This window comes from Sminthopsis crassicaudata, chromosome 1 (genome assembly GCF_048593235.1).
Source record: "Sminthopsis crassicaudata isolate SCR6 chromosome 1, ASM4859323v1, whole genome shotgun sequence".
In the NCBI taxonomy this organism is placed as follows: Eukaryota; Metazoa; Chordata; class Mammalia; order Dasyuromorphia; family Dasyuridae; genus Sminthopsis; species Sminthopsis crassicaudata.
In genome coordinates, this window is record NC_133617.1 from 114,897,327 (window position 1) to 115,028,361 (window position 131,035).

Here is a 131,035-nt window from a genome sequence, read left to right on the forward strand (position 1 = left end):
CCACCTAGCTGCCCAGTGTTCTTCAAATTCATCTCCTCTTGTTCTCTTAAGCTTCTCACCATGGTCCCTTAAAATACATTTGTCAAACTCAGGTTCCCACCAGTGATACAGTCATAGCAGAACTTGGGATGGGTCTGGAACAACATAAGTTTTTCAGGCCTTAAAGAATGTAGCACTGAGATTTCCACTCTGTCACGGGCAGATCTCCTTGGACAGTGATATACATAAAAACATCAGAACAAGATGCAGAGGGAGATGGCATCAAACTACCAACTGTCAGCACTAACAGTGAGAAGAATCTTCAGAAAATAGCTAAGCACTGAGGTCTTCCCTTTCATTAAAATAGACTTTTCATTCTAGCAGGAGAAAGCTCTTGATGTTTTAAAATATAAACAATAGCCTTTTTAATGGATAAATACAGTAGCTGGTTGGAAATAATTGAAACTAATCAAATGCTTCATCTTTATTTCTGAATATACTTCACAGTCATCCATTTAATGAACTACCTACTGGGCTTATAGGATGTCTTGTAAAAAATAAAATAAAATAAAATAGAAAAATAACATATAATAGAACTAGACAGCTTGTGCAACATTTCACAATCAAAATCCTCCATGTCTTCAAAGGAAGGAGGCAGATGTATTTTGTCTTCTTTAAGCTATATCGTATAATTATGCAGCTTTCAATTTTGAAAAGCAAACTTTAAAAAACCATCTGTGACATCAAAAGAATTGTTTGCCTCGTCTAAGATTGCTTAGAGAATTGCTAAGTTTAAGAGGAGAAGCAATAGTTTATATGGTCAAAAAGATACTTTGCAACTCATATGCAAGGCAATTTTCCTTGGTTCTACGTGCAGATAATAGAATGGAAAGGATTATCCATATCTGAGGACCTTTGCTATCAGTTGAGAAACTAAAATCTTCCTTTTTTGTATTGCAAGTGAATGAGACAAGATTTATTTAATTATACACACAAATGTATCTGCATAAATGTGATTTGTTTTTGGAACTGATGTAGGAAGGTTTTTTTTTTTTGTTTTTTTTTTTTTAATTTTACAACTCTACTGGTAATAATGTTCTATCAAGAGAAAATTTCCATATGATTGATAGATTTTTAAATGAAAATGACATAATATGAAATAACTGTTAGGACTCTACCAATATCAGGATAAAGTGCTAGTTAAAATATGGGCTGTCATGAAATTTTGAATTATTACACATGTAATAGGGGTTTGAAAACAGACTGGCAGGCTGGATCTGGCATATAGAAAGACAAGAATTCTTTGAAGATCTGAGAACAATTTGGACTACGATGATTTTTGAGTTGGAAATGGGACACAAGTTACACCAATGAGTTTTACAGAACTATAAGTAGCATTTGAGAGAATAGACTGAGAAGAAGAAAGAAACAGCATCCCTAATTTGCCTGGAACTTAAAGAGGAAGAATGGAAAATATTAACAAGCCAGGGCATCAATGTACAGAAGAAACTGAGAGGAGAGTAGATCTGCATTAGAGAAGGGAGATATTGAAGCCATTGGGAGATACTGGGCCACCTGAGATGGTACAGGTGACTTGGAATAGAGAATGTAGGCTAAGACTGTACTCATTTTGTACTCACATTGCCAAGGACTGAGGGAAATCTCTTCCATTCCTAAAACTTTAGTCTTTCTTCAATATCCCTTTTCATGTCTGCTATCATATGTTTTGTTCATATCTTTTTTCTAAACATTTCCTATGAATTTTGCCTTAGATGCAGAGGTCAGCAATTAGCTGGAGATAACATAAATTTTTTTTATAGCTTTTTATTTACAAGATATATGCATGGGTAATTTTTCAGCATTGACAATTGCAAAACCTTTTGTTCCAATTTTTCCCCTCCTTCCCCTCACCCTCTCCCCCAGATGGCAGGTAGACCAATACATGTTAAATATATTAAAGTGTGTATATATATATATATATATATATATATATATATATATATGTATATATATATATATATATATATATATATATGTATATATATCCATACAGTTATTTTGCTGCACAAGAAAAATTGGACTTTGAAATAATTTACAATTAGCCTGTGAAGGAAATAAAAAAAAATACAAGCAGACAAAAACAGAGGGATTGGAAATGCTATATAGTGGTTCACACTCATTTTCCAGAATTCTTTCGCTGGGTGTAGCTGGTTCTATATATTATTGAACAAATGGAACTGATTTGATTCATCTCATTGTTGAAGATGGCCACATCCATCAGAATTGATCATCATATTGTATTGTTGTTGTTGAAGTATATAATGATCTCCTGGTCCTGCTCTTTTCACTCAGCATCAGTTCATATAAGTCTCTCCAGGCCTTTCTGAAATTGTCTTGTTGGTCATTTCTTACAGAACAATAATATTCCATAACATTCATATACCACAATTTATTCTGCCATTCTCCAATTGATGGGCATCCACTCAGTTTCCAGTTTCTGGCCACTACAAAGAGGGCTGCCACAAACATTCTTGCACTTCCCTTTTTCAAGATCTCTTTCGGAGATAAGCCCAGTAGTAACACTGCTGGATCAAAGGATATGCACAGTTTGATAACTTTTTGAGTATAGTTCCAAATCATTCTCCAGAATGGCTGGATGTATTCACAATTCCACCAGCAATGTATCAGTAACACAAAAATTAAAATGACAGTGGTGAACCAAATCTCTGAGTGTTAGAAACTTTGCTAACTAGGATTCTGAGTTACTGTGGTTGTACTACTTTTTTCGGGGGAAGGTTGTTATTGTTGGGTTCTTTTCAATTGTGTCTGACTCTTCATGATCCCTTTTGGAGATTTCTTAGCAAAGATACTGGAGTGGTTTGCCATTTCCTTCTCCAGCTCATTTTGCAGATGAGGAAACTGATGTAAACAGGTTTAAGTGATTTGTCTGGGAATACAAAGCTGGGAAGTGTCTGAGGCCAGACTTGAACTCAGAAATATGAGTCTTCTTGACTGCTGCTGTGGCCTCCTTTGCCACCTAAGCTGTTCTTGGTGGGAGATATACTCCATAAAACTGCAGAAAGTATGATGTAAATTTGAGGGTCATCATATGGACCCGGGTAGAATGTGATTAAACACATCTCCAGAAAGAAAGGAGGTATGGGAGAGAGGAATAAGTACTTTCTAAAGATTCTCCCAAGGTGAAGTCTGGGAAGGAGTCAGTTTTGTCCTTTTGGGAAGGAGTCAACTTTGTCCTTCTTAATTAGAAGGTTCCAACTGGTCAATTCTTCATTCCACTCTGATACTCATAAACATAAATTTGGATGAAAGAGGAATCTTGATCAGCCCCCTAATTCTAAGATATCAGGAGTCTGACATCCTAAATTGATGATTCTTTCAAAGATGATCACTGACTTTCTAGACCCCACAGGAAGCATTATTTTCTGTCACATAGAGTTTTATTTCAGGCAGTTGCATGAGCTTCTTGCCAATTCCATCTGCAGGCACTTCCTCTATCATAGTTTGTTAGGTTCTTACTAAGTGCTAAGTCGGTACTTAACAATTCTGTAGTTCACATCTTTAGTTCACACCTTTAAAAGGAGTTCTGAAAAGGACTTTACACTACATTTAAAAGGAGCAAGTTTATTGGTTGAAGGAGTTCCCACAAGCCCATTCTCTGGGAGGATAAAAGAGGAGGGCAGTCAGGCAAGGAGGCAGTCTGGATTAAGTCAAAGAGAACACTTCCTGTGGATTCGCAAATCCAGTAATCTCACACTTCTGGAGGGGAAGGATCCAGAAGCCTCCCAAGAAACCTGCTCACAGAGGAAAAGATTATACAGAAAAGAAACCTCCTCCCAGAGAAGGATTATAATTGAGAGATGACAGAACTTTACATTTGGCGCCCAGCGTGGGTGGGGCTTGTGAGAAACACTGTATGTAATGTATGTTGCTGCTGCTCTTGCTCCAGTAAGAAAATCATTTCCAAAAGTAATATTGTTACATTATATGGATGATATTTTGGGATGTGCACCTGAAGAACAAATGTTAGAAGCATGTCTACAAAGGATCATGGAAACACTAAAGTACTACAAAATGCATATAGCTACAGAAAAATTTCAAAGACATGCTCCTTTTCAATATTTAGGATATGAAGTATATCCTAAGACACTCACAGTACAAAAGCTTTCTTTAAGAACAGAGAAGTTGAACACCTTAAATGATTTCCAAAAATTAATAGGAGATATCCAATGGATGCGTCCAGTGTTAGGCTTAACTACTAATCAACTGCAATCTCTATATGACATTTTAAGGGGAGAGGAAAAGATAATTGTTAAGTACTGACTTAGCATTTAGTAAGAACCTAACATCTGTTCACCATCACTCTGGAGCCACTACTTCCAGTCACCCTTGGGACCTCTGAAAGCTATTGAGGGATTTACTCAAGGTGATCTCCTGTGGGCTTGGCCTGGTGTCCTTTATCTCCAAATTGGCCTGCTGGCCAGAACTGCTTGGTTCTGTTGTTTGTTTTTATATAAGTTTAGAGATGTGCCCAATATTTTCCTATGTAGTATGTTTGCAATGATCAAAAATTTTTATTTTCTTTATATTAAATTTATTCTTTTGATTGAATTAGTTGAGCCTCAAGGCCTTTTGTGACTCCATTAATTGGGGTGTTGGAAATCATGTTCTTATTCTCTCTGTTCTAATTTTTCAGTTGTCCTCAAAAAAAAAAAAAAAAAAAGAAAAGAAAAGAAAAGAAAAAGAAAGAAGCAAATGCTGTCTTCAGCAAATCCATAAATCTGGGAGCTTTCTAGTGATTTGAGTAGATTCAAGCATTATCCTTTTCCTGTGTTTTGCACTAAAGAATTTTGGGGGAAGGCTGTGACACAAGTTATAAACAATTGAAAAATTTACATTTCTTGATATTTTTTTACATTATTTTACAAAATTCCCATAGATTGCTGTCTGTCTTGGTTGTTTGCAAAACTTCTTTTCCAACCTCAAAATAGAGACCCAGTGATGGTCTCTATAAAGCTCCTAGAACACATGAGGGTTTTTCGCACAGGGGTTACAAGCTCTAGGTTCATTGGAAATTACCTTCTCATTTTCATACAAAGTTATGTTAGGTGAAAATTCTGCCATGATTCCCTTGAACTTAACCAAAGCAGCTTCTAACCTGTGGATGGTTGGAGCCAAACAAAGCAGGCCAGAGATAACAGAATCAGGAATCAAAGAGAAGTTTAATTTCAAAATGAGGGAGACAAGCAAAGAGGCTGATTAGACACATATGGTGGGGCCCCACCCCTGGTGGAGGGACCCACTTTAGTGTGGCTGAACCTTGATTTATATACTTGTGGTTTGACAAGGAATCAAACAGTGTAGTGAAGCAACAGTAGTGAGGCACAATAGCACTGTGAGGCAAAACTAAATAGTGATAAAAAGTCCATTCATACCTGGGCTCCATCTTTGGGCCTATTGGTGCTTGCCTGAGCTCTGGGACCAGCTGTTCCATAAGGTGAGTGCAAAGGATTGTTGTTATGCCAAGTTCAGGGCACAGCCTGCTTGCTGGACCTTAGCTCTGGAAAACTGGTATCTTGATAATAGAGTGATTCAGTTGGAGGTTCGGAAAAAAGATTTCAAGCAATGAAGACACATGTTCTTTTTCTCAAAGTACAGTGCCCTCTTCACTGTCATGCAACCTCTCAGTCATTTCAAAAGTAATCAGGTACATTTAAAGTTTATTAAAATGAAGGTTATTTTCAAAATTGTATGACAATATGGAAATAGAGGATAGGATACACTTCTATATTATTGCATTAAACACTAGCTTTTTTTTCTCCCCCCCAAAGTACTTCAAAGAATGTTTGAGCTATAAGGAGAAATTGTCATTTTTCTCTGTGATAACAAAGATGAAGCAAATTCATTTTATAACAAAAAGATCATCTTGTAACTTGCATATTTGATAGATCTTTCGGGGAAAAAAAACCCCTTGCACTCTAAATCAGTACAAGAAGCTTAGATTCATGCTCTGATCATCAAAGTACCTGAACTTACAAAAAATGTTATTAATAATAAACTTATAAAATATTTTTTTTATACTTCCCAAATTATAACCCACCCTGCAAACAAAATAGAATTGACCTATAGAACTGATCTCATTTAATTTTGAAAACCTAAATATGAACAGATAAAGATTGGACCTTTATTTTTTTTTTTAAATAGGGTAGTATCAAATTCAAATAGAACATAGTAACTTAATTTTTTTTATTATCACTTTTTATTATGGCTTTTTATTGACATATGGCATAAATATATGCATGGGTAATTTTTCAACAATGACCCTTGCAAAAACTTCTGTTCCAACTTTTTCCCTCCTTCCCTCCACCCCCTCCCCTAGATGGCAGGTAGTCCCATACATATTAAATATGTAACTTAATTTTAAAATGTGATATTATCTATGTTTTATTGCATTTTTATTTATTTTGTTAAATACTTCTCAATTACATTTTAATCTGGTTTGGGAATTTTTGAGAGTTTTGGGGGTCACATACTCAGCAGCTCTGATATACTGATGGAAGGCAGGACCTTCTCAACAATTTACAGTTTTATGGACTAGCTGACAAGTTAAATGACTTGTCCAAAGTCTGTGTGTGTCAAAGGAAGAACCTGGATTCAAGGCTTCTTGGCACCAAGGCCAGCTTTCTCTCTGCTTATCCAAGCTGCTTCTCTTAAGGAGCACCTTTGCCAGGAATAAATATGTTATTTGGCCTTCCAAGCTTAACTTAAATCTAGGGCAAGTATATAGTACCATAGTGTACAGAGTACCAGGCCTACAGTCAGAAAGACCTGAATTCAAATTGGCTTAGCTGTGTGACCGTAGGCAAGTCACTTGATCACTTGACTCTTTTTGTCTCACTTTCCTAAAATGAGCCAGAAAAAAAAAATAGCAAACCATTCTGCTAAGAAAATCCCATATTGGATTACAAAGAGTCAGGTACAACTAAAAAGTGACAGTAACAGCAACAACAAAGCTTAAGCCCATGCAGCAGTGATGGGATCTGAATGGAAGCACATAAAATTTAATAAAATAAATTTAACTCAAGATTTTAAAAGGATATAATCACTGATTCATGTGGATCCTACCCCCCTGCCTCTGCATGAGTGATAGCAACAGTACCCAAAGAATACTAAATACTGCTTTCTTTAAGAACAGAGAAGTTGAACACCTTAAATGATTTCCAAAAATTAATAGGAGATATCCAATGGATGCGTCCAGTGTTAGGCTTAACTACTAATCAACTGCAATCTCTATATGACATTTTAAGGGGAGAGGAAAAGATAATTGTTAAGTACTGACTTAGCATTTAGTAAGAACCTAACAACTGTTCACCATCACTCTGGAGCCACTACTTCCAGTCACCCTTGGGACCTCTGAAAGCTATTGAGGGATTTACTCAAGGTGATCTCCTGTGGGCTTGGCCTGGTGTCCTTTATCTCCAAATTGGCCTGCTGGCCAGAACTGCTTGATTCTGTTGTTTGTTTTTATATAAGTTTTATATAAGTTTAGAGATGTGCCCAATATTTTCCTATGTAGTATGTTTGCAATGATCAAAAATTTTTATTTTCTTTATATTAAATTTATTCTTTTGATTGAATTAGTTGAGCCTCAAGGCCTTTTGTGACTCCATTAATTGGGGTGTTGGAAATCATGTTATTCTCTCTGTTCTAATTTTTCAGTTGTCCTCAAAAAAAAAAAAAGAAAAGAAAAAGAAAGAAGCAAATGCTGTCTTCAGCAAATCAACTGAAATGCTTTTGGCAGAATCCATAAATCTGGGAGCTTTCTAGTGATTTGAGTAGATTCAAGCATTATCCTTTTCCTGTGTTTTGCACTAAAGAATTTTGGGGGAAAGGCTGTGACACAAGTTATAAACAATTGAAAAATTTACATTTCTTGATATTTTTTTACATTATTTTACAAAATTCTCTGTTTCTCTCTTCTCTCCCTCCCTCCTCCCTTCTCTCTTTCATTCCTCCTTCCCTCTCTCCATTCCTTCTTTCCTCTTTTCCTCCCTCCCTTCTTCTTTTCCTTACTTCTCTTTTTCTTCCTCTCTTCCTCCTCCTCCTTTTTCTTCTCTCTCTCTTCCTTTCTTTCATTTGGACTACACACTGATGCCAAATTTTCCTTAAACATAGATCTACAGATGTTACTTCTAGGATAAAATATTAGATTTAAAAACCCTACACAAACATGAATGTAATGGAATATTATTGTTTTATATATTTCTGATTTCTAAAAAGCTTGGAAAGATTTACATGAAATGATGTTGACTAAAATTAGCAGAATGAAGAGAAAATTATACAAAGTAACAGCATGATTATGTGATGATCAACTGTGTGTTGATTCAAAACAAGTCCAATAAGCTTGGGATGAAAAATGCCATCCACATCTAGAGAGAGAGAGAGAGAAGTATAGAAACTAAATATGGATCAAAGTGAATTTCCACCTTTTTTTTTTTTTTTTTTTTTTTTTTTTGCTTTTTCTTTCTCCTTTTTGGTCTGATTTTTCTTGAACAACATGACAAATTGAGAAATATGTTTAAAAGGATTTCATATATTTAACCTATATCAGATTGCTTGATGTTTTGGGGAGGAGGGAGGGAAGGGGAAAAATTTGGAACACAAAAGTTTTACAAAAATCAGTGTTGAAGATTATGTTTACAAGTATTTGAAAAAATAAAATACTATTGAGAAAAAACAAACAAACAAACAAACAAAAAAACCTTACACAATCTGCTTCCAAGCTGTCTTGCCAGTCTCCTTACACCTTACTACATTGTGTTCTAGCCAAACTGGCCTTCTCTCTGTGTCTCACAGAGACTCACATCCCCTATTTCTATTTTTTTGTTCAATGGCTGAACTGCATGTTTGGAATGCACTCCTTCCTCACTTCCTCACAAAATTCTTTTCTTCAAGATGCAGCTCAAACACCAAATTCTACATGAAATCTTTCTTGATCCTCCCAATTGTTAATGCCTGTCCTCCTTTCTAAAACTACACGGAATTGATCTTAAATATATATTTTTACTCATTCTGTATATATTTATACATGCATGAAGAAAAATTATGATTTTCATAATTATCAAGATGAGGTATGTAATGAATAAACTAATAATTTAGATTTCTCAGATCTGTCTCTTCTGGCATGGGAGTCAGAGTCTTATAATGCAGCTTGAAATGATCACATTTCCACATTTTTCACGCTGCACAAGAAAAATCAGATCAAAAAAGAAAAAATGAGAAAGAAAACAAAATACAAGCAAACAACATTAAAAAGGGAGAAAATACTATACTGTGATCCACACTCAGTTCCTATAGTCCTCTTTCTAGATTCAGATAGTTCTCCATCACAAGTCTATTAGAACTGGCCTGAATCATCTCACTGATGAAAAGAGCCAAGTTCTTCAGTTGATCACCACATAATCTTGCTGTTGCTATATATAATGTTCTCTTGGTTCTATTCACTTCACTCAGCATCAGTTCATGCAGTCTCTCCAGCCTCTGAAACCATCCTGCTGGTCATTTCTTATAGAACAATAATATTTCATTATGATAATATACCACAATTTATTCAGTCATTCCCCAACTGATGGGCATCCACTCAGTTTCCAGTTCCTCGCCACTACAAAAAAGGTTGCCACAAACATTTGTGCACATGTGGTTCCTTTTCTCTTTTTTTTTTTAAATGATCTTTTTTGGATAAACCCAGTAGAGACACTGTTGCATCAAAAGCGCACAGTTTGATAGCCCTTTGGGTATAGTTCCAAATTGCTCTTCAGAATGGTTGGATCAGTTCACAATTCCAACAATGTATTAGTGCCAGTTTTCCCACATTTATCATTATCTTCTCCTGTCATCTTATCCAATCTGAGATTGGTACCTTAGTACTAGTCACTAGTGGTACCTTAGAGTTATCTTAATTTGCATTTTTCTCATCAATAATGATTTAGAGTATTTTTTATATGACTAGAAATGGTTTTAATCCTCTGAAAATTGTTCATATCCTTTGACCACTTATCAGTTGGAGAATCAGTACACACATTTTTAATAAAACAGTATTTAAGTAAATTCTTAAATCACATTTTATTCAGTAAAATCAAAAACTTAATAAAATTGTATAACACAAAAATCTTAAGCATATAGTAATAACATATATATTGAAAATTCAATTATAATTTTCATATTTATAATTCATAACATAATTATAATAATGCGAGGGGTATTATTTCATTCTTAGTTCTTGTGTCCTGAGCCCCTAACATAGAGCTTGGGTTTCATTTAGAGCTCCTAAATCTATGCTTATTTAGTTGTTTGTTTGTTTGTTTTTGCTGAGGCAGTTGGGGCTCAATGACTTGCCTAGGATCACACAGCTAGGAAGTGTTAAGTATCTAAGGCTAAATTTGAACTCAGGTCCTCTTGGTGCCACCTAGCAGTCCCTTAAATCTATGTTTATTTATAAATTATTTTAAATATTTATAAATACTTGATTAATTCCGCGCTATTCGAGAGAAGTAATGTCCAATAAGAATGATGGGTTAGGGCAAGACCAAACGTTTTTTGCTTAGAGGTAAAAGAAATATCCTTACAACAAATTTGTATCTGGCTTGCATGGAGCACAGAATGACGGAGTGTTTGAAACCTACAAGTGGAGATTCTACTTAATTAAACTTAATTTTTAAAAAAGATGACTATATGTCAATATAATTGGTTTCCTTTGCAGTTTTGCGTATTTTATCTTATGCATTTAAAAACATTCCGAGAAAAGGGCACCGATCTTCCAAAGGCGTCGACGACAAAAAAGGTTAAATGCTCCTCTAAATCCAATTCCTTCGTTTTACAAACTAGGAAACTGAGGTTTCAGAGAGGCCATCCCGGCCTTTCCCTTTATTCCCGGCAGGAAACGAGAGAGGGAAGCACCCAACGGGTAATTCCTAGGTCCTACCAGCAAGCGGGGGCACCAGGAGGTTTTCTCTTCACAAGACGTCCTCCCTCATTTTGCCAGGAAACAGCTGCTCAAACCTCTCTCCGCCTCCGGAAGTGCGTCTAGCAGGGGCCTGCGCTCCTTTGGCGCGCTTTTGAAAGAGCCCCTTCCGGTTTTGGCCGCAGCGTGCACTTGTTTTGGTGCTAGTTTGTGTCTTGCAAACGCCTTCTCCTGGGGCCCGTTCGCTTCCTTCTTCCCCGGACCTCGGCGACCGGCAGCAGAGATGCGCACCCGCGAGGAGGTGGACGCGACGCTGCAGATCGCGAAGCTGAACCCCTCGGAGCTGCTCCCCTCCGTGCACTGTCTGAGCTTCAGCCCTGGGGCCAGCGGTGCCACGGCCGGAGACTTCTGCCTAATGGAGCTCGAGCCCGCGCTCTGCCAGCAGCTGGAGGCGGGGCACAGGTAGGACTCGCCCCCTCCCTGGGTGGAGACTTGGGACCAGTCTTCTTCTCGCCTTGGTGATGTTTAATTGGACTCAGTTCTTGGTCGTAAGCTATCCTAAGTGTCCATTCCTGGCCGAAATAATGCTGTAGCGCTAAAAAATACTTATAACATTTTCACTTCCCCCACCCCCATTGATCTCTCTCCCATTGAACAAGAAAGAAAAAACAAAGGCCTGCGTTGGCCACGATGGAAAATATATGTCTGTTTCTGCCTTTTAAATTCATCATCTTTCAGCCTGGAGATGAGGGGAAGGACAAAGGGAAAGGAGCAAACATTCTTTAAGCGTCTGCTCTGTGTCAGGCACTGCGATAAACGTTTTACAAACATGTTCGATTTCAGTCCTCACCGCAAACCTGTTATTTGCACTTGTGGTTTATACTTGCATTGATCATGCAGAGTTCTTTTTTCTCTACAATATTCTTTTCAGTATTCTCCTAATTCAGCATACATTGTTGCATTCAACTCAATTGGGCCTGAGACTCAGTTTTAACTTTTCTTATAACGCGATGATATTCCAGAACATTCATGTTTCACGATTTGTTGTAGCACTTGGAGCATTTCTGAGTCTGTTTTATCATTTTAGCTTCAGGACCACTAACTACCCTGCGGGGCAGTGAAGCTCCATAGATGAAATTTAGGCTGGAGAGATTGTGAGTTGGCAGAATAACAAGTGCCCAAATCAGGACTCAAACACATATTCATATCTCCAAATTCTCTCTATTTTCCAGATGATCAAAAGATCAAAGATTTAGAATTAGAAGGGATTTTTGATGCCATCTAGTCCAACCCTTCATTTTAACTATTTGGTACTCTCCTTAATGTCCTACCCTAGAAAGGCACTAAGGCTCCTTTCTCTTTTCTCTGTTCCATTGATACTTTTCTTTTTGTATTTCACCTTGTCATTTTTCCCCATTGGCTTTTTTTTTGTTTGTTTGTTTCTTATATTTTTCATTTTTAACTTATATTGCTAGCCCATCAAAATGGTAAAATAGTGATCTAGATAATCATAGTAGAAAGTGTCAGAAAACCTAGGTTTCTTTTCCTAATTACAACTTACTAGCTTGGGGAACCTCTCTTCATCTGTGAGATTTTACACTTGCATACACACACATGCACACTCACAAAGTGATTTGTAACTGGAAATTGTTATATGCATAAGCTATTATTATAATGAATAAATTTCATAATAATTAATCAACATGTATTGATTGAATGCCTACTATTAGCCAGGCTAAGGGGATTAAAAAAAACAACAACTAAAAACGACAGTCTTTGCATTCAAAAAGATTACATTCTAATAGAATTCCTAAGGAGTTTACATTCTTAATAATATTATTAGTATAAAGGCAATATGGAATAGTGAATAGAGAAAGTGTCTGGAAGACATGTTTATTTTTATTTTTTTTGCTGAGGCAATTGCGGTTAAGTGACTTGCCCAAGGTCATCAGCTAGGAAGTGTTAAGTGGCTGGGGGCAGATTTGAACTCAGATCCTCCTGACTTCAGAGCCGATGCTCTTTCTACTACCCCATCTAGCTGCCCCTCAGAAGAGCTAAGTTTAAAGAAAACCTCTGATTCATGATAGTTGTTACTCTGACAACTATGAGTCTCAGGCAACTCTTATCACACTATTTACTACAACATAATTCAATTTTGATCTCTGGAATGATACCAAGAAGCTCTCAACCCTCCCCCAACCCCCTAATTATGGAGACAGATTTTCTTTTTCCCTTAGATTTTCACAATAATTCATCCTTGTGAAAATAAATGTCCCAGGTTTTTAACATTCACTTGGGAATTTATACCGGCATAGCTGTGTTCCAGAATTTACAGTGTTTCTTCCTTTTTCTTTTTCTTTTTTTTTTTAAATGCTGAGACAATTGGAGTTAAGTGATTTGCTCAGGGTTACACAGCTAGGAAGTGTTAATGTCTGAGGCCAGATTTGAACTCAGATTGTCCAGATTTCAGGGCTGGTGCTCTATCTACTGTGTCACCTTAACTGCCCCTGTTTCTTCAATTTTAAACTAACTAGTAGAATCTGCATGAAATAAATAGTTGCATTGAATTAATTCACCTTTGGTCCCACTGTAAAATAAATGATTACACCTGGGAAACTCAAGTTATAATGGAACTTCTGGAGATGAGATTCTATATTTGATAGGTGGTTAAACTTTTTTTTTTTTCCACTTGAATGTTATGTGAGTCCAACACAAAGAAAGCTGTAAAGTGGATGCAGGGGAGAACTTGACAAAGGGACATCTTATTCTGTGGAGTTGACACCAGTAGAGCTGGACATGGAAGTTAGAATGTTTAATTCCTGCCCTCTATAAAGGAAGATTTAGAAGGAGTTTAGTGCTTCACTTTCCAGCTTTATGAGAGGGGAGAAGAGGATATGGGTGATTGGAAGATGTCTTGGGTATCCAAAGCTGTTAGCAGCTTGGTAATGAGATTAAAAGAGGAATAGCTAAGTTGTATAATAGATAGAAAATGAGCCCTGAAGTCCGTAGGACCTGAGTTCAAATGTGACCTCAGACATTTAACATTTCCTAGCTGTGTGACCCTGGTCAAGTCATTTAACCCTAATTGCCTCAGCCAAAAAAAAAGAAAAAAGAAAAAAAAGAAATTGAAAAGAAAATTTATAATGAGATTAAAGGGCAGGTAGTTGGTATAGGGTATAGAGTGCTAGGCTTGGAGTCAGGAATCCTTTTAAAATCTGGCCTCAGACACTTACTAGTTGTGTGACCCTGGGCAAGTCATTTAACCATGTTTGCTTCAGTTTCCTTATCTGTAAAAAGAGCTAGAGAAGGAATTGATAAAGCCTTCCAGTATCTTTGCCAAAAAAAACTTCAGATGGAGTTTGAAAAAGTTCAGATGAAGAGTTGACACCACCGAAAAATGACTGAACAAAATGACATTAACAGTGATCAGTTTATTAGCAACTTGTTCTTTGAAGTTGAAAACCAAACAAATTTGTAGATAGAGAATGAATGAATAAATGAACATGTGCCTGTTTCTATTTCTGTATAATTGGAAATTCTTTCATAGAAATTTTTAGCTATCTCATGTATGTTTTTCTCTGACTTTTGTTTTTAGTCTTGTGATCCGTGGTGACAAAGATGAACAGGCAGTGATTTGCAGTAAAGAGAAAACCTATGATCTGAAAATAGCAGATACTTCAAATATGTTACTTTTTATACCAGGGTGCAAAACTCCAGATCAAATAAGATCTGAGGAAATGCCTCCTAACATAATTCACACTGAGGTATGATTGTTTTCTGCCTTTTTTTGGTTTTTAGGTCGGTAGCTAATTCAAAACTTTAGATATTATATTTTAATGTAATAGTAGCTGAGCATTTATTAAACATCTACTATGTGCTAGTACTGTGTTAGGCCCTGAGTAGACAAATGTAACAAGTAATACAAATTATTCTCTCAAAGAAAGTGCTTTATATCCATCTAGTTTGATCTTTACAATAACTCTATGAGGTGAGTAATAAAGGTATTACTGATTTCTTTCTTTTTTTTTTTTAACTGATGAGACATGAAACTCAGAATTTAAGTAACTCACCCATAGTTACTCCACTAGGAAACTGTCAGAAGTAGAATCTAAACCCAGATCTCTTTTCACTTCAAATACAAGGTTCTTTCTATTATATTATACTTATGAAATCTTGGGGGGATTATAATGGTGAGGTCTTTGATTGAGTTCTTTTTCTCCTGTTTATTATCTGAGTGATCTTGGACAAATCATAGAGCCTCTCTTAGGCATCAGTCTTCTAATCTGCAAAATGAGGCGATTATGCTTAGTCTTGTCTACCCAGCCTTTCTGCTGACCTCCAGTGTTACATCTCTGACTGCTTTTCAGATAATACACTAGATCTCTGGTTGACATATTAAGCACAATCTGGCCAAGACAAAACTCATTATCTTTTCCTCCTATCCCCCTCCTCCTTACTTATTACTGTTGGGGACAATACATCCTCTCTGGGTCTTGGAATTATCCTGGATTCCTTACTCTCTCTCCTCTCCCCCACGTTTCCTTCCAAGCTGTTGCCAAGGTTTGTCGATTTTATGCTGGTAACATCTCCCCTTCTCTCTTCATGCTGGATTATGATAGTAGGGCTCCTGGTGGGTCTGCTCCCCTCAAGTTTCTCGTCATTCCAGTCCATCTTCTGTGCAGCCACTGCAGTGATTTTCCTAAAGGTCAGATCCAGCTCTGTTACTTCACTATTCTCAGTGGTTCCCTATCACCTCCAGGAACAAATAGAATACTCTGTTGGGCATTCAAAACCCTTTGTAACTCAGCCTCCTCCCTTTCTTCTTATACTCTTTAATCCTGGACCTTGGCCTTCTGGCTGTACCATGAACAAGACTGTAACTCTTGCTCTAGGCATTTTTCTGTTTGTCCACCATACTTGTAAGTGTGCCACACTTTTTAAATTGGCCTATTGACTAATCTGGCTTCCTTTAAGTTCAACTAAAATCACATCTTTTATGAGAAGCCTTTCCCAAATCTTCATATTTCTAGTATCTACCCTCTGTTGATTATTTCCTTTTATTCAAGTCTTCCCAAATTTTCTCCCCATATTTTGCTTCTGGCCTTTGTCATAATTCCTGTGAACTTTAATTCTTCACAAATACAGCTTTTTCTATAGCTTGTCTTTCATCTACTCTGTCTTCCAAAGTCATTAAACTTTCACCTTTGTCCAGTAGGACCTCCAAGCAGCTCTCTGAAAAAGGTAGAAGATCTGAACTGTATTTTTTGGCCATTATGAAAATAAAGAGGGAAATCCAAAGGGGAAGTCACCACTTTTTCACTAGGGTCCTCTCTTCTTACCTCCCTTATCCCTTCAGTTATTCCTCATGGTTTCTTGAATCCTTATACTTCTGATCACCCTCTTTCAGATAGAATCTAGTTCATCAGCCTCCTTTTTTTAAAATAGTATTCCTATTTATCCTATACATATATATATATATATATGTACATATATATATATATGTATTATATATGTATTGCTTAATATTTATTTGTTTACATATTGTCTCCCCCATGTAAGTTCCATGAAGATAGGAACTGTCTTTTGTGAGTTTTTGTATCCCCAGCTCTTAGCAAAGTGCCTACAGTGCCCAACATATAGTAATAATAATAATAATGATAATAATGGCAACAATAATAACTATCATTTATATAGTAATTATTATGTACCAGGCACTGTAATAAGCACTTTATAATTATATCATTTAATACTCACATTTACTGGGGGGGGGGAGGTAGAGAGGGGAGTTGGTGCTATTGTTATCCCCATTTTATATATGAGGAAACTGAGGCAAACATAATCCTTAATTCACAAGATTATAGATGTAGAACTGGAAGGGACCAATAGTATTTTATTTTTTTAATTACATGTTAAGACAGTTTTTAATATCCATTTTTAATAAAATTTTGAGTTCCAAATTTTCTTCCTTTCTCCTTCCTTTTCATTCTCCCTTTCTAGGATGATAAGCAATTTGATATAGGTTATATATGTGTGATCATGTAAACCATATTTCCATATTAGTCATGTTGTAAAAGAAGAAAACAATGAAAGAAAAAAATCATAAAAAAATTAAAGTGAAAATAGTATGTTTCAAACTGCATTCAGGCTCCATTCAGTTGTTTTTCTGGATATGGATAGAATTTTCTATCATGAGTCTTTTGGAATTTTCTTGAATCATTGATGGCTAGAAGAGATTAGACTTAGGTCTATCATAGCTGATCATTGCACAGCATTGCTATTACTATATACAATGTCATTTTGATTCTGTTCACTTCATTTTGCATCAATTTATGTAAGTCTTTCCAGGTTTTTCACCAGTTTCCTCCTTAAGATATGGCACTGAGGGGCAGCTAGGTGGCGCAGTGGATAGAGCACCAGTCTTGACTTCTGGAGGATTCCAGTTCAAATCTGGTCTCAGACACTTGACACTTCCTAGCTCTGTGACCCTGGGCAAGTCATTTAACCCTAGCCTCAGGGGGGAAAAAAAGATATAGCATTGAAACAACTGATTTCAACTATCTTTTTAGCTTCTATAAAAAGGTCTATAAAAGTCTTCCCTAATAGCATATATAATTCAGTCCCTAATGAGATAAGACTAGTCTAGATATCCTTCTTTTATGCAAGTCACATTTTTGAAATCATTTATCTGATTTAAATTTTTTAAAAAAAGTTTTATTGTCTGTTGTTTTACATTTTTTTTCTTAGAACCCCCATTCTTCCTTTCTTTTAACAACAACAACAACAACAAAATATGATTTTATAAGACTGTAGGATCATAGATCTGGAAAAAAACAGAAGCTATTTAGTCTAACTTTTTCAGTTTATAGACAAGGAAATTGAAGCTCAGGGAAGCTAAAGAACCAAACCAGGTCATATAGGTAGCAAGCACAATTGAAGACTCTTCATGGTAACTCTTGACCTGTCATACAGAGTAGTAATGTGAAACTCAGTAAATATATATACCTTTCCATCCCAAATATTAGGAATAATTTAGATGTCTTCCTTCTTGATTCTTTGGTATTTGTTTATTCATAGATATTTTCTTAATATTTTGATTTTATTTGGTATATATTTCATATATTATAGTATAAAATTTTTTTTAATACTTTTTAATTATAGATCTTTGGTTTTGCTAACAATTATTGGGAATTAAGAAGATGTAGGCCAAAATTAAAGAAACTGAAGAAACTTTTGATGGAAAATACATATGAAGGGCCTGATGCTCAAAAGGAAAAGGACTCAAATTATTCAAAAGTAAGATTTCTGAAATTAATTTGTTCAGTTGATGTTTTCAGAATTAGAGGCTCTAAGAGGTGACATTTTATAAATGATATTTATTTTTCATATTAATAAATGAAATGATATTTTAATAGGAGCAAAATTAATTTGAATTTTTAAAAAAGTATCCCTTGGGGAATGGCATTATGTAAATGAACAAGCTTATAAATGTGTCAAAATTGATTTAAGGAAATGTGGAATAAAATTTAAATTAGAATGAAACTGTTTTTGTAAGGAACACTTTTTTAAAATGCAGTTTAAAATTAAAAGCTCTAGTGTCATACTAGAATTTTTTGTTAGCAGACATTTCTTCATGATTTTGTATTTTTAGCAGTCTTTACTTATTATCAACAAAGCAAATTAAGATTGTATCATTGGTCCAATTAAATAAATCTATTTTTGGCATCCATGCCAAAAGTTGCAAAAGGATTTGGAAAACAGCATCATATTTTATGTGTGAGACTCACTTACCCATTTTTGCTTTACAGTATACAATGGCAGATTTTCTTGATCAAATTCAGGCAAGTGAGGAGGAAATCATGGCCCATTTACAAGTCCTACATGCCTGTGAAATTGGAGGTAGTATAATTTGTTTTTATTATGAAAAGAACTAGGAAATGAAGAGGCATTATAAGAGGTAGAATCCAGGGACTTCCGCATCTTACTTAAATGCCATTTTTGGATTTCAGGGTGACAGTATCAGTGGTGGGGGAATGTCTGTGTTTTGGTTGTATCATTTATTCTAATTTACAAGAGGACTCTTGAGCAGGGATTATTTCTTTTGTTTTCAATTGGCACTTTGTTCTTTAAAAGTGTCTATTGATAGATTGGTATACATAATATTTAGTGGATAAAACTCAGCCTCTACTCTGTGGCATGACTGCTTACAGGGTTTGTCATTGTTTAATTGAATAGATAAATGATTTAGTAGTGATAGAGTTTCCAGATTCATTCCTCTCATTTTAGTTTATGTGAAGTTCTGTTTGCACTGACTACCCAGTTTTTGTAGAATGTACCGTTTCCTCTTAGATTCCCAGGTTTAAGTTTTAGTTTCCTCATGAAGTTTTTCCTAGTCTTTCAAACTTTTGTGGAACCATTTTCTACCTTGTTATATATTTTTGTATGTACTCCCCATTAGAATGTAAGATTCTTAGAGGCAAGGACATTTCATTTTTTTGTTTTTGCATTCCTAGAGCTTTAGTACAATCCCTCACACTTTAGGAAATACTCTATAGATATGTTTGATTGTTTCAAAAATATTTTACCACTAATTAGTAAGCATCCCAAAACTGGTTAATATATGATAAACTTTTTCTTTGGATCTATGTAATTATTTGCTTTGAGAAATGGATTTTTTCTTCCATAAAAATATTTAATACATTTTTGATATTTTGATTTATTCCTGCCTTTAACAGCTCACACTTAAGCAGGGCTTTGTAACTTAAAAATATTTCCCTCATGTTTCTGAGGTAGATAGTAGCCATATTGTTATCCCCCCTTTACTGATAGGGAAACTGAGGCTCAGAGATTAAATACCTTGTTCATGATCACAAGATTAGTAAATGTCAATGCTGAGTCTCAACTCCATGCCTTCTTATTCTTGATTCTAATGTGTCAAATATTCTGTGTGAAAAATGACTAGCGCCAGTGTTTATGACTGTATTTGTTTGAAAGGAAAAGCAGCTCAGAGTAGTAGATATAATATTAGACTTGAATTAGAAAGACTTGAGTTCAAATACTGCCTTAGATACTTAGTAGCTTTTTTAATCTGGAAAAATTACTTAGTTTCTCAGCCTGTTTCCCTATCTGTAAAATGGACATAATAATAACATTTGCTTTCTAGGATTGTTATGAGAGTCAAATGAGATAACATATGTAAAGCACTTTGAAAATTGTAAATAATTATATAAATAGTATTATTGTTATCATCATTATTATTGAAAAGTATGTAAATATAAATAGAAGAAACCTAAAGATAATCTAATTCACCCCTCACCCCCCCACTCCATTTTACATAGAAGGAAATGAACCCAGGGTGGTTGTTCAAATTCTGTTAAAAGAATATAAACTTCTTGGGAGTAGGGACATCACAAAAAATGTGTACTTCCATTAATTAGCACTTATGTTAAGTGCTTAATATTTTTCAAATGGAATAGTTTTGCCCCAGAGTCACTGAGCTGGTATTCGGCACAGTCAAGATATTAACCCAGCTGGTCTGATGTCCAAATCCAGTGGCTTTTCTGCTCTTCCTCTTCCATACTGCCTCTTTATACTGACATCTGTTCTTGTGATTTAGCTGTAATTTTTTTTTTTTCCTTTTTAGTTCTTTTTTCCCTACCTAGTGTTTAGGTAGGGAACTTATGAAGTACAACTTGAGTTGTGCTTAAATAGATTTCTGCCTTCCTTCTTTGCCTGCCCCTTGTCAGCATGCTGCCTCTACAATTAATCTGTACACAAAGATCATGAGGACAGGACTTGTCTTGAATAATTAGATTTTATATCTGCTTTGGGGTTTCTAAAAGAGTTTATAATCTCACAAAGTCCAGTTCCAAAGAATCTGATTAAAACTTACTGACACAACATCAAAGTTAATTAGAAACAACTTCTTAACACCTAACTTTTTCTAATGCTAGCTCCTTAAAAACATTAGCTTTTCTAAACTCGTTTAGTGTGATGAGCAGGAAGGGCTGCATGGTGCTAACAGGCTGAACACTGGTGTTCCTTCCAGGATTCTGAACAGTTTTTAAAAATGCAGTGAAAACACATTTATGTAGGATCCTTTTAAATTTAAGGCCTGAAGAATGTCAGGACTTTAGAGAAGGTGGAATTGTATTCTATTTTCCCTAAACTCTGATTTTGAATTTATTGAACAAATTTGTTCTGAGACATCTGGGCAGCAATGATAGAGTGCTAGACCTGGAGTTAGGAAGACCTGGGTTAAAATCCAGTCTCAGACTAATGATAATGATAACAATAACATATATGTAGTGCTTACCATGTACCAGGGACCATACTAAGAATTTTATAGTTATTATCTCATTTGATTCTTACAGCAATCCTAAGAAATAAATGTGATTATTATCTCTATTTTACATTTGAAGGAATTGAGACACATGAGGTTAAATGACTTAGGTATGTAATTTGGATTTGAGGCAGTGTTGCATGGAGCCGTCTGCCTCCCTCTCTCTTTCAGGGAGCCATTGCGTTTCAGTAGCAGGTAAGAACCATGATGACTGGTGATGACTTGAGATGCAGTGGATAGCTTTGGTATCTTACTGCTAGTAAGGATCGATTTTGAGCTTGAATTCCTTTCTCCAGACCATTCCCTATTCTGTGCTATCATCTCACTGCCTGTGTGACCTGCTCAAGGTCACTTAATTTTTGTCTTAGCTTCTTCAACCTGTAAAATAATGTAAAAATAATAATAGCATCCATCTCCCTGAGTTTTTTTGAGAATCAAATGAGATGTTTATAAAGTGCTCTACACAGTTCCTGCTACATAAATGTTATTATTTTTTTTCTTAGAAATGATTAGGTCATTTTTGTTTTTCTAACACTAGTGATAGGTTTGTACTGCTTCTTGTAAGATGCATGATGTTGTGGGTAGAATGCTAGATGTAGATTCCAGATGACCTAAATTCAAGTCCCTCCTTAGGGACTAATTAGATGTGTGACTCTGGGCTAAGCCTTTGATCTTTCTAGGCATTAGTTTATTTGTATATTGAAAAAATTGAATTTTGGGTTCTAAAATTTTTTCTAGCTCCAAATGTAAGATTTATAGAAATTAGACTTGTATTTTTTTTTTTAACTTTTAAAAATTCTTTCATATCTATTGTCTGTTCTTTCTTTGTAGCATCATTAGAGTAGTATTGGACTTGGAATGAAAGGATTGTCATTTAAATCCTGACATTACTTCTGTAATCTTGGGAAGGTCATCTTTTTGAGTCTCAATTTATTCATGGGTAAATTAAGAGGGTTAAATTTTGTTAGGGAGGGATTTGACACTCCAATCTCAGTCACTCATTCATCAAAGTAGAATGGGTAGGAAGAAGTCCTTAATCAAATTAAAAAGGATCATTGGATGGAGAAAGATACGATCACACAGGATACAGGCAAGTCTTATGATTAACTTGCAGATTCCAGATGTACCTCTAGTTTATTCACAAAAACCAAGCCAGTTTGGAATTCTTGATTCCAGGCACATGCCAGTCTGGTGGTGCAGGAACACTAGTCATACCTGGGAGAGAGGGGAACACTCTCCCCATGGTAATCTGTGTTTAGGAGATCCATTAGAGGCTCCCTGAGTGACCAGAGGCGGTAGTATTCGCCACTAGAGCAATAATAGCTAGCAACAAAGCAAATGCCTGTGATGGACATGGAGTTAAAATACCCAAGGCCAGTGATAGCTTTAGTGAGACCCTTTCTTCTAGAGAGAAGTGTCAATAATGAACCAGTCTTCAGAGCACCAATGAGCTATTCCTTACTTCTGGTCCAGACTGAAGTGCAGGAGATCTAGGTTCTAATCTTAGTTCTCCCAGTAAGGGACTAGTTGAGTGACCTTAGGTAAGCTACATTCTTTGTTGGCAGTTATTCATTTATCAAAAAAGGAAAAATGACTTACCTTACCTAAAACAGTTATGAACATCTAATGGATCATTTTTCATTGATGTCACTACTTCCAGCAAAGTAGGCTTTAACAAAATTTTCTATTAAGCCCCTCTTCAACTGACATATTGTGGGCTAAAGGTGACCGTGCTGTTCCAATATAGTGCTGGAATTGCTTTATTGACAGATCCAGAAGCAGACAGTATGGGCATTGTCTCTTATCCCGAGACTATTCTAGCTAACCAAGAGAGAAACTTAGAACTATATGATGAATTTTTTGATGTATAAATATTTGATGTATACCATTAAAATGAGTAGAGGGAATAATCTTTTTGATGTAAAATGTATTCCTGATATTAATAGGTTACTGGAGGAGCCTTGAATTTGATTATGAGATGAAACTCTTAAATCACATAACCCAACTTGTGGATTCTGAATCTTGGCCTTTTAATAGAGTTCCTTTAACTACCTGTCTTCAGGAACTTGGACCATTGGAACCAGAGTGAGTAGTATAAATGCTTGATATCTACAAGATTTCTTTCTAAATGGAAACATAAAAGAAAAGCTATTTTTATTTTCCTAGCCTGATAAGTATTACAATCAGTCAAGCTATAAAATATAAAATATTTTGAAATTTTTAAAATTTGGGTAAATTGAATTTTATGCATAATTGAAAGGAATTATGAATTTTGCAATTTCTTAACTAACTAGGAATTTTGCTATAATATGTACCAAGTATTTCTTTTATGGTAATTAGAATAGCATAAAGAAATGTTACATATAATTTCTTATGAGAGCCTTGATAATTGTATGTGCTTAAAGTCATTATTCAGAATTAAATTCTATTTGTTATTACAAAGCCCAAATTTACATCTTAGTTTCTGGTTGGGGGTGATAAAGATTCTCATAATAATGCATAGATAGATTGATGGATACCTTTTCAAATTATATTTCTAATTTTTTCAGGCAAATGATAGAGCACTGTCTTGAATGTTACGGAAAGAAATATATAGATGAAGGTAAGATTTGGTAAGAAAGATTTACCTTCAAGTTAAGAAGATAACCTTGATATTTGATAAGCTTTTGCAAATTCTGTATAGTATCAATGCATGGAAGGCAAGTGAGATAAGGAGTTAAGTTTGATTTGAGAAAGAACTTTGAATAGAAAGAAAACATAACAAGTTTGAATAAGGTCTGAAGTGAGCTGTTTTTCTTTCTTAGGTGAAGTTTATTTCGAATTAAATACTGATAAAATATGCAGAGCGACAGCACAGATGCTATTACAGAATGCAGTGAGATTCAATCTCTCTGAATTTCAGGAAGTGTGGCAACAAAGTGTTCCTGAAGGAATGACAACTAGAATGGATCAGTTGAAGGTAATGTCATAAACTGATGACTTTTGTAATTTGATTTTGTAATTCTGCAATTTGATTTTCATAACTTTGTATATATTTATATAAGTATTTTGAATTTAACAAATACCAACTGTCATGAACATTCCAAAGTAGAAAAGAAAAAAGGAGGATGTTTCTTAAAACTATTATATGCAGCTTGCTTTCCTTTTTAATTATATAATAAATTAAACATGTAATTTTCAAAGCTGCTCTGCTTGTCTGTGTTTCCTTCTGGTTTTCCTTCTGTTCTCTTCTGTGTATTTAAAAATGTTCTACTGACCCATTTTTCCCTCCCTCCTTTCTTTCTTGCTTTCCTTTCTCCATCCCTTTCTCTCTCTTTTGATTGCACTCTTCTAATCTTTCCCTTCTCCCATTGGGAAACAAAATAGAAAAATAAAACCTGTGTAACAAATACACATGTCAAGTAAAATAAATTCTGTATTGTCTGTATTAAAAAATATGTGTTCAAACCATAAATCCAAAAGAATAGTATTATAAAACATACTATCCAAATCTAGATAAAGAGCTAATGGGCTCAGAGTGCAGAGTGAAACATTTTCTTTTCTTTTCTTTCTTTCTCCTCTCTTTTTTCTTTTTTTCTTTTCTCTTTTTTTCTTTCTTCTTTCTTTTTCAGTTGTAGCTAAATGGAAATTTGTTTTGCATAATTGCTTTCTCAGTGAATGGGGGAATTGTGGAGGAGGAAGAGAGAGAGAATTTGCAACCAAAAATAAAATAAAATTGACTTCTAAAAAAAAAATGAAAAAAAGTTAAGCAAAATCTCTGTGTGCACACATCTTATTCTATACTGAGTGCCTCTCTCTGAGGAGGTGAGTAGCATGTATTATCATGATTTCCCTGAAATTTCATATACAATTTAAAGGATTCTGATCCTTACATTTTCTTGGAATTAATTGGCCACAGTTGCTAAAACTTTCAAGATATTTTTTATCTATAATGTAATTTTATAAAGTATTTTCTTGATTTTGCTTTCATCTTGTATTATTTCATATAAGTCTTACTAGGTTTTTTGAAACTAATTTTTTCATTGTGTCTTATGATGAAAAAGTTTAATAATTTGAAAGGTTTTTGGTTATCAAATGAAACAAAATTATATGGATACTAAATTTTGAGGAAAAATTTTGTTTTTGTACTTTTAAATTGCATATCATAGAAAATTTTAAGGTGATGGATACAAGCAATTCACATCAAACAAATTGTTGAAGGAGGGTTTTTTTGGTAAATTGTTGCTTTGGAACTTATTGGAATTCACAATAGCAAAAAGTGTTATAAAATGGGGGTTTCAGGAAAAACAAAATAGTATGTAATCAATTGGTTGAATATTTGGGCATTCATATATTTGGTTTTTGTAACTTAAAACAGGAGGAAGGGAACAAGCAATAACAGGCTTTGTACTAGATGCTTTCTGAATATTACTTGATAGTTTCATTGGAAGAAAGCTAATTTTAAAAGTAGGACTTGAGTAGCAATCTGTACACACTACCTTTGTAAACTTGGGCAAGTTACCTGTCAAGACCCTATTTTCCTCATCTGCTAAATGAGGAGTTAAATTAAATTACCTTCAAAGGCCCTTCTAGTTTTAAATCTATGATTGATGTCTGACAGTGATTGTAATTTTTACTTTTTGTCACATGTTCCAATTCCTAGATTTTTCTTGATTGTATCCTAGACTTGTAAAATCTCAGAGTTGGAAAGAATTTCATAAATTTTCTAGTCCAAGTCATTGAACAAGAATCCTCTTTATAACATTAGACAAGTTGATCTAGCCTCAGCATGAATATTTTCAGCAAGGGGAATTGACTTCCTCCCAGGGCAATTTTCATTCTTAGGAATTTGGGGATAGCTTTCATTCTTAGGAAATTTTCCTGACATTTAGGCCAGGTTGCCTAATCTTCTACCTTTTATTCCTAGTTTACTTCTAGTTTCATGTTACTGTCAACAAGCAAAAATGAAGTCTAATGCTTCATCACTTGGAGACAGCTACTATATCCCACTTATGTCTTTTCTTCTTCAAGGAAAACATCTCTTCTTTTATTTGGGCCTAATATGGTAGGTTCATCCTGATCACCTTCCTCAAATGGGGCATCCAGTACTGAGCACAGTTCTGAGATGTGATTTGAATAGGACAGTGAATAGCCAGATTACCTCTAATTGTGGACACTGGGATTCTCTAATATAGCAGAATTGAGTTTTTGTTCTCCTCTTGATGCCCTCCATTATACTTCCAGATCCTGGGTTTCCTCAGCACAAATATAACTCTTATAGACCATGCTACTTGGCTCTTCAATCCCTCTTTTACCTATTCTGTCCTTTTGAATTAGGTTTATCTTTTCAGAACCATAGTTTAATTATTATATCAAATAAGTGTCTCGAAATTAGGAACTCTTTCTTTCATCTTCCTAATATCTTTTATTTATTTATTTTTTATTGACTGTTTAGTGAATGCTTCCTTGTGCATTTCTGGGTTATTCTACTGAGGTCAAAAGGAAGTATACTTCCTCCTTCTTCCTTTTTAGTTTAAAGCCCTCTAGGCAAATTTATTTTTAAAAGTCCTTGTTTAAAGATGCTTCATTTATGGTCAAGAGCCTGTCAGTCCTATATTTTGAGCCATAGTCCAGAAACAAAAGGATTCTGAAGCAGAGAACTTAGATTCCAAATTAATAAGAAAAAAATCCTATTTTCAGTTTCCATTTAATTATATCAGCTTTTCTCTTCTAACTCTTATATTTCATCAACAGCTGTGAAGAAATCATCTCTACCCCTAAGGCCTTCAGTTTCTTGCCTTATACATTATAATCTTTAGCATTCACTGCTTTCAGAATTCCTTCTAGTAGTATCATTCCCATGAGTCATTATAAGTGGGTGATAATTGTCAGGTTTTAGTAGGTTCTCTTGTGACATCCTAAGATGCATACTCTCAGAAGGCAGCAGGATTCTCTCGTTGATGAGTAGTTGACATTGTCATTTCTCCTTTTTAAGAAGTTACCTACCACTATTAACTGAGTGTGCCTCTTCTGTTGACGGTTAGTAATCATAGGATTAGAGTTGGAAGACACTATAGAGGCCATCTTATACAACACCTTTTATTTTTACAGATGAGGCAGTTTAAGTTGAGAGAGGTTAAGTGATGTGTCCTTAGTCACACAATTAATTTATGACATTATCAGGGACAGGATACAAAGACCAGAGCTCTTTCCACTTTGCCATCTGTCTCATTTTTTCTCCATAGAATCTATGGATCCATTCTATTAGTTCTAGCCAGAGAAATTGATCTTCTTTCTGAAGAACCTCATCTGTCTTGTTTAGTTCTACATGTTCAGTGATCTTCTGACTTTTGTTTTGTGTCTTTCTCTTACTTTACCTTCTTGGTCAGGATTTCTTTCTGCCTCTTTATATCCTTTTTCTTAGTTGCTTTTATATGGAAACCTTTCTTGCAATTCACAAAAGGACACTTTGGTCTTAAAATTTAGAGTCTTAGAAAGGCTATTCTGAGCAAAATGTTTGTCCTGCAGTCTCAGCTAAGAAGCATCCATATATGCTCAGAGCCTAGATTGTTCTTTCTCCTAAAAGAGATCTCAAAGATGGCCTCTTTAGGCCACAGCTACTGAATTCTCCCTGATGACAATAATAGCTTCTAGTTATATGGCAGTTGTCAGGTTTAAGGCAAAGCCTATTCATCCTTTTAATTCATCCAATCCTCACTACAACCCTTAATGAGATAGTTGCTATTCTTCCTACTTCTCAAGATCCTTTGTCCTTTGTTCCTGTCAATAACTGCTCTGTATAATATAGTGCCCTTGCTAACTACTGGTGTGGCCTTTTAATTTTCACTCTTTTTATCGTTAGAGTTTATAATTAGAGCTTTCCTTTTTCTGGCTGAATCCCCGATTTCCTTTAGTTTCTCCTAGCTTTTCATCCTGTAGCCTTATCATTCCCTAGATCCTCATTAAGAGGCCTTATTTCATCCATTGAAAGCATACTCTGTCTCTTTGGCCCCCTTCTCTGATTGTAAAGCTCCTCCTAGAATCTCCATTTGAAGACAGTGCCCAGACTACCTCCTTCCTCTCAAGTCTGCTCTCTGTTCTTCTTGCAATGATAACTTCATGAAACTTATGTGAAAATTAGGTTTATTACAAGAGAAAACTATAGTTATTACAAGAAAACTGAACGTGCATGTGGAACCCAAAGAGTTTACAATCTATATAGATGTTTTCATATTTATGAAAGGAAGACAAAGGAAGGAGGAGATAGAATGTAAAGGAGTATGGCATGAGAGTAGAAAGGTGCAGTGAAGGTGAGAAAGGGGCAAAACCCTTCCTGAAGGGGAAGAGCAAGCTGATGGCAAAAGTATTCTTTTCTCTTGGGAACTGCTAGACCTTAAAGATATGTTAGTCTTCTTATCTACAAGGGTCCCAGCTGCACAAACCTAGTGTAGACTGTCTGATGCCTATTTTGACTTCTAAGGACACACAGGATCCAATTTGGGATGCAAAAAAAAAAAAAAATTATGTTATCTGTGGAGGTTGGGGCTTTCATCCTTGATATATTCAGGTCCACATTGTTTCAAAAAATGTGGCAACTAAAAAGATAAGTTCGGGAGACCCTTTAATAGCTTCTAACACTCATCCTCTCTTTTTCAGCTTTCTTTTAAAAGAAACATGTTTTTTCTTACCACAATGTATACACCTTGAAGGTGAAACTATTTGTATATTTTATTCCCAATGCTTGACACTATAAGTAGTATTTAATAAGTGCTAATTGGCAGATTGAATCAATTACTTCCTTTTGTCTTATATTTCTTTAATCTATGGTTACCTAAGTTTTTCCAAGTTTCCTCCCCATATTCAAATGATTCCTTATTCAGCTATAGTCCTCTAGCTTCTTTTTCTACCTAAACTTTTCTCAGCAAATCTGGGAGTGGAATCAGTAGATTTCGATATTTTTTCAAAAACTACAATTAACTTTCAAGCCATCAAGATAGTATTTACTATACTCATTTATCTACAATACATCTGTATCTCCTTTATCCCAGTTATTAGGCTTTTTGGTGCTGAGCCAATTTTGATTTCATTTCAGATTACATTCCTCCATATACTCCTTCTTGAAAGGAGTTATTCTGCCACATTGAACTTTTACTGAGTTGAAACTGCCTGTACTATCCATTCAACTCATAGGATTTGGCTAAAGCACTTGATGGGCCTGGATACACTTGTACTAGTTTAAAAGTTACTTGAGAAAAGAGTATGTATCAGCAGCTTTTTGGTCACTCTAATTTTTTAGAGATGGTTAATAGAACTGCTAAATAAGGAAAAAAGCTCTTAAGAAAAGTTTCAGCTTGCTTCCTTCTCCATCCCTTATTAGCTTCAAGTGCTGCTAAGTTCATCTCAGCTGAGAAATAACTAGTCTGATTGTTGAGCCCTAAATTCAATTGTTATGTTACTGTTTCCTTAGAAGAAACATACAAGTTACTAGGGTAGTTTTGAGCAAGGACTCAGAGATCAGGAGAGTAGCAACATTGAGTAGGAATTTAAGGGTTACTATTATACCTCCTAAAATTTATGGAAAAGAAATCAATGCCATGTCCAGGTTAGTAAGGCTGAGTATGAAGGATTTTTAATAGGGCATAAACAGGGATATAGATGAGTGGAAGCTACATTGTATCCTAAGCTTATTTAAAAATTTTTTTTTTTTTTTAATACTGGAAGGAAGAGTTCAAGTAGTAGTAGTCTTGTAGTCTTTTAAGAGTCATCCTGGGCATTGAGAAATCAAGTGATTTTCTCAGGGTGACACAGTTACTAAATATATATATATATATATATACATATATATGTATATATACACACATGATTTCCATATTAGAAGTTTTTAGGTAAAAAAAATTTGACATTTTTATATTTTTGTGTCCATTGTTATACAAATATAGTTTCTGGATTCTTTTGTAATCAGTAGATAAAAGATATGACCATAGAAAATATACATCCAGATCATGTACAGTTGGTGCTAATCCCATTAGAATTTTTTTTCTACATTCTTCTATTTACCCAAGATATATTTGCGGCTCATGACACATACTAGGAGGAAGATGAAGAGAAGCAAAAGTCACTTTTTATTACCAGTGCTATTTAAAAGTTCCATGGAATTACTGATAATTTAGTAGCAAATAACATCCTAAATAAATGAGTTAATTAAAAATGAAATATAAAACCACTTTTTATATTTAAGATTAAAGCAAATCTTTCATTTTTCCGTTATTATCTATAGGGTTTAGCACTCACAGATAAATATACTCGTCCAGAAACTATATTTTTGCTAAAGGTAGATGATTTACCTGAAGAAAATCAGGAAAGATTCAATAGCTTATTCACTGTAAGGGAGAAGTGGACAGAAGAAGATATTGCACCATATATTCAGTAAGTAATTTATTAAAACTGTGTTTTGAGATGCCTATATCAATTCAAATGACCAGGTTTTGGGTAGCTTAATACAAATACAATGTCAATGGTCTGTCATGACCAATGTTTATTCAACTGAAACATATCAAGTATACTCATTCTGAATTAATTACTCCCTGCTTTCATACCTTTTAAAATTTATTTTTTCCAGATTCCTTCTGTTTGGGATATGGTCTTCCCCCTGCCACAATCCTTTATCTGTTGAAATCTCACTTGCCCTTCAGGGCACAATTCATGTACTGGCCACTTCATGAACTCTGTTGAGTTTTGCTTCCAAAACAGAAGGAATTTATTTTTCTGAACTGTTCATAATGTTTTATACTTTTTTCATATACTTCCCATTTTCTTTGAAATTCATTATTTATGTTCATGCCGTACCTCTTCTAGATTGTATACTTGGATACTGGTACTCTGTATTATCATCATTTGAGAATATCTTTCAGTGTCAGGCAAATATTAAATATTTGTTGGCTACTGAATCACTGTTTTACATTAGTCAATAGAAATTCTGCTTTTAAAGTTTGTGATTAATTGTACATTTCTCACTAGGTTATGAGACTACCATCAAGGTAGATTTGCTAGGGGAAAACAGTATCATATATTCTAAGATCTGAAAGAGGACTGAGGAACTTTCTATAATCAACAGTTAATAATGAACATTCTATAATCAGCTACGTAGAGTATCATGCTAATTTTTTTTTTTTCTTTCCTCAGAGATCTGTGTGGAGAGAAGCAAACAATTGGTGCATTGCTCACCAAATATGCTCGTTCATCAACGCAGAATGGTGTTAAATTTTATAATTCTAGAAGACCTGTCTCTTAAAAGCCAAACATCATGTACTTTAGTTGTTGGATGATTTTTTTTAATGTATTGATATTTTGTTGTTTTTTTTTTTTTTTTTGGAAATGTTTAAGTATTTTGCTTACCATCATTTTCATTTTAGATTATTTGAACATTCGTAGGTATTTTAAGTATTATTAGCAGTAGTGCATATACTATTTTATATATAACAAAAAGAAAATGACACTTTCCCTATTTAGCATCCCTGTGGTCAGACTCATATGTTACCATTAAACAAGATGATTATCTTTGTGATGATTTTAAAATTTAAAAAACTTTTTTGGTGAGCCAATCAGAGTTAAGTTACTTGCCTAGGGTGAGATAGCTACTAAGTATCAAGTATTGGAGGCCAGATAAGAACACAGATCCTCCCAATTCCAGGTCTAGTGCTTTATCCCCTACACTACCCTACTTGTTCCCCAAAATTTATTTCTTGAATGAAGGTTTGAGAGTTTAACTGTAAATTTTAAAATAATATTTCAGAGAACTGAATTACAATTAACCATAATTATTTCATTCACAGAACATTCTCAATAATTTAGAGAAAATAAATCTACAATACTTTAATATGTCTAGGAGCTGAAGGTGTAAAGATAAAATGAAAAGTGGTGCTTGCCTTCAAGGAGATTTCATTTTAAAGGAGGTTACAGTATGTAATAAATATGTTAGAATAAAGTGGTTAATGAAGAGAAAACTGAGCCTGGAAGTTGTAGAGGGCATAAGGGTAGGATATAAGACCCTTCAGCCCAGAGGGAACCTGCTGACAATATCTAGTTCCCATCTCCCCTAAGGCTCTCAGCCTTCCTGAGGAGGGTGTGACCATCAGTGTTCTGTTTGAAGCTAGGGATACTTATTGTAAGAGGAGTTTACATATCAATAGTTAACACTTGCCTCAGTGTGCTTTGGTGATGTAGTTGGCACATGCTCAGTGTACTGTAGTGATGTAATCATATTAGGGTATTTAGGGGCTGAATGGACTGGAAATAAATGGATTCTATCTTTGACCATCCTCATGGGTCTCCAGCCTCATCCCTACTCCACTAAGACCAAGGACTCGGGCTGGTTCTGAGATCCTCCAGAGAGCTAGTCTGGATGGTTTATTTTAGCACCCCAGCTTGGGGGCTCTAGAAAGCATAGTACATTTTGGCATCCCAATTTGGGGACTCTAGATAACACACTACAGGAAGTAAACAAGGGATTCTAAGAGGCAAAGATTAGGAAGAGCATCTCATGCATGAGAGATGATTGCAAAAGGCAGAGGGGCAGAAAGAAAGCTGATTAAGGAAGAGCAGTTAATGAGAGTTTGGCTGAAATAAGGGATGTTTGAAGGGGAATGATGTGCAGTAAGCCTTGGAAATGTAGCCTGGATCCTGGTTGTAAAGGGCTTTAATTGTCAAGCTGATTAGTTTTTAATTCAGAAGAACATTAGGAGCCAATGGAGATGACTGAGTAGGGGAGGGATATGGTTAGACATGTATATTAGAAGACTTATTTTGTCAGCTAAGTGGAAGATGGATTTTTAAAGATAAGAGATTGACAGAAGGGAGGCTAATTGGGAGACTATTGTAGTATTCCAAGTGAGAAGATAAAGACCTGAACTAGAATCATAGCTGTGGAGAAAGATGAGATATATTGTGGAGGCAAAATGCACAAATGTGGGCTGTTGCTAAGACCTTAAATTTTTTCTTTGCAACATTTCTGGCCTTTTTTGTCTGCTAACACTGCCATCCCTCTAGTGAAGGCCCTCATCACCTCATATCTTAATTAGTGTAATAGCCTACCGCTGGGTCTTCCTGCCTCACATCTCTTTATTCCAGTTCATCCTCCATTCAACTACTAAAATGATTTTTATTAAAGTTCAGATCTAACCAGTGTCTGTATACCCTACTCAATAAATTCCATTGGCTTCCTATCACTTCCAGCATTAAATACAAAATAATTTGGCATTCAAACCTCTTCATACCTTTTCAGTTTTCTTATACTTAATTTCCTAACATATACTCTTTGATTCAGTGACACTGGTCTCCTATCTATTCTGTGAGCAAAATACTTTCTCTCTTAGTTCCAGGCATTTTCTTAGGCTGTCTCTAATGCCTAGAAGGCTCTCTGTCCTCAACTCTACCTCTATACTTAAAAACACTCTTAGTCTATTTGGCAAATATTGTGTGTGCCACAAAAACCCAAGGTGGTGGTGGCAGCAAATTTAGGACACATGCTTCTGCAGTACCCTTTGTCCACTAGAAGAATTCTGTAATAAATACATTGGGATCAGTAAAATTTGAGGCTTTTTGTACCCTGAAATCCAAGACAAGATAGAATGATAATAGAGTCCAACCCACTTATTTCCTACATAAGGAAACAGCACACAGCAAATTGCTCAGTCATAAAATAGGACCAGGAGTATATTATGGGCCAGAACCTGAAACATATTGAGACAGATTCATTCTATCTTCCATCTTTGTTGTGGCTGGAGGCTGAAGCACAAACCCTTGGAGGTCAGAGAGATTCAGAAGCCAGAACTCAAGCTCTCTGAACCAAGACTATAGAAGGCCTCTAAGAAAACTGGGTCGCAGGAAAGGAGACAAGACTTGGAAAGAGACAGTGAAGGATTTGGACTTTAATACCTGGCTGTATTTGGGGTGATTTCTGAACTACCTCCAGAGACCCCAAAGAAACCTCAACAAGAGATTACATTTTAGAGAAGAATATTACAGGAGTACCACCCAATCTTTTTCAGTTAGCTTACTTTACTTTGTAAGAATCCATTTTCTGTCTTTATATTCATTTTTTACATAGCAATTATTTAATAATTTAGGGTATGAAGATATTCTGCTAAATTGGGAATACAAATACAAGTAAACGCCCTCAAGGGGTTTACATTCTAATGGAGGAAGACAATACCTGACCATTGAAAAGGGAAGTAGGGAAGGTACTGTTTCAAGGTGGCAAAGTCCATATAGTGAAGAAAGTTTGGTACTTTATTTAAAATTAAAGTTCTGGGAAGAACTCAGCAACAGTAGGACCACAGTAGCAAAATAAGAAGGCAAAGTTTCAAGAGTATAGTAATATTCCATTACATTCATGTACTACAATGTGTTGTTATTCTTTAGCAGGTAGATGTCTACTTTGTTTCCAGTTCTTTGTCACAACAAAGAATACTGTTATAAATTGTTAGGTGTATATACACTTTTTTTGGGCTATATGCTTAGGAAAAGAAACTATGAGGCAAACATTTTAGTCACTTTATTTGCAAAATTCCAAACTGCTTTCCATTATGACTGTATTAATTCATCAATAGTACATCAGCATTCTTGTCTTTTACAACCCACAAATTTTCTGTTCCTAAATCACCTTTCTCTCATATCCTATTCCCATTAGGGAAAATACAAAAACTAAATATTAACACCACACTTGGACTCAGGAAGCTGTTAAGTTTGGTTGCTTTCAAGCTCCAGAACACCCAATCTTCACATTGAAGTTGTTCTATCCCAGTATGTTACATATAGAAAGCAGCAGTATTTTTCCAATGCAGTTATTTTGAGAAAGTATTGAATTCTAATTGGAAGCAGTATATAATCCTTTTATGCCACCATGCAATTATTTTTCTACCAATTCTACAGGATTATGTGAATGTAGTCACATTTCAGAGACAGTGTGATCTAGTAAATTAAATGGTGGGTTAGGGATCAGAAAATTAAGGTTTGCGTTTTATCTTGGGCTAGTCGATTCATGTCTTTTGATCTGTTTCTTCTTCTTTAAAATGAAGGAGATATTTTTAGACAGGTTCTTAAACTGGAGTCCATGAATTCGATTTGTTAAAAATCTGGCTATTTCAATGTAATTGGTTTCCTTTTTAATCCTTTGTATTATACCCATTTAAAAACATTTGGGGAAGGCAAACCTATGTATCACCAGATTGTAAAAGAAACCTATGACACAAAGTTATTAAGAATCATTGGTGCAGAAATTGATCTTTAATTCCAAACATATGATCTTTTAAAGATGCTCTCTAGCAGAGGTCCACAGCTGGTTTTAGTTAAAAAAAAAAAAAAAAAAAAAAAAACTACATAAAGTTAATAACATTAATAACTACTGCACATATGACCCTTACTATGTATCTTAACATTTAAGTCCCGAATATTTTTTTATTTTTAATTGAACGAGTGCTAGGGGCAGGGGAAATAGGAATTTGGGAAGGTTGTCTGTCAATCTGTTAACATTTACTAAGTGCTGAGTAATAGAGTAATAGCTAACATTCATATAGCTCTCATTAAATGTCAGGAACTGTGCAACATGTTTTACAATTATTTCATTTGATCCTCACGGTAATCTTGGGAGCCGAGTTACAGCTATTCCATTTTAATTAAAGAATCAGAAGGAAATAGATCAAATGGCGGGCCCTGGGATAACACCTCTATTAAATGTCTGAGGCCTGACGCCAGGGCCTTTCCCACCCTGCCAGTGGTCCTCAAACTTTTTAAATAGAGCGCCAGTTCGCAGTCCCTCAGATTGTAGGAGGGCCCCACTATAGTTAAAACAAAAGGCTCACAGTCTCCGCCCCTCAGCCCATTGGCTATATAATCCCGTGGGCGCATCCTCAGCAGCCGCTAGTGGTTTCGGGCCTTAGTTTGAGAACCCTTGCTCCAGAGCTTAGCGTATCCCTAAAACCTTGTAATACATCAGGGAATGAGGATCACTCAATTCTGGCCTTTTTCTAAAGCACTCATGGGGCAGTACAGATCACACACCTTGCCACCCTCATTCCTTTCCCCTGCCTCCATTATCTCCAGGATCAAATATAAAATTCTTATTTGGCATTCCAGTCCTTCATGACTCGTGTCTCTTCTCCCTCCTCCCCCTCCAAACACTACAATCCTATGTTTTTCTCCAAGTAGATACTCTCCCAACCCCGCGTCTTGTCCCAGGTTGTCCAAGGTTGAAATTCTCTCCCACTTCATCTCCGCCTTTGGCTTTTCTAGCTTCCTTCCCATCGGTCAGCAAGCATTTAGTAAGCAGCTACTACCTGTCAGGTGCAGTGCTAAGAGGTAGGGGAACAGAAAAGCAAAATAAAGCTCCTGCCCTTAGGGCTCATACTCCAAAGGTTAAGGCTTTATAGGTAGCCAGTCCACTAGCGCTTATTTAACGCCTGCTCCCCCCACTCCCTGATACTCAGTTACCTCCTTCATCTCAATCTCGGGTCCCCACTTCGACTGAAAAAAGTAACCTTCCTAATCGAACGTTTGAAATTCATTTTAAAACGAACTTCCTTTCCTCTACTCTCGGCAAGCAACTTCCGGGTGCAAACGCTCTCTTCGCGCGCCACTTCCGGCGACGCGCCGGAAGATAAAGGTGGTGGGGCCTACGTCAGTCCGCGGCTGAGCCTCCTGGGAGCTGGCGGAGCCGGCTCTCCCTTCTTAAGGCACCGGCTGGAGCTGCTGTTGCTGCTGTTGCTACCGCGCTGGAGGAACGGTCGCGCGCGGGAGCGCGAGTCCACGCGCGGGACCCCCTCCACGAGTAGCTGAGCCAGGAGGTGGTCCGAACTGACGGGCAGCGGCCGGAGCCGGGGAGGGTCTGTGCGGGTCATGGTTTTCTTGATGCTGACGGACTTTTGGCTCGGACTGTGAGGCCATAGCTGCTGCTGCCGCCTCAGAAAGAGTCGTTGGGCTGGGGGAACTGGGGAATGCCCGATAAACCGAAGGGGAGGGGACAGAGTGAGCCCCTTCTCCGTTCTTCATGCCGCCCACTGGCTTAGAGCCCTGCAGGATGAACAGGAAGAAAGGCGACAAGGGATTCGAGAGCCCGAGACCTTATAAACTATGAGTATCTCCTCTCATTATTTTCTTATGTCTGAGGGTGTAACAGAAAAAGTAATGGCCTTGGAGTCCGGGGGAGCTGGTGTCCCTTTTGGGGAGGGAGAGCTCGTTGTGTGCCGCATCTCTGGGTATGTGGAGTCAGTGATAACATTACATCCCGGTGAAATTAATCTCGATGTGCATTAGTTTACCTGGCTGTAAAAGACGAGGGGTTCCTTCCAGTCCAGAGGATCTACTCTCAAAGAATTTCTTTGGGAGAGTTGGGGAGGAGTTAACACCTCCAAGCACATAGAGGATATATACAAAGTAAACATCCACCCTCGTTATTAAATGAAACTTACAAAATGTGTCACTTTCCATCAGGAAAGCTAGCAAGGATTGTAGAGATCTTGTAATTTAACTGTCTCATTTTAAATACGAGGAATGGGGCCAAGAGAAAGATTCAATCCAGGGTCTCCCAGATAGTAGGAAGGAGAGGTAGGATTAGAATCTCCACGGACTCCAGATCTAGCCCTCTTATCACTATACCACGGTCTCAAATATGATCATAACTTATGTTCCACTTCTGTACTACGTTATCATTACTGCTTTGTGTGCCGAGCTCTAGTGTTAGGAGCATGGGGCATACAGAGAACAGTATGAGGGCCAGAGGAATTAGACTTTATGGTGAAGTCGTGCTCTGAAGGATGATAGTCTAGTCAGTTTGTGAAGGATTCTGGATTGCCTGCAGGACCTGTCCCCATCCTTTTGGGTGCAGCTCTTCCAGCCATATCCTGGTGCTTCTGGGGAGAAGTTCTGCATATGGGCTGTGATGATGTGGTTTTATCTCTTTGCCTTGAGGTGGGGACCCAGAACTAGAAACCTAGCTGAGGAAGAAGTTTTGGATAAACTGCTGAATTTTATCTCACATTTTAGTAATTACTGTAATACCTAGCTTGGGAGGTTGTTGTGAGATTCAATTAGGATAATTTACATAAAAGGACTGAAAAACTTTGAGACAACAAGTCAGTGTCAGTTACTTTTATTTTAGGTAAATAGAGTGCAAGAGTTTGGAAACATAATAGAAAGCATTGAGTCTTAACCTGGTCAAGAATCCCCTCTACAACATCCTATCGTGTTGTCATCTTGACTACTGCTTGAAGATTTGTCCTAAAGAAGAGGGAAATTATTATTACTTCCTAACTAGCTGATTCCTATATATAGGATGTTAAACAAAATAGGTGAATGAATGAATAAATGAATGGAATAACATGACACAGAGCCAGAGGATTTGATTTTGAGTTCTGATTTCTTTCTTTTTACTGTCCAGGTAGCCTTGAACAATTGTGGAACTAAAAGGCTTTGGAGTTCCAAGATCTGGGTTCAAATCTTAGTTTAGCTACTAATTGTATAATGATGGGGAAATTACTTAATTTCTTTGGGCTAGAGTTTCTTCATTTGTAAAATGGAAGTACAGTACTAGATAATTTCCAAAGTCTATTCCAAAACCAAATTTTTTTTTTTTTAAAGTCCCTTAATCTTTCTGAATTTCCATTTACTCATCTGTAAAAGGGGTATAATGCATGCCTTTTTTGGCCCACAGGGTTGTTTTGAGGCTCAAGAGATAAAGAGTTGATGAGACTGCTCTGTAACTTCATGGCACACTAGACATCTAAGTTACTACTGTCAGATGGGGTGAGAGTAGTATAACCTGAAATTTTCTGGAGTCTGCATTGAGAAAAGTCACAGGTCCAGCACTTCACTTTCCCTGAAAGTTAGTCTCTTTCCCACCTCTGACTGTCTTTCCCAAAGAAGTTAAACAGTACCTTACATCTCCCTATGTTCTCAATCGCTCACACTTCACCAGAATTACAAGATTCAGTTTTTAAAATGACAAGTCAGTAGTCAGTTTTTTTAAAAAATCCATTCCCTCTGACTCCAAATCAAATCTTTTCCCACTGTAACATATTACCTCAGATCTGGTGAAAGTGATGTTCGAAGGTTGAGTGTAGTTAATAGTCAATAAACATTTATTAAGTATCCTCTATGTGTGCTAAACATTAGGTGCTGGGCATACAGATACAAAAAATAAAGTCATAACTATCAAGGACTTTAAAATCTAATGGAGACAATATATAAATATATATGTATTAATATATATACACACACACACATATATATATATATGTATATATATATATATATATATCAATCATCAAGCTATGTACAGGATAAATAGGAAATGATTAACAGGGAAGGTACTAGGGATTAAGGAGTTAAGAAAGGTTTCCAGTAAAAAAAAAAATAATAATAATAAATAAGACTTTTAGGTGGGACTTAAAAGGAAGCCTGAGAGAAGAAAGCGAAAAAGAGAAGGGGAAAGAGAAGGTACCTGGTATGGGGGCATTGTGAAGAAATTAGAGAACTGCCGTAAAACAGTGATCCTAGAGAAGTCAAGTCCAAACTGAATGCAGCAGGGTGAAAAAGTGAGCAATGTGTCTTGTTCTCTCTCCTTAAATGGAGTTTTATGGCTCCACCCTCCAATAAGAGGGGCAGATGGTACTGATGATCTGAGTAACAAGGCTGATTGACTCTTGCAGGATGAGATTTTCCTATGGGGGCTGGGATGGGGCTGAGGATGGTGGAATGGTGGAGAACTTTAAAAAGTCCAAAATGAGTACAATAGGTGGGAAATGAGAGAATGTCTGAAAAAACAGCCAACATAGTTTGAATATCTGCAATTTTTTGCTATAATATTCAACAAGTATTTTCTTTTTAATGAAATAATGAAAATAGTTTTAGTAAAACAAAATATTCTTTATTTTACTATTTTGATGTATACTAATAATATAAAGATAAAAAGAAGAAAGTAATGTTTATTTAGCTTTTTAAAAATGTTTTTGTGTTTAGAATTATGAGGTATTTAAAAATAATTTCATTTAAAAATAATTTAGCAGTGCTGCCTGTTTTTACCTTTCTTTTTCTTTTCTTTCTTTCGGTTTTTTTTTTTTTTTTTTTTAAATACAACCCACCAGGTGGTTTGCATCAACAACATAAACTTCCAGAGAAAGTCTGTTGTGGTAAGTGTATCCCTCTTCTGTACTTAAGGCTATTATTCACTTGTTTCAGTGTTTCAGTCTGGCTTTTTGTGACCCCATTTGCAGTTTGCTTCACAAATATACTGAAGTGGCTTGTCATCTCCTTTTCCAACTCATTTTACAAACAAAGAAAGTGAAGCAAACAGTGAATTACCTCACAGCTGAGGCCAGATTTGAATTCAGGAATGTGTCTTCCTCATTCCAGTCTTGGCACTTTTATCCACTTCTCTACTTACCTGTTCATTAGTGATGCTATTCTCTTAAAAGATAGTACTTGTAATTTGCTGTAGACTAGAAAACTAATTAACCAAGATTATTAAAACTACTGGGAAAAACAAGGTTAATTTGATTCTCAGTGGAAGTTCAAACTATTTTCATGACCTTTTAGTATCTAATATGGCTTATGTGTTTTTCCCCTTCAGATGTAGCTGGGTTAAAAAAGGGGTTTTAGATTGTTAACGTGTTACTGAAATGAAGCCAACTCTCTCCTTGGCGTGTAAGTTGTTAGCAATATTTTCAACTTAAGGAGAGGCCTTTTATCTCTTATTTCTTCATTTGTTCTTGTTTTTCTTATTTGTCAGTAGGCCCAAAATTTATAAATTAGGGATTTAGCAATTTCTGTAAAACACTTTTCATCTTTTAAAGAAACCATTAACTACAAGTAGCATTAAACTTCAGTTTAGTCTCACTTTCCATCCTTTTGTTCTCATTCTCCCTTTGCCTCTATAAATTCTATTTGCCAAATGGTCAGACAACTCCTTGAGCCATTTATGAGATGGTAAGGTCACTGTTCTTCCTGACAATCTTTTATTTTTCAGTATCCCTGTTTCTTAAATAGTCATACTTTTTTATTAAGCCATAGTGTAAAAATTATCTTCAAGGAAAATAAAAAAATATATTTTTCAGTAAGTTATCACTTATGGAATATTTTCTATTAAGTCTTTTAGAATGTTTCGTTTGATGCTCCAGAAGTTCATCAAAACTTACATTAATTTTTGGTTTTTGTGGATCTGGCCACAGTATTATTATGCTAATGTTTAAAAATCTGAGTTAGAAGAGACTTGAGGAAGTCATCAATTCAACCTATATCTCTAATCATAAATGAGCTCAACTTTGCTAAAAAAATGCTCACTATTCTTTGCTTTAAGAACTATAGTGGAGGATTGAAACTATAACCAAGTAAGGTCAAGAAATCCTGTTTATCTTTAGCTTTCATGTAAAACAAACTCTTTTCTAAGGAACCAGTGCCTTTTAGTACAGGTATACCTCTCTCTGTTAAACATCTCCATTTCCTTAAAACTGTTTCTTATTAGGCACAATCTTTTTACCCTTTATTAACATTGTTATTTTTTTCTGTACATTCATTTTCCAAACTTTCCTAAAATGTGATGTCCAGAAGGAAAAGTACTACTCTGTCTATGACTAGTTGGGGTATAATATAGCACTCTCCTACTAGGAGGAATAGTATTCCTCCTAGTGTAACCTAAAATGTTATTATGATTTTTTTGACTGGTGTAGATAATTCATAAAATCCTTAAATCTTTTTCAAATTCACTGCTATCTTGCCAGTGTCCCCTAGGTTGTGAAATTGATTTCTTTTTTTGAAGCTTAAATTTTGGAAGAGTTTGTATTTTATCCATATTTCATAATTAGATTTAGACCAGGAGTCTCATCGCTCAGAATCTTTTTTGGATCATGGTTGTTCTACAAAATTTTAGGTAGAACTCAAAGCTTTTTTTACCTGCAGATTTGATAATCTTGTCATTGTTTTCATTGATTGAAGTTATTTTCTTGAGCTAGTGGTTCTTTACTCCTAGTTTAAGATACTAAGTAAACTTTTATTGAAGAATAGAATTGATCTCAATTTATTTGATCCACTGAGGCTAATAGTAATATCCTCTTTCTCTTTCCCTTTCTTCCTCTGAAAAATGTATTCACCAATATGTGTATAGATGTATAGAAATTAATGTTTCAAATAAAGAAATTTTTGATATAATGATTTAAATTTATTTTTCTATATTTTTTACAGGGATTTGTGGAACTTACAATATTTCCAACAGTTGCAAACTTGAATAGAATTAAATTAAATAGTAAACAATGCAGAATATACAGAGTAAGGGTCAATGATTTGGAGGCAGCTTTTATTTATAATGACCCTACACTGGAAGTTTGTCACCATGAATCAAAGCAGTAAGTAATTCATTTTTAAAATCTGGAGATGATGAAAGCTTGATATTGTTGAATAATATTAACTTTTTCATTGGAAGGTTTTTCTTACTTTATTAGTTATCTGTATGCTGAATAATATTTTTACATTAATCTTTTTTTTTGCACCTCATTTTCCTGAGAATATTCTTTTCATGTGGGGTTGAAAGGATGTTTTGCTACTTGTGCTCATCATATTGTATTCTCCCCAGTGTACTCACAATAGTGTATTCTTAATCTGGTTAGAATTTTGATTCTGCTAATTATTACCTATGACCTTGGCAAGTTACATTTACATTTGTGGATTTCAGTTTCCTGGAGGTAAAAGAGTTTTTAGATGATCTGCATTAAAGCATTTAATCATTAAATCATATAACTGCCATTTTCTTTTTCTTTCTTTCTTTTTTTTTTTTCCTTTATTATAGCTTTTTATTTACAAGATATATGCATGAATAATTTTTCAGCATTGACAATTGCAAATCCTTTTGTTCCAACTTTTCCCCTCCTTCCCTCAACCCCTTCCCCCAGATGGCAGGTTGACCAATACATGTTAAATATGTTAAAGTATATATATTACTGCCATTTTCAACAAATCAATAGGCATTTATTAGAGGAATAGTTGTTTTGGGTTTTTAGGTTCCAGACATAGGTTTGGTTCTACATAACACACCTACAAACTTGCCCTCCCTAGGTAATGTTCCAGTAGACAGTTCCTGTTCCAGCATAGCTCTTATCAGCTAGTTAGAAAGTTCTAGATCTCCAGAAATACTGAACTATCTATTTACCCTTGTTTTCCCATCCTTGGATTAGAGGCATCATACTGAGGAGCTTGCTCTGTGCTCTGAGTCCAGGTTAGATATAGAATGATAATAGCCTTATCATGCTTCATGAGTATGGCTCCAAGGGTTCTTTTCCTGGGTTACAGTAATAGTGTAAAGGTTCTGTTCTGTTCCTAGGTCAGGCTCTGTAGTCTTGACCTAGAGGAACTATGGCTCCTTCTCTAGTCACTTATCTGTACATTGAATTTATGATTTTTTTTTTTTTTTGCTAAATAGATAACCTATTCTGGTTTTTTTGTTTGTTTGTTTGTTTGTTTTGTTTGTTTTTGTTTTTGTTTTTTTTTTTTTTCCTTTAGATTTCCCAGTCACTATTCAGTTGGGTACTCTATTAAAGATTTTTGATGGAGTATTTGGGGTAGAACTTTGAGCTGTCCTATTTCATCTTCTTCTATCTTATCTAGTCTCCTGAATTATAAGTGGATTGAAGTTTTTCATAATAAGATCATTGGAAAGGGAAAACCATTAGAACCTATGAAAATCATTGAATTAATCCTTAGACTTTTCTAGAGCCAAATTTTGTGCTTATTCTTTTAATCTTTTATTCTTTTTTCCATTTTTTAACAATTATTTTTTGTTTCTACTCCATTTTCCATTGAAAACTAAGAAAAATCAAATCCTTGTCATAAATATGCATAATAAAACAAAACAATGTTTTACATGTGTCTTATTTAAAAATATCTATGTCTTAGTTTTTGTCTTTAGACCATCATCTCTAAAGAATGAATCTTCATCAATCTTCTGAAATTGTGCTTGTTTGGTATTGCATTGCTAAGTCATAAGTCTTTAAAGTTGTCTATACCACATTGTTGTTATTGTATAAAAATTGTTCTTGCTCTGTTCACTTTGCATCAATTCATATAAGGTTTTTCAGTTTTCTCTTAAACCTTTTCCTTCACATCCATAATATTATTGTATTATCTAGTAACTACACACACACATACAATATATCGTATACATACCATAATTCAATCATTCTCAAATTGAAGGGCACTTTTTTACTTCCAGTTCTTTACCACTACAAAAAAATAAAAATTTCTGGTACATATGGATTCTTTGCTTTTTTCTTTACATTGTCAGCACTTAGCATGATGTTTAATAAATGCTTCATTCTTTGTTCATACATTCCATGGTAAAGGGAATTTTTCCTTGGGAGTTCTATAAATAAGTAAAATCATAGACCTGGATCAAAAGCAGATGGCAAATCACAATTCTTCAGTATGGTTTTTATTATTTTATTAAAAGTTTGCCCTTTTACCTTGCAGAAGAAATCTCAACTATTTTTCCAATGCTTATGCTGCTGCAGTTAGTGCTGTTGATCCTGATGCTGGAAATGGGGAACTTTGCATTAAAGTTCCATCAGAGCTTTGGAAACATGTTGATGGTAAAGTATTAAAATTATCTCATTTCATGATTAAATGAAATTAGATTCCTACTTTTTGTAGGAAAGAATGCTTTAAGAAGAATTACAGATTATTAAGTTAAAATTAAGTGTGTGTGTGTGTGTGTGTGTGTGTGTGTGTGTGTGTGTGTTTGTGTACATGTATAAAAGGCATCAAGAAATAATGGGTTGAGATGGAGTTCAAGTAACCTGGATTCTAGTTCTGCTTTTCACCCACAGTAGACCAGGGAAAGTCAATTAATCTTTCAGTGCCATCAAGCAACTAATATTAAGGGCCAGCTACATGACAATGTGCTAAGCCTTGGGAACACAAATATAAAGAAATAATCCTTATTTTCAAGAATGTTAATATCTTAAGTATATACAGAATAAACTCAAGATAGCTATTGAAAACAGGTTTATAGTTGGGGCTAGAATTTAGAAAGGGTGTGAGAAGTAGGCAATGTTTAAACTTTTAAAAGTTACAAAGGAACTTTGTGGGGTTGAGAAAAAAGAATGCATTCCAGGTATGGGACACAGAGATGAGAGGTATGTCCCTGTGTGTAATGAATAGAGAGAAGGCCAGTTTGATTGGATTAAAGTGCTGGAAGGAGATGTGGGGTTGGATAAGTCAGGGAAGATATCTTAGGGCAAGTTTAAAATACAAAAAAAACCTTATATTTTATACTTATTGTTCTGGAGTTAATACATTATGAGAATGAGATGGTAAAATCTTCATTTAAGGAAAGTCACATTAAACTTGTAGTATAGTGTTCATCTGCATCGACAGAAGGAATTTTCACACGGAGATGAAATAACAAGTCCACTATATTTATACCAGGGATGAAGAGACTAATTTTTATTCCTAGAATCATTGACCCACAGAGAAAAAAAAAGGAAATGCTCCATACATTAAAAAGTAAGAGAATGTATTTATTCTTTGAAGCTATAATATATCTTTGAATTTACTAGTATTTAATTTTTTTTTTTTTTTTTTTAATTGTACTAAATCCAGGTGCTATTAGTTTTATTTAATCTGCTAAAATGAATGAAAAATGAAACTTTGTTTTTCTTTTACCTCAGAGGTCAGACTGAGGGAATACCTTACTTTCAGGTATTTTATAAAGAAAAATAATAATATGAAAGTGATATGTACATTAATATGTTTCTGATTTGATCAAACTGTTTGTTTTTGTTTTAGAATTAAAGGTGCTGAAAGTACACATTAATTTTTCTTTGGATCAACCAAAAGGGGGCCTTCATTTTGTGGTACCGAATGTAGAAGGAAGCATGGCAGAGAGAGGTGCTCATGTTTTCTCTTGTGGATATCAGAATTCTACAAGGTCAGAACATTAATAATTACATATTACTTAAGTAGGATCCTAGTAGAAAGTCAGTTTATGACTGACCTCATCTTTGAGGTACATTGATTTTTAGACAAGACACATAATATTTTGTAAAGTACACATGATTCTCGTTATTCTTAAAAATCACTATGAATACTAAGTTAATGAATACTGAACCATTGCTCCTTAGAGAAAAACAAAATTAGTTTACTGAGAGTCTCTAGTCACAAAAGTTACTTTAGCACTTTCTGAAGCAGCTTTATGTACAGTGAGGTCAATTTCTTCATCTTTTTTCTTGATGTTTTGTATCATTGAGTCCTTAATATTGAACTGTTGTCCCACCAGCACTACAACTCACAACTAAATGAAGCTTTTCTAACACATATAATTTCTCTGTAAAGCTAGACAACACTTCACCACTATCTTTAGGGGTCATTTAAACAACAAAATCACAAACAAAAAGCCCCCAAATGTAAAAAACATGGCACTAAATTGACTCGAAAAGGTCCCTTTTAAACAAGTGAGAGCTGAAACAAGGAGGCAGATCTCTATTCTCTCTGCAAAAAGGCTTCAAGTTTTGCTTCTGGGGTTACAAATTTAATGATTAGGGGATTTTGCATATATGGAGTCTGTGAATAATGAAGATGAACTTGTACTTTCTTAATTTAGTGAATAGAACGAATATCAGTTCAGTCTAAAAGGCTGTTGTGATAACTAAGCAAATTTTTTAAAAAAGGAAAAAAGTCCCACCAGTAAACCTTTCATTTTAAAATATTTTTATAATTAATTTTTTTTATATGAAAAAGCATTTATTTTCTATCATTCACTCTCCCTTCTCCTGCCCAATGAATCCCTTGTAACAAAGGGGCCTAGTTAAACAGAACAAATTGTCATATAGGCTACATTTTAAAATATATGTCTCATTCAGCATGTTTAATCCTTCACCTCTGTCAGGAGGTCAGATACAGTCATCTGGAATCATAGTTGATCATTGGGTTTACCTATAAGCACATTTATTTTACAGAGATAACAGTACATGAATATTAAATTGAAAATACTGGTGGCAGATCATTTCTTAGATTACTTGGAAATAGAAACAATTTAAATCCTTTTAGGGCCATTTGAGTTATTAATATGCCCAAGTACCTTTTACTGTATTGTTTTTATAACATAATTGATAAAGCTATGGAAATAAGTGCTCTTTATTAGAATTAGGTGAAAATAACTATTATAGTGTTTTTTAGCCAAATAAGTGAAATATGGCAGCTAGGTGGCGCAGTGGATAGAGCACCAGCCTTGAATTTAGGAGGACCCGAGTTCAAATGTGGTCTCAGACACTTAACACTTCCCAGCTGTGTGACCCTGGGCAAGTCACTTAACCCCAGCCTCAGAAAACAAGCAAACAAAAAAACCCCAAATAGATGAAGTAACAAAATACTGCCTGAAATTGAAGAAATAATAGTACTAATAAAAACCGTTGTCCAAAGTATAGTTGTCAGTTTTTAAAAAACATTTTCTGAACTGTATGTTTGAATGTATTCACATATACATATATACACACATGTAAATTGTTTTATTTTTTTCAGATTTTGGTTTCCTTGTGTTGATTCATATTCTGAACTATGCACATGGAAATTAGAATACACAGTGGATGCTGCAATGGTTGCAGTGTCTAATGGAGATTTAGTAGAAACTATTTATACTCATGATATGCGGAAGAAGACCTTCCATTACATGCTTCCTATTCCAACAGCAGCATCAAATATTTCTCTGGCAATTGGACCTTTTGAAATCCTTGTGGATCCTTATATGCATGAGGTAATTATATCTTTATCTCTTCTTATAGACTGTAAAAATATTTTTTATATACAATGGGATATTAGTGAATCAAGTTAATTTAAAATTTTGGCTCATCTGGAAAAAAGGCTGTGTGTGATTGTGGAGAGGATACAGAAATTAGCTTCAGAAAATATATTTGAGTCCTGCCTTTTATACTTAGTAGCTATGTTTATTATAATTTTAATATAAATTTATATTGACACACTTAATTTTCTTATTATGTTACCTTCCCACTGTATCTCTTTTCCTAATTCCTCCTAGAGTCATGCCTTATATATAATAAAGAACAAAAAAAAAGAGAAGAAAAAAAGGTTCCATACTTAGCATATCAAAAAATATGACATTATGTACAGTTTTTCTCTCCCTTCTTTCCCTCATAAATGTATTCAAGCAAATGGGAGAAATGTCTTATATATTTTTTTGGGATCAACCTTAGTCATTTTAGTTTTGTTGCATTCACTTTTGATTGTTATGTTGTCCCTTCCATTAACCATGTTCTACTCATATAGTACTACTTCTCTAATTAGAAATATTGATAATTCACTATCTCCAAGCTTCTTAAAATATAGGTCATTACCCTATATGAAATATCGGGGCTAGGGGCTATAAAATTTTGATTATCTGCAAATGTTTGATTTGCATACCTATTATATACCTATATAACTGGGGTCGTGTAATAATTTCTTGGGCAAAAAGGGGTCATATCTGAAAAAAGTGTAAGGAGCTCTGCCCTATCTGATCGTAACTTCACTATGATTCTATCTCTCTGTAGGTTCTCTTTTTCTCCCCAACATTTATTTTATGACTTTTTCAAGTTCATTTCCTCCACCCATTATACCTATTCTCTGACTTGATTTTTTTCCTCTTCAGACTCTTAACTTAGTAGTTATCTATTTCAGCTCTACACTGTCTCATGCTTCTAAATTCCTTGTTCCCTTGTCCTATTGCTCCTCTTCTCTTGCAAACTTTAGATTCCTCCCATCATCTGCCTCTTCTGTTCCTATTCATAAGTGGCTTAATGTAGATGAAGGAAGTCTCATAATTATGCTGAGAGGTTATATTGCAGATTTATATTTTCCAGTGTTAACAATTAAAAACAATCCTTTCATTCCTCCCTAACTGATTCCTTCTTATTATTTACAAAAGATATTCCAAATCTTTTTTTTTTTTTTTTTTTGAACCTTCTATGCTTCCTCTGTTTCCCTTCCTAAACTCTATCAGCTGAAGACTTTGCTTTTTTTTCTGTGAAAATTGAAGGCATGGAGAGGGGCAGAGCCAAAATGGCAGAGAGGAGACATGTCTTTCTGAGCTCTCCCTATGTCCCTCAAATTAACGGCAGATTAAGCCTCTGAATTAGTTTTGGAGTGATAGAATCCACAAATATTTGGAGTATAACAAATTTCCAGCAGAAGAGAATTTGGAAGAACTTCAGAAAAGTTCTATTTCAATCAAGCATGGAAGGAGGGCTGAGCTCAAGCGAGCACAGGGACCCAGTATGGACCCAGGGCAGTGTGGCAGTCACATACTGGGGTAATCTACCAGGAAGAATCTACAGCAGTATTGGCTGCTCTGTCCTGGTTGCAAGCCAGTAGATTAGCAGATTATCTGTATAATATCCAACTCAAGTACAATCTCAAAAATAAGGCAAATTAACCCCTAAACCACAGAATAACATGGGACCTGGCCACACCAACCCAGCAACGAAAGTTAGCATCTATCCACTACAATCACTGTTGTCTATAGAGGAAGCTTGTACAATCTCCCCTTTTCCCTAAAAGCAGACCTCAATCTATCTTTATTTATTTATCTATCTATCTATTTATTTGCATTTTTAAAAATTAATTATATAATTATAACTTTTTTTTTGACAGTACATCTGCATGGGTAATTTTTTACATTATCCCTTGCACTCACATCTATTCCAAATTTTCCTTCTTCCCTCCACCCCCTCCCCTAGATGGCAGGCAGTCCCATACATGTTAAATGTGTTATAGTATATCCTATATATAATATATGTGTGCAGAACCGAATTTCTTGTTGCACAGGAAGAATTGGATTCAGAAGTCAAAAGTAACCTGGGAAGAAAAACAAAAATGCAAAAAGTTTACACTCATCTCCCAGTGTTCCTTCTCTGGGTATAGCTGATTCCGTCCATCAATTGGAACTGAATTAGATCCTCTCTTTGTTGAAGATATCCATTTCCATCACAATATATCCTCATACAACGATCTTCTGGTTCTGCTCATTTCACTCAGTATCAGTTCATGTAAGTCTCTCCAATCCTCTCTGTATTCATCCTGCTGGTTATTTCTTACAGAACAATAATATTCCATAGCATTCATATACCATATTTTACCATTCTCCAATTGATGGGCATCCATTCATTTTCCAGTTTCTAGCTACTACAAAAAGTACTGCCACAAACATTTTGGCACATACAGGTCCCTTTCCCCTCCTCAGTATTTCTTTGGGATATAAGCCCAGTAGTAGCACTGCTGGATTAAAGGTATGCACAGTTTGATAACTTTTTGGGCATAGTTCCAGATTGCTCTCCAGAATGGCCGGATATTAGGGCATAAAGACCTCAAAATCAAATGCAGAAAGACAGAAATAGTAAATGTATTTTTTTCAGATTATGATGATAAAAACTACATGCAAAAAAAAGGCCAGAGAAAAATAGACAAAAATTTAATTGGAAATTAATCCAATCCTAAAGAATGAATGCGTAAAACAAATCATAGGCACAATCAATAATTTCATTCAAGAGAATGACAACAATGAGACAACATACCAAAATTTGTGAGATGCAGCCAAGGCAGTAGTAGGAGAAATTTTATATCTCTAGATGCTTCCTTGCATCAAATGAAGAAAAAAATGAATTGGGCTTGCAACTCAAAAAAAAATTAGAAAAAGAATAAATTAAAACTCCCCAATTAAATACCACATTTGAAATTCTGAAAATAAAAGGGGAGATTAATAAATTTGAAAGTAAGAAAAATGTTGAATTATTACTAAAAGTTGGTTTTATGAAAAAACCATAAAAATAGATAAATCTTTAGTTAATTTGATTAGAAAAAATAAAATCAAATTTTTAGTCTCAGAAAGGAAAAGGGAGAACTTAACACCAGTGAAGAAGAAATTAGAGCAATAATTAGGAGTTATTTTGCCCAATTATCCTTTATTCTTCTAATTTGTCCAAGTATATGTCAATAAATTTGATAATGTAAGTGAAATGGAGAAATACCTACAAAAATGTAGATTACCCAGATTGACAGAAGAGGAAATAATTATTTAAATAACCCCACTTTAGAAAAAGAAATAGAACAAGTTATTAATCAACTCCTTAAGAAAAAGTCTCCAGGGCCAGATGGATTTGCATGTGAATTTTTACCATACATTTAAAGAACAATTCCAATACTATGCAAACTATTTTTAAAAATAGGAAAAGAAGAACTCCTATTAAAGTCCTTTTATGACAAATATGATGCTAATGCCTAACCCAGGTAGGCTAAAAACAGAAAAAGAAAATTATAGACCAATTTCCGTAATGAATGTTGATGCAAAAATCTTAAATAAAATATTAACAAAGAGATTACAGAAAGTCATCCCCAGGATCATATACTATGACCAAGTAGGATTTATATCAGGAATGGAGAGCTGGTTCAATATTAAGGAAAAAATTCTCCAGTTGATAAATGGAATTATGCTTAAAGGGCTATCAAGCTGTGTATATACTTTGATCCATTGTGTTTCTACTGGTCTTATATCCCAGAGAGATCTTAAAGGAGAGAAAGGGACCCACATGTGCAAAAATGTTTTTGGCAGCCTTTCTGTAGTGGCAAGAAACTAAAAACATGAGTGGATGCCCATCAGTTGGAGTATGGCTAAATAAGTTATGGTATATGAATGTTATGGAATATTATTGATCTATAAGAAACGATCAGTAGGATGATTTCCAGAGAACCCTGGAGAGACTTACTGATGCTAAGTGAAATGAGCAGAACCAGGAGATCATTATACACTTCAACAACAGGACTATTTGAGGATCAATACTGATGGACGTGGCTCTCTTCAACAATGAGATGATTCAGGCCGATTCCAATGATCTTGTGATAATGAAAGCCATCTATACCCAGAGAGAGGACTGTGGGAACTGAGTATGAATTGCAACATTTTCACTTCTTTTGTTGTTGTTTTCTTTAATTTTATTTTCTTATTTTTTTTCCTTTTTGATTTTTTTCTTATGCAGCAGGATAATTGCATAAATATGTATGCCTATATTGGATTTACATATATTTTTACTATGTTTAATATATATTGGATTACTTACCATCTAGGGGAGGTATGGAGAAGGGAGAGAAAATTGGAGCACAAGGTTTTGCAAGGATCATTATTGAAAAATTATCCTTACATATGTTTTGAAAATAAAAAGCTTAAATAAAAAAAAAAGAAAATTGAAGCATTTGATCTGAGTTTCTAATTCACCCATATTCTTTATATCAGAACCCTTGACATCATTTCTTCTCTCCTGTTTTTCTCCCATTCTCTGACAAAAGGATGACCTTTTTTCCTGCCAAGATCAATCTCTCTAGATATACACTTAATCCCAACTCTTCTGGTCTTCTTCAGAAGATGGCATCCCTCAGCCTCAATCTCAACTTCTCCTTATAAACTTGTTCTTTCCTTATTTCCTTCAAACATGCAGTGATGGGACTTGTGTTTTCTTGGTGTAACATCTTTTTTTTTTGGTGTAGCATCTTTCTTGGTGTAGCATTCCTGACTTCCCAGACTTTCTTTCCACATATATCCTGATTGACCTCTGATCCCTTAATGCATCTTCCTGACCGGAGGCAAATAACAGGTCCCAGTCTCAAATAGTCCCGTTGTTAGCACCTCTAAGACTTGGTGGATACTTGAGACCATGAGACAATGCCATACTTGGTTGACATACTGATGCGATATGTTTCTGAATAGAGATAATGGAGAATATGCTAGAAAAGCTAAGTACCATTGTACCTTTACTGTATATACTTGCTCTGTTTGCTTTGTTTAAGAACTCATGAATGTCTCTTTTCATCCAAACACTGAACCCAAACATAGACAATGCTGGGGTTAGAATTGTGCCCTCATCCCACATGCCCGTGTTTCTCTCATTTAATAGGATGATTGTCCCCTCAAGACATAGATCTATATCTATCTTCTTTTTTCTCAGTCAAACTTTAAAAATCTGTCAGGATTCACTGCCTCAATTTTTTTTTTTTCATCCACTCCCAGTCAGACTTTTGTAGTATGGCTTCTTTCCTCATCACCCAACCTATAGTGTTTTCTCTGTTATTACCAAGGGTCCTAAATCTGATGGTCTTTTCCCTGCTCTTATCCTTCTCAACTTATTTATTACATTTAATATTATTTACCTATGTTCCTGTAACTTTGTCTTCTCTATGCTTTTATGATATTATTCTCTCCTAATTTGCTTCCAATCTGTCTCCTTTGCTTATTTTCAGTTGCCTTTGTAGGATCATCATCCATCTAAATTCTCTCTCTTCTTCATTCACAGACTCATTTGGCAACCTCCTTAGATCCTATTGGTTGAATAAAGGCTCGCTTAGATTTTTATATCTAGTTTTAGTCTTTCCTCTAAACTTCAGTCCCTCATTACCAGTTGGTCATTTGGGCATTGGTCATTTCAAGTTGAATGTCATGAAAATATCTTTAAACTTAAAATATTTAAAATAGGACTCATTGCTTTACCCCATAAACTCTCCTCTTCCGATCTTGCCTGTCTCTCAGATATACTGCCATCCTTCTAGTCTTCCAAGTTGGTAATATCCAAGTTATTTTAGACTCTTCACTTTCTCTCTGTATCAAAATTTGTTGCCAGATCTTGCCTTCCTCCATTCACACAACTGCAACCTTAGTTCAGCCTCTGATTACTTCTCAGAGGGCAATAGCCTTCTACTTCTCCTTGCCATTAGTATCTCCTTATTCCAGTTCATCATATATATTGTTGCCTTAATTTCAGATTCGGCAGTATGATTTCCCTATCCCGTCAGCTCCTCTCAAGTGAATTCCTATGAAGACAGATATAGTTAGGGTGAGTGAGATATAAAGATAGATGATGTTCTGTTTCCTAAACGTTAGGAAAAAACTTTCAACAGAGTATGTGAAGAAAATGAGTTTTGATGAACTATAAAAACCAGAATTTTTGTACTCAGAAAGGGAAAGAGAAGACAACACAAAGTAGTAATGGTAGAAAAATGCAGACTTGGTTGGGTATGCTTTAGTAGACCAGATTTGCTAGAGAGCCAAGATTATGTAGAATCTTGATTGATGTGGGAAAAGTCTGGACATTATTCTGTAAGTAATAGGAAAAAGCCACTAAAAAGTTTTTCTGCAGTATAGTGATGTGATATTATTCATAGCTTTTTTGGGAGGAAAGATTAATTTGGCAGCATTGTACAATTTAGCATATCTTAGATTTTGCATTTAATTGGATAAAATGTCTAACTGAATTAAATGCATTTTCAGTTGAAACAAAGTTTTTTCAGCCTGATCATTAAATAATTCATTCCAGGTACACATTCCCATTCAGTATCATGTTATTTTTATTTGAAAAATTAGATTAAAATATTCCCTCCCTTATATTACCATTAAATTGAGAACTTGAATTTAATTATTCAAAGTAAGTAATCTTTTAAAGGGGAGAAAGGCTGTTTTCTATTGTATAATTAATTTTTTTTTATTCCTCTCTTTTTAGGTAACTCATTTTTGTTTACCTCAACTTCTTCCACTACTTAAACACACCACATCTTACCTTCATGAAGTCTTTGAATTTTATGAAGAGATTCTTACATGTCGTTACCCATATTCCTGTTTCAAGACTGTGTTCATAGATGAAGCCTATGTTGAAGTAGCTGCTTATGCTTCCATGAGCATTTTTAGGTTAGTATCTGGATAGAAGTTAAATGGCTTAATTATGATATTATTGTGATTAGTCTGAATTTCTCACTTTTTTTTTTCTTTTCTAATGTGGACATTTTTATATATCTTCACTGTAGATATTAAGATAAAATTTTAATCAAACTACTCCTCCTCTTCCCTTGTTCTTCCTTCTCAGTTCTTTTGTCATTTGGAAATTATTTGTTTTTCAGAAAGACTTTCCTAAGTTTTTAAAAATTGAAAGAAGACCTAAAGAAGTCTTTTTCTAAAGGCAAAAGTGATTGTGCTTCTTTTGAAAAAAAAAAATTAAGAATGGTGGTAACTTGGTATAGTATTTGGAGGGATGAAGGTGGAAACAAAGAGACATAGGTTCAAGTCCTTTCTCTTACTCTTGTTAGTTGTGTGACTATGGGCAAATCAGTTAACCTCTCAGTGTCCCATATTATTTCATGATTAGAAGTTATTGATAACTTAGTGATCTTCATCAGTAGAGTGGATTTCCAGATTGGGAATCAGAAATCATATTGGACAAAATTTGAATAAGTATAATATGAAGAAAGGATTTTCCTGGTTCATGCATCTTAACTTGGGGAGAATGAAGCTGAAAGTAAATATGAGCAAAATTTTTGAAGAAAAATCTTTAGGGCTTTTTATATTATTATTTACATTTGAGCCCAAATTCTATTTTTTCCCAAAAACACGATTTAAATTTCATTTTCATGGTCTAAATAAAATTGTCTTTGTTTCTTGCTCTTATAATTACTATTTTTTCCTCTTTTTTTTTTTTTTTTTTTTTTTTTTTTCTTGTCTAGCACAAACCTTTTGCATAGTGCTATGATTATAGATGAGACACCTCTCACAAGAAGGTGTTTGGCACAATCCTTAGCCCAGCAATTTTTTGGATGTTTCATATCAAGAATGTCCTGGTAAGTATCTTGAAACAATATTTAGTGAAAATAAACCTGGGAATATTTTACTGTTTTGGGAATATCAAGTGATAGTTTATGTAAAGATAAATTGTGGCTTAAAATATTTCTTCTTTAAAAATTAGAGATAATTTTTTAAATCAACGTGGCCATTTGAAATAAGCTGTATGAAAGGAAATTAGTGAATAACATTTAAGAAATGTTGATAGTTTTCAAGAACAGGAAAAACTATATATAAGATTTTGAATACTAATTCTGCTGTATGTTAACATATATGAAAAGGAGGTAAGCATGTGTATGACAGCTTGAGGTAGAACTAGGAGCTTACATCACAAGTATTTGAAAACCACATACTAACGTGGGGCAATAAAGAGTGAAGAGAAGAATATGTATAATTTTTATAACCCTGAGATGAGTCATTTATTTATTTATTCATTCATCATTTATTGATTGATTGATTGTGAGGCATTTAGGTTTTAAGTGACTTGCGTAGCATCACATAGATAGGAAGTATTGTGTCTGAGGTCATATTTGAACTCAAGTCCTTCCCATTCCAGGGCCCATGCTCTATCTACTGCATCATCTAGCTGCTCCTGAGGTGGATTGTATGTAAAGTCATATTTCTTCTTTGGAGAAGAGTTAGTATAATGATGAGCATATAAGTTTATTCTTGCATGTAGTAGATTTATTCTAGAAGGAATTTCCCTATTCTTTTGAAAACTGAAATATGAAAGACAAGGAACTGAGGCTTTAAAGAAGGAGAATGGGAAATGGAATTAGCCAGAAGAAATTACAGCCAATAAACATTTGGGTTTTTAGTGGGGGCCAGTGGGGGCTTCTGCAAGGTGCTGAGGAAACAAACAAAAAACAATGATGAATGATAGAGGGGGCCTGAGTGAAGCAGGGAACAGTTCTGGCACACAGAATTGTGGGTAGAGAGTTTGGATTTTCTTGGGTTTGGATTTTGTTGGTTCGTCTTTGTGTCCCCAGTTAGCACAGTGGATGGAACATAGTAAATGATTTTAATAAATGCTTAGTGACTGACTGACAAATACAATCATGAGGACTAGAGAGAAAGATAAAAGATGTGAAAGGAACCAAGGAAGCCCTAGTGCAGGGAGAATAGAACTAGCTAGATCAATACATCAGGGAGTATAACATGAGTAGAGTGATGGAGCTAGAATCAGGAAGATCTGAGTTCAAATCCAGTTCTAGACACTTAATAACTGTATAACTCTTGGAACATTACTTAACTTCTGAGTTTCTCAGTTTCTTCATCTGTAAAATCAGAATAATAGCATATATTGTTATTATGAAGATAAAATGAGAAAATAGTTGTAAAACATTTTATAAATCTTGAATTGGAATATAATTGGTAGCTATTAGTAGTAGTAGTAGAATTTAATATTAGTAGAATTATCTGTTAGTGAAATCCATACAACTGACTTAATAAAATAATAAAAATAAAAAATTTTTAAAGTTCATGAGCCAAAATTGCTATTCCATTTTATTCAAAAATAATTTTTTTTTTAAAAATAGCTTCTTATTGACAGAACATATGCATGGGCAATTTTTCAACACTGACCCTTGCAAAAACTTCTGTTCCAACTTTTCCCTCCATCCCCTCCCCTAGATGGCAGGTAGTCCCATACATGTTAAATATGTTTAAAGTATATGTTAAATGCAATATATGTATACACATTTACACGATTTTCTTGTTGCACAAGAAAAATCGGATTTAGAAAGGTAAAAATAACTTGGGAAGAAAAACAAAAATAAGCAAACAACAGAAAGAATGCAAATACTATGTTGTGGTCCATACTCATTTCCCAGTGGTCTTTCGCTGGGTGTAGCTGGTTCTGTTCATTACTGATCAATTGGAACTGATTTGGATCCTATCATTGTTGAAGAGGGCCACTTCCATCAGAATACATCCTCATACAGTATCTTTGTTGAAGTGTATAATGATCTCCTGGTCCTGCTCATTTCACTCAGCATCAGTTCATGTAACTCTCTCCACGCCTCTCTGTATTCATTCTGCTGGTCATTTCTTACAGAACAATAATATTCCATAACATTCATATACCACAATTTACCCAACCATTCTCCAATTGATGGGCATCCATTCAATTTCCAGTTTCTAGTCACTACGAAAAGAACTGCCACAAATATTCTTGCACATACAGGTCCCTTTCCATTCTTTGAGATCTCTTTGGGATACACTAGTAACACTGCTGGATTAAAGGGTATGTACGGTTTGACAACTTTTTTGTGTATAGTTCTAAATTGCTCTCCAGACTGGTTGGATACGTTCACACCTCCACCAACAATGCATCAGTGTTCCAGTTTCCCCACATCCCCTCCAACATTCGTTATTATCTTTTCCTGTCATCTTAGCGAATCTGAGAGGTGTATAGGGGTATCTCAGAGTTGTCTTAATTTGCATTTCTCTGATCAATACTGATTTGGAGCATCTTTTCATGTAGGTAGAAATAGTTTCCATTTCATCATTTGAAAATAGGATATTCATATCCTTTGACCATTTATCATTTGGAGAATGGCTTGATTTCTTATACATTTGAGTCAGTTCTCTATATATTTTGGAAATGAGGCCTTTATCAGAACCTTTAACTGTATATTTTATTCAATTTTAACTAACCAGTTGTATTTCTATTTTAAAGTGTATTTGAAGAGCAAAAGAAAATGATCAAAACTTTCATTTCATTAGTCACATCTGTTAAAATGGTTTTATTTATATATATAAAACTTTGCATTACTCTCAATAATTAACCCCCTTATTGAAAAAGTAATTAAATAGCATAGGTTTAAATAGTATATATAATATGTTAATATATTACATATTACATCAATATGTAATAATATATTAAATGGTTTCTAAGAATGTTTGTGGATGACATTCCTGAGATATTTAAAAAATTGTGAAAACTCATCATCCAGAACTCTGTCAACATCATGTACCCACAGTACTGCAAAACTAATCCACCCATCAGTCAGTCAGGTCTTACATTATATGCAAATATTTTCACTTATAATCCCGAATCCCTTTAATGAAGGAAGAGAATTACATTTTCATATTTCTTCTTTTGGATTTAGCTTGGTCATAATAATCTCACAAAATTCAAATGATTGCTTTCTGGCTGAAATGCCATGTCTCTTGTGCTCCCATTGGTGAGACTTCTCCATAACTGGCATCATCTTTTTACTCTTTGACTATCTTCAGACTATGCTTCCTGTCTGGCTCTCTAGCTTTTACCCTAGTTCTTCTATTGGTGAGAGATTTCTGTTCCTAGTCTGACACAGACTTACTATACTGTTACTTGCTGGTTATGCTCATGCCATCTTTTTACCTCTGAGTGGGTTCCCCAGTTACCAATGAAATCTCAAGTCTTAGCATCCTGGGCTTTTCTTGGTGTAAGTTCTTCATACTTATAACACTTATATCACGCTGACCATTTTTGTGCTGTACCATTGTTGCAGAATCCCTGCTCCCATTGCCTCAAATATGGAAAATTATATCAATCATTTGTCATCATCCTTGTACTTTCTAATCTCTTAGTAATGAAGGGACCATTTCCTTGTATGTGGTGTTTTCACTTTATGAAAATGAAAAGTCCTCAAATTTAGAGACTATTTTTTGTACTTGTATCCTAGTGCTTAGCATAGTACCTGACATAGCAAACCATTTAATAAATGTCTTTTCATTCATTCATTCAGGGTCTCTTTTTTTCTGGTGGACTCTTAATATTTTTTCCAGGCTTAAAGTCTTTCTCTTTTTTTTTTTTTTTTTTTTTTTTTTTTGCTGAGGCAATGGGGTTAAGTGACTTGCCCAGAGTCAGACAGCTAGTAAGTGTCTGAGACTAGATTTGAACTCAGGTCCTCCTGATTTCAGGGCTGGTGCTCTATTCACTGCGCCACCTAGCTGCCCCTTAAAGTCTTTCTCTACCTCAGTCCATCTTCTACAAAGTTTTCAAAGTGATTTTTCTTAAACACAGATCTATGTCATTTTCCTTCTCAGTAAACACCAGGGTATGTATTCTTTTTAGGATAAAATATAAACTTCTGGTTTTTAAAGCCCTTCACAATCTGACCTAAAATACCTTCTTCCCAGCCTCATTAAACATTATTTCTTTTTCTGAACTCTGCAGTTCTACAAAACTGTCCTTCTCTGTTCTTCACATATATAGTATTCCATCTCTTCAGTATGTATCTTTGCACTACTCACCGTCTATCTTCCCTGTTCTTGAAATATATTCATTCCTTTAAATCATTCTCTTCCTTCAAATATCACTTTATACATGAAGCCTTTCTTGCCCTATGTCATCTCACTTAACTATATTTAAACTACCTTTTGCAATATTTTTCTTTATATTCATTCTGTATATACTTATGGAAAAACAGTGTGGAGTAAGATATAAAGAGAAGGCTTTGGAGCCAGGAAGACCTACACTATGTTTTGCTTCTCACACATGTTGGGCAATTCACTTAACTCTTCAGTGTTTTAGGCATCTCTGATATTGTAGATTTCAGAGGAAGAAACCAGTCTACATTGGTAGATTCTTCTTACCATGGAATTCTCAATTGCAGTGAAATCACAGGTTCAGTCCCATTGCTGGTTCTATATACTTCTATATAGATGTGTTCTCTTCCTGAATTCAAAGTAAGCTCTTTAAGAGTAGGCTTTGTTTCCTTTTTATTTGAATCCCTAGTGCTTGACATGCTAGATGATTAATAAATGCTTATTGATTTATTTTTCTTATAACTATTCTTCCTCCTTATTTTTTGTAGTCATTGTTTATATTTTGTTTGCTTAACTTTGCATACGTTCATATAAATCTTTATATAACCATTAGGTTCTGTTGGCCTTTTCTCCGTCTTCAGCTTCCTTGACCATGTTGCAATTCTTGCTACTATTGATACTCTTGATTACTATTCTTGAATACAAATTCTTTTTTTGATTTTCTTGACAGGGATTATTCTAATTTTCTCCCTACTAATCCTCCTTAGAATTGTCTTAGTTTCTTCTCTTTAGTTTCTTTTGCATGTTTGTCATCTGTTTCCTACATTCTTAACTACACCTTCCAAAGCCACTGTTTTGAACCCTCTTTTCATTTGGTGATCTCATAAGATTCTCTGAATTTGATTTCTATTATGCATATAACTTCCAAATCTACTTACCCATCTCTAATCTACATTTTCATAATATCTGCTGTTTGCTAGACACCTCTACCATGATGTGACATCAACGACTCAGTATATCCATAACAGTGATTAAATTATTCTCCTTTTCAACCCACACCACCTCCAGATTTTCTTCTCCTTCAGTTACCACTGTCTTAATTATCGCAGTTCATAAACTTGGAGTTACTTTAGATTTTTTTCCCCTTTATGCTTTGAAAGCTATCAGTTGCCAGTGCTGCTCTATTCTCTTTCCATACCTCTTATATCCAATATTTTTTCACTCAACCAGGTGCTGTCCTTGTACAAATCCTCTCTCTTATCTGAAATATTGTAATGCCCTTCTACTTATTTTTCCTTCTTGTTTCACATAGCTATATAACTCTCAAAATAGCTTTTTGAGATATAGAAAATTATGACATTCTCCTGCTTAGTAATCTCCAGTGGCTTACTCTTGCCTCTGGAATAAAATACATGGTTCTTAGTTGGACATTTAAGGTTTTATGTAATCTAGCTCCAGCCTGCCTTTCCAGCTTCATATCACAATATTCCCATTCATCCTGTGTTTCAGTGAAACTGGACTACTTGTTCACCAAATTTGACATGCTGCCTTCTATTTTCTCTTTGTTTACACAAGCTTTTGGCCCCTTTTCTTTTTCTATCCTCCCAGTGCCTGGAAAGCAAGCCATTTTTTATCTCTGCCTTTCAGAATTCTTTTTGTTCAAGGATTGGTTCAGAGATCTAAGAAATTTGCTATTAGTGCTTTCTCCTTCCTGAAATTCAAATTGCCTTATATTACTTATCTTTGTGCATATTGCATTGCCTGTCTTAACAGCAAGGGCTATTTCATTTTTGTTTATATATTTTGGTGCTTAACATATTACCTTGAATGTAATATATTTATTTGAATAATAGCTTTTTATTTTCAAAATAGATGCAAAAATAGTTTTCAACATTCATCCTTTCAAAACCTTGTGTTCCAAATTTTTTCTCTCCCTTCCCCTGGCTCCTTCTCTTACACAATAAGTAATCCGATATATGTTAAACATGTTCAATTCTTCTATACATATTTCCGCAATTATCATACTCCAAAAGAAAAATCAGATTCAAAAGGAAAAAAATGAAAGAAAACAAAAAAGCAAGCAAGCAACAACAGAAAAGAAGAAAATGCTATGTTGTGATCCACATTCAATCTACAGTCCTCTGTCTAGTTGTAGATGGCTCTCTTCATCATAAGACCATTGGAATTGGCCTGAATCATCTCATTGTTGAAGAAGGCCAAATCCATTAGAATTGATTGTCACCTAATTTTGTTGTTGCTGTAAGTGTTCTCTTGGTTCAACTGGCTTCATTTAGCATCAGTTCATAAAAGTCTCTCCAGGCCTTTCCGAAATCAATAGGCTGATTATTTCTTATAGAACATTAATATTCCATTATATTCATATATCATAACTTATTCAGCCTTTCTCTAATTGATAAGCATACACTCAGTTTCTAGTTCCTCGCCACTACACAAAGGGATTCTACAAACATTTTTCCTTGTATACAATTTAATAATTGTTTACTGAATTGGTTGAATTTAGTTGCAAAGTTACTTTCCTCTTCAAGTTCCTCAAAATTTTTCCATCTCTTTCCTTTTCTTTCCTTGTCTTTGATTCATCTGGCCATGAATCAAATTATCAATCAAATTGACACCATAAAAGCATAGATCTCATCTCAATTTCCTTTTAAAATCTTTAGTGTTCCCTTATATCCTTCTTCTTCCATAAATTAATAAGCAAATCCCTTTCAGCTGTAAAACTCTTATTCAGCATTGAAGTTTCATAATTTTTTAAACAGTTTTAAGTGGTAAAGAGAATTATTAATATTTTTACTTTTATACAGGTCTGATGAGTGGGTATTAAAGGGAATTTCAGGCTATATCTATGGACTTTGGATGAAAAAGACCTTTGGTGTTAATGAATACCGCCACTGGATCAAAGAGGTAATATTATAATTATCTTTAATATTTATTAGGCGTTTAAGTGAGCCTAATACTTGTAAATTATCCTTTTGAACCTCTGAAAAATAGTTATTTTTCTCTTCATATCTAAGCAATAAAGTAACTTTTATTTTTGTAACTTTAAAACAGTGTTCATATGCGTCTTGGTTACTTTATAATTCTAATTCATAGCAACACAAAAAATTGCTGAGCTTTGTCAGATTCTAAGACATTCTGTGGAAGCATCAGGTTATTCTCACTGACATCAGTCTTAAAAGTTAGATCTATTTTAGCTTATATTAATAGCCAGTAATGGTTCTGTCATTCATAATTGTGTCCAGACATTTGGTTGGACAAATATGAATTAATTTCTCTTTGCTGACAGTACTGGCTCTTAGAATATTGAGCTGAATAAAAAGTTAATTTGTATTCTGGGAAGTGGTACTTCTTATTGTTCTTAAAATTTCCTTGATTGAGTTGCAAATGGTGCTCCTTTATTTCAGTGTTTTAGAATATGCTGAATGAATAAGCCCATGGTGTTTTATATATATGATCTCTGTTGTTTTCCCTCTTAATCTTCTCATTTTCTTATCAAAAAGTCTCAGATTTTTTATTTGATTTTATTTTTTGGTCATTTATAGCAACTTACACTGTCTGCTAATTTTTGTGACTCTTGTTTGTGAGGTTTCAGATTATAGTATATCTTCTTTGAGATATAACATCTAACATTAAATATAGTACTTGGAATGGCACAGTAATTTAATGTGAAAATAGTATATTTCCATGTTTCATGGCAGTATAAATCAAACTTAAGGTCAGTTGCCACTGAAACGAATTATAACATTTAGGATTGCAATCCTATGCTTTTCTTTTTGTCAGCAATTAGAGCATTATATACTTAAGTGTTCAACATAGTTGTAATGATTGTTTCATTAATCTACTTCTTAAATGTTTCCTGTGTCATTGTGATATAGGACTCAATTATTAAAAAAACATTTTTTAAGCTTTATTTTTGCCTTTGATATTATACTTCAGTCATTTTTCATAGTTATGTGTTTTTTTGTTTTGTTTTGTTTTTGAGGCTGGGGTTAAGTGACTTGCCCAGGATCACACAGCTAGGAAGTGTTAAATGTCTGAGACCAGATTTGAACTTGGGTCCTCCTGAATTCAGGGCTGGTGCTCTATCCACTGCGCCACCTAGCTGTCCCCATAGTTATGTATTAAAAAAATCTGCATATCCTTCACCCTCAAACATTTCCTTTTGACAAAGTAAAAAAATAAACAAAATTGACACTGACTGTATAGGATAGCACATACCATACTTTATACCCAGAATCCTGTCTCTTTTAGAGGAAGGCTTATCAGCTGTTTTGTTCTGGGACCAAGATTGGTCAGTACAGTTAATCAGAGTTAATTTGCTATTAGTGCTATTTTAAATTTACATTATTTAACTATACATTATTTACATCATTGTACCTTTTGTTCTCTTAGTTCTGCTTTACTCTATCATTCAGATCTAACATTTCTTTGAGTTCTTTGTTTCTTATTGTGAATAGTACGTTCCATTGTGTTGATATTCTAATAAATTTTTGGATAACTATTTTGCTTCCCATTTATTACTACCATAAAAAGTGCTTTTATGACTGTTTGGTGTTTATATAAAAGTAGGTCTTCTGGCCAATAGTGGTTTAGTGACTTTTCTTCAATAATTCCAAATTGTTGTCTAGAACAACTGTATCAATTCACATATCCATTAGCATTATATTAATATGCCTGAGTTACCTGTTAATTTGTAAGACTGAATATTTTTTACTTAAAGCACTTTTGATACATTGAAGGGTATGAAGTGAAACCTCAAAATTATTTTAATTTGCATTTCTCATATTATTGATTTGAAATAGTTGTTCATATGAGGAGTTAACAGGCATTTATTAAATATTTAATGTGTTCCAGACACTATGCCTAGGTACTGGAAAAAAATACATAGTTCTCAAGAAACTCATACTCTAATAGAGGAGAGAAACATGAAATTAACCTCTTCATCTTCTTTTTGACTATGCTAAAGTTCATTTTCCAGAAGATATGGCAAAGAAAAAGAAAATATGACTGTTAAGCAGTCATAGAGGGTGATTAGGGTCAAAAGAAGACTTTGTTTAGGCCACTGTCAACCCTAAAGTTACAAATTGGAGAAAACTCTTTTTTACCTCTAATGTATTGATGCTAATTATTTGCCTTTATTTTCTTTGGAGAATAACATTTTTATGGAATGTTTTGAAATTTTTTATTATGATTCCAGGAAATTAAAGATCATTACAAAGCTCTGAAATTTTATATGAAAACATTATTCATCATGATCTGTTTTTATTTTACACTGTTTAGGAGTTGGACCAAATAGTGGCATATGAACTGAAAACTGGTGGAGTTTTACTGCATCCAATATTTGGTGGAGGAAAAGAGAAAGATAAGTATGTTTTGTTTTGTTTTGCTTTAGCAATAAGAACTTAGAAGCTATGTTTTATTGAATCAATATGTTTTGTTTATGTTGTGAGAATTGAATCCTGAGGCAGAGTAGTAATATATAACATATAATAACGATCCTCAAACACATTTGAGTAAGTCTTTATTATCTATTATTACTTAACTCATTAGTTTTTTTTTTTTTTGCTTTTATTAATATCATAAAATACTGTTTTAAGTGGGGAAAAATAGAATTTTTTCTTTTTAAATTTTTTTGAAGAATGTAACCTCTATTATTTACTTCTGTTTCTATCATCTCTTGATTTTAGTGTAAATTCCACTATCTAATCCTAGTTTAAAATTTCTAATTGAGTTATTGAAATAAGTGCTTGTCAAGCACTTGTCAAGTGTTATTAAAAATGGAATTATGTAGGTGACTTGAGTACCTCAGTGGCTCTGGACTGAGTTATTTTAGAAAGAGTTTTCAGTGATATTAGAGGTAAAAAAGAGTTTTCTCCAATTTGTAACTTTAGGGTTGACAGTGGCCTGAGCAAAGTCTTCTTTTGACCCTAATCACCCTCTATGACTACTTAACAGTCATATTTTCTTTTTCTTTGCCATATCTTCTGGAAAATGAACGTTAGCATAGTCAAAAAGAAGATGAAGGGGTTAATTTCATTAGAAATAACCCACCTGTGCCAACTTAGAATAATAGAATCATAACAAAATTTATTTTGCTCTCTGGGTCAAGATCTCCTATATTATTAATGGATTATCTTGTTTTTCTGGGTTCTTGCTAGACCCAGATGGTTATTAAGATAACCCTCACTGTAGCAGATAGATAAAATAGATAAAATGGACTCCAATAATAATACCATATAGTTGCCAATCAACTAAGTTGTTGTCCAAATGAAATTGTATTCTTTTTTTTTTAATATAGCCTTTCCTACATATTTGTTACTTATTTTTGTAATATATGATTTATAATGTTTTTAAGATGTAAAACTGTTATTTATTTGTAGCCCAGCTTCACATCTACATTTTTCAATAAAGCACCCACATACTCTTTCCTGGGAATATTATACTATGTTCCAATGTAAAGCTCATCTTGTCATGAGGTTGATTGAAAATAGAATAAGCATGGAGTTTATGCTACAGGTAAGTGGATCAATGCATTTACATATTTAATGAATTATGCATATGCAGTGTGTGTGTGTATGTGTGTGTGTGTATGTATGTGTGTGTGTGTATCTACATTTCTTTTTAGGGAAAAAAGCTTCTTTGCACGGTGAGATAGAAGTCATAATAACTGACTTTACAGACACAGTTCTATCATTAGGAATGTTAGGAAAGTCACTTGGTAAATTTACTTTCCTCATGTATAAGATGAAAATAACTATTCTTATTATAGACTCAGAATAAGAAAGGATTTCCAAGTGTAGTTGTAAAATCATTGTATAGAATGTGTGTGTGTGTATGTAGATTAGGAATACATCTCATAATACCCATGATAAAAGGTATCTGGTATCTGCCTTTTACTTAAAGATCTCTAATGACTCAGAATCGACTATGTTCTTAGGTTTTACATCTCACTGGCAAAAATCTGCCTTTTTACTACTACTATCTTTACTCACAGTAGGAATGTTATGAAAATAAAATGGGAATACTTGTCAGAATGCTTTCAGCAGTAAAAATGTTGAAGAGATGCATGATTTTTATTCTATAAGTTTTGAGGCATTACATGGAATATTGATATGTCAGTAATGAGATAATGTTCTGACACATTTTTAATGCCTTCATGTAATTGTAAGAAAAAAACATTTTGGGGAGGGAGGGTCAACTTTTGTTGTTATGTTTTAGTCAGCATTTTATGTAAATTATGTAAATTTTATGTAAATATAATCAGAATCACAGAATTTCAGAGCAGGAGAGAATATTGAGTTAATCTTTCCTAAATATGTCAACAAAACACAGGAGTCTTTTCATGTGTAAAATGGGAATTTTACTATTTGTTTATTTCCATACAATTGTTGTGTGAGTTAAGCACATTAAAACTGTAAAGTGTCTTACATGTTTGAGCTTTTAAATCACCATATGATTTTGTTATATAATTATATAATCATCTAGAATGACCTCTGCTTTTTTTTTTTTTTTAACCTCTTGTCCTCCCTAACCCTCCCCCCTCCCCCCTTTCTATGTGCTTTCCTCATGCTTGGCCTTGCCCTTGGGACAAGATGAAATTCAAGTCTTTAAATTTAATGTGGCCATGAATCCTAATAACTATTTTCAATTTTGTCTTAAAGAATGGTCAGGGTATACAAATTTGCACACAATATAAGAAACAAACTTACGATGTTATTCATTATTAGGATTGGAAGAAGCCTTAGAAACAATTCATTTGTAAGCTAATATGATCTAGAAGAAAAATGAGGTCCAGAGACAGGAAAATATTTGTTTATAGGAATCATTGTTTTCTCAACTACCCTAATTTTTATGAAATATAAATAATGCTTATGTTTGTGAGATTTTTCCATACTCATTTTGTTCAATCCCTGAGCATGTGATTTTTCACCTCTGCTCTGATATCCTATAAAATAGATTTAGGTTTTATCCATTTAGACATTTTATATACATTCACATATATACATATATAAAAAAATTTCATATGTGTCACATGCTTCATTCATGATGGTACAAAATGATTTTTATTGTTTTCATAAGAATTATGTAAGGAAACAGTAAAGCCCTCTTATATTACTTTGTTGCTTTGCTATCTCCTTTGGTTCTAGATGTTACCCTGGTTCTTATAAGCTATGCCAGTAGAAAGCAAGCTGGGGGAGGTCCTGGAAAGGCTTCTTTTGCTGGGTCCCTAATGAATTGGTCCAAAGAACTTTCTCTTTGTTTTGGAATCTCATGAACATCTTCTCCAAAGGAAGATGAAGTTTTGAGTTAAGACTATGCTTAGTAATAATTTTCTAAGTTATAGATGAATTGAGATTTGTATTAGTGGGGAGGATGTAAGTGGAGTGGACAGACCCTTTGAAGTATTTAAAATGATATATGGTAAAGTGGGCATACGATTAAAAAAGTTCATTTTGTGTTATTTGAACCTTCTGATTGTAATACTTTTTATTTTACAGGTTTTTAACAAACTGCTGAGTTTGGCCAGTACAGCTTCATCTCAGAAGTTCCAGTCACACATGTGGAGTCAAATGTTGGTTTCCACTTCTGGGTTTTTAAAATCCATCTCCAACGTCTCTGGCAAAGACATCCAGCCTTTAATAAAGCAATGGGTGTATCCTTTTCAACAGTTACGGGTACTTTAAAAATGTGGGGGGAAATCTTTGACACTTTTTAAAAAGAAAGTTCTGAAATGAGTAAATACTAGGCAGTATTAGAGATTATCATGAATGTTAATAAATTTCTTTCATAGAATAAATTAGCATGTAATGATTTAAATTTTGCACCCAGCATGGGAATATAGTATTCTCTAATCAGTTAAGAAAATTTAAAAGAATTCAAGTAGCGTTGGGAGAGAAGTTCCACTAGAGGGATCTCTAGGACAACTTAGAAAAGTGTATAGTCTAGTACATTTTTAGATATTCATTTAGATAGATAGACTTAGTATGAGTTGGGTGGTATGTTGGAGAATTGTATTTTTTAGTATTGTTATTTCACGTCAGCATCATATTAATACTCTAGTATAATTTTTGTTCTTTCAAAATGTAAATTTCTTATTTATTCTTTGAAAATTCTTTTTTTAACCTGAGGCAGTCTTTTTGAGAAAAATTTAGAACATTTTGCCATCTGATATAAAAGTATGTTATGACAGAAGGATAAGGTGTTTATTTTTCTTTAGTTTATGGTCATTATCTGTGTTAGTTTTCCTATATAATTTACAGAGACCAGAGTGGGGTAGTAAAATTTTATGGAAGTTTTGCATTCAACAGAAAACGAAATGTTCTTGAATTAGAAATAAAGCAAGACTATACCTCTCCTGGAACTCAGAAATATGTGGTAAGAATTTTTCCCCTAAAGGTCTTTATAGGTCACTAGACATAAATTATATATTCTCTAGACATAAATTGTATATTCTGTTACATCCTAATACATGTGTCATTCTGGACAAGTCATTTGAGCTGATAAGTGCCCTAAGCAAATCTCCAACCTTTTTAGTGCAAGACAAAATTATTATACAAAATTTTCTCAATGGAAGGACCCTTACCCTAATGAAGTCAAAGACTGAATCTTTAAAAAAAAAAAAAGTCTTAATAAATATGTTTTGAGGCTTGATTTGTTCTTATTTATTTATTTTAGCAGAACTGTCATTGAACAATATATTTTCTTTTAAAGGGCCCTCTTAAAGTGACAGTGCAAGAGCTAGATGGATCATTTAATCATACACTACAAATTGAAGAAAACAGTCTTAAACATGATATACCTTGCCATTCTAAAAGCAGACGGTAGGTATTGAACATACATTTCTAGTGTTTAAATTTAAATTTTAGGGCTTAAAAAGTTTAAATACTTTTGCATAGATAGTATTTTTTAATAATGGAAATGGCCAAGTATAAACTACAATATATTCAATATAACATTATTATATTTCCTTTCTGTGTGCTACTTTCCAAACGACTGTGATTATTAAAATTATAATTAATATTTTTATAGAATAAGAAAATGGGGGAAAAGTGCTTTTTGATCAAGAAATTTAATTAATTTCAGACCTAGGACAGACAGGTCTTTAAGGAAGACAGATGTGATGGGATTCTGATTTTTTTATGCAAAATTAATTAAAATTAGAGTAAGAAAAGACTCACAATAAGACTAGAAAAATAGAATAAGACCCAGACTTGTGGACAGTAACATAAAATGTCTCTTTTTACCTATGGATTATAGAAAACTGCAAATCAGGAAGAAAATACGTACACAATAACTATAATAAATGGAAATGAAAAGAATAATGAAAAACAAGTAAATGCAATATAATTATAATAACCAAGTATGGCCCTAGACCCTTGAGAAAATGTACCTTAGTTAATTACAGAGATGGGGGACTAATCACCATATCAGTTAAGTTGGACAGCATTCTTGTGTCTTCTTGTAAGAAGCAAGTAATATATTGCTTGGTTTTTCTGACCTAATTTCTTTTTTATTTTTATTAATCTTTATTACAAGAGACGACACCCTAAGAGAAATTAGCATGATGAAAAAACATAAAACATTAATGAAAACTAATAATTTTTCAAAGTCCCCACAACTTCTTCCAAATGACCCTTCTTCTCTCTGTCCTGCAGCCATTGACTTAATGCCTGAAAACTCTCAAACACATGACTTAGTTTTTACTTAGGATCATAGGGTCATAACTTTAGCCTGGAAGGGACACATCCAAGGTCTCTTGATCCAGCTGCCTTCATTTTACTGTGGAGGAAACTTAGACCCTAGGAAAGTCAAGAGACTTACCCAAGCTCATGTAAGTAGGACGGTTCTGGGACTGAAAAAAAGTCCACCCCTTCTCTATATTTTATATGCTTTAACCTTTGATTTCCACTTTTGATATAATACACTTGTTTGCATAATGACATTTTGTTGCATTTTTGTTTCAGTGTTGCTCACTTAGATTGAGAAATAGACAAAGACTATAAAATTGATAATTAAAAAAATAGACAAAGACTATAAAATTGATAATTAAAAGGTTTTTAGCCTTAGCTGGGGTCATATTTAATTATCAATAGTTTATTTGGAGGTTTGAAGTTCAGGGAAAGGAAAGGAAAATTACCACATCTTACTTCTCATAGTCCTTTTGTCAATATTTTCCTTAATTTAAAGATGAGAAACATGCAGGACAAATAGAAAAGTAGGTAGGAAATTAGAATTATTAATGTCATCTAACTGAGCTAAATCTCTGAATTAGAACAGAAGTTTTTTTCAGATTTTTCTGCTTTTGAATTTAGCACTGATTTCTTTCAAACTATTATTTGTAGTCAAATGTTAAAAGGCATTTTAATACCTACTTTCAGGAGATAACTTGTTGGCATTATGCACCATGTGTTAATAAATGTGTGATGCTTGCTGTACGGAAGCCCTATCTAGAACATAATGCTGTTGCATCAACTATGTAAATTTAGTGTTTCAGCGGGAGAAGTTAGTTGTATACATAGATACAAAATGATTGATCAAATAGTTGATCAAAAATAGTTCAGCAGCTTAACCTTTAACTTTTTTCTTTTTCCAATATAGAAACAAAAAGAAAAAAATTCCATTGATGAATGGTGAAGAAGTTGACATGGATCTTTCTGCAATGGAGTAAGTTAACATTTTGAAGCAAAAGATATATCTATATCCATCCATATATTCCATGTACCTACCATGTAATGATCTCCTGAATTGTAACAGCAACTATTTAACTTCTCTTTATTGTTTTATTTTATATTAATTGATTTAGGTTCTTTTTCTTTGTCTAATTAGTCTTTTTTATATTTTAAAAAGCAGCTATGGTTGCATATTAAAATTTATAAGTTAAAAATAATTTTGATGCCGGATGTGATTTGTATGATAGCTAAGCTAGTTATTTAAACAAAATAGAATTTTTCACTTCATAGCCACTGGTTTATATCTGGAAAGATGGTAAAAGTTGACAGCCACATTCAGCTACCTGGTTGTATGAAGAGTGTAGGCTCAATCTTTTTTGTACATAACACAGAACTAACTAATAACAATTGATCCCTCTTTTCAGTTTCAGTTTAGAAGTGAAGGCCTGAAGAGGTTTGGAGATGGAAGGACTCTTTTATATAAATGATAAAATGGTTTAGTGTGCTTCCAATTCCATCGATGTGGGATATGCTTAAAATGTGTATACATGACAAACTCAGAATTCTGAATTTGTCTAAAGTACCATTGTTAAAGGGGAATTCTAGTTAATATATTATTTTGATTTTCTAACTTTATCAGATTTTAAAATGTTTTTATTTCGATATTTTTATTTAGTGCTGATTCTCCTTTGCTATGGATAAGAATAGACCCAGATATGTCAGTTTTGAGAAAGGTTGAATTTGAGCAGTCTGATTTCATGTGGCAATATCAGCTTCGCTATGAAAGAGATGTAGTTGCACAGGAGGAATCCATTTTAGCTTTGGAAAAATTTCCCACTCCAGCATCAAGACTTGCACTGACAGATATACTAGAACAAGAACAATGTTTCTACCGAGTGAGAATGCTGGCTTGCTTTTGTCTTGCAAAGGTAAGATTTTTGTAACAGAAATAAAATAAGAATTTTGATTTATTTTCAGCTTTTTTGTAGTAATTTTAAAATTTTCTTGATACACCTTTTTTGCCAAATACTTTTAATATAATTGATTTGAAAATAGTATCATGATTTTAGTTTGGAAAAAAAAGGAATAACAGACAACTTTTTAAGTTGTCAAAATTGAAATGTGAAACTTTGAAACAAGAAGAGATTTTTACATATATTATTTGTTTTAAAGACCTAAAACAGTTTTTTTCTTTTTAATGTAGAGAGGTAAATGTATCCTAGGTGGGGATTTCCTTGGCTTTTTCAGTGTCATATTTTCCCATTAGAGGGTTAAAATCTATCACCATTCATATTTAAAATACTATGATAACTATAATTTCACTTTCTTTTGGGTATACTAATAAATTATAATCTGTTCAAAAGATGTTAGAATAAGCATTTTTGTTTAGATGTGTAAAAATTGAAAGAAAAAATTTAAAAACTATGGACAAACATTTTTGAAAACTTTTTGCAGTTATATTTTTTCTAATAGAAGGAATCTGTTACTTTGTTTAAAATATCTTGCACTAAGATCCAAGTACCTTTTTTTGGCCTATTATTGCATTAGAGTTGTGTACACAACAGATTGTTTTATTCTTTTTCTACATAGTTAATGAGAAATGCATCAATTTAAGTAATTATTCAGTATCTACAACATATAATTTATTGTGCTTGACACAGGTACAGATACAATGATTAAATAAGATATAGTCCCTGCTTTTCATAGTCTCTGATCTAACAGATTTATCTCTTGTCCTGGCCCTCCTCTTGACTCTAGACTTGCATTTACAACTACCTATTGGATACATTGTGCTATCCTACTTTTTCTGTGATGCAATATGTTCTAAATTGAATTCCTTATTTTATACACAGAATTTGTTATTCTTTCTTACTTTCGTGTTTTAGCTAATGTCACTATCATTTTCCTATGCCAAGAACCTGTTAGTTATCTCTGATCCCATTCCCCTTATACCTGATTAGTTAATTCTTTATACAAAGTATCTTTTGAATTTTTGTCATTCTTTTCATTTCTAGGAAGACTATCCTGGTATTGGCCCTTCTAATTCTTTACCTGAATTATTGTGGTAGTTTTCTAATCCTTTCTAATTCTTCACAATCATCACTGGTTAATCTTGATTAATTCCTGTCTTCACAACACTCCCAACACCCTCAAAACCTTAACTGTCCACATGAATAAAGTATAGATTTTTTTAGCTTAACATTTATGATTCTCTGTAATCTCCCTGCCTTTCTAGCCTTTTGTTACTCCATATATATATCACTCAGATGCTTTTTGTCATTATCCCCTCCTTTACTCAACTCTCACAAAGAGGTAGCCCTTATTCTTGCCAAGGCACACTGCTCTATATATACAAGGGATGTTGTTAGTAAATTTAGAACATAAGAATTATAGATATTTGCTCTAGTAATTTGATTTGGTTGAATACATGGTTTTGTTTAAAACAGTACTTAATAATAAAAATTGATAAATAGAAATAATTATTAAGTATAAAAGGAATTATTTCTGCAGTCTCCAACATAGTTTTATTTGACATGTTATAAATTGATATTTAAAACTGATGTGTTGATAGTATTTTCACTTTGAAAAAGACAGCCTTTAATTTAGCTCCAAATATATTTGCAGACATGCTAACAGTACACTTTTGTTCCTTTCTAATTATGCAGATTGCAAATTCCATGGTGAGTACATGGACAGGACCTCCTGCCATGAAATCACTCTTCACAAGAATGTTTTGTTGTAAGACTTGTCCAAACATTGTAAAAACAAACAACTTCATGAGTTTCCAAAGCTACTTTTTACAAAAGGTATTTTCCAATTTATTTTTGAAAAATGTTTCAAATTGATTTCTTTGTAACTCATTTTAGATTACAGGCTATTCTAATGACATATTTAGTATTCCATGATCTTTACCTTTATTCCATTTCTTCTAAATATATCTCCTAATGGTTTAGATGACTACTATCTTTGGCTAATATTTAATCTTCTACAGAAATGGTTTTCTGGTTTCACTCAGTTCAGCAAGTAACATGAAATAGAAACCAGCAAATCAAAGATTTATTCATCTAGCTTTCTACAGTTTTCTTTTCTCATATATTAGTATACTTCAGGTTAGGTTCTGAGAAATCTTAGAATTTTCTGACTTAAATTTTTGTATCATCATTGGAATAAGTAAGCAGTTTTGTTTTGTTTGACTCTGTGATTAAGTAAATATTGTTTCTTTTCTTTTCCTAAAGACTATGCCAGTTGCTATGGCTCTGTTGAGAGATGTCCATAATCTATGTCCTAAAGAAGTCCTAACATTTATCTTAGACCTAATCAAATATAATGATAATAGGAAAAATAAGGTAAGATATTACTCATAAATATTCCCTGTGATATATTACTTTTAAGTAGTATTAACTGGCTTGACTTAAAAAATATTTTCTAAGCACACAGTTTATGATACAAATATATATATATATATAAACTAATTTGTGTAAATAGTTTTGAGTATAAGTAATTGATGAAGTCTAATTTAATTTTTTAAAGTTAAAATTTAGAGTTCAAATTATTATTCAATATTATTTTAAATATACGTTTAAATCATATCAATTTTGAAATGTGATTTGCAGTCATGTTATAGAATTTCATTGCTTTTGTATCAATATATTTCTTTTGATTTATTTCTTCTAGTTTTAATTCAGATTTTGAATGAAAGTTGCCTTGATTCCTCATTTTTAAAAAGGACAATTGTTTTTAAGAATCTTGGTGTTTTGGGGTTTTTTAAAACCTTGTTTAAAAATTAAAATTGTCTCTCAAACCAGTGAAAAAGAGTATTAGGATCTTCTGTTAATAATTTGGGCATACTATTCTTTTGATAAAACTTCAAAACTAGGATGCCCTCAATATTTAGTTTATTAATTCAGTAAAGTCATTAACTATAAGGTTCAGTTCTTTGGACAGTTTGGTTGAAAAATCTATTTTGGGAAAACACAGTGAGAACAATTTCACAGGGCCTCCTCTTTGGATCTTACAGAAATGTGCCTGAGTTTAAAAAAAAAATGATAACTTGTGGTAAGGAGAGGGTTCATTAAGAAAAGCATTTCTTCTAAGATCAGGTCAGTGATAGTTCTACTGATCAACCCACAGTTGGAATATTATGTAATTAGTTTCTTTTGGGGAAGGACATTGGGAAGAAATAATATCTATATGAGTCTGAAGTATGCAGAAGTCAAACAGGATCTAGATGGGTCTTGAGTCTTGATATATAGTAATCAGTTGAAGGGAATGAGCAAGTAAGAAGAGTAGATAATCAGGAAATCATAATAGTTGTCTTCAAATGTATGAAAAGTCTAGCCTGTGAAAGAAGGATTAGATTTATTCTATATAATTTTGCAGGGCTGAACCCAGGACCTATGAGTAGAACTTGCTGAGAGGCAAGCTTAGCCTTACCATCAGGAAATAATTCCCATCAAATAAGGTGATTCAAAAGTAGAATGCCTTACCTTTCCTTTAAAAGATTTTTTTTTTTTTCACCAGAAATGTAGTTTTACAGATTTCTTTATTTAGAAGCAGCTAAGTAGGACAGTGGATAAAAGTGCTGGTTCTGGAATTAGGAAGACTTGAGTTCAAATGCAGATATCTTCTTTGTGATCTTCAGCAAGTCAGTTAACTATTGTTGACTTAATTTCTTTATCTATAAAGTGGAAATAACAAATATACCTATCTCAGAGTTGCTGTGGGGAACTAATGAGATCATAACTGTAAAGTTCCTAATTTGTGGTTACTTGTATAATATTAGTACTGGAAAAGCTCAATAGCATTGATCATAGTGCAGATTCTGGGCAAGCATGCCATCATGAAATTGTTGTGCCATACTGACGAACTTCTCTGGGCAACCAAATTTCAACATAATTTTCCATAAGCCCTCATGACTGACAGGGTCAAAGGCCTTGATTTTAGGATCAATTATATGACATGGGAAACACTGGCATAGGACCCCTCAGCATGATGTGCCCTCATTAGAGTAGGTGTTGTACTCTATGAGCAAAGCAGAATTAGTTAGAAGAAATGTGAGATGCGCAAAGTTAGAGAATCCATCCCAAATGTTCACCTGGATTATTTTTGTGCAACTTGTGCAGAGCATTTCGGGCTCATACTGTCTGATCAACCAGTCAAATACACTGTAACTTGACTCTAACCTAGTGATGGCATTTTGGTCATTTTCTTTCTTTCTTTTTTTTTTTTTTTCCCTGAGGCTGGGGTTAAGTGACTTGCCCAGGGTCACATAGCTAGGAAGTGTTAAGTGTCTGAGATCAGATTTGAACTCGAGGCCTCTTCAATTCAAGGCTGCCCCTTGGTCATTTTCAAGAGTGAAGGATAACAGTCAGCCAACCAGTGTTCATACTATTTAAATGCTTATTTTGGCCTTTTTTTCTTCTTTCCCCTCTTGGTCTTTTTTTTTTTTTTTTTTTTTGGCTTAGTTTTCAGATAATTATTATCGTGCAGAAATGATTGATGCTCTTGCCAACTCAGTAACACCTGCAGTCAGTGTAAATAATGAAGTTCGAACATTAGATAACCTAAATCCAGATGTTCGACTTATTCTTGAAGAAATCACTAGATTCCTAAATATGGAAAAGCTTCTGCCCAGTTACAGACATACCATAACAGTCAGGTAATATTAAATTCTTATTATACTACAAACATTCCTTTATGCCATTGGAAATGTCATTTATTTTAGTCTTGATATATTTTATTTCACAAGAAAAAATATTTAATGCAGCATAGAAAAATAAGCTTTTAGAAAAGTTATCTAGAGACAGTAGTTTAACTGAAGCTTTACATAAGAAAGTATATTGTAAGTGAATTCTAGCATAAAATTAAAGCACATGTTTTAACATATTTGTCATAAAATAACATATGATCCAAGTGACTGTATTAAAAGATTAAGATTTTGAGATGTTGTGAAAGCTTATACTATTTTATAATACATGAAATTATAGTTTTGCCTGTGTTTTTTAATTCTAAAGAAAATTTTAACTATAAATATTATTGGGACAAAATATGAAGTTAAATCAAATTTTATATTAAAGAAATTTTGTTGTTCAAAATTGCTATCTTGGTAACCTAATTAGAATATATTATTTTACATGTAAGTTTAAATCATATCAATTTTTAAGTGTGACTTGCAGTCATGTTATAGAATTTTTATTGCTTTATAAGGTAGCAACTTCTAGACAACTTTTGCGTTTGCTAAGGATAATTAAAACTATTTTTAAACAAATGATTCTTGATTGGAATAATTTTTACCTAGCTTAAGGTTCTTTGAAGATTACTAATGGTTTTTCCTCCTAGCTGTCTGAGAGCCATTCGGGTACTGCAAAAGAATGGGCATGTGCCAAGTGATCCTGCTCTCTTTAAATCTTATGCTGAGTATGGTCACTTTGTAGACATTCGGATAGCAGCTTTGGAAGCAGTTGTTGATTACACCAAAGGTAATGTTTTTGTTTTTGTTTTTTTTTACTTTATGTTCACTATATTCAAGAAAGAAGATAGCATCCAGCTTCATATAGTTGGATCTTTTTTCATTGGCTATAAGATGGTTATTTAATAATTTTTAAATATAAAGATACTATTTTAGAGAACTGGTGAAATTCTTTACAGAAACTTTTTAAAGATTAAATGTTTATTCTATTCTTGAATCTTTATACTCATTACAAAAAAAATTATAGATAGCTTTGAGCTTTCCAAGAAATTAATATGTTGATACCATTAGTCTGATTCTTAATTATATTCTTTCGAAAGTTCTATAGTCTGAAAAGTGTACATATTCCCAATTTCTTCATTGTACTTGTGGATTATTAGTCTTTTTTCTCCAAGTAAAATAAGTTTTTTCTTTGCTTAACTATCAAACTACTTCTTATGACATTTTCTGAGGCACTAGAAACAAAATAAACCTAATTCATTGTAAGAATGTTTAATTCATCTAAAGGAAGTCCAAACTAGAAGCCTTGAAAAAGGTGGTTGTTGGCTTTTAAATGATGAGTTTGCTAAGTAAACTATTTTCATCATCATCATCATCACTGTTTTCATGAGAATAAAAAGTAAGCTTGGGAGTAGAGGGTAGGTAAATATGTCATTGTAGCTTATTAATTTTTGCCAAGAATCATTGAAGTCTATTTAATAGTATTCTTAGATTTTGACATCTTGGAAGACAAAAATGACCTATGCATTTCTGAACATATAAAATTTGAGAATTTGAACTTTTGTAATTTGAGGTACCTGTTTTGCCAAACAAACATTCCTGTTACCTATTACATTTACCAGAAGTCTGGGCAATTGGAAGCACTTGTTAAAACTCATAAAAGATGCTCTGTGTCAAAGACCAGACTTGTCTGTGGTCCCCAAAGTGATATCTAGTTACCATGTAAAATTTTAGGAATAAGCTAAATGGTTGGAACAATGACACTGCAAGGCAGATGTCCAAAGAATCCTAAAATATAATATTTCAAAGAAAAGCAGCATTAGGAAGTGAAAGAGATTTTTGTTTTTATGGAGCAGCAGTATTCCTCTTCATTAGTTATCTGATACTATTTATAAAGATAGATTATTAATTGGAAGGTCCATTTCATAAATAGTGATCATTTTGTTAAAGTCTATGTAAATCACAGTACTAAGAAAATTGGAAAAGAAAAGACATTTCAAATTATAGTAAAGGACTTTTAAAAATTCCACTTATCTGGATATCTTCAACATAAAGAGGATCCAACTCACTTCCAGTTGATCAATGATGGACAGAAACAACTACACCCAGAGAAGGAACACTGGGAAGTGAATGTAAATTGTTAGCACTACTGTCTATCTACCCAGGTTACTTATACCTTCGGAAGCTAATAATTAATGTGCAACAAGAAAATGGAATTTATACACATATATTGTATCTAGGTTATATTGTAACACATGTAAAATGTATGGGATTACCTGTCATGGGGGGAGGGAGTGGAGGGAGGGGGAGGATAATTTGGAAAAATGAATACAAGGGATAATATTATTTTTTAAAAAATTCCACTTATCATAACTTCACATTTAAAAAGTTATTTTTCTTTCATAAAATACATAAACTACTTAGTTGGCTACACTCTTCAGATGAACTCTGAGGTGCTTAAATGCAACTTGCACTCCAATTGAGAATTAAAATACAAGTTTGATAGTAATTTTTAAGTAAATTATTTTGGTGCCCCTACACTGACTCCCTTAACTGTGATATATTTTGTCTCTACATATCCTGTTTTACTCTGCTTTTATTTGAAAAAAAAATCAGAAGTGGAATATAATATTTAAAAGAACAATAATGAGACAGGAATTAAAGACAGGAATCTTTAAAAAATATCTATAAATTCATTAAATCAAATTAATATGGTTAAATTGATTGATTTAAATCAATACTATCTTTCATTCAGATACTGAGAGTTTAAAAAAATTTTAAAGTAGGTTTCATCCTAAAAGTGATAGGATACAAAAGTTATCAATTAAGGCAAAACTTCAAGTCAATATTGACCTGCACACATCATCTGTTTTATATATTTCATTTTGGGTTTTCCATAATCTGGGCTAAAGAATGCGTTCCAGTCATTTCTAGTTCCTGTTAGTTTCTTTACTGCTTGTTTCATGGCAACAATGTTCCAAGTGCAATAGTAATGTATTTTATTCTTGATATGTTCTTGAAGAGCAAAAAATTTTCATCAAAATGGGAAATATCAAAAGCCAATTTATTCTTGATTTTCGGTGTAATTCCAGGGAGGTAAAACATCTACATAATAAGCTTATAATTAATTATGATAATCATAATAACTAGTATTTGTATAATGCTTACTATATGTTAGGCCCATTCTAAGCACTTTACAATCCTTCATTTAACAAATGAGGGAATAAAGGCCAAAGTGGCATACATACCTGAGGCCATATAGTTGTTACTAGCCAGACCTAGGCTTTGAACCTAAGACTTCTTACTCCAAATCCAATGTTTTTTTTCCACTGGATCATTACCTCACCAGTGAGGAAATACATTTCTGAAAAGGAAAAAAATTACATTAAAAAAAATGACAAGTAGAAGTTATAATTGAAATGCTAAACAGAAACAAAGTGAATAATTACAGTAATGTGAATTAGGTTTGCTCAGCATGATTTAATAACTGCCTATTAAGTAAAATAATTAAATAATTTCTAAAGTTAAAAAAGAAAGGAACCCAGTTGAAAAGAAAAAATAAAGGTTACCATAATCCTTATTATTTGAGGAACAGAATTGATGAGTGTTTGAGGTATAGTTAAGGCACAGACTCCCTTCTTTTTAAACTAATAGAGAGGTACCAGAGTACACCAAAAATCTGTGATCAATTTCTTGGATGGAGGTAAAGATTGCATAATTATAAAATTTGCAGATGATGCAAAATTAAAAAAAAAATTGTTAGTATATCAACGACAGTTAGGATCCCAAAAGATACTATAGCATGCATTATGCTAGACTGTACATACCATGGCAAGCCTGTTGTATTTCTTCCTTATTTGATGGAAGTAGTGTGCCAGTTTAACATCTCATTTTAGAAAATTAACTTGGAGATTAGTCAGAATTGAGTATTATGTATGGTGAATTTATGGCATTTTCAGTTAAGTAAACAAGCATTTATTGAACACCTGTTATGTACTATGCACTCTGTTAGCTGCTGGAGATTACAAAACAAAAATGAAGATAATTTTTGCCCTCAGAGCTTGTAGTTTCCTGGGTGATTTGAAGGTATTGGGGAGATTTAGCCTAGAAAGAGGGATCATCATCTATTTGAAGGGTTTTTATATGGAAAAGACCAGAATAGAAGTGGGGTTTTTTTGACCTCAAAGGGCAGAAGTGGGAACAATGGCTGGAAATTTGTGAGTTAGGTTTATTTCAGGGGGAATTTTTTTTAATAGTGAAAACTCTCTAAAATTGGATTAGGCAACTAATTAATTAGTGATAATTAGTCTTTTCATCTTGGAGGGTCTTTAAGCAGGTTTTTTTTTTTTTTTTTTTAAATTATTTCCAAACTGGTAGATTGTGTGGTTTTATGAAAAACAACCTACAAAATCTTGATAGACTTGTTGAAAGTAATCATGAAATATAAAAGGTTTATTACATTTTCAATTCTGAAAGATTAGTGGAGATTTTCCAGTTAATTTCTTAAATTCACATTTTAACATTAGCAAATACTTATCAAGGGCCTTTTTTTCCTAGATACAAAATGAGGGAGGAAATACCAAAACACTTTGAATGAGTTTAACAGTTATTTGTATGCAAGTTTACTTAATCCTCTTAACAGATTCTCTAACCAAAAAACCATTAGTGAGAAACTTAGAGTAGAGAAGATAAATGTAATTCAGGATACATTTGGAAAGGGTGAAAATAAAAGTACAAAGTTTTATGGCAGCTCAGGGAAAGGAGAGTTTAATTCTTTTTTTGTTTGTTTGTTTGTTTTAGGTTGGGGTTAAGTGACTTGCCCAGGGTCACCCAGCTAGGAAATGTTAAGTGTCTGAGATCAGATTTGAACTCGGGTCCTCCTGAATTCAGGGCTGGTGGTCTGTCCACTGGGCCACCTAGCTGCCCCTTTTTTCTCTTTTTTTTTCTTTTTTTTTTTTTTTTTTTGAGTTTAATTCTCCAATTAAGAAAGGAGATAATTCATAGGTAGGCCTTGGCAGGAATTTGTTCATTAAATCATAACTCGATACTAATTATTGTCATTTTTTTTTTGGTTTGTTTACAGTGGATAGAAGTTATGAAGAATTACAGTGGTTGCTTAACATGATTCAAAATGATCCTGTACCATATGTAAGGTTAGTTTATATTTGTTACTTGTGATATTTTGTATTTATAACATTTTAATTGAATTAGAATCATTTTAGACAATTTAAAAATAAGCCATTTTATAATTTTGAAAATTAAGAAATTATTATATGATTATATACTTGTCTACTTTTACTCTTTGTATTTAAGCAAATAATTTCTAAAAAAGTCATTTGGGAATATATTGGAAGCTAATATTATAAAGTAGTTCATTACTTTATAAGTTGAAATATAACTTTTTTTGCAGAGAAGTTGATTTGATAAAGAAAATTCAGTTTGCTATATCATAAATAGTCTATAATTTGCTATTATTGTTCTTTTTAAAGCAGACTAAAATGTTCTTCTAAAGTTAGAGGCAGTGTTGCATAGTAGAGTACCAATCTTGGAGTTCAGGAAATATTACCTCTACCCTTCACTCAGTCTATATGACTGAGGGGGCCACTTAACCTCTCAGTGCTCTCAGATGAAGACTTTGTGTTAGAGCCAGACTCTGTGTGCTTGTGAAGAGCCTGTCATGCATAGCCTTTGTATGGTCTTGGTCTGTTTCCATGATTCTTCATTCTGTGACACATACAATTCAAAAGTTGTTATTTTTTTCCATGCCGATTATTTTTCAAATGGTTATAATGAGCATTGCATGACCAATAAGTTGATCAAGTGATCTCATGAAATGATGTTTCTTGTTGCCTTTGAACAGAGGAAAACCAATTCCTTTATTTGCTTTTATAAAGAGAGTCTTTGAGTCCTTTCAAATATTCTAAGGATCATTCATTTATAAGTTCCTTTTGTTTTCTGGTTTCATTTATGCCAAAAATATCAATGTTTGATATGAATCTTTCACTCTAATAGTATGTTAATTTGTTAATTGGACAATTTAGAATACAAATAGATAATTTAATTTTCATGGATGGTCTAAGAACTATTATTCTTAGCACACTTTACCCTCTTTTTCTGTCACTACCACTATCTCTGAAGAAGTAGAAAAGGGTATAGGACTTAGAACCACCTTGTATTTTTCTTTGTTTCATGGGTTGCCATGCCTATAGAATTTATTAACTAGTATTTAGCCTTTTGGTAAAGAATCTTACCACACTTAGCTTCTTGGAAAAAGCAGTGTGTTATCCAGATCATATGAGAAACTTTCTAAAATTGTGAAATCTGTTAGATCTTATAATTACACTGTGATACCATACTTTGGGAACTTCAGCTCATTTACATGGCATAGTTGAAATAAGATTTTTGTGGAGGTCTAGAAAAAGTTGATATCTTCTTTAAAGAATATTTTGTTTTCATTTTATCTTCAGGCACAAGATTTTAAATATGCTCACCAGGAATCCACCATTCACCAAGAACATGGATTCTCCCTTATGCAATGAAGCACTGGTAGACCAACTTTGGAAACTTATGAATTCAGGTGAGAGTAAATAGTTCTTATTTTTAACACTATTATTTTATGTCTGTTGTTAATACTTTTTTGGGACTGTTTAGAATTTATAGGTGATATCCATAGATTTTTAAGAGCTGAAGAAATTTAGGGTTTACTTTTTTTTCTTCCAAAATATTCTTAATTCTTGGTCAGTATGTTTATTTGAAAAGATCTAATGAATTGGAAATAGACAAGTCTTAATCTTTCTTCTAGTTCTTTTTGCAAGTCAGTGAACATCTTTAATTTTCTCATCTGCAAAGTGTATTTATTAGTACTTCTTTTCACAGAATTGAAAATAAAATAATGTGTGTGAAAGAGTTGGGAAGGAGAAGTTTTATACAAATGCAACATATTACTGGTTGTTAAAGTTTTGGATTATATATTTGGAATTAGAAGTTGATTCAAATGATTAAAATTAGACTTAGGTTATTAGGTATGTGTGGTCGGGTGGGAAAAAACTTACATTAGGAGAGCAACTCAATTATTAGATTTTTGGTAAGTCATTGAAACTTTCTCTTGTGGAGCTTATGTTTAGAAGTATTTTATATCTATAAAATGTCTGTATTATATTGTTAATATTATAACAAGAACACAGTATAGTATGATATGAATAAGGTACACCTGGTAGAGAAATCATGGTCAGTTCTGTATGAAGAGTACTGAACTTGGAAGTCACAAGACCCAAGTTCAAATTTTGGTAGCCATTTAGTATTAGCGTGACATTGGGCAGGTCATTTTGCCTCTTTAGGCTCCACTTTCCATAGCTGGAAAATGAAGGGTTGGATTAAATAAAACTCTGAGATCCTTCAGATAGATCTTTGCCCTTAAGAAAGGGAAAAATTTTCCTATGCAAAGATTTCAGAATATTTTGGACATTGAAAGTTTGTTTACATAGCAGTGTATAAATAATATTTGAGCATCTTGCCCTCTGCTCTGCCATGTCCTACCTTCTTCTCACATGCAACAACTTCACACCAGACAAGAAAAGAGACCATAACTCCCATTAAAGTTCCTAACTCTCATATCTAGCTGGTTCTAGAACTATGCCTCAAATATTATTTAGCCACTTACATTGAAACAAGAGCCTGCACTGCATTTTGCCATCCCCCCTTACTTTTTTACCTCTTTCTCTTTCTCTGGGAATAGTGATCAAATCAATACTGTCATTAAAAAGCATGCCAATTTGCTGTCATATTTATTCACTCACAAGCTCTCTGACTTCTCAAAAAAGTCCCTTCTTTGTTCCTCATTCTTTTATTTATGTCAGCTCTTACTAGAATATAATCTATTTGAGAATATGGGCTATCTCACTTTTATATTTGTATCTTTAACACCAAGGACAGTGCCTGGTATAGAGTATGTACTTAAATTATTTTTCATTCATCTGTACATTGAAAAATAGAGCATAGTGTATCGCCATAAGGCTGGAGCAGTATACTTATTTTGCAAAAAGGATAAATGAAAATGTGACCTATTTAGTTCAGTTTTCAGAACCATGTCCTTAATTCTTAATTTCATCTTGAATTAATAACAGATTCTCTTATTCATATATCTGTCAAATAGACATCATGTTGTTCATTCGTTTCAGTTGGAACTAGCTCTTTTATGACCCCATTTAGCGTTTTCTTATCAAAGATGCTGGACATTTTTTTTGAAATTTATTTATTTTTTATTTATTTTGTTTTTTATTAATTTTTATAATTATAACATTTTCTTAGACAGTACATGTGCATAGGTAATTTTTTTTTTTTACAACATTATTCCTTGTATTCCCTTCTGTTCCGAGTTTTTCCCCTTCTTTCCTCCATCCCCTCCCCTAGATGGCAGGCATTCCCATACATATTAAATATCTTATAGTATATCCCAGATACAATATATATATGTGTAGAACCGAATTTTGTTGTTGTTGTTGTTGTTGTTGTTGTTGTTGTTGTTGTTGTTGTTGTTGTTGTTGTTGTTGCAAAGGAAGGATTGCATTCGCAAGGTAAAAATAATCTGGGAAGAGAAACAAAACAAAACAAAACAATGCTCACAGTTTACACTCATTTCCCAGTGTTCCTTTTCTGGGTGTAGCTGATTCTGTCCATCATTGATCAATTGGAATTGGATTAACTCTTCTCTATGTTGAAGATATCCACTTCCATCAGAATATATCCTCATACAGTATTGTTGTTGAAGTGTATAATGATCTTCTGGTTCTGCTCGTTTCACTCAGCATCAGTTGATGTAAGTCTCTCCAAGCCTCCCTGTATTCCTCCTGTTGGTCATTTCTTACAGAACAATAATATTCCATAACATTCATAAGTTTGTCATTCTCTAGCTCATTTTATGTATGGGAAAACTGAGCCAGAAAGTGTTAAGTGACTTGCCCAGACTTACACAGCTAGTAGTGTCTGAGACTGAGGATTTAAACTTAACGAGATCTTCCTGACTCCTGGCCTAACACAAGCTACTGTGCCACTTAGCTACCTTGAAGTAGGTATAACTGCTTATAAGAAGAATTTAAAGAAATTACTAGGATAAGGTATCTTTTTGTGTATCCCATGTAATCACTTATCCTTTAAAGATAGAAGGTGTTTTGTCCCTTCTTTTGATGAATGAATACCAGTCTGTTTATGATCTTCTGAGGAAAAATATCAATACTAATCTATATAATCTTCTGATGAAAGGTATATTCAACATGTGCTTGGTACATGTAATTCTTTTATTTTGCTTTTTGACATTTAAATGTAATTTACTTGGGGAGGAGGGAAGAATAGATTTGGAACTCAGGATTTAAAATGTTTAAAATTGTTTTAGCATATAATTGGGGAAAATAAAATATTATTAAAAATAAGTTAATACAATTTTTTCTGATTACATAATGCATCCTTTTGAAGGCATATTAAATTTTTTGTTATTGTTTAGTAAGTTTTGTTATGCTAAATACTCAGATTTCTCTATCTCTCTTCCACACAAACATATACACACCAGCTGTATCGGGTTCATTGGATTCATCAAATATGCAATGCCAAATTTTATATATATATATATATATATATATATATATATATAAATTTTTTTTTTTTTTTCATTTGAAGCAATTGGGGTTAACTGACTTGCCCAAGGTCAAACAGCTAGGAAGTGTTATGTGTCTGAGACCAGATCTGAACTCAGGTCCTCCTGACTTCATGGCTGGTGCTCTATCCACTAGGCCACCTAGCTACCCCCTAAATTATATTCTTTTTTTTTTTTTTTTTTTTTTTTTAAATTTTTTTTTTTTTTAAATTATATTCTTAAAAGAAATTTATTTACTAGGCCCTTAAAAACTAAATCTTAAAGCTCGCTATATGAGTTTGTTCTTTTCCCATTATATTTATTTTATAATCCCTTCATATTATCCTCTACTCCTATATTCCGTCGATCTTTTTGACAAAGTATTAACCATTCTCTATGCCAAGACCTCTTCTCTAAATATGCCCTTGATCCCTACAGATTCTAACCTCCTCAATCATCCCCTACTCTTTGTGCCATCTGTATTGCTCTCAGATACAGGTTTTCTATTCTTGAAAAACCTTTATCAACAATCTCTTTGTTGGTGAAATGAGACTTATCCCATTTCATGGTGTTTTCATTATCCTCATCCTTCTCAATCTATCTCTTGCATTTAACACTGTTGAGCACTCTCTCTTTCTAGATATTCTGTGTTTTTGCTAAACTTCTCTTCCCTAGTTTTCTTCCTCATCTTCTTTGCTCCTTCCTGATCTCTTTTCTACCTCAGTGTCCATGTCCTGTTCCTTAGCCAGAGGAAGAAAATAAACATTTATTAAACACTTACTCTGTGTAAGACATTGTCCTAAATACTTTCCAGGCATTATCTTATTTGATCTTCCCAACAACCCAGAGTTGTTCTGTAGAAACTGAAAAAACTGAAGCAGACAGTGGTTGTGATTTGCTCAGTGTCATACAGCTAGCTAGTAAGTGTTGAGAACAGTTTGATCTGTTTTCCTTTCTCCAGAATCACTACTCTACTATTCTACCTAGCTTCTTTCCAGACCTTCTCCTTTTATATCATCACTTCCTCTGATTATCTCTCTATCTGGATCCCTCCTCCATCTACATATTTAGCTCTATTATTTACTCTGAGCTTTACTCCTGATTCACCATTTGCCTATTGGCCATTTCAAAGATGACTTAGAGACATTTTTAACTCAACACATTCAAATCTGACCTCATGCTCTTTCCACCAAAGCCTGCTCTTTTCCAAATTTCCCTATATGTGTCAAAGCCACCATCATCATTCTAGTCTCCCAGGTTCAAAACTTTGGCATTATCTTGGATTCCTTAAATTTCTCTTATCTGTAAATCTTGCTATTTTCTCCCTTCATAAACATCTCAAATCTGGCTTTTTTTTCTTCTCTTTCAGATTCCTTGTTTGTTCAGGTCCTAATTTCTCGCCTTTATAACTTTCTAGCTGGTCTCTGTTCCTCAGGTTCCCCGCTGTGGTCCATCTTCCACACTACTGCCAATCATGTGATTGCTATACTCAAATCTGGTGACTTCCTGTTGCTTCTAGTATAAAATGTAAAATGCCTTTGTTTAGCTTTTAGAAACATACATAGAAGAATTATATGAGCACAGCTACAAAATGCTTCACACAAATAAAAACTTTTATCCAATTGGGAAGTATTCTTTGCTTATGAATGTACTGAGCCAATATGATAGGAGAAACAATATTACCTAAATTCATTTAATTATTCAGTGCCATGCTAATCAGTCTTCCAAAGAATTACTTCCTAAAGCTGGAAAAAATTATCACAAACTTTATTTGGGGGAATGGGCTTAGAAGTATCAAATATCAAACTATACAGTAAAGCACAGTTTGGTACTGGATTGGAAATAAAAAAGTTTATCAGTGGAATATATTAGGCAAACAATCTATAGCAGCAAGTAGTAAAACTATTGTTTGATAAAAACCAAAGATCCAGCTGTTGTAGGAAAAACTCCCTATTTAACAAAAGCTGTTGGGAAAACTGGAAAATAATCTGAAAGAAACTAGCTCATCATCTCACATTGTATGTAAAGATAAGGTCAAAATAGGTACGTGATTTAGACATAAAATATGATATCATAAGCAAATGGATAGAACATGAAGGAAATTGGCTGTCAGAGTTCTTGGTAATAAGAGAGAGAGTTTCACAGGAAGTAAGATGGATAATTGTTATTATATAAATTAAAGTGTTTGCACAAAAAAACAAGTGCAATTAAAATAGAAGGCCAAGAAAAGAAATTTATAGTTTTATCTGATGAAAGTTTCATTTCTAAAATATGTAGGAAACTTGAGTCATATTTATAAGAAAAAGATAATTTTCCCAGTGGATTACTGGTACAAGTATATGAATAGGCTTTTTTGAGAGGAAAAAAATCTGAGCTCTCAATTGTCACATAACAAATGCTCCCCAAATACTCACTAAATATTAGAAAACTATCCATTGAAACAACCCTATCATATTAGTTAAGATGATACAAAAAGAAAAGGATCGTTGCTGCTGTGCGAAAGTACTGTGAGAAACGGTTGGAATTGTAGACTAGTTTAATGACTCTAAAAAGTAATTTGTAATAGCATTCAAAAAGCTTTTAAACTTTGTGTGTATCCTTTGACTTGGCAATAACATGGAGATCTATATTATACCCCAAAGAAATTTAAAAAAAAAAAAAAAAAAAAAAAAAGGAAAATGACTTAAATGTACAAAAGTACAGTAGCTTTTTTCATGGTGATAAGGAATTGAAAGCTAAGAGGATGCTCATCTATTCAGGATTGGGTGAACAAATTGTGGAATATGAATGCAATGAAATATTGTGCTATAAGAAGTGAAGAAGGGAATGGTTACAGAAAAACTGATGTGGAAAGTGAATGAGTAGAATCAGGAGAACAATTTATACAACAACAACAACAACCTTGTGAAAATAAGACCCCACAATGACCAACTGCAATTTCAAAGGACTTACAATGAAATATGCTATCCAATTGCAGATAGAAAGTTGATGAACTCTTAAGTACAAACTGAAGCATATTTTTTCTTTCTTTTTCTGGGGGACTGAGAGAAGATGTTTGTCATGACTAGGACAGGAATTTGTTTTGAATCACTATGAATTTTTGTAATGGATTTTGTTTTTCTTGCCTTTTCAACTAGTGGGATTTCAGGGAAGGAGGAAATTTAAGGACTGAAAATAAAATAAAAATCAAATTAAAAATAATTATAACTAGTTTGAAAAGGAAAATAAACATTAATAAAATAATAAATAATGAAAAACTAATAATAAAGCCCTATATATCCTGGTCTCAACTTGTTTTTCCAGCCTCATTGAACATTACTTCTTCTACATTTTGTAATTCAGTCAAACTGACCTTTTTTTTCTATTTTTCACATAATGCCTTCAAATACATTTCCTCCTTATTTGACACTTTTAAGGTTTCAATAGCTATTTCCTTCTTTCCTTGTTTTATGTTTAACTGTTTTGTATGCATTTATATTTATTGACTTTAAACTACACTATATATATTTGCTCATGTTCTTGTTGCCAATCTGCAAGATTATTTAATGCTCGTATCCATTGGTACATTATACAATATCTAGAACACAGTAATTACATAATAATTATTGATTGATTGAAATAAATTAAAATCTCATTCTTTTGATGTAATAGATGTATCTTTACTTACTTTTCATTATAAAGGTAATTTTATCCTTTATTCTCAAGCTGTATTTTAAAAACATTTGGCACATTCCTACTAGGATGACATATAAACACTTATGAAATAATTCAGGACATTGAAGGCTCACTGTTCTATTTACATAATTATTTGGTTTTTTTTTTAAAGTTTATAGCTACACTCTAGGGGTTAAAATAAGTGACTTTTGATTCATTTTGGTCAGATTTGACAGATGGTCAGTATCAGGAAATAAACAAGTTTTAATGTTAACATTAAAAAGTTTCAGAGCTCTTCATTTCTTAAGAATAGAATATAATAGACTCATGCCATTTCATTCTTTGGAAAGCTGTGACAATAGGTATACCTCTTGTTCATGTTGACATTTAGTTTAAAAAAGTGACATGGTCACTATTTAAAGCCAATTGGTGATATTTGTTTGATTCATCTCCCTAAAGATTTCAGAGACTATTGGTAATCATAGGAATTCTGAGTTTCCACAACGATGTCCTAAAAACAGACAATTTTCTTCTTTATAGAAATTTATCTTACTCTCAATAATCTTACTCAACAGGAAAGGAAAAGAGTATATTTGTAGAAAATCAGTCTGTTCATTAAACTCTCTCTCTCTCTTTTTTTTTTTTTTGCTTCAGGAGAATAATACCAATTAGATGTTAATTGGTTTACATGTTACAATATTTTTCCTGAGGGGGTGAAAAAAGTAGTGTGAGAGAATAGTGGGTATGTTTTTTTTTTCCCTTTCGTTTGTGTAAAAATGTATTTTGCCATTTCCATTAGTTCATGTGCCTGACAAAATTATAGAGACTTTTCCTCCTTTGACTTTTGAGGCAATACTTTGTTTCTGATTCTCTTTCTGTAACTACTTTTTAAGTTTACCTTGCTTGATTATCATTCTTTTGTGTCCTCATCTCCCAATTTTTTGGCCCTTATAATTTCCCTCTTTACTTTATTTCTTATGCTCGTCTTAGGATCTTTCTTAGATTTAGTGAACATTTCTCAACTTTTACATCAATATATCCAGAAATATTGTTTTTTAACTGAGAAACTTGCCAATTTATTAACAACCAGAATAAAGGTCTTCAAATATAAAGAAAAAGAAAGTCAGATAATACAAGACTGATGTACCAACCATAAACTAGAGTGAATGGAGTAATGTGTTGTATAGAGCAAAAATACCCAGGATAATGCGCCACTCAACATGACATACCCTATAAAACTGAACCTAAATTTCAATTAAAAAAAAAAAAAAAAAGGCATCTGAATCATTCTTCCAAAGAAAACCAGAATTGAACAGACCAGGTCATAAAACAGGTAGATGAGTACTGGGTAGAGTGCTAGTGTCAAAAAAACCTGGATTCAAATCCAGTCCCAGGCATTTCACAGTTGTGTGGCACTTAGCATGCCACTTTAACTGTTTGCTTTATTTTCACTTTTGTAAAGTAGGGTTTATAATAATATCTACATCCGAGGATTGTTGTGAGGATCATATGAAACTTTATGCAAAGCATTTTGCAAATTTTAAAGTGATGCATAAATGCTAGCTATCATTGTTTGCTTTGCAAAAACCCCAGAAAATGGAAATATGAGATAAATAAACAAATAGAACTACCAAGGAAGCCATAGATAATTTTAGTGTTCTGGTTGGTTTTCTGGAGGTCTCTGGACCAGCCTTTGTTTCAGCTGAGTAATTACCAGGTATTAAATGAGAATAGCCAGGTATTAAAGTTCCAATTCTTTATTATCTCCTTCACAATCTGATTTCCTTGCCTGGGGCCTGGGCCAGCTTTCTTGAGGTCCTCTGGAATGTGTCTTTGTTTCTGTGGGGGAGGCAGGAGGACCACCACCACCATCTCCATCTTGAAGTCTGTCTCAGTCTGAGGGCTTGTGCTCCAGCCCTGTCTTCTCCCAGTCTGTCTCCAAGCCCCCTCAGAGTCTGACCCTGGCCCTTGTGAGTCTGTCTCTGGTTCAGACAGGCCTTGGCCTCAGTGGAGAAATGAAGGAGGACAGGCCTGTCACCATGGTGGTGTGAGATGGAATAAATGAATTTGGCTGAGTTTGTCCCAACTTATATACTCTATTATAATTACATCATCGTAGATTGGAATCTTATAGAATAGGTGTCAATCTGATAGAACTATATTAAGTATTTAAGTACATGTACTGAACTAGACAACTGTTAATCACCATGCTAAACTAGTAACCATTGTATTATCAATTCCACTGAGTTAGCACCTTGTAAGAATCCTTGTTTCAAGTACAGAGTTCTGGCCCATTACAGATAATAAGCTAAATTATCCCAAGAAAAAGGAAAGAAGAAAACTATTAAGAGACATCTATGGGGTTAACAGTAGCAGAGGGATCAAGAGATTTCTGAAAGCATTCAAGGATGAAAGCAGAAGTCAAAAGAGATGGTGGAGAAACAAGCCTGAAATACCATAGACTAAACCTTAGAAGACCTATCCTCTTAGAGAATTAAAACACATTTTTTTTTGGTGGAGGGAGAACTAACTTCAGAGTAAAAGGATACTTAAAAAGATAAAGGGGAGTGTATGGTATATCCTGTTCAAGTTAGTAGTTAACATTGAAGGGAAAGTAACTTGTGTAGCTTTTCCTTTAGTTGAAGGAGCCTACAGAAGAAAGGGTGAAGTGACAAATAGTGGGATTGAAATGGGGGAAAGAAAAAGAGGGAAAAAAAAATCTTGTTTCACTGGTAATGTAAATGTTCTCATGGGTAATATCCATGTATCTAAATTCATAAATAAAAATGAACTGAATTTTATAAAAAGACATAATACAATAATGGCAAAAGATTTCACTAATAAAAGAAAAAGGAAAATAAAGAATTGAGCAAATTGCTGGAGAAGCTAGATTTTAAGTTTACAGTTGTCTTGTAAACAAGGCTACTAAAAATATATACCTATTCTCAGTACACATGTAACTTTTTACAAAAATTGACCATATATTCAGACACAAAGATAATGAAAATAAATGAGAAAAGACAGAAATAGCAAAACACATTTTATACATAGCCTAACTCAAAAACAATAATGAGTTGACAGTGTAGAAACAAAAGATTTAGATTCACTTGGATGCTTAACAATACAATTCTAATGAATGAGTCACAGAAACAACTAATAGTTAAAAAAAAAATGAGAATGATAAAAACTAAAATTTCTAGGAAGTAGCTAACAGTTCTAAGGTTTAAAAATGGTCTCCAAACTAAAAATTAACAGTAAAAAAAGAGGACTAATGGATTGAATGTGCGTTTTTGAAAAAAGTAGAAAGTCAACAAATCTAAAAGAAGCCCCCAAAAAGTGAGAAATAGATTGGAAGTAAAAAGTATGTAGAAAGAATTAAAGTGAAGATTTAATCTCAGAAAATAATAAATGGTAGTCTTCAACCTGATTAAAGAAATTAGAAAATAAAATTTAACACAATAGTGAACAAAGCAAAAATCATAAAATCAGAAGAAAAAGAACATAACCTACTATGCACAATTATGTGCTTACAAAACTGAGAATAAAAGAAATAGAGGAATATTTTCAAAATATAGAGGAATATCTTCAAAATACACAATACCTAAATAAACAGAAGACCAAATAATGATTTTAAATAATCCAGCTTCAGAAAAAAAAAGAAATAGAATTAGCTGCAAAGGAATTATCAAAGTTGGGGAGATAATAACTCTTGGTTCTGATCAGTTTATAAGAGAATTCTATCAAAGTCTTATAGAAAAATGAGTACTTGTACTATACAAATTTTTGTAATATTGAGAAAGCATACTAATCCTACCAGATTCTTTTTATCAGACAAATACAATCCTTAGGTCTAAGAGAGATGAGTAAAACACAAAAAGAAAACACTATAGATTAATATCATTAATGATTGTTGATTCAAAAATTTTAAATAAAATCCTGTCACAGACTTCAGTCACAAACAAATATGATTCAAATTAGAAAAATAACATATCAAAAACAAAACTTCCAAACCCATGATTATCTCAATAAATAGTTTTTTTTGACAAAGCATAACACTCATAATATGATGAAAAATTATAAAATGTAGGCATATAGAAATCTTTTTTCATATTATAAAAAAATAAAAAACCAAATAGCAAATTTTAATCCAGAGTAGAAATATATTAGAGCCTTTCCTGACAAATATGACTTAACACATATTTTCTTTTTTTTTTTAATTAATTTTATAATTATAACATTTTTTTGACAGTACATATGCATAGGTAATTTTTTTTTTTTTTTTTTTACAACATTATCCCTTGTACTCCCTTCTGTTCCGAATTTTTCCCCTTCTTCCCTCCATCCCCTCCCCTAGATGTCAGGCATTCCCATACATATTTAATATCTTATAGTATATCCTAGGTACAATATATATGTGCAGAACTGAATTTTGTTGTTGTTGTTGCAAAGGAAGAATTGTATTCGGAAGGTAAAAATAATCTGGGAAGAAAAACAAAAAAAAAAAAAATGCTCACAGTTTACACTCATTTCCCAGTGTTCCTTTTCTGGGTGTAGCTGATTCTGTCCATCATCGATCAATTGGAATTGGATTAGCTCTTCTCTATGTTGAAGATATCCACTTCCATCAGAATACATCCTCATACAGTATCATTGTTGAAGTGTGTAATGATCTCCTGGTTCACATATTTTCAATATATTGATCTGTTTTGTGGATTTATTTTTTCTCTAAAAAGATATTTGTTAGATTATATTCTGAGAGGGAGAACTAAGCTGCAGGAAATTTTGATGATTAAAAATGAAAAATGGCAATACAATTTATTTGAGAAAGAAATGTAGGACATATTTAGGGGACAAAGACTACTTTGAATAGCTAGAGTTTAGCTAGAGTATAGAGTGAGGCTAAAAACTGTAGGGCATGTCAGATTGTTCTTTCGTAATTATATAATTACACAGTGGAAAAGAATCTCAGAGTTTTATCTAGTTTTAAAACTTATAGACTTAAATAGGAATCCACTTTATATACTTCCTGACAATCATCTAGCATCTCATAGACTTGCAGAGATTTGGGAATTTGCTATATCATCCATGTCACTTTTGCATAGCTGGGATTTGAGTAGACTGAAGTGGGGAGAGAAATGTCAGAAATAATAGCTTTTGTTAAGTATTTGACAAGTATATCCCCAAATTATTTGTTTCCCAATTATCCTGTATTCCTTTGCATATATTTGTTTACATATTATCTATTAAATTACAAGCTCCTTAAGGATAAGAACAGTCCTTTGAGTCTTTTTTTTTTTTTTTTTTTTTTTTTGGTATCCCCAGTGTTTAGCATGGTACTTAATATAAACTTAGGTTCTTAGGAAATGTTTATTGATTGATTAAATTACTTTAAGATCTGTCATGTGGAAGAGATAGTAGATATATTCTCTGTAGTTCATCTAATTCCAATGTAAGTACTCTTTCTGTTCTATCACATTACTTTAATCAGGCCATATTTTGTTAACAATTTTTGTGTCCATTTTGTATTCCTTGTTAAGATTACTGCCAAGTCCTCAAATTCTTTGAGATTTTTCACTAAATTATCCAATAACTTTCAGCTATTTTAATATTATTTCTGTATAATTATGACTCAATGTCTTCAGAATGAGGATACTTAATAAAGATTTTTATCTGAGTAGTTTGCAGTGAGGTTAGCAGAAAACACTAATTCAAAGATAGAGAACTTGAATTCAAATAAAGACTCATGCTACTATTCCTTTAACCTTGGGCCTAACACTTAACACAATCTCTGTGGGTCTAATTTTCATCATCTACAAAGTGAGAAAGACAGAATTAAAGAAATTGCAGATCCTTTCTAGGTCTAAATTTCATCCTGTGACTGCCATGTAGAAGGAGAATTATATTTCTTCTGTTTTTTCCCTCAAGACAGAAGTGAAAGAATTTTCAGAGGCAGATTTCAATTCTGTACAAATACCTTTCTTAATAATTATAACTGTCCAGAAGTAGAATTGGGTTGCCTCAAGAAACATAGAGGTTTTCTCCCTTATAAGCAGATTTTCTCTTATATAGTATAAACAGTTAAGTGCACTATAAAGCATATGCCACTGCTATAGAAGCAACTCTCCTACTTTGTTTATATACTATTGTATTATACTTCTTTAAACACTGTAATTTATAACACAACTCTGAGGTACCAATGTATACTTCTCAAATTGGCTAAGATGACAGAAGATAATGATAAATGTTGGAGGGGATGTGGAAAAATATGGACACTAATACATTGTTAGTGGAGTTGTGAACTGATCCAACTCTTCTGGAGAGTAATATGGAACTATGCCCAAGGGGCTATCAAACTATGCATAAAACCTCATTACCAGGTCTGCATCCCATAGAGATCATAAAGGAGAGAAAAATGTGCAAAAATGTTTGTGGCAGCCTTTTTATGTAGCGGCAAGAAATTGGAAACATCAGTTAGAAAATGGCTGAACAAGTTATGGTATATGAATTTTATAGAATATTATTGTTCTATAAGAAGCAACCAGCAGAATGATTTCAGAAAGGCCTGGAGAGACTTACATGAACTGATGCTAAGTGAAAGTGAAGTGAGCAGAACCAGGAGATTATTGTACATGGCAATATGACGATTGATTCTGACAGCCATGGCTCTTTTCAACAGTGAGGTGATTCAGGCCACTTCTAATGATCTTCTATGAAGAGAGCCATTTCTACCCAGAGAGAAGGACTGTATCAATCACAAGATAGTTTTTTCACCATTTTTATTGTTTGCTTGCTTTTTGTTTTCTTTTCATTTTTCTTATTCTTTCTCATGTGCAGCATGATAATTGGGGAAATATGTATAAAAGAATTGCAGATGGTTTAATATATATTGCATTGTTGTCTAAGGGAAGGGACGAAGGGGAAGGGAAGGAGAAAAAAAATTGGAACACAAGGTTTTGCAAGGATGAATGTTGAAAACTATGTATATATTTTGAAAATAAAAAGCTAAAAAAATTATAATTTAGCCAAATTATTTTATTTTTCAGACTAGGTATCTATCCATCAGAGAATATTCAGAAATAGAACAATTTCATTCATGTATAATGAATATGAAGGCAGGACTACTTAATGATTTTTGTTGTTGTTGTTGTTGTTGTTCTAGGAATTTAATTATGTTAATACAAACAGCAGGAATAAAATAGGAAAACTACATATTTAAATATTAAGTATTAACTTTTTTCTTCTTCTGTACTAGGCACTTCACATGATTGGAGACTGAGATGTGGTGCTGTAGATCTGTACTTCACGCTTTTTGGCCTTAGCAGACCTTCTTGTTTGCCATTACCAGAGCTTGGATTAGTTCTTAATTTGAAAGAGAAAAAGGCTGTGCTGAACCCTACCATCATCCCTGAGGCAGTAGCAGGCAGCCAAGAGCCTGTGAGCAATCTAAACAGTCACGCACAGTTGATTGGATTTCAGAATGCTGTAAGAAACACTTTTATTATTTTAGAGGTTGAATTAATTACATTAATTATGGCACAAAAATATATCTCCTGGAACTATAATTACTGATAATGAAATTTTGTTTTACATCTAAAAAACATAGGAAAAAGTTTTTAGGAGAAGTATACTGACCCTATTACATAGTCAAATATCTTGTTATACACACACACACACACACACACACACACACACACACACACACACACACACACACACATATTACTAAACAATATATACAAATATCTTATTATATGCTACTTTGCACTCCCCTTCAGGAATGTTGCATTTGGTCATAGAACTTAAATATAAGAGGAGGTAGGAGAGATTTTGACTGAATGTTTACTTATTGAAAAATTCACTTTAAACCACATTATACATTTTTGAAGGAGGAGACTTTTTTAAAAATTTGAATGTCCTCTGTGATATTTGGCATACTTTGATTTTGTTGTTGTATCTTTATACAGCTTTTTGGATCAATGACTGTGATTAACTGAATGAGCAATTCTCAGAGCTTCAAACAAATTTGTATCATAAGCAAATAATGTTTGGTATTTAAATTCACAATTTTTATTCTTTTTATATAGTTCTCTAAATTTAGATTTTTAAATAGTGAACGCAAAAGCAGGTAAAAGAATGAATACAAATGATTGACTTAGTTTGTAAGATTGGCATCAGGAATGCTAAAGTGAAGGGTGAACTGACTCTATTGGAAGTATAAAGGTTTTTTTTTTTGGTTTTTTTTTTTTTGGGTGATTTTTGTTTTTAGAAAATAGCTAATATAAGGGAAAGAAGTAATTCAAAGGAAGGATAGGGCTACTGCTCAGGATTTAGGTAACCAGACAAAGATGAAGGCAAGAAAGTATGCTTCTCAAATTTGCAATTGACAAAAGCCAATAGGGACATTATTATACTGATAGGATGATGATAGGATTAGAAATCTTGAAGACCAGAATACTAAACTATATCTAATAAGATGAAATTTAATAAGGACAAATGTAAAGTCTTACTCTGAGATTAAAAAAAAAATCTACCCCACAAATATAAATTGAGAAATATATAGCAATTAGTCTTTAAAGAAATCTAAAGTTTTAGTATCCTGCAAACTGTATATGACTGAGTGATATAACCGTTAGGAAAATGAATGCACTCTTAGGCTATAGAAAGAAACACCAGGTCCCAGGCTGAGAAAATGAAGATGCTTCTGCATTCTGCTCTGTACAGACTCCATCTGAAGTCTTGTGGTCAGTTCTTTGCACCACAGTGTAGGAGGGATGTTGATGAGTTAGACAGTGTTAAGAGGCAGGCAGCTAGGATGGTGGCGGCCCTGGAGTCTGCATGCCTAATAAGGAGCGTTTGAAAAAATGGGTGGTGCCTAGCTTGGAGAAGAAAACAATTAGTGGAGAGATGATCTGGGTGCAGATATTTGAAAAGTTTTCACAATGTTTGGTCTATAGTTAGTGCTTAATAGCTTCTCTTTAAACCATAAGAAAAGGATTTTTATATGTCCTCTTGATCCTTGATTGTATAAGCTATTAAAAATAGAACTTGTACAGAAAGCAAATTTGAACTTCATGTAAAGAAAATATCTTGCTATTAGAGCTCTCTCAAATTGGAATGAGGTACTTTGAGCTATCACTGGATATCTTCAAGCAAAAGCTGAATAACCACTTGTAGGGTATTCTGTATAGTTGTGCATTGAATGGAGATGGCCTATGAGTTTCCTTCCATCTGTGATTCCATTTATAAACTTATTAACATTTGTAAAGAATTGCTTATGGAACATATAGCTTAAAGGTAACTATTTTGTTATAATATCGGTCAGTTTTAAAAAGTCATTTTATTGCCTTTTAACTTTACAATCTTTCCTTTTAACATGTCTCCTGTAAAAAAAAAAGATTAGAAAAAAAATTGAACTGACACATTGAGTGTCTGATAGCATATCTATAGTTCCTTACTTTATTGAGATTGAGTGTGTATCATCAAGAGTAGACATTATAAATTAATTTTTTGCTACATTTCTAGGATTTTTTAAAGCCATTGTTATTTTATGTATTAGTTTCTGTCCTGTATCAGTTCATATGTTTTCCCATGTTTCTCTGAATTCCTCATATTCATTCATTGTTTTGACTTAGTAAGATGAAATTATGTACATATATAGTACAATGCATTCAGCCATTCCCTATCAAAAGCCACACATTGTGTTCCTATTTTTTTGCTATCTCAAAAATGCTGCTATGTGTATTTTGTATATGTGGAGCCTTTGTTTCTATCTTTGGCTTCCTTGACAAGGGGAAGAGTGATAATTTATTCAGTAGTGGGATCATTTAGTCAAAGGATAGGAACATTTTACAGGTACTTTCCTGCTTAATCCCAAATTGAATTATGGGAATATCTAGAAATTTTACAAACAAGAATTTCCTGAATGATGATTTAAAAAATCTTAAGTTCTATAGAATACCACAGTTTGTTTTATTTTTTTCCCCAAACTACTATTTCTAATGGTATCTATAAAACTTTAAAACATGTTAAAACTGATTTCTAAATTAAATTTTTTTCTCTGTTATAAAGGTTCACTTAAAGCTTCATATCTATATAGATTTTTTAAACTAAATTGTTATTTATGAAATATATAGAGAATTATAAAGTTTCAAGAAAAATTCTTTTGGATAAGGTTTTTGTTAATAGCTCCTCTCTGTTGTTAAAATGTCTGGACTTCATAATAATTTTATCAGTTAGCAATATATTCCAACACTAGTTCATATTTACAAATTTAAATTTTATTCTATATTTCCTCCTTTTACACTTCCCATGAATCTTAGCTGTCAGTTAAAATAACAACATCCTTATGGATTCATGCATTGAAAATTCACTGATGTGCAAAACTTTTCCCAAAAATTAAAAATCAAAAAGAATTTAAGAAATAATGTAAGTTCCTTTTAAGCCCATTGTCTAGTAACTTTTAGATACTGGGCTACTCTGATTTGCATGGTTACTTTAGCCACTAATATTAACTTTAGGTATACTTTGGGCTGTTTGTCTTCAAAAAAAAAAAAAAAGAAAGAAATCTAATTTTGACCTTGAATGGTGCCTCAGGAAGAAGATCACCTTGCCAAGGAAGCATCAGCTAATTTATCAGCTCATCAGCAGGGAGTGAAGAGGAAATCTGACACACCACTGGGGTCCCCACTAGAACCTGGTCAAATATTGGAGAAGAATGACGATAACAGTAAAGTGAAACTCAAAATCAGAGTAAGGAACATAGGTTAAAACTAAACTAAGAAATATTCTAAACTAAGAAAGGATATTCACCTTCTTGGGAAATCTTTTCACATAATTATATTGTTCTTTTTCTTCCAAGCTGTCTGGGACAAATCACACTGTCAAAGATCAAGCAAGTGAAATTTGGACAGTCCAGCCAGTTTTCTAACTTAAATTATCATGTAGCTGTACTTGTAAAATTCTTCTGTATATCTCACTACTTCTCACAATAGAGGAACATATTAGTTACTTGTAAATCAGATTTCCTTTTTCTCCCCACTAATAATACACCTAATCCTTTCTCATTCTAATGCTTTCCTGAGGTAAGAAGACTGTTTTTATGGTTATTTGGGGGCATTCCTTGTGTTCCCTTTCCTATAAATTGAAGAGATTATGAAATAGATTCACTGTTTTCCCCTTTCTTTATTCTGTTGGTATAATGCAGTTCTCAAATTCTCAAGAGGAGGAGGAGGTTGACATGGACACTGTTCATGATAGTCAAGCTTTTATTTATCATCATTTAAACATGCTGGAAAGGCCGTCAACTCCAGGTACAATGAGTTTGCATCATGTAGAGGGATGGGGTATGTTTTTTAAAAAAGTGTTTGGTGTACTATATTTAAAAATGAGTAATGAAAATTATTAGATCTTCTTATAATATTCATAGATTTTTAAAAACAATATTGTTTTGACCTGGATTGTTGATTTTGTTTGAATAGGGAACTCTTTGAATAGAAACTCTAATTTATTGCCAAAATAGGTATTTCATCTATAACTTTATTGTCTCAGATAGCTGCCTGGGCCATTTAGAAGTTAAGTGACTTGCTTGTGGTTTCACAGTGAGTATGTTTTGTGAAGGAGGATCTGCCGCCTTCAGCAACAGCAACAACTGCTGACTAAGTACCATCAAACAGGCAGGGATTCACAAGAGCCCATACTCCTTTCCAGCCCAGCCCTTAGCCCTCATCCTCAGAATCATCTCTTGAGATGTAGAGGCCAGCTCTTCCCACCAACTATCATAAAAATTATGCTTCTCTTTGCACTCAGAATTCATCAGTTCTAAGGAATGGATAACATTTTTCATCATGAGCTTTTTGGAATTACCTTGGATAATGGTATTGCTGAGAAGAGTTAAATCATTTACAGTTGATCATATATGGTGTTGCTATCACTGTATTAGTGTTGTGGTTTTGTTCATTTTTTTTGTCTATATTTTGTTTATATAAAGCTTCCCAGACTTTACTGAAACTACCCTGATCATTATTATATCACATTTTTATTCTATCACAGTCATATATCACAATTTGTTCAGCCATTTCCTAAATTCTGGACATTCCCCTCAGTTTCCAATCCTTTGTCACTATGGAAAGAGCTGCTATAAAATTTTTATATGAATAGGTTTTTTCCCCTTTTCTTTATTTTTAAAATTTAGCACAAATTTTATGCATACATTTTTCTACTTTCTTTATCTTGCTTTTTTTTTTTTTTTTTTTTTTTTTTTCTTACAGCATGGTTAATAGGTACTGTATTGTCTTCTTGCTAGATTGGGGAGAGGCTAGAGGGAAGAAGAGAATTTGAAGATGAAATTTAAAATTTTAAATAAATTTTTTAAAAGAAAATAATTTTTTGATTCAAAAGAGTTTCTCTTTATTCTTTGTTTGGATTTTGAACTTTTCTTTGTAATCAGCAGGAGAGTAGAATAAACATCACAACTTAAAAATGAGCCCCCTTTTTTTTAAGCAAAAGTCTCTCAAAGTAAAGAAATTAAGAAATAATTGATGAGTATTCTCCCTTATATAAACTCACTAGATAAAATCAGGAATTTCAGTGCTCTAAATCTCATAGGCTGCTTAAACTATATTATCACAAAATAAAATCAGTGTATTAACTGCTATCTTAAAAATAAGTCAATACATAGTTGGGTTTTTTGTTTGTTTGGCCTTTTTAGGTCTTTCAAAATTGAGGCCAGGTAGCTCTCGCTCTGCTTTGATGCCTCAACATTCACCAGGCTGTGATGTCACAGCTTCTGCAAAACCTCAGTGGGGTGTGGATATGTCTCGCAAAGGAATAGGTAAGATTCACTTTTTTACTCACAAACATAATAGTTCAAATTGTTTACACGTTATCTAAATCCTCAAATCTATAGTTTGAACTTTGTAACATTTTTAAATGCAAAAAAAAAATCTTAAAAACTTGATTATTTTTATTTCTTCTAAAGGATCAGCTATATATGTTTTTCTAACTCCAAGATATCTTAGATGATGTAATAGTGCTGCATGCCAACTACAATGGTCAGACCTTCCTTGTTATCCCTTTGAGAAATATAAACTGGATGAATTCTATTGTTACTCATCACCATTTGAGAGTTGTTTGTGCCTTAAAAGGCACACAGTCATTGCATAATAATAAAGCCAACGGCTGCATGTGTTAAAATTAAAAACATTTCCTATTTTATTTTATCATTGATTTAATTTTTGATAATCTTATTTCAAACAGTATACTAGGTACAGAGCACAGAAGTTACTGATTATATCTAGTAAACTTATACAAGAGAGAATTGTTTCTTAATTTCTTTATTTTTAGATATTTTTGCTACAAAAACAGGGAGAGGGGAATGGGTGCCTGTTTTAAGATGTGTTCTGTTTATTCTGCTTCCCTCTTGATTACAAAGAGAAGACTAGAGCCCAAATATAGAATAAACAGAAACTAATGAACTCTCAAGAAACAAAGATTGTTGTTGTTTTTTTAAATTATTTCACATTTTTATTTTCAGTTCTACATCCTCTCTCTTCCTCTCTCCTCTTCCCTATCAAGAAGTCAAGAAACACAATACCCATTAATATTGCAAAGAGAAAAAAAAAGGAAGAAAATTAAAATAAAGGGAAAAAAAATCACAAACCAGCAAACTTCCATTTGCATTAAAGATCATCAGTTTTGGAAATAAATAACACTTTTCAATCATGAGCCCTTTGGCTCATGTCTTTGTCATGGATCACTGTATTTTTATCAGAGTAGTTAAGTCTTTCACAATTGATTATAATTATGGTATTGTTATTAGTTATATCATTCTCCTGGTTCTACTCTATTTTGTATCCGTCCATTCAAATCTTTCCAGATTTTTCTGAAAGTACCCTGTTTATCATTTCTTATAGCACAGTAGTATTCTTTTGCAATCATATACCACAATTTGCTCAGCCATTTATGAACAAGCTTTTAGTTTTCAGTTCTTTGTCACCACAAAAGAGTTGCTATAAATATTTTTTTAATAAATATTTATTTTCCTTTTTCTTTGATCTCTTTGGGAAGTAGATTTAGTAATGATATTGCTGGGTCAAAGGGGATGCATAGTTTTATAGCCCTTTGGGCATAGTTCCAAATCGTTCTTCAGAATGGTTGGACCAGTTCACAACTCCAACAGCAGTGTATTAGAGTTACAGTTTTTCCATATCCTCTCCAGTGTCATATTCCTTTTCTGTTACATTAGCCAGTCTGATAGGTACGAGATGGTATCTCAAAGTTGTTTTAATTTTTGTTTCTCTCTGATCAGTTGTGATTTAGAGCATTTTTTCACATGATTACTGATAACTTTCATTTCTTCTTCTGAAAATTGTTTCTTCATATCAGTTGACCATTTAGACTTCTTTCCAATTATGGAGTGGATTGGGATATTTGCCTTTGTCATGCAGTAAGGATTTCACTTCCCTCCAAAATTAAATTATTTTATTAAGGGGCCTTTGAAATAACACAATGTTATTTTAAAAGATCACACAAGGTAATCCCTTACAAATTGAAATCTGAGGACTTGCTTAGCAATACGCTTTTGTGTAAGATGCCTCTTTGTATATTAGTGTTGGCCTCCCAGTTAGTCTCAGAGACTGAAGCACAGAAAACCATAGACTAGTTCATCTTAGAAGCGTATATGTGGAGATTTCCATACACTTAGTTTATATTAGTTCAGTCAGTAGGGATTTAATCATGGTTTTTCATATCTTTGTAAAACATATAAAGCATTTGAGTGAAGAATGGAGTTTTTGAAGTGGTTACAAGTATTTTTGGAACAGAGTACACACCATTGCCCTCATCTGTATCCATTTGGGGTAATCCTCTGCTTTGGATGTGTAGGTTCTAATATAATTATTAGTCTTTGTATCATTAAATTGAGGTGTTTAGAATTAGATGATGCTAGACAATTCTAATTGTAAAAGATCAGAGATTGAATCCAAAGGAATTTTTAATAGTTATTTCTAGAACTTTGTAACCAAACTTCCTGCTCAAACCAGTTAAATTTCTTATCACATGGTGGTACAATAAATAAAGTGCTGATCTTAGAATCAGGAAGCCCGAGTTCAGATTTCTTCCTTTGATACTTAACAGCCCTGAAGAAGTTATTTGACTTCCTAGCCTGTGTTTCCTAATTGATAGAATGACAAAATTGGACATGATAGCCTTTAAGGTTCTATCTCAGTATTAAATCTATGATCTTGGGGGCAGCTAGGTGGCGCAGTAGATAGAGCGCCAGCCTTGAATTCAGGAGGACTCGAGTTCAAATCTGCTCTCAGACACTTAACACTTCCTAGCTGTGTGACCCTGGGCAAGTCATTTAACCCCAGCTTCAGAGGGGGAAAAAAAAAAATCTATGATCTTTTATGAGTCTTAGTAGTTATACCAATTTTCCCATATTCTAGATAAAAAAGGTATTCTTTATGCTGTTATTTTATTTTATTTTTTAAAAAATTATTATTATTATTATTATTATTTTTTTTTTTTTTTTTTTTTGCTTTTTATTTAAAAGATATATGCATGGGTAATTTTCAGCATTGACAATTGCAAAGCCTTTTGTTCCAATTTTTCCCCTCCTTCCCCTCCCCCATGGCAGGTTGACCAATACATGTTAAATATGTTAAAGTATAAATTAAATACAATATATGTATACATGTCCACAGTTATTTTGCTGTACAAAAAAAATCAGACTTTGAAATACTGTACAACTAGCCTGTGAAAGAAATCCACAATGCAGGCGGACAAAAATAGAGGGATCGGGAATTCTGTGAAGTGGTTCATAGTCATCTCCCAGAGTTCTATCACTGGGTGTAGCTGGTTCAGTTCATTACTGCTCTATTGGAACTGATTTGGTTCATCTCATTGTTGAAGATGGCCACATCCATCAGAATTGATCATCATATAATATTGTTGTTGAAATATATAATGATCTCCTGGTCCTGCTCGTTTCACTCAGCATCAGTTCATGTATGTCTCTCCAGGCCTTTCTGAAATCATCCTTATGCTGTTATTTTCAATTTTCATTACTAGCTAGTCAAACCGGACAAAAAGAATTTAAGCCCGACTTCCCGAAATTAAGTGAGCTATTGTAGAACAGTTGACAGAACGAACTCTTCTATGTGGCAAAATAGTGAGATGATTTTACAATAGAGGTGAAAAGCCTAATCGAACTTAATGATAGCTGGTTGTCCAAAAAACTTTACAGGCTAAAGGACTACTTAAGATTCCTCCTCTTCTAAAGTTTTAATAAAATCTTAAAATAATAGAAGTCCTTCAAAATGTGTTTATTACTTAAATGAAGTCATCTTATCATTTTACATTTTCATTGTCTCAAATAATAACTGATGGAAAAATTATGTAACTAAGGACATATTTTTAAACAAACTGGAAAAAATTGTATATAATTAATGTTCTTGAGCCAAAAATAGTGGTGTTTAAATGACATTAAATGTCCCATGTATGAAACTGTATGGAATTAATTTTCTATTAAGGTGGTTCCTTTGCTATTAAATGATTGATATTTTTGTATTAAATATATTCAGTTACATAGTTCAGTAAACCATATTAAAAAATGGATTTTCTTAGACTTTTCAGAACTCAAGTAGGTTATTAAAATGAGTAGATGATAACAATATAAAGAACTGAGAGCAAAGAGATTCTAACTATTGCTAGCTGGTCCGTGGAAGCTGACATCTTATACATATTTACTGTATGATACTTTTAAGATAATTTACATATGTTAACTACATTTTGTTGAATCTTTAGATTTCATGATGCTCACGTAAAATATTTTTTGGAAATGAAGTGTTAAATTTGTAACTGCCTGATCACAGTGCTGAAAATAGCATGTTAATCATTATATTCTTGGTATTAGCATTTCTTAAGAATAAGAAAAGAACCTTAACTATTGTTAGAATGATAAGTTTTTTGGAGTTACTTGTCACTGTAAGCAGCCTTTCACCTATGGTTAATGTCATTTCCCTTATTAACTGTGAATTCTACTTGTACTTTTGCTTGTAGGTAAAGAACAATCTTCTTTGGAGATGAGTATGCTGTCAGTACCAACCACGCCACTCTCAGTGTTCACTAAAGAACCAAGCTCATCCAAACACAGTGACCACCATCATCACCATCATCATGAACATAAGAAAAAGAAGAAAAAGCACAAACATAAGCATAAACACAAACATAAGCATGACAGCAAAGAAAAAGAAAAGGAACCTTTTACTTTTTCTAATAGTCCAGCCAGTGGCAGGTCAGTTCGGTCGCCATCCCTGTCGGATTGAAGTCTGTGACAAAAAAAGACTTGTCTGGAGCATGTAGAAGATTGTTCTCTGAAGAATAGTCTCGAAAGGAGGGTGCCTGACCTGAAAATTCAAAATCAAATTCAAAACATTTGATTTGCTTTACTTTTAGTTTTGTAATTGAAGTGTTACTAGGAAAAGGTATTTTCTGGTTCCAAGTAAGCAATTTCACTCCCTTTCTTCCTTTAAAAATATTTTAAGACAACTTCTCTCTCTTTATAAGGGCCCTCATGTGCATAGGCTGCTCCTTATATATCATGCTTTTCATGTGTACTGTCAGAGTCAATTATGTTTTATATTTTTTGATAGATGTTACGAAGCAAAGTCATGTTTTAAACAGAAGTCACTGCCAGATCTGTGGTGAAACCACTGTTTCCAATAGGGTATTGTATAACAGCATTTGGACTTACTGAGAAGACAAAGGTTTTCCCTATAGCTGTTTTTTCCATTGCAGTGTCTTTATGTTAACATCTGAAATTGAGCATCAGAATTTGAGAGAATAAACAATATTTTCTTTCTCCCTTAAGAACCAAATTCTAAGGATGCTGATTTTTATTATGAATACCTACATTTTAAAATTCACAGTTCTGCAATTATGTTGTTGTAATTTTATGAGAAATAATTTAACACATGATGAGCACCTAAATCAAAGATTTTATAATTACAATAAAGTTTGCCTTTTTTTTTTTTTTTTTTGGTAAGGTAGTTTTTTCTTCATTTAAATATAATTATATATGTACATATGTATGTGTGTAAAATATTCTTTGCTAAATATCAGCAGTCTTAAAATAGATAAGTACCTAACACATGCTCTTGTTGATATATATTTCAAACTGTCTTGTGCTTTTTCTATAGTGCAAAATTATCCCTGAGTTAACAGTGGTTTGAAGCTTTTAAAAGGTAAATTTACCTATTAACTGTGTCATCCACTATTTGGCACTTGTGTGAACACATACCACAGTTACTCTCTGTTGTAATGTTTCCATTTTAAAAAAATACTTTTGTGATATAATTTAATATTTTTATTGTTATGGGTTTGCCTTTATTTTCTTTAACTCTTTTACTACTCTGTCTTTTTTTTTTTTTTTTAACATTTCCTGTGTACCTTTTAGTTCAAAGAGCAGTGTTTATTTTTAAATATTTTCTCTCTCTTATTAGAGAAATGAAAAATAAAAACAATTTAAAAATGCTTCTTCACAGTACAGATATTTCAAAGGGGACCCAATAATGTACTTTTTACAATAGAACTTTTAGTTCTATTTAGTTGTGTTTGAAAAATGTTAATAAATGCTTTTTTTATGGACTTTGTGCAGTGAATCTCTATCTCTCTCTCTTTAAACACCACTGCAGCTACTAAAAGAATGAAAAACCTTAGCTCACTGGAGTGCTGGAATTGAAAGGGCAGAGCTTCTAGTATACAGAATCTTAAAAATCTTTACAGTTAAAAGTGTAACTTCAAAGATTATTTTAGTCAATAAACTACTTGGAGTATAAATCCATCTCTGACATCCTTGACATGTAAATCAAAGCCTTGGAAATTGTCAGTATCAGAGAATGCACTGCCTTCCAAGGCAATCTAATGTATTTTTGGACAGCCTTCATCATTTGCAAGTTGTTTATTTTATTGAATGCAAACTTGTGCATTATAACTATCATCCATTTGAATTTCACTCTCATTTCTGGGGTGAAGCATAGCAATTCTAATTCCTCTTCTAGTCAATCAAATATTTGAACACCAGAAATTAACTGCTACCGAGTTATTTTAATATTAGAAAGCCATAAATGACTCTACTCCACCCTGTGCCACAATAAACTCTAGCACAAATTAGAATTAAAACTAATTTTATCAAATATTGGCAGAACAATTTTAACATAAATAAAAGTAGAAATTCTAATAGGATTATGAAAATAGGGAATATATAAACCTCCCAAGTAACTTATATGAAACAAATAGTTTTGCTACCTGAATTAGGAAGAAATAAAGGAGAGGGAAAATAAAAGCTAGTATCTTATGAATAGTAATAAAAATATTGAATAAATATTAGTAGAGACTACGGATTAAAAATACATATTATTGCCAGGCTAGTGTTACACCAGAAATTTAGAAATGTTTGAAGATTAGGACACTTAATACTATTTAATACTAGTGGCCCTAGAGTCACAAAAACCTGAATTCAAATGAAGCCTCATACTAGATGTGTAATCCTGAGGAAGTCACTTACTCCCCAATACAAATCATTAGAACATTATCTACACACATGAATCTATGCATATATACATGTATCATATACATATATCATCAAGATTATAAATATATATCAAGACACGATTCTATGGATATTACTATACAAAACTTTATAGAAATAAAGATGAACCTGAATAAATGGAGAGAGAAAAGTTGTTTTGGTCTAGCCATGCCAAAAATAAGAATAACCAGAATACCTAAATGAATTTGCAGATTAAAAGCAATACTAAAAATTGGCTATCAATATGTTACTTTATGGAACTAGAAAAATAAGAACATGTTATCTGGAGAAACAAAAGACCAAAAATTTCAAGAGAAATATTGGAAAAAATCAGGGAGAATGAGATCTTAGGAGTACCATATATCAACAGTCATCAAAATAATGTGATACTGGTTAAAAAGAAAAATTGATCAGGGAAACAGATTAAGTATACAAGAGCCAGGAGCAAATGAACATAGAATAGTATTAAATCAAAGGATTCTAAATCTGTTAGAAGAACTGCTAGGAAGCAGCAGTCTGGCAGAAACAAAGTCTAGGTTTAGGCTAACATCTTACATCATGTATCACAATAAATTCCAAATGGATACATTTGATCATAGAAGCCTAGAACTTGTATTAATTAAAGCATAGTCAAGTGAACAGCACTAGGAGAACAATTCATGCAATGTATAATATAGGGAAAAAAGATCGGAAGATTTAAGGACTACAATCAAAGATTAATGATCACTCAGATCATGCTTCTCATCTCTTGGCAGAGAGATGATGGACTGAAATTAATTTTCATACATGGCCTTTTGTGATTTATATTATTAAAGGATACTTACTCATTCCAAGGAAGATTTTCTTCACTTAATATGTATTCTATGTGTACTTATAAGTATAGACCTTATTTCTCCCTTTAGAATGTAAGCTCTTTGAGGCTTGGAATGACTTTGTTTTTGTATCCATACAATAACTATATATTTAGTAGATATTTAATAAATGGTGCTGACTGAATGTTAGTTGATTGTCTTGATATTTAATGTTAATCTTAATGAAATATTTTATAATTTAAAGAGAAAAGAAATGTGTAAATTTAAAAATTAATTGAAATATAGTTATGAAGCATTGTTGATTGTATTGATGTTTAATTTTTTTCCAATAAACCATTTAATATAAAAAGCACAGAAAATAAAGTTTTAAAAGCTGGAAAGTAGGATGGTTTCCATGAATAAGATATATATTTTGAGAAGGCATGGATTTACTTGTGCAGTCAGGCAAAGGGAAGTGTAGGAACAGGGAAAGAGGAAAGATGCAAAGGAGAGGTTGAGAGACAGTAACTATGGAACCCATTAGAAGAAAGGGATTATATTCCTCTCTGTGTGCATTTAATTGTTGATCATTTTTTAATACTTCAAATTGTGTGCTTCCTTCTTGGCAATCCCAGAAAATGTATCTTTGCATTTAATATCTTATTTCCCAAAGAGCAAGTGACTCTTTGAACCTAAAGTCTAGTCAGTTGGATTTGTCACTTATTTTGACCCCTATTCACCTCCAGGAGAGAAACTGTTGGAAATTTACTGACCTTAAATTACTTTTGTACAAACTTAAACCAAGATTTTTTTTTAATCCTTTGATGCAATAAGAAAGAATTTCACAATTATAAATTAGACTTTATCTGCCAAAAAATGTTCCTTGATCTGTGGCCGTTGTCAGGCATTAACTGAGCTGTTTTTGTTAGGCTTGGGTTGCCTTAGAACACTTTTAATAACTATTCTTCCCACTTTTGCACTTAATATGGTTAGCTGTGGGCTGTTATCCCCTTTTCAATAGCCACAAGATCTGAAACTGCAATTTAGATATATTGTCATTAGGTGGCAGTATTGTGTCACAGCCACATGAGCTGAACTTGAAGGGTTAACAAAGATCATCTATGAGATAGAAGTTTTAATGACTAAAGATCTAAACAATTAGTTTTTTTGGAGCACATGAGAGCAGATTTCCTATTGGGACATATTAATTTATGATCTAATTCCTTAGATTTTTAGGGGCTCACTTGGTGGGGCACTTATAGAAATAATTATTACACTTTTCATGTCAAAAATGTATCTTACCTCAGTTAAAATGGACAAAAAAAAGTTTGTTGTTTGTGCTTAATTTTTTGAAGAGAACCAATGACATTACAGATAATGTCTTGATTTAACCATTTAATTATCTGAAACGTGGACAAAAATCCAAGGGGTTAATGCAGAGTAATGGAAAGATTCCTGAATTTAGTGGCAGAAGACGATTCAAAGCCAGATCTGCTATACCTGTTTCATTGGGTTAATCACAGTTCCTCTGGATCTCAGTTTCCTTATCTGTAAAATGAATGTGTTAAAGCAGATGAATTCTGAGATTTTTACAGATCTAACTTTATGATGCTATTATCTCTCTTCCGCATCCATAGAAAATACATACAGCTTTTTAACTTAAAGACCTTCAGTGATGGGAAAATCACTGTGTATCCTGAGTCAACCCATTCCATATTCGGGTAGCATCCATTGCTAGGACAGTTTTTCTGAGGTTAAACCTAAATTTGCTTCTTTTCTTCTTCTCTCTATTGCCCCTTTTCTACCCCCAGACCTTTTTAATTAAAACAGCTGAATCTAACACTAACCTGGGTACTTCTTTTAGTACTGAAGTTCTTAATCTTTTTTTTGTTTCATGGACCCTTTGGTCCTCAAAATGCTTAAATGTATAAAATACAAAGGATTACAAAGAAAACCAATTATGCTGGAATACAATTAAAGTTTATAGATACCTGCTTAAGAAGCCCTGTTTTAGAGCAAATTACTTTTTTATTGAATTTTGGGTTCATAGATTTAGAATTGGAAGGGATCTTACAGGTTAACAGTCTAGTCCAACCCCTAACATTTTATAGGTGATTAAACTAGGACTAGGATAGATTCTTATCCACACAAGGTCTCCCACAGAGGATGTAACAGAGCAGTAATTTAAACTCATTTTCTTTAGCTCCAAATCTACTACTGTTAATGCTATATCACTCTTCCTCCCACCATGACTTCTAGATTGGATGCAAAATGCTCTGTTTGGCATTCAAAGCCCTGTATAACTTAGCTCCCTCTTATCTATCCAGTCTTCTTATATATTCTTTCCTACCATGTACTCTTAGATCCAGTGATACTGATCTCCTGACCATTCTACCAACAAGATATCCATTTCTCAGCTTGAGGCAATTTTTCTTTCTCAGCTCTTCCCATTGACTTCCCTGATTTTCTCTAAATTCCAAATTAAACCCCACCTTCTACTGGAAGCCTTTCCCAATCTTTCTTAATTCCATTGCCTTCTCTTTGTTAATTATTTCCTGCTTAACCCCCATATAGCTTGCTTTTTATTTATTTGTTTGCTTGTTGTCTCCCTCATTAGACTGAAAACTCCTTGATGACAAAGATTATCTTATTCCTTTTTTATTTTATTTTATTTTATTTTATATTCCTAGTGGTTGGTACAGTGCCTGATACATAGAAGCTGCTTAATGAATGTTTATTGGTTGATTGAAAAGGATTCCCAGCAATACATTTTCACTTCTCAGTGACATTTACAATATTTCTGGGATTCTCAAAAGCCAAATGTGACTTAACAGTGCTTCAAGTATAAGAGGACTCTTCATGGCACTAATGTTCTGCCCTATATGACTTATGAAGAATGGAGATAAAGTTGTATGTTTCAGGTCAGTTGAGGATAGATATCAGAGGTATTGGTTAAAAAAGTAAGCAAACAAGTACAAAAGAGCAATGGCAGAGGGTGGATGGTATCCAGAACAAAAGGTCAGAAATCCACTCTACCCAAATGGCTGAGGATCAACTTCAGATCCAGAGCAAAAGACATCTCTAGACAATTTGAGTTGTCTTAGAAAAAAAATAAGCTTGTTTCTTTGATGTAGAGCCAGAAGTAGTTGATAATTTCCATAGAGTTGGATTAGCAGTTCAGCTGAGAGGGGCAGTAGTGAAGCCATTCCCTATAGTAGTATTACAATATTACTAATAATAGGAATAGTAATAACAATAATGATAGATGTCATTTATATTGTGGATTGAGGTTTGCCAGGAAATTTTTGTGAGTTATTTCAACTGAAAGTCTCTAGTGAGGTCAATGAGAGCAGTTGATGGAGAGGGAAGAAGGGTTGTGTAAATGAGGACTGGCTTAAAGTTTATATGCTTTATACAACGTTGAGTGCATCAAATTCCTTTCACATTCCTTGATTAGGTGGATTCTCTGGAATCTTGAAAAAAAAGTATATTACCTGTGCCTCAGGATGCCTAGCTGGAAGCTATATTTTTTCCTTAACTGATACAACATCCTTCCACTCTACCCATGTCACAGATCTATAGATATCCAAGAGACTCCTCAGATCTTGCTGTGTCAAACCAAAATTTCAGGTCGTACCAAAATGGTATGTCTTCTTAACTTTTTTTTCATTTCATAGCCAGAAGTAGTCACCAAGGATTCAATGTTTTTGACTAGAACCAGCAACGGCTAGTCCAAACATAATCCCTAGGATGGTGCCCCTTAATAAAAAAAGGATTGACTATGAAATAAAATGCTTACTTCCATTCTTTTTTATTATCAATGTTTTGTATTTTCATATGTCTTTGTATATATATATATATGTATGTATATATATATATATATATATATATTTGTGATACATATGTATGTATATTTTTGAAAAGCTAAAGCCATCAATAGATCATAATTCTAGTCCAGGAATCAACCTGAGGTCTGTGAATTTGTAGGTTTTTTTTTAAATTATAGCTACATTTCAATATAATTGGTTTCCTTTGCAATTCCATGTATTTTATTCCATGAACTGAAAAACATGGCTCTGAGAAGGGATCCAGAAGTTTTCCTAGACTGCCAAAGGGTCTGTGACACAAAAAAGATGCTGCTCCAGTGCCTCTTTCTTCTGTACACTCCCACTCTTCCCAGAGGCCCTGTGCAGGAAACTTGGCCTGTTTTATAGAAAACATGCTACCTTAGGGTCTGAGGGAAGGAAAGGGCTACAGGAAATCATATAATCAAATAGAAGCATCTCATCTCTGCAGAAATCTTCAGGGAGGAAATATTATATATAGTAGGGGAAATTTACAGAATCCAGCTGATATGGTAGAAAAAAAGGTCAGGTAAAGTAGAAGAGTCTCAAGATCCCACTCTATGTGGAATGATATCAGATTTTAAATAATTAATATGGAGTGAGGAAATTAGTGCATTAGTGAGCCTGATCTCACATAGCCTAGAATGGGTTTAGGGAAGGCAAGTCACCATGACGAGGCAGAGGAAGGCAGTGCCTATATCCTGAATCAGAAATCTGAGAATCTGGGTTTGACCAGAGGCAAATCCTTCAACCTCTTTGAAATTCATTTTCCTTAGTTGTAAAATGAGATGAATAAACAGAGCCTAGAGTTAGTGGGACCTACGTTAGTATGACCTCTACTAGCTGTGTGATCCTGGGTAAGTCACTTAACCCTGTTTGCCTCAGTTTCCTCAGCTGTAAAATAAGCTGGAGAAGGAAATGGTGAACCACTCCAGTTTCTCTGCCAAGAACATCCCCAAAAGGGGTCATAAAGAGTTGGACACAATTGAAACAACTAAGCAATAACAATAGTACCTAAGTAAGGTTATTGTGAGGACTAAAAAAATTTTATAAAGCATCAACTGCTCTGTAAATGTGATCTAATTCTGTCACAGGTGTCCAAATTTACTTGGGTGTTTCAGTAGGTCAATGAGGAAGCATACATGGATCAAAACCCCTGTGAATTAAACAGATTTAACACTCCAAAAGTATCAAAGAAGTGAAGGTCTTTCAAAGAGGTACCAGATACCTGATGATATAGTCAGGTATATTTCTCCACTTTTTGAGAATCATGTTCTTCATGTTCTTCAACGATCTATTATGAATCTCTGGAATTCTATCTTTGTGCACAAAATTTAAAGATTTGAGACTGGTGTAGCAAATCCAAGTTACTACCATAGGAGGGCTCCTGGGAGTATATTAATCTATTACCCAGGCAGTCCACTAATGGAACAGAAACTGTAATACTTTTGTCTTTGTATCATCAGAGCAAATAGAAGGTGATTAATAAGTGCTTTTGAATTGTTTGAACAATCACTTCTCTATCCATCACTGGTCTAGCAGGCCTTAAAATCATCATAATCGTCATCTTTGTCATCACCATTAAAATAGATTAGGTAAGGAAATAGTAGAAACTGTACAACATATCTCTGGGCAACAAAAATTTAGCTGCTGCTGAATACCTAGAAAGATATAACTGGGTGGCTAGAATTAAGCAGCAGAAATTTCCTATCTTTCATAGATTGACAGACTATGAACACAAGGTTGAAATATGAACCATAAGGGCAAAACTTAATGGGTGCATATGGTTCATGTGAATATGTCTTTTTAGCATATGTAGCAGGGTATCATCCCATGGAGCTTGCATGGGATGAATCTATATCCAAGCTTCTTGGTGAAATATATTGGCTATTGCTAAAGCACTCCTAAGTGACTTCTGGTTAGTCCCTTTGTCCTTTGGGAGTGTGTGAAAGAGAAATTGTGTCAAAGAGCCTCAGTGAATTAGTTGGGAAGGCTTCTAGACTCTTTCAAATTGGTCTCGCTACTGGAATACAATCAACACTAGGTATCTTTTAGACTTCTAGCTGGGGGAATTGAGGGTCTTCTCTCCATATCTCTTCTCAAGTAACAGTAGCTGTAACAGCTATGTGAACATGGTGCTGAAATATGCGTTTATGTGTGTAAATGTGACATAGGCTCTCTGGTCATTGGCTCCAACTTCTGCTTTGTGTTTCTTTTTCAGATTCACAAGTGACCAGAGATTCTGAGATGGCTGTTTCTAGATTTGGCAGCTACCTTGTAAACTTCTGGGGACAGCTTCTTAGAGGTGATGAACACCACCCATGGGAGGATTCTGTAGCTGAGGGCTAACATGAACAATATCCTGGCTTGTTGGGAATCAAGTCAAGACAAGGAAATAAGCATTAAGTGATCATTGAAGATGTAATCTTGTGAATTATGTGAGCAATGAAGGTTAGAGGAGAAAATGAAATTTTTATATAGATATCCCATAATATGTTTGTTTTTAAAATATTTATTTATGCACATTTGTTGATCTTTTTCATTTTCAACACTTCTTTTATGTTGAAAGAAATAAATATCTTATTCTTTATATTTATTACTCTATAGCATGAGTCTATTTCTAAAAAGTACCCTATTGATGCTTTTTTTTGGAGACCTTAAATTCAAGCCATACCTAAACTTTTTTTTTTTTTTAAGAAAATTTAATCAGTAGTTTGGGATAGAGGAGGGTAACAGGAAAAAAGTCCCAAACCCCTCTCTTTTTAGACATCAGGTTCCCTAAGACTGCCTCTGGACTCCATGCAACTCTAGACCTGGGATATTTCTAGTGAGAGAATGTATCCTCCCAACCCTTATCCACATACTGCAGATAGAACATAAAATGCTATTCTGTTGTTTCTTTTGGAAAATTCTAATCTTTTAAAATTAGGTACACTCTTCTAGAATTGTATTGAAGTTTTAAGTCCTATCACAGCAAGCCTCAGGGTTACCTGTGCAAGCAACTCTCCTTTGTTTTAGATTTTTGATTTATTTGTTTAATAAATAAATGCTAGTAATTATAATGATTTATTGATTTTGTAATCATTAGGCTTGAGACAAATTGTGAAGATCTTAAATATCTAACAGAGAATATCACACTTTATCCTAAAGTCAATGAAAAACCTCCAAAACTTGTTGAGTTGAGAAATAATATGTTCAGAATTATTCTTCAGAAATATAAATTTGGTGAAAGTAGAGGGAAGAAACTAGAGGCAGGGAGACTAATTAAGAAACTATTGCAATGAACTGATGCTGAGTGAAATGAGTAGGACCAGGAGATCACTGTATACTTCAATAACAATACTATATGATGATCAATTCTGATGGACAATATTTAGAACATTTTCCTTCTCTCCCAGTCAAACAAAAAGTGAGGGGATTAAAGAGGAAAAAAAAACAATAAATAGGAAGAGGAAGAAATCAGTTTTTAAAAGTTTATAGGTTTTTAAATGCATTATTTTGGGTAGTACACATTTTATGAACTGGTAAAAATTTGCCATAAGCCAACCTTTGGGAGACCTTTAGATTCTTCTTTTTATTTTACATTTGAAGAAATAGATCCAGAAGGATGAAGTGACTTTATAGTATCATAGATTTGGACCTGAAGGGGACTTTAGATATTATCTGATCTGACTCTCTCTTTTCCTGGAGGAGGTACCAACCAGCTCAACAACTAGTTAGGGGAAGAGTTGAAAGCTCCTTTCTCATTTTATGATTAGAGACTCTGTGCCACAGAGCTGCTTTGTTTGTATTTTATCATATTTCTTTAAACACAAAGAAGATGTTTTTGAAGGCAGTAGAGGAATCTGCATGTGGGTGACTTCAGTGGGCATAAAGGGATGATTTGTGGCCTGAGGAAGGATATTTGCATGATCACTATATGGCTCTCTATTGTGTATTGTTGGTCTGGAAATTCAGGTGGTCTATCATATATATATATATATATATATATATATATATATATATATATACACACACACATATATATATGATATATGTATATATATATACATATATATATATATTTAGGTTATACATGTACATTCATTTTTTTACATATTTCCATATGAGTCATATTGGGAAAGAAAAACAAGAACAAAAAGTGAAAATCACACAAAAAAAAGAAGAAATGAAAATAGTATACTTTGATCTGCACTCAGTTTCCATAGTTCTTTCTCTGGGTACAGAAGGCATTTTCTATCTAAAGTTTATTGGAATTGCCTTGGATCATTGAATGGCTAAGAAGAGCCAATTTTATCCTAGTTGATGATCAAACAATCTTCTTGTTGCTGTGTACAAAGTTTTCCTAATTCTACTCACTTCACTTAGTATCAGTTCATGTAAATCTCTCCAGGCTTTTCCAAAATCAACTTGTTCATCATTTCTTATTGAACAATAATATTCCATTACTTTCATATATCAAGTAGTCTATCTTGAGGATGCTGAGATATAATGAAAAGAGATCTGGCTTTGGAACTATTAAGATCTGGCTTCAAATCCTACCTCTGCTAAATATTAGCTATATGACCCTGGAAAGTATTGAAACCTCTTAGTGCTCTCCACCAAAGCATCTTAAACTGTGGGATGTAACTCCATGTGGGGTCATGTAACTGAATGTGGAAGACACTGTTATGCTTTATTATTAGTAAATGTTTGATTGTTCTACCTATTTTATATATCTATATGCCCAGGACCATGTAAAAATTTCTCAGGCAACAAACCACAAACCAAGGCTGGGACAGCTAGGTAGTATAGTGGATAGAAGCCTAGCTAGGAGTCAGGAAGATTCATCTTCCTGAGTTCAAATTCAGCCTCAGACACTTACTAAACTGGGTAACTCTGATCAAGTCACTTAACCCTGATTGCCTCAGTTTCCTCATATGTAAAATGAACTAGAGAAGTAAATGGCAAACCAATTCAGTATCTTTGCAAAGAAAACCCTAATTGGGGTCATGAAGAATCAAATAAGACTTAAATGATTTAATAATATACCAGGTACTGTGCGAAGCACTACATATAGATTATAGATATGTATGATCTCATTTGATCCTCACAACCTTGGCAGGAAGATGCTACTATTAACCTCATTTTATAGTTGAGAAAATTGAGGCAGACTCCAGTGGTTTATCTCAAGTCACAAAACTAGTAAGCATCTGAGGACAAATTTGAACTCAGGGTTTTGACTCATTCTACATGCCTTACTGCCTCTGGTTAACAAGTGTCAAGCTGTTTTAGTAGAGGAAGTTTCCTTTTATGAGAGTTCCCCAAGAGTCTCTATGCTGGTTTACTTTTTGGCTTTGATGCTTTTAGGGAGATTTTAAAAGAAGTTCCCCTTTCCTCGGGCTATCTCTGCTGTTTTATCTTGTTAATGTGTTTTGGCAGAGACCTGGGCTAGTTCAATGTTTGTGTCTCTAACCTGCCTCGGGAAAGCACCAATTACGGTGAATTAACTTAGTCTGTCAGAAGGTAACAATTTTCAGCCGTCTTAAATCCAGAACAGATTTGAACTAATGACCTAGACTTGAAAAGCTACCCAGGCTCTAGTTGAATAGATAATCCATTTTGCAAATGAGCTTTTAAGTAACAGCTTCCATTTGTGTTTGGGCACTAGAGCAGGTATCATTAGCCTTTGCTAGAGTTAGGGTTTCATGAATATCTTCAACTGATTATTGTAGCACAGTGTGCTTCTAATTAAGTGAAATCATGTGTTTTCATGCTGTGAGATCATTGTCAATGCAATATATATTACAATGTATATTTTTGTATTTAGTTATTATGAATGTATTGAGTTTCTATTGAATACAGTTTCACAGGTTGCTAAAGTTGTCCTTGGGAAATTACTTGGTGTTCTTAAGCACTAGAAGCATCTTCCTGATATAAGGGCATGTCATTAAAAAACAACAACAACAACAACAAAGCAGTACTTTTGGTGATGCTGTATGACTGAGTTCAGGGCTTGATCAATCAACAAATAATCGGTAATTTATTAATGTCTGAAGGATAGAGAGTTGATTGGGTGATCAGGAGGAAGGGGAACCCTGATCCTTTAATTGAGATGAATACAGAATATCAGGAACAGGAAGGAGAAACAATAAAGTTTTAGGGGTTTAACTAAGTACAGGGCAGTGTCTAAAATGTTATCCTTATGAGATGTGACATTCTTCAGTTAAGCTTGATGGAATTAAAAGGAAGGGAATCATTGCCTGGACGATATAGACACCAATTCTGACATATGTGAACTCTAGGAGTCAAGAAGACAACTTCATGGGGCATCTAGATGGCATAGTGGATAGAGCACTGCCTCTAAAATCAGAAAGACCTGAATTCAAATGCTACTTTAGATATTTAACACTTACTAGGTGTGTGACTCTGAACAAGTCACTTAACCCCAATTGCCTCAGGGGAAAAAAAAAGACAGCCTCTCATGGAAAAAGAATTAGTTCTTTTCTGGGAAGGGGGAGATCAGCCATGGAATGGTGTAGCAGAATTGTTCAGATTTTCTATGGGTTTTCCTGACAAAGATACTTTATCATTTCCTTCTTTTCCAAATAAGGAACTGAAGCAAATTGTGGGTAAGTGACTTGTCCAGGGTCACACATCTAGTAAGTCTTAAAATTCAGATCTTTATGACTCTTAAGGTCACATACTCTATTTATTGCACCCTCTACCTAGGAGAATTATTCATTCACTATAAGACTCTGCACTCAAGGGTAGTAAGTATGAGGAAGGATACCCCCAAGAAAAGAAAGAACATCCAGATCCTCCAGAACAAGAGATATGAACTGTTTAGGGTAGAGGTATTAGACACAAGACCCTTGTGACTCACAACAATGACCAGAGTCAGATTTAAATCTACCTGGGAAATATTTAACAAAATAAATAAAAATACAATAAAACAGATAACATTAACATGTGGGCTTTTAAGTTAACATGAAATCTACAGGGATATATGGTTTAGTGGCCCTCATTTATATTTGAGTTTGATATCACTTTTCTAAGACATGTATTTATAAGCCACTTATGTTGTCAGGGGAAAGAACCCAAGAGATTTATGGTTCTAGTCAGGTTCCTAATTACAGCCTTGGTGTAGGGTAGAGGGGGAAGTCCTACCATCAGTGCATTCCAGCTCTTGCGCTTTTTTGATTCCTAAAACATGGCTTAAGAAGCAGGGATTGGCTGCCAAGACCTTTACTCCCAGCTCTGATCACAGGCTGATGCATCTAAGGAGAAAAGGATGCATTTAAAAATGTAAAATGCTACAAGATAGAATGCAGCAAATCACAGAAACTTGCAAAGAAAAACTGAAGCAAGCAAGTTTTATAAAGGGGAAATATTCTCCTTAATTAAGAATAGTCACAGAAGAGGGAAATGGGTCAGGAGTACTAGTTAGTGTTATCCCAAACCAGTAAAGAGAAGTACATTTCTATAGGGTTCTGATCTGTGCCAAGCAGAACCAGGCAATCAGAGGAAGAAGGGAACCCAGTCCTGAGGAGCAGGTCAAAGTTTCAGAACTGATTCTGATTCATGCTGGCAGGAAATGGATGTAAAGGGAACATGAATGGACAGCTAGTTTATATTCAAAATCTTCTCCAGTGGGAAAAGGGGCTTTCTGTCATTATTACAAGATTAATTTGATAGGATAACTTAGGGGATTTGAGCATCCCCAGTAGTTTCTTCATTCAACAAATTAGAGAGGTCCCTAAAATCCTTAAAGTATGCCCACTCTTCTGATGCATTTATTTTTGAAGCATATACTCCAGATTTATGGGGAAAATGTAGCTACTATTTTCATTCTGCCACTTTAATAAATACCTGTGCTTTAAGCTAAATGTGTAAACTTGATGATTACTGAAGGTAAACACATAGGTTGGGACTCATGAACTTAAGTTTTAGGAATGGAGACTCATATAATACTGTCAACTAGGGGCTAGTCATCTTCCTAGTGGACGTAACCTGTAAGTGTGAGTTAAGAGCAGTAATCAGAAAGGACACAACAGGTCTACTATATACTGAGCAACTAGGCACTTTGGTAGATGCAAATGAATATAAAGATATACACCAAACAGTTCCTGCCATCGACAAATATATTTAACCAGAATATCACAGTCTTTGAAGAAGTAAAAAAAAAAAGTTTAAGTCACCTGAAGGTAGGAATAGCAAATAGACAAATCATCCACTAAGTAGTACATAGGAGAAGAGCATAAAGAATGTGACAGAAGACTGACCATAAAGGGTACGTAAATCATATGAAAAGAGCGAGAGATAATAGATGAATGGTCTTTATACTCCTTTGATGGTTGTACAATGTTACAAAAATTGGAAGAAAATCTCTAACAAGTTGAGTGGGCCATTTGTAGAGGATATACAGGAGATTATGAGCAAGTGTTGCCCAGAATAAGAGAACAGATGGGTGGTTATTTATATATCAATAAGCTCACAGAGATGAATACAGACCAGTTGGTTGTGGAAATCAAAAAATCTGCTGTAAGATATATGATTTGAAGGTTTTTAACCCATAGGAACTTTATATGGCCCTTTGACATTAAAATGTCTATTTGGTGACTAAGAATGTTGAAGAATGAATGAATTTAACTTGGCAGGTGTATTTGAGTGTGTGTTTTAAAGATTGAGTCCACATATGTCACCTAGACTAGAAATACAGGTGCTAATCACAGGTCCAACCTCAGAAAAACATGGGTATTTGATCCGGTAAGTGTCATAGTGGACAGACTGTTGGGCCTAGAGCCAGAAAGACTCATCTTCCTTATTTCAAATCCGGTCTGACACTAGGAGGCTGTGTGACTCTGGGAGAGTCACTTAATATTGTTTGACTCAGTTTTTCCATCTGTAAAATGTTCTGAAAAAGGAAATGGCAGGACAGCTGGATGGCGCAGTGGATAGAGCACCAGCCCTGAATTCAGGAGGACCAGAGTTCAAATCTGGTCTCAGACACTTAATACTTCCTAGCTGTGTGACCCTGGGCAAATCATGTAACCCCAGCCTCAGGGAAAAAAAAAAAAAAAAGGAAATGGCAAACCACTGCAGTTCTTTGCTGGAAAAATCTCAAATAAGATCATGGAGAGTTGGGCATGACTGAAAATGACTGAATAATAAAAGTTTCTGATTTGGACCAATTTGTCTCTTCTGAGGCAAAATGGCCACACTGCCCTTCCCCTCCCCAGACCTTCCTGAGGCTCACCTTATTGATGCCCAAATTCATGGAGTTACTCCATTATCATAATTCATTGCAGCTCTCTGAGCTGCATTCACATTGAAATCCCCCAGGTTTCTTGACAGCAGAGATTACAGGTGCTGGCCACCACCATAAGCCCTAAGCATTTTTCAGCTGATATCAGCTGTGAAGGCTGCTGGTATCTTGAGAGTGAGGAAGAAAAGTAATCTTCCTTACAATGAGCCATTATAATGATTATATTTGCTTTTGTATTTTGGGCTGTATGCTAAGGAACAGTAAGAGATAGAGGCTTTGTTCATAGATCATTCTATTCCTGCTTCAGTACATACTCATGATAGTCTGCATTGTAAAGATGGTCCTGGCTGCAGAAACTCAGAATTAAGAACTGAAAAGCTGGTTGATAATGTCATATGCTCATTCTTTTCTCCATGTTTTCCTTTCCACTCCCCATACACCCCCCCCTCTCTGTGTCTCTCCCTCCTTCTCCCTTCCTTTTTTTCTCTCTCTCTTTCCTCCTCTCCCCCTGTCTCTGTCTGTCTGTCTGTCTCTGTCTCTCTGTCTGTCTCTCCCTCCTTCTCCCTTCCTTTCCCTCTCTCTCTTTCCTCCCCTCCCTTTGCTCTGTCTCTGTCTCTGTCTCTGTCTGTCTCTGTCTGTCTGTCTGTCTCTGTCTCTCTCTCTGTCTCTCTGTCTGTCTCTCCCTCCTTCTCCCTTCCTTTCCCTCTCTCTCTTTCCTCCCCTCCCTTTGCTCTGTCTCTGTCTCTGTCTGTCTCTGTCTCTCTGTCTCTCTCTGTGTGTGTCTGTCTCTGTCTCTCCCCCTCTTTATCTCTCTCTCTCTCTCTCTCTCTCTCTCTCTCTCTCTCTCTCTCTCTCTCTCTCTGTCTCTCTCTCTGTCTCTCTCTCTCTCTGTCTCTCTCTCTCTCTGTCTCTCTCTCTGTCTCTCTGATTCTCTCTCTCTCTCTCTCTGTCTCTCTGTCTCTCTCTCTCTTTGTCTCTCTCTCTGTCTCTCTGATTCTCTGTCTCTCTCTGTCTCTCTCTGTCTCTCTCTGTCTCTCTCTCTCTCTCTCTCACACACATACACACACACACATACACACACATACACATAGTCATGGCTACAAGTACTCTGATGGATAGATGTTTGTATTGGGAGGTGGACAACAGCAGAATTAGGTCTCTGGGGGATCCATGTACTGAGAATAGAGGTACTTCAGTTTCCTGAGGACATCTTTCTGGGAAGAACCCGTTTGGAGCTTATTGCTTGTCCTTTGTTCTCGAAGAGATCCATGACATCTGGGAGGTGAAGATAAGACATAGAAGGCCATGACATGAATTGGATTTAAGTGGGGGAAGGGCTGTGCAAGGTCATCTGCCTCATTTTCCCCTCCAGAGCCATCTGGATCCAGTGGCAAGATATAGATCAAGAGGCAAATCAATGATCAAGGAATCTTGGCCAAATATAGGTCAAGATGACTTGGAGATGACCCTGGATGAACCTGACATTTTTAAGCTAAGGTTTTCAACAGGTCTCAGTTAAGGGATACAGTAATCTTTTCTGCTGGATCTTTCTTCTTGTGGCTCTTTTACTGAAACACCTTAATTTATTTTCTATCCCTCTGTGTTGACATCTTTTGGTTTCACATTACCTATATTCCCCCCTCTCTCTTATCTCCCTCCCAGAGAGCCAGTCCTTAAAGCAAAGAATGAAAAAGAGAGAAAATATCCATCACAATGAACAAGTCTGACACTATTCCCAGTGTTTCATAGTCTTTGTGTCATTCCAAAGGGAGCAACTCAATGTCATTGAAAGAAACATAGCTAAATAGACATGATGCCAATAAAAAGTTTCTAGTTTTGCTTTTAAAATTATGATCTTGGGGCAGTTAGGTGGCACAGTGGATAGAGCACCAGCTCCAAAGTCAGGAGGATCTGAGTTTAAATGTGATCTCAGACACTTAACACTTCCTAGCTGTATGACCCTGGACAAGTCATTTAATCCTAATTGCCTCAGCAAACAAATAAATAAATCTGGATTTGGAACTTTGTTTTTAGAGCATCATCTAGCTCTGCTAGAAATCAAATTTCTACTAGTCCTCCATGGTGCCTGAAATTCAACCATTAGTGTGAATCATTTCTTTGGGTTAAATAATTGTGTTCAGGATTATAAGATTATATATTTAATTCTATAAGAAACATTAGTTCCTTATGGAGATAGAAAAACATTTGGAGAACTAACATCATAAACTACTTTTACCTATTAGCAAATTAGATTTTGAGTTAGAGGATCTGGGTTTGAATTCTGAATTATTACTTAAAAGCTTTGTGATCTTGCGCAAGTCCTTTCACTTTTTTGAGCCCTGGTCTCCTGCTTCTCTAACATATTTATGATTGTTGAAGTTATAGGAATGCTTTTAGCTGGCAAAGTTCAAAACAAAAAATCAAAAACCTAGTTGTCAGCACCAGAAATGAGTGGATTGGCTCAAACCAGATGTTCTTAACCTTTTTTATGTCATGGATCCCTTTAGCAGTCTGGTAAAGTCTATGGACTCTTTTGTAGAATAATGTTTTTAATGTATACAATGACTAATAATAATAGCTATTTATAATATATATAGTATATATATTATATGTAAATATAATAAAGTAATAATAATAGCTAATAATAAATATAACTATTTACATACTGCTTATTATACATCAGGCACTGTGCTAAGTGCTTTTTAATAATTATTTCATTTGATCCTTAAAATCACCACAGAAGGCAAATACTGTTATGATCCTTATTTTACAGATGAGAAAACTGAGGCAAACAAGCTAAGTGACTTGCTTAGACTCACATAGTTAGAAAGTATGTGAGGCTGGATTTGAATTCAGATCTTCTTGACTCTAAATTCAAAACTCTATCCATCATGCCACCTAGCTGCCTCAGCAGCTAATACAGGATAATAAAGGAAATAGTGGTGCAGTCTCACACCTAGAGTTAGGGAGACTCATCTTTATGAATTCAAATCCAGCTCAAATACTTACTACTAGCTGTGTGACCCTAAGCAAGTCACTCAACTTTACCTGAGTTCCTCATCTGTAAAATGAGCTGAGAAGAAAATGACAAATCATTCCAACATCTTTGCTACCCCCCCAAAAAACCCCAAAAAGGTCATAAAGAGTTGGACATAACTAAAAAAAATGACTAAACAACAAAAGGAAATGCATAGTGTTGGAAAGGGAACCAATTATATTGAAATAGTTATTAATATAGTAAAAAAAATTTTATGGATCCCAGAAGAAGAAGCTGAGACTAGGTAATCTGCAAAGTTTCTTTTAGCTCCAATTCCTATGACTATAAATTAATTTATTGGCTTGTTATTTTTTTTTTTTTGTTTCTTTTTTTGAGCCATTAAATCTGGAACCAGGAAGCACTGAACATCAGATCTTGAAGGAACTATAAAGATAGTTGACTTTAATATCTTAAATATTATGGAAAGTAATAGTGACCACAAAATTGGAGACAGGGAAATCTTATGATTTTCAAAAAAGAGAAGAGAATATAATCTGCTAACTATAGGACAGTGAATTTGACTTGAATTCTTGGGAATTATAGAATAGTTCACAAGAGAGATGGTTGATGAACAATTAGGGAAGAGAAATTACAAAGAATCAGTGTGGTTCCAACAAGAACAAGGAATGGCAGACCAATTTCATTTCCCTGTTGACAGAATTATTAAAATAGTAGCTGAGGGGGATACTTTCAATATAATTTACCTAGGTTTTAGTAAAGTTTGGATACAAAATTTCATTCTATTTGTGTGGAGGGGATGGAAGGATGTGGACTAGATAATATTATAATTAGATTGTTTCAGATCTAGTTAGATGTCTGGATTCAGAGAAGTTGTTAGTGGTGAAAGTTCAATGTGGCAGGAAGTGAATAAAGACATGGATAGCAATTTCATCAAATTTGCAGGTGACAAAACTAATAAAGGCAGTTAGTATATTAAATGAAAGTCAGGATCCAGTCAATCAGCTAGTAAACATTTATTTAGTGCCTACTATATGCCAGGCACTGTGCTAAGTGCTAGGAATATAAAAAAGAAGTAAATGATGGTCCCTGTCTTCAAGGAGCCCACAGTCAAATGAGATCTAAAAAGAACTTGGCAGACTGGAGTAAGGGTCAGCAAACTATGACCTGTGGGCCAAAGGCTGTACAAAAGCAGGAAGTGGCCCAGATTTGGCCTGCAGGCCTTAGTTGGCTGGTTCCTGGACTAGAGCACTGGGTTGAACATGATTAGATAAAATTGAGTAGGGACCCCCCAACCAAAAATTAAACTCGAAATACAAAAATTAAAAGGAGAAATCAATAAAATTGAAAGTAAAAAAACTATTGAATTAATAAATAAAACCAAGAGTTGGTTTTATGAAAAAGCCAATAAAATAGATAAACCTTTGGTAAATTTGATCAAAAAAAAGAAAGAGGAAAATCAAATTGATAGTCTTACAAATGAAAAGGGGGATCTTTCCACCAATGAAGAGGAAATTAGAGAAATAATAAGGAGTTACTTTGCCCAACTTTATGCCAATAAATTTGATAACTTAAGTGAAATGGATGACTTTCTCCAAAAATATAGGCTCCCTAGATTAACAGAGGAGGAGATAAATTGCTTAAATAGTCCCATTTCAGAAAAAGAAATAGAACAAGCTATTAATCAACTCTCCAGGAAAAAATCCCCAGGGCCAGATGGATTCACATGTGAATTCTACCAAACATTTAAAGAACAATTAGCCCCAATGTTATATAAATCATTTGAAAAAATAGGGGCTGAAGGAGTCCTACCAAACTCCTTTTATGACACAGACATGGTACTGATACCTAAACCTGGTAGATCGAAAACTGAGAAAGAAAATTATAGACCAATCTCCTTAATGAATATTGATGCTAAAATCTTAAATAAGATATTAGCAAAAAGACTTCAGAAAATCATCTCCAAGATAATACACTATGATCAAGTAGGATTTATTCCAGGAATGCAGGGCTGGTTTAATATTAGGAAAACTATTAATATAATTGACCATATTAATAATCAAATTAATAAGAACCATATGATCATCTCAATAGATGCAGAAAAAGCATTTGACAAAATCCAACATCCATTCCTACTAAAAACTCTTGAGAGTATAGGAATAAATGGATTATTCCTTAGAATAATCAGGAGTATATATTTAAGACCGTCAGTAAGCATAATATGCAATAGAAATAAACTGCAACCTTTCCCAGTAAGATCAGGAGTGAAACAAGGTTGCCCACTATCACCATTACTATTCAATATAGTACTAGAAACGCTAGCCTCGGCAATAAGAGCCGAGAAAGAGATTCAAGGAATTAGAGTAGGAAATGAGGAAATCAAACTATCACTTTTTGCAGATGACATGATGGTATACTTAGAGAACCCCAAAGACTCTGCTAAAAAGCTACTAGAAATAATTCAAAATTTCAGCAAAGTGGCAGGATACAAAATAAATCCACATAAATCCTCGGCATTTTTATATATCACTAACAAAATGCAACAGCAAGAGATACAAAGAGAAATTCCATTCCAAACAAATGTTGAGAGTATAAAATATTTGGGAATCCATCTACCAAAGAAAAGTCAGGAATTATATGAGAAAAATTACAAAACACTTGCCACAAAAATAAAATCAGATTTAAATAATTGGAAAGACATTCAGTGCTCTTGGATAGGCCGAGCGAATATAATAAAGATGACAATACTCCCCAAACTAATCTATTTATTTAGTGCTATACCAATCAGACTCCCAAGAAAATATTTTAATGACCTAGAAAAAATAACAACAAAATTCATATGGAAGAATAAAAGGTCAAGAATTGCAAGGGAACTAATGAAAAAAAACTCAGAGGAAGGTGGTCTAAGTGTACCTGATCTAAAGCTATATTATATAGCAGCAGTCACCAAAACCATTTGGTATTGGCTACAAAATAGACCGGTAGATCAGTGGAACAGATTAGATACAAAGGACAAAAAAGGGTACATCTATAGCAATCTAATCTTTGACAAACCCAAAGATTCCAACATTAGGGATAAAAATTCATTATTCGGAAAAAACTGTTGGGAAAACTGGAAATTAGTATGGCAGAAATTAGATATGGATCCACACTTAACACCATATACCAAGATAAGATCAAAATGGGTCCATGATTTAGGCATAAAGAGGGAGATAATAAATAGATTAGAGGAACAGAGGATAATCTACCTCTCAGACTTGTGGAGGAGGAAGGAATTTATGACCAGAGGAGAACTAGAGATCATTATTGATCACAAAATAGAAGATTTTGATTACATCAAACTAAAAAGTTTCTGTACAAATAATACTAATGCAAACAAGATTAGAAGGGAAATAACAAATTGGGAAAATATTTTTAAAAACAAAGGTTCTGACAAAGGTCTCATTTCCAAAATATATAGAGAACTGACCCAAATTTATAAGAAACCGAACCATTCTCCAATTGATAAATGGTCAAAGGATATGAACAGACAATTCTCAGAGGAAGAAATTGAAACTATATCCACTCACATGAAAGAGTGTTCCAAATCACTACTGATCAGAGAAATGCAAATTAAGACCACTCTGAGATACCACTACACACCTGTCAGATTGGCTAAGATGACAGGAACAAATAATGACAAATGTTGGAGGGGATGTGGGGAAACTGGG

The 131,035-nt window shown here is 33.8% G+C and overlaps 2 protein-coding genes across 6 annotated transcripts; both read left to right on the forward strand.

The window, feature by feature from the left end:
* The first annotated feature begins 11,090 nt into the window (after nt 1-11,090).
* On the forward strand, nt 11,091-33,449 carry DSCC1 (DNA replication and sister chromatid cohesion 1). Its single transcript, XM_074266549.1, has 9 exons — nt 11,091-11,419; nt 14,553-14,721; nt 18,116-18,250; nt 18,763-18,853; nt 23,243-23,381; nt 23,846-23,898; nt 24,101-24,255; nt 30,553-30,701; nt 31,458-33,449. Exons 1-9 carry the CDS (start codon nt 11,241-11,243, stop codon nt 31,564-31,566), a joined length of 1,179 nt encoding a protein of 392 aa, XP_074122650.1. The 5' UTR covers nt 11,091-11,240; the 3' UTR covers nt 31,567-33,449.
* A 3,502-nt stretch (nt 33,450-36,951) lies between these two features.
* TAF2 (TATA-box binding protein associated factor 2) lies at nt 36,952-109,504 on the forward strand. 5 transcript variants are annotated; one of them, XM_074266548.1, is made up of 27 exons: nt 36,952-37,525; nt 40,412-40,456; nt 42,504-42,664; nt 44,781-44,899; nt 46,098-46,239; nt 47,829-48,060; nt 54,839-55,023; nt 55,833-55,946; nt 63,027-63,126; nt 65,503-65,588; nt 66,603-66,738; nt 68,721-68,875; nt 69,483-69,597; nt 69,934-70,043; nt 71,821-71,886; nt 72,568-72,820; nt 74,558-74,698; nt 75,128-75,238; nt 77,357-77,550; nt 78,231-78,370; nt 82,664-82,733; nt 84,048-84,157; nt 98,112-98,341; nt 101,453-101,608; nt 102,063-102,168; nt 103,566-103,688; nt 107,918-109,504. In XM_074266548.1, exons 5-27 carry the CDS (start codon nt 46,187-46,189, stop codon nt 108,181-108,183), a joined length of 3,252 nt encoding a protein of 1,083 aa, XP_074122649.1. In that variant the 5' UTR covers nt 36,952-37,525; nt 40,412-40,456; nt 42,504-42,664; nt 44,781-44,899; nt 46,098-46,186; the 3' UTR covers nt 108,184-109,504. The 5 variants fall into 5 exon arrangements, with proteins under 5 accessions (XP_074122649.1, XP_074122645.1, XP_074122647.1 ...); XM_074266544.1 differs by having other exon boundaries at nt 37,186-37,400; nt 40,402-40,456; XM_074266546.1 differs by lacking the exon at nt 101,453-101,608 and having other exon boundaries at nt 37,186-37,400; nt 40,402-40,456.
* The last annotated feature ends 21,531 nt before the right edge of the window (nt 109,505-131,035 follow it).

Excerpts from the sequence above, each read along its gene's own strand:
- DSCC1 (XM_074266549.1), top strand. The coding sequence starts at position 11,241 with ATGCGCACCCGCGAGGAGGTGGACGCGACGCTGCAGATCGCGAAGCTG. Across the intron at positions 18,251-18,762 it reads AGGACTCAAATTATTCAAAA|TATACAATGGCAGATTTTCT; the intron begins GTAAGATTTCTG and ends TTTGCTTTACAG. Across the intron at positions 23,382-23,845 it reads CTTGGACCATTGGAACCAGA|GCAAATGATAGAGCACTGTC; the intron begins GTGAGTAGTATA and ends TAATTTTTTCAG.
- TAF2 (XM_074266544.1), top strand. The coding sequence starts at position 37,318 with ATGCCGCCCACTGGCTTAGAGCCCTGCAGGATGAACAGGAAGAAAGGC. Across the intron at positions 48,061-54,838 it reads TGGATCCTTATATGCATGAG|GTAACTCATTTTTGTTTACC; the intron begins GTAATTATATCT and ends CTCTCTTTTTAG. Across the intron at positions 71,887-72,567 it reads ATGGATCTTTCTGCAATGGA|TGCTGATTCTCCTTTGCTAT; the intron begins GTAAGTTAACAT and ends ATTTTTATTTAG.